The sequence below is a fragment of the Rhodamnia argentea genome, chromosome 1, assembly GCF_020921035.1.
Source record: "Rhodamnia argentea isolate NSW1041297 chromosome 1, ASM2092103v1, whole genome shotgun sequence".
Taxonomy (NCBI): Eukaryota; Viridiplantae; Streptophyta; class Magnoliopsida; order Myrtales; family Myrtaceae; genus Rhodamnia; species Rhodamnia argentea.
Window position 1 is genome coordinate 28,376,915 of NC_063150.1, and position 139,030 is coordinate 28,515,944.

Below are 139,030 nucleotides of genomic sequence, written 5' to 3' on the forward strand. Positions count from 1 at the left end.
TCTTAACTTTAACCTTTGATACGGTGAATGAGGCACGTATAAGACGTAGAGACGGATTGTGACACCCCCGATAATGCCATGATATCAATACAACTTTGGCTAGGAAACAAGTTTAGTTTCTTTATTACGACAGTCACAAAAGGAAAATCAAAGCGATCCAATCAATTTGGCCCGCATTTATAGGAGAACCATAGAAAAGCATCACTACGATCGAGCGATATAAGGGGAAAAGTTGTAAGACCAAAGTTGTGGTGAGCCTTTGGTGGCATTGGGAGTTGGTATTAAGGAGATGTATTTGTATAGTTCTGAAAAGATTTTAGATGGTCCATATTATATGAAACTCGAGGTTACCTAAATCGCAAAAGGTAAGAAAATAAATAGACCGAAGGAAGAGTCGCTAGACCTTTCCGATCCTATCACGCTCTAATGTTGGTGATCAGAGTAAGTTAATTAGTTCATAAGTTCTCCACACAGGCAAAGTGATTCGATAAATTAATCACTATACGACAAGATAACGATTTTGGTTGGCGAGAGTAAGTAATCACTTGCTTATCACAAAATGTATGATCCAAAGCAAATGATCCATACATGTATCGGCTGGTAAAAATTTGAGTACATGAGGAAAACCTACATAAAACAGTGTTTTTGCGAACTATTATCAATCAAATTAATTACTATTTTATATCTTTCAAAAATTTAAAATCAAAAGATTAAAAAGAGAGGATGTTGTACTTGTTTGATATTTCTTTGCTTATGTGGTGTGATCATGGCAGGATCCTCACGTCCTTGTTCTTCAGATGATTACTTTTGACCTGGGTCTGAAGGTCAACTCTTCTCATCATCAATCCATCAATTCCCCCACTTTCCAGCCAAAAAAAGAAGAAGAAGAAAAAAAAAAAACCCTCTTCCTCTTCGGTTAATACATCATGAACCCCGATCGCACTTATCTTGATTCAATTAAATGCTTCCCCTTACAAATAACATAAAACGAAAATGCACTTCCTTTCCTCTTTTTCAACCTTCGGACATTTTTACACTTCCTAAAAACTCTATCAAATAAGGGTTAATAATATGAAAAATCCCAAAAATAATATATTTATGATAAATTTATCTCAAACTAATTTTTTGACTATAAAAAACCCTAACCTGGTACATATATGCTAAATTTACTCTTCATTAACTTCCGTCAAATTTTGCTGTTATATTTGCTAACGTGGTATGGCGTCCGCGTGGAAACCAAAGGGTCAGTATCACGTAGAAGTGTCAATATGGGTCATTGACCCACTTTTTAACTCACTTTTTTTCACTTGGGTCACATATGGGTTTAGTAGATTTAAAAAATGGGTCAAATATGGGTTTAGGCTTATAAAGTCTATTCAAATATGGGTTTTACCTCAACCCATTTTCAACCCATTTTGACCCATTTTTGACCCGTGGCTTGCAACTTCCCATTTTTGACTCATATTTTGCCCGCTCGCGGCTGCCGCCACCACCCACCACCACCTCCACTCACCACCCCCACTGCAGCCTTCACCCTCCACCGCCCGTCACCGCCGTCATCGACCACCTCCATGACGGGAAATAGGGAGCCGACGCAGAGGAACATCCCACTTGACCACATAAAGTCTCTTTATAGTTGCATCTCTTTCGTCTCCAATGGCGTCTAGGCAAGAAGGAATCCAACGAGACACTGCAGCATTTCCACCACTTTTGCTCGAAGAAAGCTAGATTCTACTTGTTCATCCATGAACTTCAATTGAGCAAAATAAATTTCTAGAAAAAGATAGGACTTCGACCTTGAACAATTCAAACTCAACTTCTCCATCGAGCTCAACATCAACCCCATCGACGCCGCCGGTGATGGCATCGTCGAGCCAAAAATGCAATAGAGGCCCCGTCGACGAGAGGTTTACCTCGATAATTTGTACTCTCACTAGCGCTATCCCAATGAGGTTTTTGTCTCTTGCCCCATTCCTCTCATGCAATGATGTAAGGCGATCCGAAGAGGTGAATCCTGTGAATTCCATCGCCGATCGTCCGCGGCTATTCGCCGCTACCATTGGAGAAAAATGAAAGAAAAAATAAAAAAAAATTATAAAAATTAAAAAAAAATATATTTATTGCGTGAAAGTATTTTAGTAATATCATTTTTATTGTATTTACTAATGCTTTTATTGTTTTTTTTTTCTTATTTGATGTAAAAATTTTATCTAGGTGCCGTAACATATATATTTGAACAGCTTAAAATAGGTCAAATATTGGAAAAAAAAAAAAGGTCAAATAAGTTGTATACATTTTCCTAGAATATTAGTGCGTTCTAGTAATATGGGTCAAAACAGGTTGGGTCGAGTTTAGGTCGGTTGCGGGTTGGGTCGGGCATGAATCATAAAATATGGGTCAAAACGGGTTAGACGAGTCAATATGGGTCGGACCATATTCAACTCGACCCAACCCGACCCACCCATTTGACACCTCTAATACCGCGAAAATTTTAAGCTAGTACATTTATAACAAATTTATCCAAAATTAAATTTTGTAGGTCACTAAAAATCCCAAATTGATACATGCATGACACATTTTCCCTCCGTCATGCTTCCAAATAGGGTCGAGTTGTGATGTGCAATCAAGTTTATTTTCCAGATTTGTGTGTTGTTCTTTACCTTCGGATGTTGCCTATGATGAAAGGTCACGATGATTTTACTTTAATAGCGAAGCCTTTTTTTCTTGTTGGTAATTGTAGGTGGACATCCCTATGATACTTTGATGATTACAAAACCATTTCTAGTTCTAATGTTTATCATCACGAGTGTAAATGGTGAATTAGTTACCGCTATCAATGATCCTACGTTGTCAACAAAGACGAGAAACTATGCTATGGCAGATGAGTGAACAAGTGCCACAAGAGTATTACATGGCAGCTTGGAAGGACCAGTCAAGATAGTGTTCATGGATGTCTTTGGTATTGATGAAAGGTGATAAGATTATTGTGGCTATTTTAACAAGTCATCGAGTCGATATCATTACTGAAAATTGTCGGTGAAGTTACTCACAAGCAACACTGGTGATAGTGCGTGTGCTTGTTGGTATAGAGTAACAAAGTTGGTATAACAATGAGGTGATACTCGCTGACCATTATGACTATTGATAGTTCCGAATAGAACCATTTAATGCTCTAGATTCCATAGACAAACATTGCCGAAAGACTGCTGACAGCTGGCACTGTGCACAACATGGATGAATAGTGTATCATCTAAGATCATTCTTCTGGCAATGACCGGAACAGTGCTACTTGATTTCCCGACTAGAGATGTATTATTTGTCTCATGACTCTATTATTTGTCTCATGACCAAGAGCAGTACGTTTTGTCTCTTGCTTGAAATAGTACTATTTGATCTCCCATGCAGATAAGGATGTTCGCTGTGCATGATGTCCCACTGTATATTGTGATTTATCATGTTATAGGAAGAACACTAGCCAGTTATAATATCGAGTGCTGATTACTAATGGAATCCAGCCGCTGTTAAGGCTATTAACCTTAGAATGGACGTAGGCTTACTCATAAGTCTAATCACTATAGATACGTGTGTGATTTGCTCTCTATACTACGATTTACTTTTCAGCATTGCACACACCGATTTGTTGCATGTAATCATCTTCCTTGGTGATTATTTGGTATTCCGCAAAAGTTTTTAAAACATCACGACTCAACCTATTTAAACTCCCTTCTTGGTTGTTCATTAGCCCCAATAGTAATATTCAGTAGTGAATTAGAAAGAAAAAAAATTCATGCATTGATGATATGAAGGCGATGTTAAAGAAATATGGAAAATACGCTCGATTGCACATCACAACTCAGCCCTATTTAGGACTATTGACGGAGGGTAAATGTGCCACGAGTGACCCACAAAATTAGTTTGAGAATTTTTTTTTATAAATATACTAGTTTGAGGTTTTCCCTGGTTTCAACTCTTTGGATTTGCATGTGGACTTTCCACCTCACCATACCACGTCAGCAAATTTAACATAAAATTTGACGGAAGCTAACATATAGTAAATTTTTCATATTGTGCACTAATTTTGAGTTTTTCATGATATTAACCCATCAAGTAATGTGCTATTTTCGGGAGCTTCATTTTGTTACTTGCTCAAAAGCTGCCTCGAAACTTCAGCACCATTGTGTAGTAGTTGTCTAGCTCTGATTTTTCTTGCCTGCATGGCCATGCTGAAAAGTGGATCAATGCATCTTTTTTGCCCAAATGGACATCTATAAGGTGATTAATGACTTAGGGATCGCGACACAAATGCTCTTTAAAATTTGCTTGTATGTGCATCGTGATTCATGAAATTTTATTTTATTTAATGTGATCCCTAAACTTTAAACTAATGTGCAATGTGACCTTAACTTTTAATTTGTGTAGTGTGATCCCTCGACAGTTCAATGTAGTCCATAAATTATTTGAAAATGGTTAATATTGTCCCTCCTTAATTCAAGCTTAAAGACAACTTCGAACATTTCCATATCAGTCTAAAGGCTAAATTGAACTTATACCAAAAGTCCATAAACCACATTGAACAAATTAAACGTTTAAGGACAATATTGTACATTAAGCCTAAGTTCAACAATCATTTATGTCATTTTTCCATGAACTTAAGAAAATCGAGAGCAATGCGGGATTAATGGAAATTGAACCAATTTAGGAGAGGTTATTGGTTAGTATTAGGCAACAACAGAAGATCCTTAATGATATGGCAAAACAGTTTCCGATGACCTTGTTTTCCCCATAATTATAGAACTGGTGATTGGGAGAAGGATGTCCGAGAGGCTGTGTGTGGTGCAGGGCAACAACTTGATTGTCTGGATTGAAGAAAAGATGCCCCAGCGAGCGAGACAGATTCCGCCAGATCCGATGACGCTGGCACGGAAAGTGAAAGCTCCTTCAGATCTTTTTGTATCGTCTTCAAGATCAGACAAAAACCAAAGGACCACGGGATCTTATGACATTTATTCGTGGGTCTTTTCAAAGTTCATATGTTTTTTTTTTATACTCTTCTTTCTCTTTAAACAGCTTGGGGAAGCCTCTCTCGAGAACGCATTTCAAGTCGCGATCGCAGCTCGCGATGCAGAGTTTTTCTCGAGAGTATTTATTGTTGAGTTGCAATCATGTCACGTGGCGATGATATTTGGGGGAACGAGCCAATAAGAAGTCTTGATTTGAGATGAGATACGGATTTGCCGGATTTCATAACGTATGATTCAATTGTCTTCCTGGCATGAAAAAATCATCCATTAGGCCCTTACATGATTGGGTGATTGATTGGTTACATCAAATTTTCTAGTTCTCCTCTAATCTCACTCTAGTGTGTATGTAGAGGAGTTGGTGGTGTATGAATTGGGTTAAATTGCAACTCGGTTGGAGTTAAAAGTTGTTGCTTGGCGAGGGGCGGCTGAGCATTCGCAATTTCTTTTTGCGGCTCATGTGAAAAGAACCTAAATTACATATTTCACAATAAAAAATTAGGCCAATGTTACCGAAAATTCCAAATCGGTATACACGTATCACACTCACCCAAAATTAATTTTCATGTCACAAAAGATCTTACATAAGTGAGCTCGTACCACATTCTTTCGCATCACAAAAAAAAATCTCAAACCGATACATCGGTGCCACATTTACACCAAACCAATTTTTATATCACTAAAAGTTTCCAAATCACCAAAAAACTTGATTGGGAGATATGTTAAAATTTGCTAATTTTTCCCTAAGTGCTCCCTTAAGTTTTGAAAATCTATTAAAAATCTGTAATTCTTCGAGATACGAAACTTAATTTGGGTAAATGCGACTTTTGTACCAGTTTCGGATTTTTTGCAACATGAAAATTAATTTAGATTAAATATAGTAAGAATGTGTCAGTTGAGAGTTTTTTTTTTAGGGTATTAACCTTAAAAAAAAATTAACCTCGTACCAATCGCAAGTGCACGCATATTATTGATCCCCCTTCTCTATCTCTCACAAACCTACACAAAACACCCTTTGTGACCAAACATCATCACCATAACTAGGGGTGAGCAAGTCGGACCGGAAACTGCTCACCACTAACCATAACTAGCATCACCGCCGCCCCCGCTCTCTCTCTCTCTCTCTCTCTCTCTCTCTCTCTCTCTCTCTCCACACTTTGTTTTTTTTTTTTTTCAAGGAAAAGTTACAATCTCATACGTATTGAAAAACCTGATAAATACACCGAGTGGGAAATCCGGCTCTCGTACGTGCACAAAGAGAAAAGAAATTGGGTCTATTTAGAAGTGCAGTCTCAAGGAGGAGAAGGAAAGGAAGTTCCTCAGAAAAATATGTTTGGCGCGGCCAAATGTTGTCCAACAAAAATGAATGCATTTACTAGTACATGTTGCTATGTTCATAGGCCACTTTGTAGAGTCAGCTATATGTCTACTATACTCTAATTGTTTTTTTTCACGTAATTAAATCTTGCGTAGACCGTATTACTATAATCCCTCGTGTAAACATGTATAGGATTGCATCACTTCTGCACAAAATTTCAGTTTCTTCAACACATGAGAAGGGAAAAATATGGGCCGAGTCAGTATTACCAATCATGTGGAGACTCGAGGCTTTCATGTGCCACATAGGATTGGCCAACAAATGTTCATTAGGCCCGTCCAGGCCACAAACATCAGATTGAATGAGTTGAATCGCTCAGCCCCCCACCAGCACCACCGTTATGATTGGCAGGATCCAGAAGTTGCCGGATCGGTAGGCGGTGAGCTTGTGTCGAAGGTCATTCAGTCCGTCGGGAGCAATCAACGCAAGTCTCTCCATCTCTCTGGGAGCTATGAGCCTTGGGGGTCAAGTTGGAGAGGTGGGCGAGCCTTGAATTCTCGGGCTGATCTCCACCAGGAGCAGGATAATATCGAAGAGCCTGTTTTCTTGTTCTTCTGTGCTGCTCCTCATTGTGTGCATGCGTCTTTCTTCTTCCTTCCAATGTGGGTTAACATTGTACAAGCATAGAGTCTGTGAGTAGAGCCTTTTAATGTGGGAATGGAGACAGAGAGAGAGACACGGGGAGTCTCTTGTATCACGGCCCAACAGTTTGTTCACCTAGTATGGGCCGTGACATGATGCATGAGCTGATCCATGAGTTAAACAGAATGTTGTTGGGCGGCCCAAACCGACCCGACCCGACTGAGCATGATCCAAGACCGCCGGGTTTACGAACAGACGCGACTCTTGAGCTGGGTGTCCAGGTTCATCCACGGGCAAGCGGGCATGAGGCGTGACTCGTGCGCATGATGCGTACATCAAGCAGTATAATGTCAAACAATAACAGATGACTAGAGCAGGACAAATCCGAGCAGACCAAGAGTCCCCCGCGAGCTGTGCCTTTGTGTGTATAAATACTGACTCTCCCTTCACTTGTAAATCACCTGAGCATTAATACAAACTCAAATTTCCTCCACTCTCTCAGGTGTGTAATGTTGTGCGAGTGTGTTCGGTTGGGTTCGGATTACCCGACCCTTGAGTGAGTGCGAGTGTGTGTTGGCTGACATGGGAATCACTTCCTAAGGCCGCATGGATCGTGGGAACGCTAGATAAACTCTCGGTTCGTGCCTTACGTGTATTCTTGACGCTTTATTTTGTTGTGATTACTATAGCTATGTCTACACGACAATAGATAATCTCCATTAACGTTCCATTGGATGATTCTATAATCCTCAAGAGGTACCATCGGACTGAATGCAACAGATCTCAACCTAGACGGTTATCATTATGTTTTTCGATCCAGCATCGAACAATCTAGGAGGTGTGCCTCATGAGGACCGCCATAGACTCGTCTGGTTTCAATATACTACAATAGAAAGAGATAGATCTTCGCCACCAAGTGGCAGCAGATAGGTGTAAAACCAAATGAATCCACTGATTCTTTGTTTAGGAGCAAAGCGAACAATATTTGTAGGTAATTTGCTTCCATAATCATGAGTGGTTTCTTTGTTGGGTCGAAAGAAAGACGAAACATGCCTTTCTTTCTCTTCTTTCATGCTGTTAAGGATAATATTGGAGAAAAAGTGACTGCAGTTGACATAGAATGCATGTGACAAGGCTGAAATACGAAAACTCATGGATTTGCCATTGTAATTGTAGACTGTAGCACATCAGGAATGAGGTTTTCAGAAGTGTTCGACAGAGATGCAATGACCAGGCGAAAACTAACCAAATCTAGAAAAGAATAGCAATAGTAAACTGACTCGGAATAGAAAGACAAAGGGCTTGCAAAGATGAGCCAAAGCATTCAAGCGACCACCCTCACGAATGAACCTCTTGAGACACTCAAAAACTCGACATCGCAATCACTGAATGAAGGCATGAAGGTCAAGTCAATAGGCTGCTTGTTTGGGACGATGTAGCACCAACAGACGTGCTCAAAAACCCCTTTGACCACAACAGACACCAGACCAGACTATGACAGTGCAACCAGACATCCCAAGCTGCTCTGACTGTGAGACACAACTCTGACTTCAATAGCGCTCCAATGTGATTATCAATTGCCCCAATGTTAAATCCCTGCAATCAAGAATCAGCGCCTTATAAGACAAACAACCAAAGTTCCGCAGTCCTCTAGTTTGATCAGCTTAGAGTGCTCACTTATTAGAGACTACCCCATAGATAACCCACACAGCCCACACTAGCTTTTCCTTAGTGCACATCATGCTATCGGCCAAAAAGAAAAGGATCCACACTATGCAATTAACTTTTACCTTCATTTAAAGTTGAATCCACCAGATGGAACTGGTAGTCCATTGCCTCCGAAGTCGAAGCCCGGTTGAGAATTATCACCTGGAGGTACTATCTCATCATCCTCCTCCACCCAATATGTCTCAAGAATCTTGACCGACTTCTCATAGATCTCATTGTTGTCATGACTCTGGAGATTCTCAATCTTCTCCAGCCCCTCGGCATCCTCTACCATCTGGGCATAGACATTATCTCCAGTATTGCCCTGTTCCTTCTCTGCTTGCCCAACCTTCAGAATATTCTCTAGTCCTTCTAAGCAGACGGTTACAATCCTTGGATCAGGGCACACAAGCAGATCACATAGGGGCTTGATACATCCTTGACTCACTAAATACCTACCATGAGAAGGGAGACACGAATTATTTGATTCATGAAAGCAAAAAGAAACAAGGGACTCAGGATAAAACTCAGAATATACATACTTGATTTGGTCATGGGAACCGCCAGATGTAGAATTTGATACTGCCCAAGCCGCCTCTTTCTTTATATCAAACTCAGCGTTTTGAAGCAGATTGAGGAGAGGGTCAATAAGACCAGCTTCTATGACAGCCTACATCAAGTTATCGGGCACTTAACACAAAACACTACTTCCCACTTAGAGTAGCTTCCTAGGTCAGCTATATCATAAATTCTTGATATTCCTTCGATTAAGCATGTGAGAAGGAAACTCATGTATTGATAGAGGACAATACACATTAACTTATTTATCTTTTCTACAGCCCAAGCGCGTTAGTTTGGATACACTTTGTGAGCCGTTAAACAACAATCAAGACATCAAGATCCAGGGCATCATACTGCACAAATGCTTCCTATGAAACTTCTGAAATAATCTGTACCTGTATCTGCCCGCTATTTCCAGCTGTGACATTTGAGATTGTCCAGCATGCTTCTTTCTTGATGCTCTTTTTGTGATTGTGGGCCAACAGACTCAGAAGGCAGGGAAGCGCACCATTATTAATAATGAACTAGTCAAAACACTCGCATTAGCATCATGGCTCCACAATGCTCAAATAGAGAACATCATGAAAGCATGCAGACTGTTTTCCTATACTAACATGGCCAGAGATATATCCTCAACTAACGAGGCGCCTCTTCGAGAGAACAGAGGAGCATAAAAAGCAAAACTTAGTGCTTAAAAAAGTAGGCTTCCCTAGCTAATATTATTGCCTTAAACATGGAGAATAGTTGCCTTAAACACATACTATAGCATCATGCATGAGCTAAGCAACTTCAAATGAACTAGACTACATTCTAGAGCACTGAACTTGTCTTCCAAAGTCCATGAGTAATTAAAATTAGGTAATCAAACCATCTAGTCAACTATATTCTAGACTGTTTTCCTGTACTAACATGGTCAAGGATATATCCTCAAATTAACAAGGCACCTCTTCAAGAGAACAGAGGATCATAAACAGCAAAACTTAGTGCTTACAAAAATTGGTTTCCCTAGCTAATGTTATTGCCTTAAACATGGAGAATACTTGCCTTAATCACATACTATAGCACCAATGCATGAGCTAAACAACTTCAACACTATATGAACTAGACCACATTCTAGAGCACTGGTCTTCCAAAGTCCATGAGTATAATTAAAAAGTAGATACTACCAAACAATCTAGTCAACTATATTTTCTCATGGAGAGGATAATAAAAAGAATGCCAGCGCACAATCAAACCTGAGTTTGGACATCATCTCCAGTGACAATGTTTCCAACTGTACGAAGGGCAGGAATCAGCACTGAAGGAGAAGGATGACTGTTGAACGAATATAAAAATTAGTATGACACGACAAGGAGCAATTGCTGATAAGTATATCAACTAAATACTTACAGCAGAAGCTCAACTAGCCGAGGGCAGACACCTGCTTCAATAACAGCTTGAATTTTGTCATTTGTACCGTCAGAAAGATAAGAAAGCGCCCAACAGGCATCTGTCAGAACTTCTTCATCATTCGAATGAATGAGACGCTCCAAAGATGGGAGCGCTGGCTTAACCAGCTCGAATGGAGGCTGTGGCTTGCCTCTGCAGAAATTCGATAAAGTCCATGTGGCATTTCTCAGCATTGACAGCTTTGCATTTTCATTTAATTGAGCCAGTAAATGCATCAATGCTCCATGACCCAAGACTAAATCACGGCATTTGGGCGAGTCGCCAGCAACATTTCCCAATGCCCACACAGCCTGTAAGGTAGCAAATTCAACAAAACTTAACTCCACAAATAAAATGTCTCCAACATAAGACTTCCAATATATACAATTTTTAAGGTTGAGAAACCATATCATAGGATACCTGTTCACGGACATCATCACTAGGTGAGGCAAGCAGCTTCACAAAGATAGGAACTGCCCCATGATCAATCACGACCTTGGTGTTCTCTGAGGTTCCTGATGCGACATTTGTGAGAGCCCATGCAGCTTCAAACTAAGAGATAAGAAGGGAATCACCACTCATATGCCAGACTGAATTTACCAACAGTGTGTTCTAAATCAATCAACATTTTCAAACCTGAAGCTGTGGGAAATCTTCCCTAAGCAGAAACTCGACAAAGCGAGGAACTACACCGGATTGTATAACTTCCTCAATTGGAGGACTTCTCTCTGAAAGTCAAAATTTTGCAGCTATATCAGGCTCAGTGCAGATGTAACATAAGTGACTACCACCACAATGCACAAAATCTGAACTTACACGGCAACAGGCTTACTGCAATTAAAAGGTTATATTTTTCAAACTTCAACTTAGGTGGAAGGAAAAGTAAATAAAAGCCAGATAGAAACCAGCAAATAAGAAGACCCAATACAACTTCCAAGTACCTATGGAAAGAAGCTTTCGGAACTGTGTAGTTGCTTCCAGTTGCGATGCAGAATCCTCAGACCAAACTTTGGCTACCATCAAAGGAAGACTCTCCAACTGCAACAAGTATGAAAATAAGGTCACTAAAATACCATTCTTCAATCAAACCAAGCACTCCACAATAGCGAGAAAGCATATCAAGAAACGGTAATGTATCATCCAACAACTACTCTGCGCTGCATTTTCGTGTAGACATTGTGATAGCGAACTTCAGGCGACACAGTGTAGGGGCTATCACTTGGTACAACCACTCAATCATAGACTTTTCATCTCTACGGCAACACAAAACTTAATTGAGATCGCCCAGCATCCAACAAATCGAGAGCCCTCACTCAATACTCAACACTAATCGGACTCGAAATTTCAAATCCGAGAAACCCACCGATCGTCGCAGCCAAACCCTAACCACCTAAGACAGCGCACTCGACACAGAAACAAGAAGATTTCAGGGGAAAAAAAGAAAAGGAAAAACGAAAGAAGCACTGCGATACCTTCTCCGCGTTAGTCGATTGGAGAGGGGTAGCCAACTGCAACCCCTCGCGGCGCTTCTTAAGCAAGCTCTCCTCGCGCTTGCTCTTGCGGATCTCCACCAGGTTGTCCTCCCTGCGCCGCCGCCCCTCGTCGGCGTCCACCGCAACCTTGTAGCGGTTCCGGCGAACCTCTGCCCTCGCGCTAGGTCTCAGCGACATGGCTAGTGAAACAAAATCGAGGGTCGGAAGAAATTCGAAGCGAGAGCGCCGCTGTCGACGTCGTCTACGTGGCGATGTTGAATAGCCGCGCGACTCTTCACTGGTTATGCTTGCGCAGGGTTGGGAGAGGGAGAGGGAGAGCGAGTAAAGGGATTCAAATAATTGAGAGGGTAAACCAAGAGCCCCTATGTATATATGTATGTATGCGTACAGTATGCATGTATGTATGCATGCATGGATGTATGGTTATCTCTTTATCAGTTTATTAACATTCAAGATTCAAGCCAATCAAGAGATCAAACTATAGGCCCAGATCCACTAAGCATGGGTCCAATGGCAATTTTATGTAGGCTCAAAAGAACGTGCGTGGCTACATACCCTAACTCGATAGGATCGGAGCTAAGATCAGCTCGATTCAAAAAAGAGCATGTATTTTAATTCGGGCCGAAGCTTAAGGCTCAAGCCTATTCGAGCTTGTTAAATTATCACTACAACTACAAGTCTTTACCGTACCTTTCTCGTCTACATCGAGAGTCTAATATGATCGGCTTTGCTCTTTGATAGAATTTTGTATACAATGGCTTATTTATCTTAGCTAATGGCTTTGTAATTCGAATTTCACTGATTTTTCTTCTTATGATTAGGACTCCCATGTATGATTACGAAACCTAATTTTTGTTGAGAATTTCTTAAGATTATGATTTTTTCATGATCTTACCATACTCGAAAGAACCGATGACACGTTATCATAAAGCTCGAGAATTTCTCATTTTTGTTCAAGGAGACCATGAGTTACCACATGGTCGCCTGTTATGATGTATATCCGTAGTTGATTAGGGGCAAGATCGAGGTTCGTGACCACGAATTAGGCCATGTTAACTCAAATAGAGAAAGGAAATTGATTTTTCATGTTTGCTAAAAAAAAAAATTTAGAAGAAAGCAATATTAAATGACTCGTGATCGTGAACACCCGAACAAAATCGAAAAGAAAAACACCGAAAAGGTAAAAAAAAAAACGAATAAAATCGAAAAGTAGAACAAAAACACCCGAATGAAAACTATGTCCTTTCTCACATCCATGTGGAATCAGAAGTACCCAACGCCCCTATGGGACGACACAAAGTACCATGTGTGCTTATTGAGGGGGATTGTGCCAAATTCACTGAAGTTTTTCCAAGCAGAAGCGTCGGGGTTTTGGAGGACAGACATGCTTCGGCAACCTTATACATTTCTCGAGGCTCTCTTTGCCAGCTTTGATGTCGTCTTCTCTGAGCCCGACTCCGCCCTTTGGCATAGTAAGTGCTGGTCATGTTGTTCTTGCTCCCGGCATCCGGGGTCGGCTCGAACCCGACTCCGTAAGCGACGGATTCAAATTTATGCCCGAGATCGATCGTGGTATGCTTGTACATGAATGTCTCCTCGTTCGGCTCGTTCACGCGATTCTTCATGCTCGAGCTGGCAACCTGTATACTAATAGAAAAGGAGATCGTATCGTACCATGCTTGCGCATTTATATAGCGAAGATACATAATTACCTTTGATGAAGTTGATCTACTTGATCGTTCTGTGCCCTCCACCGCCCCGGAGGATGTCGATGCTCAAGAGGCACGAGCTTGGGGCTGAGGTTATGAGAGTTCACGATGAGGGCCTTGGAATAATCTTGCCGGAGGAATCGAAGGGATAAATATAAATTTAGGGCATTCTCGAGAGAATTTTTGCCTAAATTTCATGAGAAATATTTATGAAACGAATAACAACTTTAAGCTTTTGAAACAGACGGTTGTGCATTCAACCTTAAAAATGGAGTCCTAGCTAGAGGTTTCGAGGAGTTTAATTCCTCGTACTCCCCTCTCACATGTTTTGCACGTTTCAATCCTTTGTCATCCTACCCTCCTTCGCTCGAGGGGAGAGTTTAAGCGGTCATTAAAACGTCCGAGAAGTCGAACAACAAAATTACTTGGTCTAATTAAACCCCAGAAGCCACATAGCATTCATAATCTGACCGTATCGTCGATTCAAGCGATTCATCGCGACCGCGATCTCTTTTCCATCCTATAAACACATTGTTGCTAATCCATGACTTGCTGTTTTTAAGGCAAGGCACACCTTCAGAAGCTAATTTTCTCCTCTTCTGCCGTAATCTCCTGATAACTTTTGCTTATTGTCAAGCACCAGAGCCAAGCCAGAAGCCTTGCAGGAGCAAAGGGACTTGTATCTACATGCCCCTAGGCAGTACACAAAGCAGAGATGAACGGGATAATTCCCCATCGGCAAGTGTGGCTTCAGTGTCAACGACCAATTCGTATGGCATAAATGCTTTTATTCTCCTAGTATCAGTTGTATCCCCTGCTCCATATGTGTCATCAGCTCAGGCAGATGCTGTCTCAATATGATTTTACAAGCATATGCTCGTGGAGAAATGGTTTCGTCGAATCGCTTTTCGGAATCGACCCGTCTCGTCAGGCATTTCCGACCCTCCAACTCGATCCTTTTCATTCGAAATTTGGTGCAATCTGGAGCTGGACTGTTAAAACAGCTTCACAGTGCAGGGCCCTTCAAGAAACTTTGTGCGGTTTCTTCCCAAAAGGGAATGACCTCCTGATATTCATTTCTTGTCCCGTAAGACAGTAAAAATACTTATTCCATGAGTACGAATTGCACCAAGAGAAGATTCCCAAGCGTTCCTATTCTCCACCCAATTTGGTTTCCCGACGATACGCCTCGCGAAATATCGGTTCTGCAGATGACGGGTTTCGCAATTCGCATTCGCTTTGCGGAAGAATTGGTCCAACCGTCGGGCTATCCTTCGGTTTCACTTCGAAAGTAAGGGGGAAAAAAGAAGTAAAATGGCTTCTGAGAAGGCCGCGTGCGCAGAGGATACGGGCATGAGCAGAAACCAAGCGATCTGCACGGCGCGGGAGCATAAGTCGGAGGAGGGCGCATCAAGCTCCAACTTGGGGAAAGTGCTGGTCAAGAGAGCGCTGTTCGGGTCACGCCGGCGCCCGGTTTGGCGGCAAAAGAGTTCGAACGAGGCTGTCAAGTTGCTTCCGAGCAGGCTAAGCAAAGTCTCCTTGGCTGAGGACCACAAGACTGAGGTATGAACAAGCCTTCTAACAGCTTAGAGGTTTTAAAAACAAAAAAAACAAAAACAGACGACTCAGATTTGATACAAAATGCCCAGTTTCCATGTACATGAGAGATATGAAAACAAATGTTACTGTAGCAAGTGGTGATGAAGTTGTAAATTTCTGTAGTTAAATAAAAAGAAGATACTAAACAACAACGAACTTGGTGGTAAGGAACTTGCAAATGATTTCGAACTTCAGGGCAAGACGAGGGATGTCGGATCTCGTGATTTCGCGACAATTTACATACGATTTCGAACGCTGGTCTATATCAAACTGTGGTCTTGTTCCGACTAGAAATGACGGATCGACTCATTGATATTCGATACAATGCCATATACTGTGTCTGCTGAATTCGAAATGTCTTGTCCGGTTTACTCTAGCCCCTTCTGAAATTGTCATACTGAATAGCCATGCCTAAATGCTTCATATGTTCAAACAAGCTCTGGGAATCGAGAAGGCCTTAAACCGTGGCACATTTGATCGAGAGTGAAAGCCGGGGGGATCCATTCTTCATCTGTCTTGATGAACAAGAACAACAGAGCGCGATGCATAAAACTTAGGTCGTATCCGAAAATACAAACCAAAGTAATCGAGCCGAAGAAGTAAGTAGGCGTTTCTACCGGAAAATACCCGGAAAAGAAATCAAAGAGGATAACAGAGATCTCTGCTGGAAGACTGTGTCATTTGGAACAAGTGCACCTTGAGCCTCAAGCACTGCTTAATCAACTGTAACAACTAGGTTCTCCGCACCTTGTCCGGTATGCCGTGATCGAGCTTTCGAACTTTCAAGCCGGTGCAAGAGGGCCTCTTTGGTCGATCGCGTAAGGGGGTTACTGAGGGTGTGAACAAGAGGGCCTCTTTGATCAAATCGCGAGCGACACAACGAACGGCGCAGGGCCACCCACCGTCACGGGGATCAGCGTGGCTCTCACCTCGCTGCGGGACCCACGTCGAATGACGGTCCCGATGGACCGGTCACGTCATCGCCGACGGATTCGACGTTTCGCACGTGAGAAGAGACAGTGAGCAGGCCAATGTGTCTGTACTAGGTTGTGATCAGGGAACGCATATGGTTTGGACATCGACATCTTCATATGCCTGTAGGCTTTTCCAGGTCATGAGCTATGGGGAAGCTAGTGAACAAAATCCCTCCTTTGTGATTCGTAAACGTTTATGATGTTAAGTTCTGCTTATCTCCAGCTGACGCCATCTTAAAAATCCCAAATAATAATAATAATAAAAATAATAATAATAATAACGGTGGTGCTTTTTCAAGAAGAATTAACTTTGCCTCGCCTCATCGTCCCTACCTAAATTTCCATCTCCATCGGAAAAAGGTACTCGATATTTCTACTAATTACCTTTTCATCACAAAATGAGACGCCGAAAGTACGAAAACTTTCGTACGGCTCGCATATCCGTACCGAAACTTTTCGATTGAGCGATACTATCTCTAACTCTCATATCTCGGATTTTTATTCTATCTCTTTAGAGACCCGCGAGAGTCGAACTCCGCACCTATGATACAAGCATCCTCACTTCCGGCCGCATGCCTAGTGGCATACATTAGGATCAGTTCAAAGAAAGGATTCGGGCACAAAGGGTGGAGGAGTGGGGACATGATTTAACATTACATTTGACTCTTATCTTCAAATCCTCCACCCAATGAGAAAATTTCGAACATGGGATTTTCTTTTTTGTGACATGATGTCATAACTGGAAAAATACTTTCTCGTTATTTTTTTTTTGTTATAAATAAAAAAAAAGTGTGTTGTCCCAAAAAAATTGTACCAAGGCCTTTTCATTTTAATTATTTTTCCAAGAAAATAAAATCCTTTGTGGGCATACGATTCCAAAAAGTCCTAAACTTATTACATTTTATCTGGTTTAGTCCTAAATCTTTCAATTTTGTTAATTGAGTCACAAACTATTAGACATTGTACCAACCGAGTCCATCCGATCAATTTTTGCCGAAAATAGTTAACACGGACACTAGGCGTCCCATGTGGTATGACTAACGTAAACGTGGACAATTTTCATAAAATTTTTAACAGCTTCGGATTATTATGATTATTAGTTTTCTTTTTTTTTCTTTCTTTCTTTTCCTTTTTTCTTGGCAAGCTCGGCAAGGGTCGCTGGCCAACCCCCGCTGGACTTGAAAGAGAAAAAAAAAAGGAAAGAAAATGAGAAAAGGGATGGAACGGATGAATTACTGAGAATATGATGCACCGGTATTATTTTTCGTGATATCTAATAAATAATAAGTTTCCGTCACATGCCTCTCGAGCTCAAATTGGTAGTGTACATTAACTCGAGTTTAAAAGTAATGTCAAACACCGATACAAGTTCGCAGAACTTGTAAGCCACGAAAATGGCACACCCCAAGATCTGCATAACCAGAATCAGAAGCACTACATGATAACCGAAAAGGGATTGACACACTTGGTTTGAAATCAATCGAACTTGATGCGGAACAATGACGATGCAATATTCAAGTGGTTCCTCTCTATCCTCTTTACGAAACACTGACCGAATGAGAGTGCCATTCTTCGAACGGGCGTGTTCTTTTTTATATGAGATGAATAGTTCATTAGAGGGTTAGAAGATGGACTCAAGCGATATTTATAGAGTTCTTGGCTTTAAACCCTCTCATCGAGAACGGTTCAACTTGGTCCACACTAACCAAGTCCATATTTGACTAGTTAAAACTTGTTATATTTTACCTTATTAGATAAATCCGTAAAACAGTAAATATCAATTTCAATTAATGTAAGCCTGCTTTAGGAAAATTCTTACGAAACTTTCTGGCAAATGCTGTGCGTGAATCTGTTTGAAAGCAAAGTAAACATTAGCTTGTGAAGACAACTGTAGGTTAAGGACTTCAATTGGTTGTGCTGGCGCCAAACGCGGACAAGGATGATACAATATTTAGCGGGGCCATTTGTGGAGGACCCTAATATTGGTGCTTGGGGGAAAGAGTGATTGTGGTAGGGAAACTTAATGAAAACTGAACACGTGTATTGAGTTGACATAAATGTATTCGGGCGTGGCATTCGAGCATATGCTCCGTTGTTCAACGGGCGCCACGTGCACCCAAAGCGCTCAAAAATTCTCTCAGGATCCCCAAACTCTAATACCAACTTAGAAAACAAGAAGGATAACAGAACGATTGAATTACTCGTATGGCATGATCGATGAGATCTCCCACGATAGGTGGATGGTATTAGCTTTCGATTCGTGAGCACTTGAAAATTTATAAAAAAACTATGGAATTCATTGCGCAAGATATTTACACAGTACAATGCCAACATTCGGACACGATCCGTGACAATAATTATCGTCAAATGATGGTTGGAGGGGCAAAGGAATTGCTTGGAGGATAAGTATGTAGCCTTGTGGGAGGATCTCCTTATCCTGCCACACACTTTTGATGGCCCTGCGCTCGAGTCTGTCTAAAGAGAACAGAAGCGATGTGGATTGTCACATTGGGCCTGCCTAGCGGCAGACACAATCATCCGTCGCTATGCCGGTCCGGCCCATGCTTGCGGGTGTGGATCCTACTGATTTGATGCCCCGAGAAATGATCCAATAGGATCGGTTGCCTAGTGTAAGCATTAAGCAACAACATCCAAATTGGAGTCTTTTAACACTCTTAATTGCATTTCCATAAGAGCCCTCTTTAGAAGCTCTACCAAGCACCCTTACCGACACTCGATCAGGCGGTTCCGATCGCGGTTTCACAAACATACCCACTTCAGATTAGTGTCTTGCAGTGCGGATCCCGAATCTGGACCCAGCGATATTGCACGCAATCCGCGATCATGATGAGTCGGGCAAAGGTTGGAGATAAGAGTGGGTGAGGAGGCTACAAAGGTGAGGACTCATAAAGCAAGCTGACTTAGCATCAGCACAGAAGCAAGCAACAAATCAAACAGGAAAGGCGACTCCTTTTTCACTGTAGTTTTGGATATGGTTCAGCACTTCTTACGTTCATGCGGAACGCTCACACCGGATGTGTTTCGCATGCTTCTTTTGGCTCCATCCCTTCTCTATTTAATACTCAGTCTCGACCCTCACTACCCATATATCACGAGAAATACTCCATAGTATCTGAAAAGGATCTGAAAAAAAAAAAGAGTAATTGTTCTCTCTAGATTTGCATGATGTGCGCTTTGGAGCACTCGCATCTTGATAGCAAAGGCAAGGGGCCACCAAAACTGAAGCTGTTTGGCGTTCCGGTGGCTGGTTCTGACGAGACACTGCCGCCAGCGGCACCACGTGATGGAGAAAACAGGAAGTTTGAGTGCCAATATTGCCGCCGGGAGTTCCTGAATTCTCAAGCGCTGGGCGGCCATCAAAACGCGCACAAGAGGGAACGACAACGGGCCAAGCGAGCCCAGTTAATCAGCGACCGTTATCACCAACCGTTGGTGATAGGGGGGCCCATCATATCCCCAGGTGCGGCGAAATTCGGACCGTCCATTCACTCCCACCAGAGAATCCACGGTGAATTCACCACTTCGGAGCCGGCTAGGCTCCGCCGTGGGCTGCCCCCACCGATTCCAATGCAGTCAGATGGCGATCCCAGCCAACCTAATGTTGTCCGGGCAGAGTATAACCGAGCCATGGGTCGTAACAGTAGGTCCATGGAATGCCCCCAAGTTGAGACAAACGAAGTCGGGGTCGACCTACGCTTAAGCTTAGCATCAACCTCCACAGCATCATAAACCGGCAAGATTTCTGGCTGAGTGTGAGTTTAACTAATTTTCTGGAGAGACTTAGTCTCTCGCCAAATTTCTTGAGTTTATGCAATGCTATGAACGCCCATTTTCATCAATAATGTATTCAACCATATTAGGAATATGATTTTTGTTCCTAAATCCAGGAGGCCAATTCCAGCGACCGAATCCATTATCCGATTATGTTCTCGACCTCCATTATACATGGAAATGGAATGGTAAAACAAATGAACATGCTTTACATTTCCTGTATATGATTTCAAAACCCCAGTTGAATTTACAATATCACTCACAAAAGGAGATATATTGTTATTTTAACTATACCTTTCCTCCATCTATTTGCCGTCTCACCGGAGATCAACCACTTCAAACTTCGACTTAGAGTTCATGAAGACATGCGAACAGTGTTCATAAATGGGGCTACCATCCGAAGACTCCTCGTGTGGGTGAAACCCGCGTTCTTGGCAGTTGCGAATCACATTAACACCTCCCGGGTCAGAAAGATGGAATATTCCATGTGGACTGTAAGTTGAAATGCACAAGCGGTAAGCATAATAACCAGTAACTAGCCCACTGAAAGTTTTAAGAGTGAAAACATCCACTTCCAAACCATTCAAAGAGGAAGGCTGCATGCATAAAATTACCTGGACGTGTCTGTAGGTGCCATTACAATCGCAATTGCTTCTGGCAACATAATCTACAAATAAGTCCACAAAGCAAATTTTATCAGGAGATTCAACCCAAAATTTGATCGCACCACAGTTATAGTAACGAACCTATCAAATAAACTCAAATTAACTTTCCTTTTGTTAGTGAGGTTAACTAAGAGACAGTACTTTAGCCTTAAGAAAGTTGTAGAAGCAGATTCTGCTGCTGTTATCTTTAAGAGAAGCACTGTTGTTTGTTAAATAAGTTATGCATTTACTCCAAAATTACAGATGACTATGACTGCTTGGTCTATAAAACCATGCTGCAAAAGGACAAATTTCAAGTTGAACAGCTAAGACTACAGTACACATTTTATAAAACAGTTTTGACTGTAGCTTTAACTACATGGCATGCCATCAGAGAGAAGGAAAAAAAAATACCTGATATGAATAATGTGTGTGCAGATCCACTGATGACATGAAGCAGGTCTGAGATGGATGCGTCTGTAAATTACAAACGTACCTTAGGTATCAAGCACTGGGGTAAAAATATTTTATGACTGCTTCTAAAAGTACATTAAGAAAAGGAAACTATACGATAAACTGAGCATAGGCATCTCCCAAAAAAATTGCCCTAAGAATTCCTTCCGTGTTAACTGGCAGTACAAGCTGTGGTAGGGCCAATAGGGTTCTCAATAAAGATGGAAGTTGAGCAGGCAGCTAGGGAATGGAAATGAAAAACAAGAGATACTTTTTCTCGAAATATGGGTAAATGTAAGTTTAATTCCCAACCAGGGGGCTTTACAAGGAGAAGAAATGTAATTAAGTTACATTCACACTAGTCACGACAAAAGGACACCACTTTGTGAAAATTAGAAAGAATGAATTCATGTTTTGACAGTACACTATTGGTAACGGGTACACTGCCAAATATTGAGGTATACGCAAGGTGAACTCCCAGTTGTAACATACGACCATAAAATAAATAAAAGTCATAGAAAAAATCAGCAGGCTAGCAAAGAGTAAAAAGACTAATGAGGATTGTAATAGTAGCTAAACCGAATTTGGCAAACTAGGATGCAGAAAAACTAAAGAACATGACACTCGGTGTCTACTTCTACAACTTTTCACATTGAAATTCTCATCCCTCTGCCTTGTGAATTCAAAGTCACATTTCTAGTTTCTATCATTCAAATAAATTTCCATTTAACATAGTATATGAATTAGATGAAAAAGGAAATCTTTGAATTCATCCACATGTTTGTATCTTCTAAACAGATGATATGCATAATGATTCAATCGATCCAGATTTGTCTTCATTTGCAGCAACTCTAGAAGTCAACAATTTTGTTTCCTAATTGATAATTATGTGAATATATAAACTCAAGTGCCAATCTGCAGTGTCACTTTTCCATCGAATCTGACAGACTTCAAATTATGTTTTCTTCTCTCTGATACCATCCACTGAGATTTGCCTCAACAGTTGAACTATGCATAAAAAATAAAAAGTAAAAAGAAAACTTGCTTCTAAGCCACTCTCTGAAATATTCTCAACAATGATTTTCACCATCTAAGGATTTGCATCCGCTAGTCTTTCCTGAATTATCTAAAACAATTAGATGCTTGAACGTATTTGAGATGACAACATCAAGCAGGACTTGCAAAATTGAGGGATCTTCTCAACAAAGTAATGGATACATAATTGGCAGAAATCCAGAACAATACTATAAAGTCAGTCATAATGAAGATGACAGAATAGTCAATAAAACTTACATGAATCCATCCAAGAGGGAAGAGTGATAATCTGTCCTGAACTTCAAATATTTCTTCTTCATTCAATGTCTGACACTGAACATCAGTACAACGATAGTTAGGGAACATGACAACATGACTAGGATGACAGAAAACTTGTTAACAAAAGAAAATGGATCAATTCTCCCAAGTAATAATGTACTAGATGAGACCAATATCCTACTGTCGTCATTCAGCATCAAATCAAGTTACCAATGAGCAATTGCAAAAATAATTATGTGGTGACAGGCAGGTCCTTCTTTAACTGGTAAGTTACGCTGACCTAATAACAGAACTAGGATAAAAAGTCACAAGCCAATTGCCACATTGCCACATTGCCGCATTAAATGAAATGAGCAGAACAGTCTAACTTGAATTCCGGATTAGAAACATACCGAATCTGAAGTAGACTCTTGCTTTGGAATAATTAGCGTAGTAATATGGAAAACCCTGTTTTTCTACAGCAAATGGAGAATAAGTCAGTTTTCATCCGTGGTACCCTCAATTCCAGGATGAGAAATAGACAATAAAGAAAGAGAACCAAAAAAAAAAAAAAAAGAATTACAGGACTCACCAGTGAACCTGCAAGAACCCCACAAGTTTCCAAGTTCTTTGCAGTATTTTTTTGAGCCAATCGCAAAAAGTCTTGCATCATATTTACAGGCTGTGGTGCAAATCAAGCAAGAAAACAAGAAAGCGAAATCATCACCATGCAGAAAAGCAATCGGGACAGGTTTTGCCACATGAAGTACATAACTTCGTCTTTGACAGCTAGGAGAACATGAAAATTGTCCAAGGAAGATATACTACATCATCAGCACGGCAAACTCACCACATGCAGATGTTGGAAAGAGCTTTCACTAGGCTGCAAAGATTTTGCAGGTCCAGGTCTTGGGTCTGCAACTTGAGATGGAGGGATAGGAGCAACGCCCTGTCGAACCTGAGCAAGAACAGGTGGTGGAGAAGGTTGCCTAATACCGACAAACTGGAAAGGATCTTCCATTGCTTCTGTAGCTAATGCAGGCCAAGACTGTTCAGTAGGACGTGACCATCTACCATCATCCAAGGAGAGCACCGAATCCATTGTAGATCTAGGCGACCCTGGATCATTATCTTTGACTGCCATATGATCACATTGACCCACATGATTGAGGCTGTTTCATCATCCACAAACAAAAATAGAGCTATTAAAGCAGCCTCATATGGGAATAATAAACAGGAATGAAATAAACCATTCATTCACCGATTTGATCTATTCTTGTGCAAAAAATAGAATGGGATCGAAAAGCTGAATGCAGTAGTTTAAGTTATCAATGCAACAAATAAAATGTTCAACTAGTTCAAACCTCAAATCTTCTGCAGGGTTGAAGTCTGTACTGCATGGATATTGGACCTGTAATTTCAAGCAACTGGTCACATCATCTATGCAGAGTATTGCATGTAAAAGGTGAGAATAATATAGGGAGGGATTCTACCTTTATCTCTGCACTGGGTCCTCGCCACTGGCCCCGAAGGCCATTTGGGCCTAAAATAGAGTGTCTAGACAATGTTTCTTTTTCGGAACTGGAAGACTAAGAGAACTGCAAAAACCTATGATGAAGTTAGTGTTTTGTCATAATATGCAATTGCAGCGTGCAATATAATGAAGATGTTTTCTTAGAAATGAAAGAAGAAGATAACAACAAAAAGGTGAAACAAAGCAGATTAGGGATCAGATACTTAAATAGAGGAGCATCTGCTTTATCCAAAAGGCAGATCAACTTTAAGATCAACGTAAACCACTGAATAACTCAGCAGTAAATATTATAGACCTGAAGCAATGACAATGCTCCGTAATGTAGGTCACAGTCATCTACTTTCATGCTTAAATCAATGAACCAAGGCAATTTAGCATCTTGACAAGTTTGATCCATTTTGCTTTAGTTTAAGTCAACCGCAGGCCCTAGGCAAATGTCCACTATTATTCGAAGTTCCTGTGTTACCTTTTCATCAGATTTATTACTGAGAACTCCATGAAAACAGAGCCATTTGAACTCATCTATGCAAACACAGCCAGGCATTGCCCTCAAAGGATTCCTTCATAAATATCCCTGTATCTATAAACACCACTATGGACCAATGAAGCGTTCAAAATGCTGTTTGCAACAAAATTGGGGGTAATCCTTGATGACAGTCCATTTCGAATAATTGTACAGGATGTGCCGAGCAAAACTCGCAAATCTGGCAGTATCCTCCAATACAATCCAACCCATAAATACCAAGTTATGCAAGCCATACAGTAATAAAGGAAAAATGGTCAAGCAGTGGCCCAAGCTTACATCTCCAGCCATATACCACTTTATATGCTTCTAATAAGAAGGAAAAAAAAAAACAAGAAGTAACCCAGAAAGCAAGAAGTAACCCAGTCATATCAGACCATTGATCTAAACGAAGAGAACTTAATATAAAAAATCTTAACAATACTCACAGTTTCTGGAACTGCCTGTCACCTTGCATGGTATTCGATAACGAACTCTGAGTTTCATCGTTTTGATACTTCCAAGAAGATGCCAAACTATCAGGCTGCAGTAAACAATAACTCGATCAGATAATGGCCACATTTCCAGGAGAAATGGGTAAATCACTATCCAACGTTAATCTTTCAAACAGTGAGATTCTCTGGCCTAAAAAGGCAAGGAAAAGTTACAATGTGAAAGAAAACTTTCCATCAAAGCAAGTTTTTTGCACAATGTACATCGCTATGTGATTGTACCAGGGTTGTACATCACAAAAGCCTTCTTTTACCTTCTTATCTGTGCTTGAGTAAGAACTCCTACTGGTGGAGGGCCATTCCAGTGGAAGTGTCCTAGAGGCATATGCAGTTCTCTCTGAATTGTCAAATTCAAGCATTTGCAACCCGCCATCAGCTTCATTTAATTCATGCACTTGACGCTGGAATTCTGGTTTCAAGGATTCAAGCTCCTCTACTACATCTAACAATTTCTGCAGAGATAAGGCAAGAATTGAACTTAAAAGTGTTGTCTGACATTCTCAAATAAGATGAAATGAGCTAGTGCACCAATATATTTCACCTTTCTATAAGTCGATCTTTCTTTAGGACGCAGAAGCTGGTAATCTCGATGAAACGGTATAGTTTCAGACACCAAACTGAAAGATATCAAAGATATAATACATCTGTACTTTAAAATAAAGGAACAGAACCAAAGTAATGGCCTGGCAAACAATTCTTTTACCTTGAAAACCTCAGAAGGATGATGTACAGGTCCACAATATTCTTCTCCTCCCGGTACACATTTGCCTAGACCATAAATGAGAAGATGCAGGCAATAAGAAAGTGCTGAGAACACCATGCCCCAGGAAAAGTAGCATAGACAATAACAACAAATGATGCTCATGATACTCCAACAAAACCTACTTATAAAACCTGATGGCAAAAACAATTTCCTATTCTAAGTAGCATTTAACAAAGAGTTATATCCAACTCACTTTTAAGTGCATCATCCCCTGGTATAAATGTCAATCAACAAATAAGACCCGTCATTCCAACAAATTTAAGCTAGCCTTTCTTTCCAAGTTCCAGCACCTCTTGGATCTCAAGGACTTCAATAGGCACTTAATTGCTCAAACCAACATGAAAAGATGACACCCCTTTCTGTGTCAATGTAACAAACCGATATGGAGGAGTTCAGACTTCCCACGCAAATCGATGCTAAATTAAACTCTGTGCAATCCTCATTATAGTTTGCGCCAGTAAAACGCTCATCATTTAACTTCAGATGCCAAACTGTTGCATTTATCTAGTAAGCAAAATGTACCACTCACATATGCCTATCTCAAACAGTGATATTTGCACAGAAAAACACCAAAAATACCAAATCAGCAACTCCACGAATCGCCCTCTACTAGCACGGTTATCTAAGAATACGCAACGCCAGCAGATTTCAGAATCCTCTAGCTACTTGCATTATTCGCACGAGAGAGGCAGACTCACGAACCCAGCTCGTTCTCGAGCTAAGGCGCAAAAAAGGAAAACCCTCAATCAAAATTCTCCGATTCCGAGTTGCGACAAAACTGATTCGACACGAAAAAGCTCGAGGAACAATGTGAAGTGCGAATCGGCACCCCGAACGCGGAGAGGAGAAACGAGAAGCACCTGCTTGAGGAGATTGTCGGCGATCCGATAGTAGTAATGGAGAGGGATACGATTGTCGACCTCGACTCTCCGAGCGACCGAGTTGACGTTGATCTTCATCTTCTCCGGCGGCGATCGCCGGCGCGCTGCGACCCCGATTCCGATTCCGATTCTGATTCTGATTCCGATTCCGTCCGCTGCCGAAGAAATCGCGCGCGCGCTCTCTCTCTCTCTCTCTCTCTAGTTGGAGAAGCGGAGGTGGAGAGGGGATCAATGGGAAGACTTGTCCGTTAAGGTAAGAACACCGGAAGAAAGGAGTTTCTTCTCGCATCGCATGTCGACAGTGGTGGTGGTGGTCGATTTCCATGTCACTCTTCCTTACCAAATTATTGGCTTTTTTACTCTAATGTTTTTTCCAAAGGTCTAATACCACTTTAAAAAAAAAAAAACACACACACACACACACACACACACAAAATGACGTCATATTTATCATAAATTAATTTTTATATCGTATAATTATAAATCCCCAAATTAATACGCATGTGCCAAAAATTACCCCCAAATTAATGCACACATACTCCTTTTATCCCAAATTGAGGTAAAATTAAGACTTTTTCTGGTAAATGTGACATGAGTGTACCGATTAGAGATAAATATGATACGGATGCGCTGATTTAGGATTTTTTTTTTAATAACATAAAAATTAGTTTGGGAGAAATGTGGCACGGGTGTACTTGTCTGGCGGTTTTTGTGACACAAAAATTAATTTGGGATAAATATGTACGAGTATACCAGTTTGAGGTTTTTTGTTATATTAAATCTCTTCAGAAAAACTTTATGTACTTTAGCTATTAATTCAATCGTGCTATGGTGGCCATCGCCAGATTATTAGAGAATCAAATTATTAAGAATGCTAAGTTCAAATTTCTAACGATAATTGCAACCTAAGTTTGAGAACAACTAAGAAAAAACGCAACGATTAGCATTAATTCCGCGAGGATTTTTGAGTTCGAATTTCTTACGATAATCGTAAGTAACCCGAGTTTGAGTATTGTCGCTCGTGGTAATTCTTTTCCTCGCTCTTTAAAATAAGCAATTTGCCGAGGCTACCTATGCACGACAATGTAGTTCATCACGGTCCGAAAGTCACAAGAGTGTTGGAGCCCCGTATTTTCAAATGGCAATTTCCATTCTTCTAACGATCGCGACATTCTCTAAATTATTGGGTTAACGAAAAATAATCTCTAAGAGAAGTGATTAATCAAAACTACAAGATGAAAATGGTGAAAATTGCTATTTACTAAAACTGTTAAAGCCAGGTATTATTATCAAAATACGAATATATCTGTATTATTCAAAATAATGCTATTTTATTTCATCGATTTTTCATTCGATTTTTATAACCTCATTTCCTCTCTTTTACTTATCCATGTGTTGAAGTCGATTTTAATGAAAGGATCTTTTGTAAGAGTCTGAATATTTTGGGTAATTTTTGTAATGGAGTATTTTAAATATAAATTATGATTGTAAATAGTTCGTAACTTTAACCGAAGTATTTTCTTTTGCAAAAACTTGAACTAAAGAATTGTATAGTGTAAGAAGTTATTTCATATTGAACATTAGAGAGACATTGTGAATAAATGTATTCTTTACATTCCTTCAAATTAAAATCTCGATCGTTGAGTTTCTTAAAATACTCGAATCTTAGACGATTCTCGTAAAAAAAGCAACGAACATGTAAAATTCTTAGATTTGTATGGAAAAAGAAAAAAAAAAAAGAAACAGCAGTTTAGGAAAGGATGATAGAATGATTAGATTGATCTATTTAATATATAATTTTTCGTCTTTCATCGATCTTAACCATTAATAAAGTCTCGGCGAGGGCTATTTTTAATCTAACTATATGTGGTGTGCCTAAAGTTGTTTCGAGGGTGAAAATAAGACGATCCTTTCCGAATGCACTGAAAGATTATCGAAGGATTATAAACGATGACCATTATATTTTCCATCAATATCGTTGCTTAGTCGGTGTGGCAATTTTATTATCCAATAAATTTCACGAATAGATTAACAAATTAGAAGCTAAAATGATGTTGGCCAGTAGAATAAAAATAAATAAATCTGGGTTTTAAGAAATAAAAAAAAAAAAAGACCATAAAAAAGGCGTCTCCTTCAAATCACTGCCCAGCCATTTGAAGAGTCCTGCCTGTGGCAGCCATGGCCGTCGCAGGTCGTCGCTTGCACGGTGGTTCGCGTTCGCCACCGTTGCTCAGTCTACAAGCCCGGCCCAAAATAAGGATAGAGGCTCGGATAAAAAAAAATTTCCGGTTTCGGGCTTTGGCCCAATAAATTTTTTCTTTTTATGACCATTCACAAAGAATTATTATTCATCGTTATATTCGAAAATCCTAACATTCGATTATCTTATAAAGGATGAATTGAAATTAATAAATTTCATCAAATGGAACGTAATCTCAACTTAGCATAACTTCTCATGGCCCATTCGAAGTTTGATTGTTAACTTCAAGGATTTTTTTTATTTTTTATTTTTTTTTTTTTTTTGAAGGTTTAGAAGTAACAAGTGACTTAACCCTTATCACCTCCAAAGAGATAGCACCAACAGCATTTCCTTCCTTTCCATAGTTGGCGATGATTACCGAGATGTTGCCAAAATTTAAAGCAAGCAGTTGGATAGGCTTAAGCTGCGATGCCGGCGTTGCTGAGCGTTGATCGCGGATTTACCTTGGCCGTGTTCGTGTAGTTACAAAACCGAGAGAGAGACAGAGACAGAGACGGGTCATTGACGACCGTGGTGGCCAGGAGCAAGGCGGCAGTAGCGGCGATGCGCCGAGACGGGTTAAAAAAACCAATAGATGAGTAAACACTTAGCGGGTAGCAACAGCTAATTTGTACCCTTACACTAATCCTCATACATCATATTCATATCGTAGTGGCTAAGTATGCGGAACATCCCATCTAGGTGCCGTTTCTGCTATATGTCCATATCAGAAATAAAAATGAAGGGAACACTCTTTTAAGGCACAGCATCTTGTAATAACAGTCCCAAGTCAAAGTAGGAGCAACCACCCCATGACCGCCGTTAGGATGTAGAAGACGGCCTGCTTGGCATTCCTGGGTGCACCGTTCCCTTCGGCTTGAATGTGCTCGGCCACGTTGAAGTCGCCTGCAAAACCGCACAGCAGATGATCGTTAGTTTTGCTCGTCGGCATCAAGAGGATGTCGGGCATGTCGTTGATTTTCGCTTTGGTAAATGTAGAAACGTGTTCATGTGTAAAAATCTGCGGATGAGCCTGCGAAGAGGCACCGTCTCCCAAATCCCCGAGGTGAAGAGACTCTATTCGCAAGTGACCGTATATCTTATGCCTATCGTAGAATACATTAGTTATGGTGATGCAAAATACATTGGCAATTCTCGCAAAGTTGGCGGAACCAACCTCTCTCGGGTCCAAAGCCGCATCCTGCATGGATTGTATCTTTGATGTCCCTTATCGTCGCGTGGTTGTAGAAAAGGAAGTTTGACAGGACCCCCTCGATGCATGTGAGCACCAAGTTCGTTTCGCTCAAGCACGGCCCGTTGCAGAATACATTGGTATACTCAGGAGGGACATGGAGGTCTCCACTTTCATCCAACCTATAAGATTCTTCACAAGCCTTATAGATCTACAGGACAACAACACCAGTTAGAGCAGAAGAACTACAATACACTGTTCAATAGTCTCTGGAGAACCGGGAATGCTTAGCTACTGCTTAGAGTCTAGACACAAACGAACAATTGCCATTGTTATGTTAAGGAGGTTCTAACTTCTGCTTACATTTTTGTCATTGAAGCAAAGCAAAGCTTTCTCAATGATCTGAGGCGTACCGGCCACCCCTGACCCGCCTCCTCCTGGTGGATAGAACCAGCCACCGACCCCTCCTGCCCCGCCTCCCGACGGATTAGAACCACCCCCAACGCCTCCTGCCCCGCCTCCTGACGGATTAAAACCACCCCCGACGCCTCCTGCCCCGGCCCCTCCTGCTCCGCCGCCGCCTCCTCCTACCCCGCCACCGCCTCCTCCTACCCCGCCGCCTGGCTGATTAAATCCACCGCCGCCTGGCTGATTAAATCCACCACCGCCTCCAACCTGAGTCCCTTGCCCTTTGGCTGTTCCTGTATGGACCATGGCCCAAAATAACCATCCAGCATCAACTAAAAAACATAAATTCATTTTACATAAAGGAAAAAGAAAAAGAAAAGATCTTTAGCATCACATACCAAAGATGCAGCAGAAAACAGATATACATGCAAGAGTGGAGGCATAGACCCTTAATCTTGTCCTCATTGGCAATGCCATTGAAGAAGTTTTGCAGAAAAAACTGAAGCTCAAGGATGAAAACAAGACTAATTTATATTTGAGTTGCTTTTTTATAACTTTGAGGTCGTACCAAACCTTAGAATTGTCAGGTTGGGGGCTAAATTGTAAATTCCAGGGCCATTTAAGCCCCAGAAGGATCAACCTGAAAATGGCAGCGCTTGTGTCAAACATTTGACGGATGACCCACCTTTAGTCTCTCTGTTTTCTACACTTTTTTACCATCTGGACATGGCCTACCGATCTGGACAAAGACAATTTTCAATTGACAGGTGAGTAGGGAATCCACCAGATGCAAATTAAGAAAGATGACTCCTTTGCCTAGCATCTATTGTTGCCATAGTACTAGATGGACAATTCAGGTAGGTTCAGTTTGGAAAAAAAATGAAAAGAGGGCTGAATCAGACTTTCTTTTGGGCAAAATATGTAAAGGCATGAGGATGACTTAAGAGAGGGAGAGCAGTTGGATTGCCAGCCACCAAACGCAAAAGCTTGGTGAAGGCATTTAACATAAGTGTCAAAAATTCAAACAACCATGATTTCTTTTGCGGTTACATTCTCTTTTCCTTCTTCTACAAGTAGAGATTAAGTCCCATGAGCAGAGACATTAACAACTGGCTTGTGAGAGAGCCAAGAAAACCCCTGCACGAGAACCAGTTAATTCAATGCACAGACCAATTGGTCACACCTGTGCATCTTAGGAAAAAAGTTACGACAGAAATTTTTCAATGCGTTCAATTCTCTTCTAGAAACTTGATACAACATTTAGATGAAAAACACTGAAATTCAGCTATTCAAAGCAAACAAAGGATAGAGACATAAATTATCTGTAAACAAACGAATGCCCAAACCCCGACATCTGATGTGCTCCGTTCTCGAGATCAAGTACATGTCCAGGAACAAATATGGTACAGCATGCTCAGCAGAAACTCGGAATGTGCATCCACCCGCAAATTCAGATGATCAAAGAAGCTAAACCGTAATGGTGTAACAGTGAACTTTTCACATTACACACAATGTTAGAAGTATACTATCTGTGGTCATTAACCGCATTAACTTTAGATTATTTTCATGCTCCTCCATGCAAAGCACGCCGGGGCAGCTCTGGTTTCAGCTAAGTAACCAAGTATTCTGAAGAGGAAGCTTATGGACTGATTCAGGCACATCTCCGCATGACAACGCTGATCTTCTGATCCTGTAAATCCAACTTTAAGTACAGAAGGATGCCTTCCTGTATTCAACATTCCCACGAATGAAGTTCACTTTTCACCTTTGTGAGACAATACAATTCACAATGTCCAGTTCTTTGAGCTGGGCAAATTACTGATGAGAATCAGTTGGATAAACAGTTAGAGCCATTTTCTGGATTCTTCTGCCCACCCCCAAAAAAAAGAAAGATGTAACCAGATTCAAGCTGCAAAACAGCAAGAGGTCTCACTTAGTTACTTTGTCATCAATAGTTTGCTAAATTTCACATGACCTATATTACATACTCAACAAGAAACTGAAACACGTGACTTAAACAATATGCTATTCATCACATGCTCATGACTCTGGTAACTCTGCAACAGCTATCAGGATATGTTTTCTATTTTCGCATGTATGACCCAACGTCACAACCTTCATAAATATGTTGATAGCCTCATGTTACCTTAAGTACACAGCATGAGGACACTGATCTTGGACTAATACACTTGTTGAGTATGGACAGTGGACACTGCATGATAATGTCGCGACAGGGACTCATCTAAATTCACGGTACTCATATACCCAACTCTTAGGAGGTCATATCCTAAATGCTGCAACGATCATTGGTCATCCCAACATGGTTAATGGTCTTGGTAGCAGAGAACAATACAAACTACATATCTATTGATCATTTTCCGAGACTATATATTAAGAAAGCCGAAAAAAATTGAAAAATGAAAACCTGGGCAAAAAGCCATCATCGGTGTAGAAGGAAAATAGATCACTAAACCCAAAGATTGACTTCAGCCACTCATTGGGTTAACAAACTGAAGTTGCTGAACATGTCATGGAATAATCAGTTTTACATTCCCAGCTGGATCATAATACCAACCGATGGCTAGAAGATGTCTTACCCAAGGATAAATACTAGAATTACAAAGCTTCCCAAGCCCATCTTGTGACTGACTCGAAGTTCAGTGAGATCCGGTAATGCTAGTCTTTCTTAGGTACATAAACGCAATACCTCAAAGCATTTAGAACTTAATAAAGGAATAACTAGCCATCCTGCCAGAGGATTGTCAGATAAAAGAAAGGAAATATGTGACCACAATGTGCTCAACTTCAGAATTGACACATGCACCTTATAACATGGTTTATACACTAAATTGTTCAAATAATTACATTTCCCACAAATAATGACCCAAAATTCCAGCAGACCTTCAGAGCAATTCTAGAACAAATAAATGTGGACTGTATCAATAACCATAGAGTTGAGTTCTCCAAAGTACCTCTAGCTCTTGAATTAGTAACTTCCACAAGAAAACAGAACGTCATACGTTATCCAGTCGAATTGCCTTCAGGCTCAATGCTTTTACAATGCAGAGCATACTCATGAATCTCCAGTCATAACAGTCCTTGAAGACCTCCCCTATACAATAGGGATAACTTTTAGCATGATCTCTTGTTTATCCACACTCAATACTGTTTTCCTCTCTATATCGTCATCATCAGACTTCGGCCTCTAGAAAATAACTTGCACTCTAACAAGGTGCACATCCATTTCCATCCATGGCAATAAGCTCCTTGGCCTCATCAGCTCGCCCTGATTCATGCAATGCCTTGATTAAAGCATTGTAGGTCTGCCTTTCAGGAGTCAAACCCAATGTCAACATTGAAAAGAAGAGCTTCCTAGCCCTCTCAACATGGTTAATCTTACAACAGCTGTGGATAAGAACACTGAAACAAGAAATATCTGGGCTAATTCCATCTGCTTGCATTTTTCTAAGCAGTTTCAGTGATTTCCCAACATTTCCAGTAAAACACAGGGATCGGATCAATATGCTGTAAGTTATAGCATTTGGAGTGACGCCCCACTCCCTCATTTCCGCAAAACAATCAAGTGCATCTTCGATCTTGTTTAGTCTACAAAGTCCATCAATTATTGCAGTAAAAGTGACAACATCAGGTTCAAAAGAAAACTGAAAAACCATCTCCAGCAGTTCCTGGGCTTTTCTCATGTCTCCTTCCTTGCAATGTGCACTAATGATGGTGTTGAGAGTCACAAGATTAGGTGCAATCACAATATTTTGCATTTCTCTCAAAGTTTCCAGTGCCCTGCCCAGCATTTTGGATTGGCAGAAGCAATCAATCAGCATATTGTACGAAAAGACATTTGAGAATTGCCCATCCTCAAAGATCCGATTTAAGTACCGATCACCATCCTGAATTCTTCCAGCCTTGTACAGCGCTTTGATGAGTGCATAATAAGTACTGAACCCTGGCTTCACACCTCTCTCGTTAAATCTATCAAGTAGCTCAAGCACCTCATTCAGATCCAAGCCTTTCAACAAACAAACGATGGCAATGTTAAAAGTCGCACCATCAGGAGCGTAACCTCTCTCACCAAACATTCTCAAAAGACCAGCTACTTCTCTTGCCATAGAATTGCTTGAAAGGCAAAAAAGCAAAGTATCGCAAGCTAATTTGATCAAGCTCGGTTCCCTCACCACAAAGCTACACAACAACTCAAATGCCTTCCCAGCATCAGTGCATCGAAACATTCCATGAACCAATGATCTGATAGTGGCTTCATTTGGAGGCACATTCCTTTTCCTCATGGTTTCTATGACCTTGAATGCTTCATCAGCCATTTTTGCATTACAGAAACCATCGATAAGTATCGTGTATGTATACACATTAGGCTTATAACCGACCCCCTCCATTTGTTTAACCAAGCGACGCGCCTCATCCATCACGCCAGCTCGGCAAACCCCATGAATAAGAATATTATAAGTGAACCTATCCGGTTTGCAGTTATCAGCAGCCATCTGCTGGAACTTCAAATAAGCCTTGTCCAATGAATTGGATTTCACTAACGCATCGATCACCGCATTATATATCCTAGTAGTCGGACTAAACCCCAGAAACGAAATCTGCCCAAAAACTTCATCGCAGTAATTAGCCAATCCTAACCTGCCCCAGCTGCCAATCAACACACAAAGCAAATCTTCCGTGAACCGACCGCCAGAGCTCCTAATATCCTGAATCAGTTCAGCTGACAATACAACAGGGCCCTTCCTATGCAGCGCATTGGCCAAAACAGTTCTAACCGATTGATTCTCGGCGATTGCAGGGCTAAAACCCGATACCCAGATGTAGAACTTCAAAGGGACAACTGGGTCTTCTTGATTCTGCAAAACGCTCGCGACAGACTGAGCACTGAGGACCGCCCTCTTCGCTTTGTGCTCGTGGGTAAGCAGCAAAAACCAGTCCTTTCTCGAAAGGACTTGAGAAATGTAATGGCGATCGATTTGCTTGTTGCGTAAACTGTGGTTTCCCCTGGGAAAGGTATCCCTCGGGCGCGAGATGTGCGAAGGCTTACCCCTGCTCGGTGCTTCTTGTGCTTCGCTAATATGCTCCTGTTGAGCGGGTGGTTTGGGTTGGGACTTGGAGGGATTGTCTGGGACGAGTTTCTTGTGAGCAAATGCTTCGTCGGCGAGGATTGGGATTGCAGTCGAAGCCCTGGAAGCTAAAGGAGGAAGCCCTCTCATGTCATGTCCCCAGGCGAAAGTTCAGTAGCAGTCGCAGATGCAGCCTGGAGGAGAAGACGAGGAGTGAGAAGTTCGTGCGATACAGTGTAGGTCTGTTGACCGGCCGACGAACCGGTTTAGTAAAATTTAAGTCGATTGCATACTTTAGTTTAGTCATGAAAATCAGGCAGTCCTAAAATATGTCCTGATTTTACCCTTTAACCCTTCCGTTAGCCCTTCCGATTTACCTACGATGGAGCACTTGCTTTGATAAAAACATTTTTTTTCATTTGCGACAATTAAATAATAGAGTATGCATAATTATCGGGAAAATTTCTAAAACTTATCGCAATAATACATTTAAATTTTCAAACTTTAGTTTTGTTTATTAGGTCGTAAAACTTGAAATTTCAATGCACTTGAGCCCTTTTTTTTTTTGTTCATCCTTGGAGAGATAGTTCACTAATAGATCCAAGGGATAAAGTAATTCAACTCATTCATATCTTTTTTTTTTTTTTTTGGCTCAAGTTTAGCCCTTTTGTTGACTCCATTAGATTTCAGTGAAAGGAAAATGGAACAAGGTTGTTTGTTTTTATTATCTATGACGTTATTGTTTTGTTCGACCGTTGAAAATTTAACGGAGCTAAGGAAAAACTAAAGTGGACGACCGTGACAAGTTCTCCGGTAGATGCATAGTGGGGAGATTAATCACTTTAGAGGACAATATTCATCCACAAATTTTTTTTTTTTTGTATATTTCAGCTCCATTTTGTTTCGCAAAAAATAAATTGTTTGAAAAACATTTTTCAAAAAATGATATCCCATATCCCTTGAAATAATTACTCAATAACAAATATTTTCATTACCAACAACAATTTACGTATAAACATTTTCGTGGACGACGAAAATAATTTTCGTTCATTCAATTTTATAAGCGATACGAAGTGATTTTTTTTAGAAAAATATTTTTCCGAATCATTCATTTTCATTGGATGCTTGTTAACCTAAACCAACTTATTAAAGGAACACCTAAGGGGAGCGCTCTACCGACTCATAGAAAAAACACAATTCACCTAACTTAGAGTAAATGATTCTATTTTCATTTCGATACTTGTTGCTTAAGTACCCGGGACTCGTTACTTAAGTACTCGGGACTCGTTGCATCTATAGGAGCATTTTCTGTAACCTATCAAACGCGCTTATCATGACAAAACAACATTTTGGGCCGCCGCCGCCACCACTAAATTATTCCGAGCAGTAGTTTGTTGGCATGGGCTGTAACCCGAACCGAACCGGACCGGAAACATGTTGCGGAATTGAAGTTGAACTGCTGGCAATTAGAACTTAGTTTCTTCTGAAATCCAACGCCCGGAAAAAGTTGACAAGAGTCGGCTCACAAACTTGGATTTCTAAACAGAACGTCAACAACGTATGAAAACAACCCTGGCCAATCAGCATGTCCATCTGATTGTAAATACATGTTTCATCAATCGGAGGAATTTCTTATTCGTTGACTTTCTCCCTCTCTCTTTTTGTGTGTTTCGTTGACTTTCGATGGGTCGAGTCAAATCTATTCTGCCAGCACAATTCAAAGGATGATTAGTCCATATTAAACGTCAAGCCCCTCCACATTTGCTGCTAAGACATGTCCATAGATCGATTCACCTAGCTATCCTGGCCCGACGTGCAAGCCGGCCTCCGAGGCGGTAGTTGCTGATGCGGCGTTCTCTGGAAAAAAAAAAAAAAAGGTATAACCAAAATACACTTTCATGTAATCCTCCAAATATAACGCAAAATTACATCTAATGTTTTGTCTTTCCAAGTTTAGTACCTCCAATTTGGGACGCAAAATCTCGACCGGGACCTTCGAACTTTGATTTGCCCCGGCACTTTGCTACACATAAATCAAGAGAATAGTTCAATCTCCAGAAAGATTGATGAAGTGCACTTATTACAAGCACTTATACCTGTCAATGTCATGATTAACCGGATTACTCAACAAGGCTTTTTAAGTTCATATGAATCGGGAGGGACATCGAATTTACCTTCCACAAAGCCCAATCAGTTGAATCAAAGAAGGCTCGTGCATGGTCCCGCAACGCATTTGACGGCGTTAATAATTAAAATTAAACCCGCGGTCACGAACTATAATAAGGTGGAAAAAATTCATCTTTATCTCTTGTAAATTTTTTTGGATTTTGCAAGACAATTCATTGAATAACATGCCTTTGAAATCAATGGCTTCTTCTTGGGCTCTAGTCCTCCATATCTCTTCACCAAAGGCGCTTCCTGCGATTGACACGAGGGGGGAAAAAAAACATTTCTTAACGGCGTCGCTTTTTGCCCGGTTTTGCTTATTGTGGCCCATGCGAGGATGGGCCACGTGTCGTCGACATTGTGGGCCCAACATCGAATCGGGTCTCGATTGGGCCACACCAGTTGTGGGTCTAGGGCCCCACCTGGCTTCTAACTGCTTACCGTACTTTGCCGCCGACAATTACAAACCCTATCATTATCTTTTGGCAAAAGTAAACAGAGAAACAGAAAAGAAGAAGAAGAAGAAGGGAAGACTAAGAAATTGAAAAGGAAAAGAATTTCTAACATGTTTAAGGTAATATCTCTACATAAAATGGTAAAAACTGATTTATAAAGTAATCACTTGACTTTCCTTATTAAATCCATTCATGCGAAATGCTGTCGTTTAAAGAAAGATAGACACCTTACCGAACAAAGAAAAGAAAGAAAGATATATGCCTTACTAGTGATTGTCAATAAATATTACGCTCATTTTTTTTTCACAATAAATGAATAATTTAAGAAATATTTTTTTAAAATATCTATTTTTATTATTTGAAATAATTAATCGATAAAAAATATTATACTTATTAATAATAATATGTTTAACTTTTTTGAAAGATATAAATAATTATGATTAAAAAGAATTTAAATTATTTACTTTTCGCGAAATAAAGAAGAGTTGATTTAACCAATCGATGCACGAGCTGAGCTGTCCGATCGATTATGTACCCTTGAACATATCTATTAGAAGGATCAGACCGTGTCACGACGGAATCCGTGGCGATTCGGTCCGGTACGACGCGTCGTTTCGAGCTCAGGGGAAGCTGAGGTTCACCGGAAACAAAAAAAAAAGGAGGAGGAGGAGAAGAAAAAGAATACCTCAAGCTCAGGGGAAGCGCCATAGCCGTCGCCTCTGCTGCTGCTGCTGCTGCAATCCGCCATCTCCTTCCTGCGTCCACCAATACAAGAACACGCGATCAGTTTCAATTGGGAACAGAGCACTACGTTCCTGAAACTCCAGCTTCAAAGAAGAAAAGACAGAGCACAGAAGCAAAGACTAAGAAAAGAGTACCCAAAGCAAAATTCTCCACACAGAGAGAGAGAGAGAGAGAGAGAGAGAGATGGAGAGGAGAGAGAAGGAGAGGCAGGAAGAAGCAGAGAGGGAGGCACGAGTCTCCAGAGGAACAGATGACGAGGAGGGAGATGGCGACCGGGAAATGGTTTTCGAGAGGTTTTGAGTTACAAGGTGAGACCAGACCATAACATATATATAATAAACGTGACAAAATTTGGGCTTTTTTATTTAATCCCATATATTTTCAAAAAGTAGAATGCTCTTAACTCTTGCGTATCTCAGCCATTTTGATTTTACCAGTAGAATGCAGTCTTCTATAGTTGAACCACTTTCTTTATAGAGGACAAAAAAGGCTTCGAATAGAATAAAATCTCGAAATTTTTTACCGTATGTACATAGTTTATCGAATTGAAAATTCTCCGAAAGGAAATTTGCATTTTGGCTTTATGTACAATCCGGATAATGCGATTGAAAATTCTAGAGATTTAAAATGGAGCAAACGTGAAATGACTATATTTGTGCTTGTTTGATTATCTCGTGTTGTATATATATCTTCCTTTCTCGTTCCCACCTAGGTCCCATTCGTTCTCCCATCCCTCTCACATAGGGCATCCTTAATTTAGTAGCCTACCAATAAGAATCGGGAGCAATAAATTGCATTAACTCGACGAAATAACCTGAATTTGAAAACAAAATCTAACCAATCTTCTTGACTCCTCGTGATTAATGAGGGTCAGGGTTAGGCGGCGGATGGTACATCAAATCAGGAATGTGCAGGTACATTCTATGCATGCAAGATGTTCGGAAAATCAAATCAAGTGTTACTTCGAAATGTTTGAATCACTAAATATGGAAAAGAAGTCGTTAAATTTATACACCACAAGAAATCGCATAGAGATATCTAGAAAGATAAAATTATTTTGAACCCTAATGAATATTCTTACGGGATAGAAAAAAATTTTGATTTTTTTTTTTAGTTTTGAATCGTATGATGGGTAATGTAGAACAATTAACTCACACATTTGCGCATGGATACAATAGTTGTGAGTTAAGTAGCTGAGGAATGTTCGACCCAAAAAAAAAAAGTAGGTTAGGAATGCCAATAGGCATGTGACCCTACTAGTAAACGGATTGGGGGTGGGGACTCTATTAGTAAACGGATTGGGGTTTGATTTTCGCCCTTTTAAAATTAGAAATTGTCATTTACTCATACAATAGTATAGATATGTATACACACATAATATATATAGGAGTTATCAACAATTTTTTTCTATTATCGCCAGGGTGGTTGGTCCATGGAAAATGGGCACTATCCGCAATATCACATGCCTTTCTCCCTGCTAAATTGTGACCTTGATTGATGTAGCATCTCCTCCAACTACTAACTATTTTGTGGATAGCTTCCATTCGCATCTAGAGCGACCTCCCATGAAAAAAAAAATTTATGTCAATTTGAGAACTTCCGAAGAACGAAAAAAAAAAATCCCATTTTCCGGCCGAAAAAGAAGATTTTGTTTTCAATATCTTTTTTTGTGGGGACAAAAAACCTTTTTTTTTTAATATGAAAGAGACTTTAATCCATCATGGGTATGATTAAAAAAATGAAAATTTGCAATAAATCATAGAAAATCAAGAGTTGTTGTATTTATAAAATTGGTTTCGCAACATAGAATTCTATCTTTGGTCAATTGTGACCGGTAAGGTAGCACCCAAGAATTAAAACCCATTTTTTCTGTTTTGGTCAATTTTTTTGGAGAGTGGGCATGGTGGCTTGCGGGTCAGATTCGACTCGTTTGTTCTAGTCAAGTCAAACATATTCCCTAGCATCTAAATTAGGCCAATAGATTTTGACATGGTCACCGTGTCCTTAGACCGAGTAAAATCGAGCAATTCTTCTGTGTTCTAACATAGTACTTATCCTTCCGACAAAAAAAAAAAAAAAACATAGTACTTATCCTTGGACGAACAAAAAAAACATAGTACTTATCCTTCCGACCAAGAAAAAACATAGTACTTATCCAATCAGTCTTGTAAAGGTACGTTTCACAAATAAATTTCTAAATTTATTGTAATTATGTCAACTCAATACTATATTTTTTTTACCAATTCAATCTTAAACATTTTGCATTTGGACCAATTTATCCATCCGATCAATTTTGATTGAAAATTGCTCACGTGACATTTTTTTAATAATGTTTTATTTTTTTTATTTTTTTTTTTCTCGTGGTCTCGCCTCACCTAGTGATGGTGAGGCAGGCCGGGTCGCTAGATCTTAGCGACCAGCTAGAGGTTGAAGAATACATGGAAAATAAATAATACAATACTATTAAAAATTTTCATGCCAACATCGGCAGCGCTACGTTATCGATTTCCGGCCAAAATTGATCGGATGAATTGAGTTGACATAAATACAAAAAATTTAGGAATGAATGAGCAAAAAAAGGTTTAAGATCAAATCGGCATAATTGCAATAAGTTTAGGATTTTTTTTTTTTTTGGTAATTTGCTCTTGCATTGGACAAAAAACCATTTGAATGGATTTGGACAAGAATTAGTTCAAACTCCAAGCCTTTTTCACTGCCTTGATCGACCAAAATACTTACATTTTTTCCCAATCAAATTGCTCTTTGAGCAACTTGAATGGATTCCGGACTCAATAAGTAAAGTATTGCTTTTTCACAATAATATTTCCTTAGCCACCAATTACTAATTAGTAGCCACTAATTACTAATTAGCCCTCCCACTTTTGTGGAGATTAGGCAACAACACATAATCAACAAAAAAATAAATAAAAAAGGGCAACAAATGCGTTTATTCCTTTCAATCGCACATATACCTTTTCCTCAAACTTGGTTATGTTCTTGTCCGCTCCAAATTTGCTTGGAGGGTCACGGAATGCTCAAGATCGCCGATGCGAAGCTTGTGTTCGCCTATCGGGATCCTTCGGATCCCGAACTCGTCGACCACGCTCAGGTGCTCGCAGATGCGGACGTCGATCTTGACCCGCCGCTGGGACCCGGCCAGCAAGTGGACCTTCTTCGAACCCGATCAGTTGCTTGGTCGGGGACCATTTCCCCTCCGGCGGCGCGGAGAACACGAGCAGAGTATGCGTCCCATCCATCGAGCCGGTGTTCTTCACGTCGACATGGACCCCCAGTGAGGCCGTGTCGCAATTCACGTGCGAGGCTTTGATCCCGGTGCTTAGCAAGGAGGAGTTCGAAAGGCGGCGGTGCCGAGGCTCGCCAGGGGCACCGAGACTTGGGTCGGAGCCTCGACTAGTGAGTGCCTGAAGGTGGTGTAGGTCATGCCATACCCGAAGGGGTACACGACCGGGCCCCTGTAGAAGCGGTAGGTCCGTCCGGGATAGCCTGTCGCCGGGTTCGCCCTCATGTTCATGTTCGTCATAGGAATCTTGGCGACATATTCCTGTGGGTACCAAGTCATAGGAAGCTTTCCTCCTATAAAAGGGAAACGAGACATATTTTAGAGTCTTCTCCTTAGCTGAAGTTGTTCTAGGATGTTAATTTCGATGCTAGTAGTGCAGGAGGAAGTGTAATTTGAAAAAAGCACCTGGATTAACTGTTCCAAACAGGACATCGGCTATGGCTTGCCCTCCGGCTTGACCCGGATACCCGGCCCACAATATGGCGGCGACCCGCGGATCGTTCTTCGCGAAGGTCACATCGATAGGCCCACCGCTCATCAGGACCAAAATGGTTGGGCCTCTGGCGGCCATGGCCACCCTCGACACAAGCTCCTGTTGATGTCCTGGCAAAAGAAGTCCTGCTCTGTCCCTGAACTCTGCTTCCACGGACTGGTCTAGGCCCATAACTAGGACGGTGGCGTCGGCTCCCCGAGCTGCAGCCTCGGCTGCCCCGAAAAGCTGGTTCGAGTTACACGCGACTCCGGCGCATCCCGGTTGGTGGACCGTCCTACTGTATCGCCCAATTCCTTGCAAGGGAGTGGTGTACCCGCACGCAACACCTGCATCGAATATAAATGGCAAAAGCCAGGTGCTTAGTAAAGCGCAAATGCATTGAACAAGCATGATGCGGTGATCAAAATTTGTACCCGCATAATTCCCAATCATCGTCATGGTAACATCCGAATTTGGTCCGATGACCGCAACGGTGCGGTGACGCCTAGTGGAGAGCGGCAAGGCCCGTCCCTGGTTCTTGAGCAACACGATGCCTTGGCGTGCAGCCTCGAGGGCCAGCTGCTGGTGGGCTGGAGCGCACACGTCCCTCGGCCCGAGGCTCCCGTACGGCTGTGCCGACGGCTCGCCGTCGAACATGCCCAGCCTCATCTGCACCGTGATCGTGTTCGCCAGGGCCAAGTCCACGTCGACCTCTGCGAGCTTCCCTCTCCTTATGGCCTCCTCCGTGTGGACCGCCAAGAAGGGCCCGCAGTCCAAATCCAAGCCTGCACAACATTTTTGCCGAAAGGCCCCAAGCTTTTAGATGAATTTGATTTGATCCCAGTTAGCCCCAAAACACGGGCAACCGGAACGGAACCTATTGATGGGTAGAACATTAACCTGCTTTGATGGTGTCCGCGGCTGCATCTTCCGGTGTGGCTGTGTAGTGTTGACTTTCGTACAACACCCCAACCGAGTCACAGTCCGAGACGATGTACCTGATCAAAACCCAGCCAAAGTCACATTCACGGTGTTAATGCTATGAGATAACCTAAAAGGGAGAAAGAGCCGTAATCAGGGCCGTCCATTCAGATGACTCCGTAGATCTCGGCGTTCGTTTCATCCGAATCGGACGGCTGGTGCTCACCCGTTGAGACGCCACTGACCGCGGATGGTGTTCTTGAGGAGGTTCGGGTCAGCGCAGGTGGGGATGCCGTTGACTTGGTTGTACGAGCACATCACGCTCGCCACTTTCCCGTCCACCACGCAAGCCTTGAACGGCACGTTGTATGTGTCCTCTAAATCTTGCCTGCTCACCTATTAAAAAAAAAAATCACAAAACTTCATAATTTTTCTTATTTTTTTGTAAGGTAATTGCGGTGTTATAGGTACATAGATAATTAATTCTGATTATGGCGTCGCTTTGCTTAATTTTTTGTAGACACGAGTGATTAAAATGGATACTAAACATCAGTTCTTGATTCTTACTGTCGTTTGTGATTCCTATAGGGCAAATCCCCCAATTAGTCAGCTTTCGACTTACCTGGGCATTGAAATGGTATCGATCCACACCATTCCAATTGTCGAGGTCGTAGGCAGTGTAATGCTTACAGCACGCCGCGACCTTCAGCCTGTTGCCGATGTTGCCCTGGAGCCCCCGGACGTAGCTCGCTGCGTACCTCCCAGCCATCACGGGATCCTCCCCTGGCGTCTCCTGGCCCCGCCCCCACCTGGGGTCTCGGAACACGTTCACATTCGGGCTCCAGTAGGTCAGCCCCGCCATCCCTCCGTTGTACATGGCCCTTGCCTCATCCGACACAACCTGCGTTTGCGTGAATCACGGGAGCAAATTTCAATATTCGCCCTATGATAAGTCAATAACACGTTTCATTCGAAAAGTTATATGTCATCTTATAATCATTTGATCACAGCAAGAAACATATGAATTGCACGGTCGCAAGCGCATGGAATCTCGAACGGACGACCTTACTATGACCGACAACGATCCGAAGGTGAAAAGCAAACTAGGGTTTCCGCGATAAGATTTGATTCTCCACCCTAAAAGAAGTTGCGTGAAGGGACTAAACTCTTTTAGGTTTCGGTTTTGTTAGTTCTGTTGTCATCTTCCTCAACTTAGGTGATGAAAAAAAAAAAAAATCCACACTGCCTATTATGCAGTACACAACTTGCTTGCTACGGGACAAAGTTTTACCCAACTTTTCTGCCCAGAATCTAAGTTTCTTTCAGCAATGGTCCCTGTCAAAATCCCTTTATATATAATTTGAAATTAAATTTAAAAATTAATAACAAAAACATGTGATTAGCACTTCAACATAATTTCCTTCCCTTAGCGTGAACTCGACGTGTTACTTTTCCTTAAAAGAACTAGATTGGACGCATGCTTTTTATCTCGACACGTTTTACGTTGTTCAGACGAGGCTTTGCATACCCTTAAGTTGAGATTTTTTTGACTAAGTAGTACGAGATGGTCCCCAAAAGAATATCAAAGGGGAGATTTTTACTTTAAGAAAGGCACTTTTGCCCACAATCGTATCTTACAAAACTTGGTTAATGGGGGGAACATGTTCTCCTCCTAAACGAAAAGGGATGGCACGAGCCTGCCATTACAAGACACTGTTTCTGGTAGCATGACTTCACGGGTCCAACAGAGAGAAAAATTACATAAAGCAGCTTCTTTTTTCCATGGAATTATTTGTATTTACGTGTGCATGCACGTGCTGCAATGATCGAATTATCGAGCTTTCGACACTATCGGATTCGATATTTATGACGCTATAATTTAAGATATCAACCAACTTAATTGTACATTTGTCACCAATTAAACCGACCCTACCTATAGTACGGCCAAAAAATAAATAAATAAAAACCCTACTTCTTGTATTATCTTAGTATTCTATCGCAAATTTACGTAACAAAAATGCAATGTTTAACGTAAGAATTGCGTAGAGCTGGTTCGTTTATGAATGTTGACATAGAAAACTTCCAGAGGACAGAAAAAAAGACAGACTTTAATAATGTAGATCGATATTCTGGCGAAAAGTAATCAGCTCTTACCCGTCCGATCTCCTCCCAGAGCGAGGCGTTGAACGACGCGGCTGTCGTGATGACCTGGGGGAAGCTGGTGGCCCCGGGGAAGGCGCCGCCGAACCTGGTCCCGGGCCCAACGTTGGAGACCCCGTGGAGCGCCTCAGACCACCACTCGTAACCCTGGATGCCCAGCCTCGGCACGGCGGCCGCGTTGTTGACGAGCAGCCTGATCTTCTCCTGCAACGTCAGCCGCCCGATGAGGTCCCGCACCCGCACTTGGATGGGCAGGCCCGCCCTGCAGAACCTCAGGCCCCGGGTCAGCCCGCTCCGCGGGTCGCATGCAAACGGGGCACGAGCCCGCGAAGCATGAGTGAAGAGGACGAGGACGAGAAGGAGGATGGAGACAGTGGTTTTGGCTGCAGCGGCGGCGCTGTGTGGGAGTGAGAGTTTGGTGGTGGTGGTGATGAGCTTATTTTGGACCATTCTTTCTTTCTTTCTTTCTTTTTTAATGGTTTTAAGATAAAACTGTCTTTCCTGGTATTATTATGGGATTATTGTCGAGTATTTATAGGGAGAAAAGGTTGCGTTTACAGGTTGGCGACGATGACGGCGAATGAAGCTGCAGGTTCGATGATTGGGTTTCCACGTCGACCGGCGGTTGAAGCTTTTTCTAACGGAGACGGAGACAAAGAGTATGCATAACTAGAAAGATAATACAAAGATTGTGTACAACTCACTTATCCAAAATAGAGAGAAAGAGAAAGAGTGTGTGCGTGCGTCAATATTTCGCGAGAATATTGTTAGATACATTACAAGATATTTAGTGATATAATTTTATGCTCTGTTGTTTTCGAACAGGTAATATTTTTTTATTAGATTGGGAAAGCTAATATTCCCGTTAAATTAGATTACTCATATCGAGTATATATGTGTTGACGAAAATCGGGGGATTATCCTGTGACGAGAAAGCTCATTTTAAGCAAGTGTATCAGCTCGGTCTCATGATCTATTTTGGCCGTCTCGGGTATCGGGCAAAAACATGAGTACATAATTAGACGATCCGAAATATTACATTCGAGAGATTTAAATGAGGCATGAAATTAGAATATGATATTTAAAACGAAAAGTCTCATATTTGAATTGATGGGACTTGACATTTTAATAAACATAACCTACGAATTGAAATAAGAGTCCCTCCATTGCAAATCCGAAACATGACAATGTGCTTGCGTCACTTGTGATTGGGTGTATACAAAAATAGTCCGAAATAAATAATGATAATTATTGCCCATCACCTATAAAAAGAAATTCGAAGCCAGTTATTATTATTATTGTTGTTGTTATCGTCGTCGTCGTTAGGATGCACGATGTGACTTATATTAGAGAAGCCTCACATCGAAAAATTGATATAGTATAAAGCAGTTAATATATCCAAGTTGTTTTATAACTCATTAACTTAAGCTTTTGAGTGAAGGTGGATCCAATTAGATATGTTAACGGGTTCAATTGGAGTCGAACTTTTTCCTTGACATGCTTATGGAGGGAGATAGATAGAATATTCATTTAGTCTCTCTCATCCTCTCTCTATCTTCTATTAAGAGTGTGAATTAATTCGATCGAGTTTCGAATTTTGCAAAATCGTGTTCTTTTATCAACCGATTGTATTTGTATTTCGCAAATCATACGAGCTTTTAATATTGAACGGCCAACCATAAAGTTTAAAAAACAGAAGGAAAATGCGGATTTTCCATAAAGCATTATGTAGTATAATTTCTGTGCTGTAGATTGATGTACCTTGCATTATTAGTTGGTTGACTCAATCATGCAAAGCTACCTTGGCTAAAGAAAAACGAGTGAGCCCAACCGTGCTTAGCCTTTCCTTTCTTTCGCCAACTACACTTCCTAAACCTAGCCTCTTTTCCTCACCATTTATTGATATAGCAAGGCCCTAAACTCCTTTGGTGACCTAGCAATACGAGTAAACGCGTTTTCTAACGAGGTAATTTGTCTTGCCGGATAAAATTTAGGATAAATGATGTAAAAGGTCTCTGAACTTTGGTCATAATGTGCAACATGGCCTCTGAAATTTAAATTTGTTCAATATATTCTCCGAACTTTAGCATGATGTGCATAATACATTGTCTTTGAGATCACATTGAATAAATTAAAAAGCTCGGGGATATCATTGCATATTGAGCCAAAATTCAAGGGACCGCATTATATATTGAGTCAAAGTTTAAGGACTATTTATTTTTATTATCCCTAAAATGTACGATGTAATCGATGTTACCATAACTTAACTATCACGAATACGGCATGTCGAACACGAATTTTCCGCCCCCAGGAAGAGAAAAAGAGCGGGGCCGACTTAGGGTGGGGCGCGTTCTTGAAGTGGCTTTGTTTTCTTCGAGATCATTGGAGTGAGGGAATTGGGGCGAACTCTTGTCAAGCTCGTGAAGGCAAAAACATGACTTACCGCACTCCCGTGACCTCGGTGTCGTTCTACCAAACGATGAAACATTTTGGTCTTTGTCTTTTTTTGTCCCGTTGCCTGACCGATTTGCCTTTTAGCTCCTGTCAACTCTCATCTCATCGATGCTTTGGCTTCCAAAAAAAAAATTGAAAAAAAGAATATTTGAAGATGCTCACGTACCCTTCAAGGAAAGTCCTTTCATCATTCTATTTTCTTTTATAAATTTATCAGTTCTCGTGACTATGGGGCTTATATTGTAGTAGCCTCCAAATTTTGCCATATTGATCATGTGATTTGTAGATGGTTTAGATGGGTCATGTCGAAAGCTACATCTCCCGTTTTCTATGTTTGTAGACACCAAAGGAGCAAAGAAGAAGATTCTCATCTAACCTATGGCTAATAGCTAGATTTTTTAATCTAATTAGACTAATTAATTTGGACTTCAACGCACGAGCCACGACAGAAATTCATTCTGGATGCAGAATGAAATTTTTTTGTACCCCATGTGATTCTTCTTTTGTTTTTTTTTTTTTTAAATTTATTTTTGGATTAATTTTTAGGGGGCCAATCAACTTTGCTCTTCTTTGTTTTTGTTGAGTTCTCCACAGATGGCTGCACAGTGGAGGAGAATCTCCTCCTTTGGGGATGGTGAGAAGTGGGAAGTGTTCCCCAATTGGACATGGAAATCAATGACTTTGCATCGGTGGACAATTCTTGTTTCGCATGTGTTCGGTTTTGCAAAGAGCAAACGACCGCACTAAATATATCATGAGTCTATTTGTATGTTTCATGGGTTTTGCGTCGTAATTTTCTTTCGAGCTTCAATGATGAAACGTCGCCTTTACATCAAAAGGCGCATCTTACAAGGTAATTCTAACTTGGGATAAGTGTATCGAAAATCCTAAAACTTATCACGAAAATGTAATTGAGTCTTGAAACTTTCAAAAACGCAACACAGTCCTAAAACTTGACACGAAAATGTAACTGAGTTTTAAAACTTTCAAATGGTGCAATTAAATCCTAAAACTTGTCACGAAAGTACAACTGAATCTTGATACTTTCAAAATGTGCAATCAAGTCTTCAAAAAGTGTAATCAACGGAAGGATTTGATTCCATCAATTGTACAAGTTTTAGGACTTGATTGTATTTTTTGAAAGTTTTTAGAATCTAATTGCACTTTCTGATAAGTGTTAGGACTTAATTGCATTTTTTGATAATTTTAAGACTCAATTACATTTTGTTAACAAGTTTTAGCACTTCCAACGCATTTATCCCTTCCAATTTCACATATATAATCCAGGAAAGCTCTCCTCTTATTGCGCAATTCGATTCATTACTGTTTCATTCGCTGTCTTAGACGCTTGCCGAGACCCGCTCCTTGTCCAGCGGCAATCACTCCACGTCCTTATCGGACCAGGTCGTTACGGGCCCTGGAATCCTCAAGAGCGTAATTGTAATTACAAGGAGTTGAGATGGTTGTTGAGATCAAATGATGGGTCTGTTGAACTTCATCAGAAATCTTCGTCATTGAACCTTCCCTGTCGTCGACCCCAGCTATTCAGTTGCTGGGGTTTTTGTCTGGGCCTGCAGTGTTCCACGCTGTATTTCAGCTTTCTGTTGGCTTCTTTACAACCTTATAACAAGTCATATGAAACCAAAAAACAACAGCGGAACAGAGCAGAACAAGTTGTATTTTGCGCCATTTTTTAAAAAGCTTTACATGGCCATTTTGTGCTCTGTCGCATCCCAAGCTCCTGCTCTACACGTGAAGAATTCAAGAAACCGAACAGATTCAGCTTTTGGGGCGGTGAAACTTTTCCAACCGTGCAGCCGAAAGTTTGAACTTCTCAAGTCTTAATATGTAATTTAATCTTCTTGATGAGAACTTCCACCTAACAATCTAGCCAGTCAAAGTTGGAGAAACAATAGGACCAACATTTGATCTTATACGTAGCTAGATACCACATATTTTGCAATGATCTTTTACATGCTGCATCAAATATATGATGAAAAGAGTAATGATTATATGACCGTTCTTAATCCACTGTGAGACTAACATCTTGCTATGGAATACAAAAAACAAAAAACAAATAATTATTGTGGAGTTCACTACTTTAAGAATTTGTCATCCATTACATGTTGTTACTCTCATGGTTATCTATAGATTGTTATTACCAAAAAAGGTATAAATCTATTGTAATCGTGTCAATTCATTCCCGAACTTTTATTTTTGCCAATTCAATATTAAACCTCTTGTATTTATGCTAATTCAATATTAAACCTCTTGTATTTATGCCAATTCAGTCCATTTTGTTGGCCGGCACTGACGTGGCTAATTTTTAATAATATTTTAACATATTTTTCGAATATTTTTATTTTTATTTTCCTTTCTTTTTTCTTTTTCTTTTTTTCCTTTCCTTCAGCATGCCGCCGAGCCAGCAACGAGCTAGAGGCTGAGGTCGAGGAGGCACGACCTCGCCCAATGATGGCAAGGTCCCGCCACGCCCAACGACGGCAATTTTCACCGGATCTCTATCGGCCACCTCCTCAATTCTCACTCAGCAGACAGCAATGGCAGGCCTTGATGACTTGGAAGCTACACACGAGTTACTCCACGCATTCTGATAAAAATTGGGTTAGGGTTTGCGTGTGGCTCTTGCAAACTAAACTCTTTCTTAAGCTTTCGGCTTCCTGGGGGCCAGTCTCGTACAATTACGTGAAAAAAGCCAATGCATGATTGGAGACCTGAAGGCGACAGGGTGGGTTCGTTACCGTAAATGCCTATTGGCCAATATGGGGCAGCAAGTGGGTCAATGAAATCGGCTCCATTATTCCACTGATGTATGATCAACGTTGCGGACCCATCTGATCCAATTCCAGATCATTTTGGGATCGCGCCAACACGTTTTTCGGATGAGAATGACAACGATACAGAATTTTCCGATTTCGTGCACATTTTGTGTAAGCTTTTACTTACACGAGCTCGCTCCGTCGAGCGAAATACATATCGTGTTTTTCAAAGTGTAACTATTCTTGAGAGCAAATGCTAAGTACTTCTTTTACCGAAATCCGTTACACATACCGTCACCCAAGATTGTGCGAGAAGAGAACTTCGACCCTCCCGGTTGTGCATCAAACTAGAAATTCAAGAAGTACATGTGATAATTCATGCATGGATGGGGCCAAGACATGGATTAGGATATGTAGATGAGAGGGAGCTGCGTATACGACTGGATATAATATTCTTATCACAAGGAAGATCAGATAGGCCAGCCATGCACGCAATGAAACCACTTTTGTAGCTACCTTGCCCTTATCCTCCAATCAGCATCATATTGCTTTGATTTCCTTCTAATTTGGAAACTTTATCCATCTCTAATCGCACAAAAACACGGCTTGTGATGTTCACACCGTGATCGACGGTTCCCTAGCATCTTGGATAAGAGGATACGATGAGATAGATATCGGGGTCGGGGTCGTACATAAGATAATATCGTTCGGGCGGAGAGATGGATCGAGATTCGTTCCCTCCATGAAATGGGTAGGTAAGAGTTTTTTTTTTTAAATTTATTTATTGGGAAATGTTTTCCTAACAAGATTGTCGGGGACAATACAATGTCAACCGTAGATCCATGTATCATCACCGTGTGTTTTGCATAAAACACTCATTAATTGGGAGATCGTGTGATTAGAAATAGGCGATAATCTTGTCGGATTGTCGAGCTAATTGCTTCCTTTTTTGTTCTACTACTTATGGGACAACGTACCATTATAGCGTGAGTATTTTGAAAAGTGAAGAATTTTTCAATTGACAGAGCGGTCCTATATGCAAAATAGACTTTTAGACTAGCTAACTTCCTTTTGCGAGGAGTAATGCACTCACCATCTCCCAAACCACCTCTTATATGTCAAAGCACAGTGCATGCCAATCTCCCTTAAATTCATATCCCATAATTTATTTTTTATCGTCATTTTAATATAGATCTAATTTTAGCATCTCTCTAATTATGTATTTCTAAGTAATATACATCTAATTTCAGCGTCTCTCCAATTATGTATTTCTATGTCTAGAAAATTTCTAATATGCATAATGCTTAGCACTAAAGTTGGAATGAATTTACAAGTTGATAAGATAAAGACTTGCATCTAAGTGACATTATACTTTGTATGATTATTCTTATCATTCAAATTATGACAGGAATTTTCTAAAAGTAAGGCTCAAAGTTGATGGAACTTACCTCCTGCGTCTAAGTTATAGGGCATGGTAGTTCTTATCATTAAAAAAGAAGGATGTTCATTTATATTTTGTACTTAACGAATACGACTACTATTACTTAAAATTGTTGAATTAAGGGCTATAGTAAGCTCTCCTGTGAGAACTTTTAATCATTACAATAGTTTATAATATAGAAAAAAAAGCTTCTATTTTGAAATGATTATGTACAATTAAATGAATTATCAAGGACCTATGGCCAGCAAAGACTCCAACAAACCTATAATTCTGCGTGTTCAAAAAGAGGGGAAGAAAGGAATTGAGAAATTCTTGTATAATTTGATGTGAATAGAAAAGAGTACAGGGAGCCTATCTATAGCCTTTGTTAGAGGACTATATGAGGAAATCCTATCAGATATGGATAATCAAAATAAATGTAGAAAATAAGAAGGAAATATCTTAAATAATTTTAGAAAATATCTAAAATATCTCTAAAAGCAATGAATCTATAATAAGTCTCATAATACATTTTTCTAAAGGTTAGGTTGAATTTTTAAGTTGATAGAACAAAGGCATGCATCTAAGTTATATCACGTGGTGAATCTCATCAATAAAGATAGGGCTTATTATTTGAGAAAATTACCAAAAAATTCTAAATCTATTGTAATTTTGCCGATTCAGTCCTAAACCATTTTTTTTATTCATTCCTAAACTTTTTTGCAATTGTGTCAATTCAGCTCATCCGGCAAATTTTGGCCAGCCGGCTACCTAATATTATAATAATTTTTTTTGATTTTCTTTTTTTTCTTTTCTTTTCCTTTTCTTTTTTTTTTTCCTTACACTTCCCATTCCCTATTCTTCGGCTTCAACTTCACCGAAGAAGAAGAAGAACCTGAACCGGTTGAACTAGACCCCACATCCAACAAGACGAGCCCTTCCTCATTCGACAAATCATCGGACTATCCTCCTCTGCCGCCGACTGGAAGTTCAAGTACTAGTATTGCTGCAAGGAATTCGCTAGCTCCCAAGCCCTGGGTGGCCACCAAAATGCCTATGAGAAGCAACGACAACAGCTTAAGCGCACCTAGCTGCAGGCCACCTGCCATGCCACTGTCTACGCCCACAACCCCATTGTCTTCGCCTTTGCCCCTCCCCTGCACCTCCTCGCCGCAGTCGTAGTTGTGACCCCACTCTGGGTGTACGTGTCGAGGGTTTCCACGTCGATCCACATTATGCATGGTTGTATGTTCGCCGGACCTTAGCGAGGCTCTCGCCATGGCTGGGCGAAGCGAGGCCAAGCCTTACCAGATTTGCGCTGGCAAGGTTAGCCTTTGCCCAGCCATGGCAAAGCCGGCAAGAGCCTTGCTGGCGATCTACTGGAGGTAGAACGGGAAGGGGAAGATAAAGGGGAAGGAGAAAAAAAAAAAAAAGCAAAAACAAAGAAAAAAATGAAAAATTCATAAAAATTATTAGACTATCACGTCGTCGGCCAACTAACGTCCACATTAGCACCCGCCAGCCAAGATTTACCGGATGGACTGAATTGATACAATTACAAAAGGTTTAGGATTAAATTGAAAAAAAAAATTTATGACTTAATTGACACAATTGTAATACGTTTATGACTTTTTTTAATAATTTTCCCCTCATTATTTAGTACTATAATTAACACAAAATATGAAATAAGTGATATTCCTCCACATTTTATGAACAAAACTCGTATGTCCTATCACTTATAGTCGTTGAATTAAGGACTATAACGAGTTCTTTAGTGAGTATTTTTAAGCATTACACAACTATAAAATCATTATAGAAGTGTAGTTAAACAAGGTCTTTGATCATTGGTAGTTTGTTTGTACACAAACAAAGATGTACCTTGTCCGGCTTTACTTATTAATGGTTATTTTCTTTGTTCAATGAACGAAACAATACGAGTGTATATCCGTTCAATTGACAATTATTTTCTGTCTAATGATTATTAAGCGTTCTTACAACCTTTGAAAGGTTGTGATTGTTCAAACATTTTCTCTATAAATTATAAAGCATTTCCATTCAATTTTAAATAAAAAAACAACTTATATTTTTGTTTCTTTTCAAGGATATACAACCATCTTATTGGAAAAATATTAGAAGTGCCATCTAATATTCTCGCTTAAGGCTTTATTGTATCCTAGAGGATTTTTGCCGATATTACTATTAGTAATATCGTGGGGCACATATTTTCTTAAAAAAAATGTTATCATGTCTCAAAATCTGATTTCATAAGTTCTCATTCGTTCATTATTGTGGCGTCTTAGTCCTACCATCCGCTTCCTAATCGCTTTCTATTCTAATATGATATTAAGCATATAATAGAGGGCGCATGTGGAAGACTAACACAAGTGGAAGACTAACACAACAGGCGAGGCAAACATACAAGTGCATAAAACAAACAGCATGCACGATGCCCTAAAAGGTATAGCCTTAATAGGGGTTTACTAACTTGTAGCAATCACATAGTAAGATCATTCAACAAATTGTGAAAATATTTGCTTTTATATATTAATAAAGGTTATGTACATCCCCATCTTAAAAGACAATAAAACAACCACTTGGGAGACCGCCACAAGCCAACATCCAAAAAGTAGCTGTCGTGGCACTTAGTCATCACAAGACCTACCTGTACATCCTAACCTTCATTCCCGTCACACACTCACTCTATTGGGCGTCGCCACCACCAGAACTCGCAAACAGGATCGATTCCATGAGGCTACCATCATTGTGTCTGTCAAACACGGCGAAAAGCCGACACATGACAAATTTGTCCGGCCCTACAACCAACATCGAAGTAGTTATGAGTCTCATGAAGCTTGTGGCGGAACCGCCTAGGCCAGTAATCTCCTCCTAGGTGTACGAAAAAGTCGAAAGGAGCGCCATAAAGGAAACCGGGTGTTGAAGGCGAAACGGGCATAGTTGTCAACTGGAATGGTGAAATCCACGAGGGGCGAGCACGAAACTCGGCAAATAGAGCATTGATTCAAATGACTAAACAACCATTTTGCTCCGCAAGATCACAAAGGACGTGTGAGAATAACACTTGGGCAAACACGAGACAAAACGGCAATACTAACACCTAAAAAGAAATTATGACAAAACAAGAGTTGGTGGGTACGCCATTGTCCAACGCCACAACATACGAAGTTGGCAGTCCAAAACCGTCCAGGGCCTTCACAACTGCCCTCACGATCCACGAACCATAATCACCCCAATCAAACATCAATCCCCGACTAAAAGAACTCGCAAAACTCCAATTTCGAGATCACTATCTGCAGTTCACATCCCATACGTTACCGCAAGCACCCGAAGCACCATAGCCTCGTTAGGTCTCTCCGCCGATCCACCGTCCACGCCACAAGACAGGCTTCCCTCACTACAAAAATAACAACGACACCCCAAACTTCGAGATTTCCTCTGCGCATGACTTGAAGTACACAATTTACTAATGAAAACCAATATACGAACAAAAATATCAAATACCCTTCATGGGTTTCTCGGCGGCCGCCGCTCCTCTACGCTCCCGCTTCAATTCAACTCAACCCAGCGACGGCGACAATGGTCAGCCCCCGGATATCGCTTACCCATGTCCATAAGGACCTAATTTAGCCGCCTATTCCAACATGCATCGCCGTTCTCAAGAGCTTTTCGTTCTCGGCAATGCGAGAGAACCCATTCGTGCCGACTAACCCAACTCGCGAACAAAACCTAATTTGGCAGCGAGAATTAGTAAACCACTCGCCTTAGGTTTGCGCTCAAGGAAACGGGACTCAAATCGTCGCTCGAACGAACTCGGGCCACCTCCTCCTGCTTTGGGTGTCGTGCGGGATCGCAGAGACGACGGGCGACGACGGGACAGCGGCGGAGGAGGAGCTTGGCAACCTTCGTGGACCGCCGGCGAGCTGCAACATTGCTGGTGCTCGCTCGAACAAGAGGGAGGATGGGCAGAGTGCACGAGGAGGGAGAGGGGGAGCCTCTCGACTGGGCTGTCCACCAAGTGGGGGTTGGGCGGGTGACCGAATGAGGACTGGGAAAGAGAAGGAGCCTTTTATAGTGGGTGGCAACGGGTAAGTCGGTGTCTTTAAGAACTGTCCAAAGCTTCGCGCTTAAACCACGAACCAACTCCGACGCGGCACCTTTCCTTCATGATCCAAGATGATCATCGCTCCAAATTGTTCTAACAAGTTAGTATTGTCGCGCCTGTCGACAAGCCAAAGTCTAATAGTCCCTCGCGAAATAATTAATCTCAAATCACCATTTCTAATAATCCATGCCCGTCATTGACTAAGTCATCTTATTAATCCAAACCGGTAGAAATTTAGGCCATCACAATTATATTTTCTCAACAGTTATAACACTAGAAAATCTCCAATTTGCATCTAACATTCTCAGCAATAATTATAGCGAATTGCCAAAGTTGGCGAAGAACAAAAGTCTTAAAATCCAAGTTATGTTACATGATCATTCTTATCATTAAAAAGTAAGGCTGCATTTTGACGTTCATTGAGCAATTCTTTTCATAAAAAACAAGCCTTATTATCTAATTCGGAGAAAATTAAATTAATGATATTGCTTTCATGTTGAAGTAAAAACTATAACATGATATTAATTAAAAACTCTTCGGCATTACCAAAGTTTATAAGATACAAATCAATGTCTGAAATTCACAGCTTCAAATACACATTCCGAAAAACCAAAATTATATTGGAAATTCACAACTTTGGATACACATTCCGAATCGGTCACCAAACTTGAGGCACTATTACAAAAATCTCGCTGCATCATTTATTCTTTCCTCCCCCCGACTCTTGATTAATTCCCTGTACACTTCTACACAATGACAAAACACCATCGCTTGCCGGAGCTCAGGAAGACGAGGACGAGGACGAGGATGATGATGACGATGACGACGGGTCAAAGGTGGCCTGCTCCCCGCAGCTGACCACCTCGTGCGGCCCGGCCTCCTCACGGCCGACGCCCATCAGGTCGAGGTAGTACTGGTAGTGGGAGATCATGTTGTTCATGTGCTCGTCGTCGCCTTTGCCACAGACCTCCTCCCCGTAGAGGAGGTTCATGGTGGCGCCGAACCCAGGGACCCGCTTGGCCAGGGTGTCGTTCCGCGTGGGCTTCCAGTTGCCGACAAACACGTCGTGGGCCGAGGGCTGGTGCTTCTTGGCCGGCGTCATCCACCGCCATATCGCCGCCTGGAAGGCCAGCGTGGCGTTGTTCTCGATGTACTCCGGGTGGTTCAGCAGGTCCACTTTCAGGGCCTCCCCCGTTTTTCCGTAGTTGTAGTTCCTAAACATACCGGCAAAATCAGGCAAGAAGAGACTCGGCTCAACGCCAATCAAATTTCCCGGGAACCAACATTGAATTCTCTCGGTCCAACCCCAGCAAGTCGAAATATAAAACTAAGCACGCTTAATTTATCTCTTATTACTCTTAGATTGTCCAAATTTACTCTTACTTTCTTCTACCAACGTATTTTGTGATGGAAACTATTAGCATGACATTATGACAATATTGTCGGTATTCTGAACACACGATCTCCCAATCAATGAGTGCTATATGCAAAACACGCGATGATGATACATGGATCTATGGTTGAGATTGTAAAGTACCCGATAGTTTTGTCAAGGAAATATTTCTCTTTTGTAATTACTCATTTTCTTATAAAACATAATTACCAAATTATGCGTACCCGCATAGCGCGTGCCTTAATCTCAGTATAACATCAATCGAAAATCTAATCGACGTGATCTGTACAGTCACTAATTTGGTCCCATGATTCTAACAAGTTTACAACTTAATAGAAAGTGGTATCGTGTCTTAACGAAATTTGGATAGAAAAATTAGACAATGTTAATCCAAACCGGGACTTTACTCCATCGGATTCAGCTCGCCCGTCGTTCGGCGGGGCTTCACCTCTCCATTCGATTTCAGGCCCGACCTGCTCGACGATCGCCTCTATTTCCCGATTTCTTCTATCCCGAAATTCAAGTACTATCAAGAGGTGAACGAAGAAAACGACATCAAACATAGCAATTACCAGTAAATGGGGATAGCGCCCCGGCCGTAGTAAGCAGCCCCCGGACTGCAAGGGTACGTGTACTTGAAGTAATCGTCGCAGTAGTATTGGCTTGGGCTCATCTCCTTGTTGTAGCAAAGCCCCCACGCCAATGGCCCTCCCGTCGCCACTCCATACCCACCTGAAATTTCACGACGGAAAATCTAAAGATCAAAAACATGTTTTGCTTCCATAAAGTGATTGGTGTGTGAAGTTCGGAATCGGGTTTTCACGTACAAGACGTTTTGCTCCCGACGTGGCCGAGGAAGGCGGCAACCTCCTTCATCCCCGTGAGCTTTGCGCCGGTGGTCCCGAACCCGTGGGGCTGGTACTCCGCGGCCGCCGTGATGAACGAGTGGTAGTCCCAGAAGCCGGCCGCGTGGGCCACGGGGGAGTTCCGCTTGGAGAAGAGGTTCTCGAACTGGTAAGCCTGGAAGTAGTCGGAGATGGTGTGGTTGCAGCAGTACTCCGAGAGCCCTTTGCACTCCCACCCCTTGCTGCACACTTTCTTCCCCTTCACCATCTTCACCACCGTCGGCTTCGTCGCCGCCGCTCCATCCTCCTCCCCGATCACTGCGAGGGGTGACAGCAGCAATGCTGCCGCGATCGCCGCGGCGAGAAACGACCATTTGGGGGCCTCCATTGCAGCTCTTGCAAAACGACCAAAGGAATGCAAACGAGATGAAGAGATGTTGGCGGGTGCGGGCTTATAACAAGGAAGTCGGTATGAATTGCGAGGAGAGAGCGAAAGAGATGGAAAGTGAGGGCATAACTGAAGAGGGGAAGATGGAGGGTCTCTTCATGGGGGCTTGAGTTGGTGCGAAGCAAATTGAATTGGAGTAGGTCTGGGTTCCTTTTCGCAAATGCTTGGAGTGCAAGTTAAGTTAGCCATTGAAGAAGAAGGCGAAGCACAAAGCAGAGCCGCTTTCAGCTTCCACCAGGTGGCATGCAGAAGAAGACGGAAGCAGATTGATTTCTCGTTTGGGCTTTTGTTTCGGGTTGAGATTGAAATTGGGCCGAGTAAGCCCAATATGGGCCCGGTTCTTTCACTTGGGCAGAGCAAATTTTGATTGGGCCGGGTCGTTGGAACGTGGGACTTTTCGGTTCTGATGATGCGACCTTAACCTGTGCATTCAATTGCATGGTCCCTTCGCGTCGGGTAGGACGTGGACAGATCCACGCGTGGTCACGGTCTTGACTGCTGTGGCTATTGGACGACTCGGCTCTTCGTGATTTATTTCAATCAAAGGAGTACTGAGCATCTTTTTTTTTTTCAAAAAAAAAAAAAACCTTTTTCTTTAAGTCAATCATATTCCATGTGTTGGGATTTGACACACAACCACACAGAATTAAAGGCTTAAAGTGAGAAAGAGAAACCTAGACACAAGATTTAATTATGGTTTACTCTTAAACTAGGGTTACGTGATTCCACTATAATTAGCACTTATCGTTACATTTTTCAATTACAAGAGAAAAATAGTATATATGGGAGTAACTATTGAGCGGGACCCATGTGTTTTTCTATCTATGTGGAGTACGAATCATATCCCAATGGAACACATACCTTCTCTCTCTTGTGGCAACCTGAAGATTCCGAGGGTTAAGTGACCTCGAATCCGAAATCACACAAAGTCACAAGATCTCAAGAGAAGCCGCAACCTCTGTTAAGGAGGTGACGTGATGCCTTCCCCAAGCTTTGTAGGTGAATTTTGATTGGCGCTTGCTTGTTGTTTACAATGGCAACATGAGAGAGATGTGATTTTTTTTTTTTTTTTTGGTAGATTAGGGTTAGTAGTATGGTGAGGACATTTTAGGGACAAAATGAAAATTTCGTCAATGAAATTATAATTTGAACCACGTCGTGAATAAATTTTTTGGTATGCAATGTTACATCCTAACGCAAATCCATTGAAAAACTATTTGCCCCACTATTTGCAGGTAAATTCTTTCGGCAAGTACTGTACTTTGGGCCCTAACTCGAGTGACCCAATGCCCGAAACAATAGATGCATGCTGGCCGTTCATGCGCTTTGGCAATCTTTCTGAGTGATTTTGTTCGCGAGTTGCCGACATGATTAGCTGGCTGGGGTCGCCTGACCCCATGAATTTTCCCTCGCTCTCACACATTAATCCCTTTCATGCGCTTTGGCAATCTTTCTAAGTGATTTCGCTCGCGAGTTGTCAACATGATCGGCCGACCATGAATTCTCCCTCGCTCTTGCACATCAATCCACTTCAGTCGTTTCCCATTTCTTCAGATCAGATAAAAACAAAGCCACTCCATTTCTTCTTTACGTCCTTCCCCGACGTGAGCACGCGAGCATCCTCGTACAGCCACGAAAGAAGACCCATGTGAAACAATGACCAATCATCGCCGTCGTGGGGACGAGGGAGCCTTTTTCGTAGTAGGGGTTGGCAGACTAATCGCCGGAGAATTTGTTCCACGTGTGATGTGGTACAAACCTCCTACTTGACGCCCCGCAATCGACGTCGCCACCGGCCCACCAGCGGCGGCCGAGCAAGCCACGTGATGCATGAACCTGAGGGGTTGGACAAATTTGACCAACGCGTCGCGCGTGGCCGGACGCTTCCCAGCCGAGAGAGGAGCCCGCGCCGCGCCCTGATGATTCGGAACCTCCGGCTGACCTTCCCGAGCAGTTTGGCAAATCGCATCTTCGTAACTAACCTTCATGCTCCAAATTCAGTTCCGGCATCCTGTCTTTTGAGCGGGACATGCAAATCACTCCGCAACAACAGTTGATTCCAGCCTATCGTAGAAATCAACGGGAGAACGACGTTAACTCTCGATCGGTTTGTGCACGGAAGGTCAATCCCGAATTCAAAAATTCTTTAGGATGATAATTATCGCATGCTTGAAATCCTAACACAAATCATCTCGACAAAATTCTTGGTTTTATCAATCCTTCCGACCTCCACACTTCACCATGACATCATAAAATCTCGTTTTTGACTATGACGGCGGTTGTATCAACTTTCCCATAGAATTACATACATACATAGAAATTAAAGACCCCGTTAGAATCAAAGTATTGATAATTACTGATTTATTTTCGCTTGCTCTTAATTTATATGGGAGCACGAAGTCTTCAAGTGCTCTAATGATTCAAAGTTATACGGCGCTGGTTCAGAGGGCAATTCCACTTGTTTTTTTTTGTCTTCTCTAGAATTTTCATTCGATTGAAAATTTTTCGAGGACAAAAATACAATTATGCTACATCTTTGTGAGAACAAACGTCAATAATCATTCACCATATCCACGATAGATCGATTGAATATGATAAATAAAGAAGAAGAAAAAAATATGTATTGATCAAAATCATTTATGATGTAACATAATTGTGATATGATGTGTTTGACGTGACATTTTCGAGCAAAGAGCTTTAGAAATCCAGTACCTTGTGTACATAGCATAATCAAATTGAGTCCACACGTTTTTTAAAAAGGGGGGGGCGGGGGCCCGCAATCATATTCTCTCGGTGAAAGCTTTCTAACCTTGCCTACATGTCATTTCAAAATTGGTTACTTAGTATTTTTAAATCGAGCTCTTATCATGACTCTTTCGTTACAGAACTTCACCGAACTAATTGAAGGGGTGGAACTGGATTTCACTTTTGGTAAAAGGTTTAGGGCCTTGGCCGAACCAATCAAAATGTTTCGGGCCCAATTGCATTTCGACACGAGGTTTTGGGATTCGTGGATCCAATTTTTCTAGATATCATCTGCCAATAAAACTATCAATTTGTTCTAATCGAATCGCAAGCCCTCAACAAATCCATTTTTCGCTAGACGACGTTGCATACCATGTGCTGTACTATACTACTATCTCATTCTTAACAAGTACATCGCAATTCGGATCGATCACTTTCACGGTTTAGATTTGTCATATTTAAATTCCTAATCTGCTGTAAAATCTCTCGTTTTTGGTGAAATTCACCGTGGCCATGATTGGAGATTTTCCTGTTTGGGCAAAGCCGTTTCCCCCACGGGGATTCTTCGTGCTTTTTTCTTTCTCTGTTTGTCTTTTATTAAAATACTCGACCGAGTTCGTTTCATTTCCCGTCCGCTTGGGAAACCGCAACTTCCGGAGCCCCAATCAGGTGTTCCGCAGCCCCACGGTGCCCGCACCCCAGCTTCCTCCGCGGTCAACGCAAGCGACGCGGCGCGATTGGAGAACCCTCGCGTCAGTCTGCGCCAGCAACGAGCGAGAGCCGTCGATTCGCCTAATCGCGGATGGGCGTCGGCGCACCCGACGACTCCCCAGCATACTGTCACGGTGACCTGTTGAGTTTATCGTTTTGCTGTTAAGACGTAAAGAAAAAACCCAGAAACATCATTGCGAGCAGCGATCAGACAAAGCGCGACGAAGTTGGTCTGTCTGTCTCTCTCTCTCTCTCTCTTGAGTGTGTTTAGCTTTTTCAATTTTTCGTTTTGGGACCTAATCACTGATCAGCTTCTTCTGCGATGATGATCAACAACATGGCCGCTCCGATTCTCTTTTCGTTCTACATTTCCGTGTGAAATCAGGTGATTGATGACCCTTTTGCGTTTTCTTTTATCTTCCCTTTGAGGTTCTGTTTCCTGTCGTTGATTAAATTTGATTCTTGTTCAGAGATTGTTGCGATTCAGGACTTTGGAAGTTCTTAGCGAAGTGGAGGGAGGAGAGAGAGGGGGGAGAGAGCGAGCGCGTGTCGAGTTGTCGATGGAGAACAGTGTGCAGGGGATGCTTGTAGGCTCTGAGATTCATGGGTTCCGCACGTTGCAAGGTAACCGCGTTGGTCGCGTGCTGAATTTTGTTTTGTACGGATGATTATGTGGGTTTATCGAAAATGGTGGAGTGTGGTGTGCCAAAGTTGCCAGCTTTTGTTTGATTGCTTGTGCGTCTGCATGTAAGAGGGAACCAGAAGGGAGCCGTTTTCGCGATTTCTTTGGTTAAGCAAAACTGAAGTATTGATGTTAGGATTTGGTGTGCTTGTGTAACGTATCGTCAGAAATTTCACTCGTGGAAAGCTTTTTTCAATTGGCCTCGCTGCTTGGTTGACTGGCTTCTTTTTAGAGCTACGAGGTTTTGACTCGAGTTCGATGCCATATGGAACAAAGATTCCACAAAGCCGTGATTCGGTAATAAGTAGTGGCATTGTGGTTTTGAATGTGGAGTTGATGAGGTATGGTTTCGAGTTAACTGGATTTGTAGAGCCCTAGTCAGTGTGGTGAGATGCAGCAATTTCAGAATGCGATGTTCAAGAATGAGCAACTAGCAGCTGTTGTGATGGTCAGTATCTGGGAATAATTTTGCACATTATAGACCTTAGGAGCATGAAAAGGCCATAGTGATTATGTCCAATCGGATCAAGTGTTTTACTCGTGTTGTTGGAAGTTAGACTAGCATGATCGAGCTCTTGTAATCCCATTTGCAGTGTTCTCCCTGTCACTAGACTGAATGCTGCTTAAATGATCATTCCTGAGAGATAGTGTGAATTAACTCGAAATTTCTTACTGCTTGGCATGCCTGTTTTCCTAAGCTTTTACTATGGGCAGACTTGGAAGTTGACAACATCAGGGAGGAAGCCAGGACGAGATGGCTTCGGCCGAACGAAATCCACGCTATGCTTTGTAATTACAAGTACTTCAGCATACATGTCAAGCCAGTGAACCTGCCTAAAAGTAACCATCTTGTCTTATTTCTTTAGTAGTATCAAATTGAGTTTCCTGTTGACTGTGTGCTACCTTTTTTCTCCGAACATCGCAATGTACATAGTCTTTGCTTATGTATAAGATCAACTTGCACTATCTGTACAGATCTACTTCAACTTATAAACTGCCAATTTCATGATCTGGTGAGAGTTAGCTCTTATACGCCTTCAGAAGCTTTTTCAAATCCGCATGCATTTCTTGTGAGTCCAACTAAATGTTGAAACATGGGATTGGGAAAAAGTGTCCTAGTTATAGACAGATGACGGGACTCAGGTTCTTTCAAGTTATTCTCTCGGTCATGTAGGTGTAACCAAGACCAAGGGTCAACTTCCCTTGCTATATGTATTCTCCCTACATAGCATTTCATTTACCCAAAGAAAGAAGAAATCCCAGGAAGATGCAGAATTATATTGCCTTTGGCTTCATCGGAATTTGCAGTTTTACCAGCTTCTCATAGATCAAAACGTGTTTCACCATGTCGCCTTGTTGTTCTCCATGTTATGTAACAGGTGGAACCATTGTATTGTTTGATCGTAAAATGCTTAGGAACTTCAGGAAAGATGGTCATAACTGGAAGAAGAAAAAAGACGGGAAGACTGTTAAAGAGGCACATGAACATCTAAAGGTGTGTCTTCTTTTTTATATTTCTTGAGTGTAGGCAACTTCATTGCAAGTGGCTGCTCTCCTGACTCCGTAGATGTTAAATTTATCTTGATGGGTTTGGCTGTTATGAAAATAAGGCTTTGAATGCTATCTGAGGGGAGGCAAGCAAACGTATTGGGAAAGCCTTAGATGATTTGAAAATAGATATATGAAGGAGATCTAAAGACATGAAAATGATTTTCTTGAAGACACTGCTGTTCTCTCCTCAAATTAAGTTGCTTAAAAAATGCTAAGGACTAATGATTTGAAAATAGATAGATGAAGGAGATCTAAGGAGATAAAAATGATTTTCTTGAAGACACTATTGTTTTCCCCTGAAATTAAGTTGCTTAGAACATGCTAATGACTTTCTATAATTGCCTGAGGTCATGTCAAGGAAATTCACCTGATTTCAACCCTTGCAATCACTCTTTTTTGGACCAATCCATGCCATCACTTATTCATTGTGTTTCTCTTCATCATCATTTTTTTTTTTTTTTAAGTTTTTTTAATTTTTACGTATTAGTTTTTTTATTGTGGTTTCCAGATCCCTTTTCATGCTGCTTTTACATTTCATTTCCAGGTCGGTAATGAAGAAAGGATCCATGTGTATTATGCACATGGCGAAGATAACCCGACGTTTGTTCGTAGGTGTTACTGGTTGCTTGATAAGTATGTATTTTCCTGGTATACTTAGATCAACAATCTGCATGTGCTACTCCTGTATCTTTTTGTAATATATAATAGGCTGCTTTGCTCTTTCTTTTATACATTGAAATGATCGCGCACCTAATCGCGTATGAACTAGCCATTGGTATCTTGCCTTTTCTTTTCAGGACATTAGAGCATGTAGTCCTTGTTCATTATCGCGAGACACAAGAGGTTGGTTTTCATATCTCATTAGTCATATTGGCTCGGTTGAATGTTCTTCTTAGTTGTCACTCAGTCAGGTATCTTCACTGGTGCACTAAATTCTGTAGCATGGTGACTATAGATATCGTGACTGCAGGAACCCTGCAGAAACTCCTTAGACATTTAGACTCTTTGACAAGGGCTCATATCTTGGAGTTTGGGTTGGTAAAATCATCTTCCGTAAAGTTTTTAACGGAAGGGATATGTGCTCGTGAGGCTTATCTTTTCTTGTAACTTGCAGCTTTGCCTTCTTTTTAGATTTGCTTACTTTGTGTTTCTCTTACTTCATATGCTAAAAGAGCCTCTGTCGTGCTACCAAGAGTGGAGATCAAGCTCTCACTCACATGATGGCCTCCCTGTATGGACGAGTTTATAAGTACAGGCGACATCAAAACTAACAGGGCAAGGTCTTATGTAGAAACTGTGAAAAAAATGCGAGAAAACACTTTTACCTGAGTTTCATTTGGTTCCATACCTTTAGTCCTCTTTTCTCCTAATTAAGACTTAGCTTTACTATGGTCACAATTATGTGATTATCGCTGTGGTTAGCAGCGATGTTACTGAGAGGAAAGGCAATTGGATTTTGGGTTAGCTAACTGTTTGTCATCAAGCTTTTTGAATTCTTTCAAAGTCATCCTATTAGAATGGCTTCTTCATTATCCCCTTGAAAGCAGCACTATGTTCTAAACCTGCATTGGTCTTTGTTGAATTATTATACAGTCACAAGGTTCTCCTGCAACACCTGTAAATTCACATTCTAGCTCAGCCTCTGATCCTTCTGCTCCGTGGATTTTGTCTGAAGAACTTGATTCTGGGGCTAATCAAGCTTATTACTCTGCAGAAAAAGAACATGCAGGTGACTACCCTCAAAGTTAATCAATTTGAAACATGTGGATTTTAGCTGTGTCATCAGTTCCATTTTGTTTGGTAGTGCAAAAGGGAATTATATGATGGCAAAGTGAAGGGACTACAAATTCTTTGAAGAGTATATTACTCAGGATTTGTGGATTGTTCTTCCTTTATACTCGATGAGTGGTCATAGTGGTTAATTACTTCATGCCAACAAAGAAAATAGACTACTCTGTCTCTCATGCTCCTATTCGTTGCTGCATATTCAACAGAGCCTGGCAATACTTTGACCGTCAGAAATCATGAAATGAGGCTTCATGAGATTAACACTCTTGAATGGGATGAGCTTGTGGCAGATGATCCAAATAAGTCAAGTGCATCTAAAGAAGGTAACGGACTGGACTTTTCTAATTAAATTAAATGGCATAATGGTTTGCAGTTTGGAAATTACTGACGGTTCTGATTTCTGCTTTAGTTCCAGACAGAATTTTGGGCTTTGAACCACCAAATGCGGCAGAGTCTGTTAATATCAATAATGTAAGCCTCCATAAGAGCTGCTTGTTGGAATTACTGCAATAGCATCAAGATTGTTTTCTTCTTAACGAATACATGCTAAGTTTGTTCTTTTACTTTTTTTTTTTTCAAATGGGTTAAAAAAGGGAACATGCCGATTTAGAGCTCAAAGCATGAATTTAGTATAGCAGAAGCATTCTTTGTTTGGTTACTCGGTGAACAATAAGAGGGACTCCAAGAAATGATGTCATGAATTATTGCTTCTGAAAAACTTTAGTTGCTTGCCTTGTTCTTTTGTTAGCACCTCTGCATCTTTTGAGGGAGTAGGTACACTTCTTCTCTGGAAGAGGATGTCACCCCTTATTAACCTTTGCAGGGTATCCTGTCACCAGAAGTATATCCTCTTGGTAAGCTAAATGAAGCAGCTTCTGCTATGGGAATTGAGGCAAATTCAAATCCAAGTGATTATATACCAGTTAGCAGTCCAGGCTTCTTTGAAAATGATGGTTTGCAAAGTCAGGATAGTTTTGGAAGGTGGATGAACTACATCATGGCTGAAACACCGGACATAGCAAATGATGCAGCACTTGAATCTTCAATTTCTTCGTGTTATTTTGGACCTTCATCTGTAGCAATGAATGATCAACGCTCCTCTCCCGAGATAATATTTAGCATCACTGATGTTGCACCTGCATGGGCCTTTTCAACTGAGAAAACAAAGGTTTTTTATTTCACTGCGATATTTAATATTTTAACTCAGTTTATGCGTTAATTTACTGATACTAAAGTGCTGCTCTTCCTCTAAAATTGAATACGTTAGTTTTTGTATGTAGCAGACTCCTCATAAGTGTGAAAGATGGAAGTATTAGGATGATTGATGCAGTTGTAATTCATCTCATGCAAAGTAACTGCAACTTTTCGTGGTGGTTGTCTATTTATGAATATGCGATTATGTCATAATCCATCTCGTGTAAAGTGACAAAGATAGGAGCTAATGCTAAATGATTACTTTTCTTCTTGACGGGTTTAATGGTCTTGTGAAATAGACTTGAACTTATGTACTTCGAGCCAGGATTGCCAATTGCCTTAATAGTGTTAAGGATCTGATTATCTTTGTTTCTTAACAGTGTCCTAAGATATAAGACATGAGGAAAGGGCACCAAGTAGTTAATGGGAATAGCAAATCGCTTTCTTTTAAATAAATGAGCAAATAGTAGAATTAGAAACCTGGAAAACTGTGGTCTCTGCATACTGCAAGAATGAGCAGCAGATTATTCAGGGAGGTAGTAATTGGTGAAAATTCTAGTAACTTGTGGAAAGTTCTCTTTCCTTTGTTAATGCAATATGGCTGATTCTCCACTCGCTTAAAGAGCTTAGTGAGTGTCCTACAAATATAGGACATTAAAAATCAGTTCTTCATTCATGCGATTTAATTGAACTGGCCAATAATGTTGGTTTTTTCCCCTTCTATCGTATAAGATATGGAATTGTCAGTTTCCTTTATTTTGCTTCCTGTAATTTCCTTTTTAGTGTCAGAGATACCTAAATGTAATTGTTTATGTCACACAATTATTTGACCATGTGGCCCACATATTAGTATTGCATCATACAATTGTTCGCATGAAATGCTCAATTTATTGTTTAAGCTCATGTGTTTGTCCTCACAGATACTAATTACTGGCTTCTTCCATGAGGGATATCTTCAACATTCCAAATCCAACTTGCTTTGTATCTGTGGCGATCTTTTTGTTCCTGCCGAACTTGTTCAAGTTGGAGTTTACCGCTGTTTGGTATCACCACATACTCCTGGTTTTGTGAATCTATATATGAGTTTTGATGGTCATAAACCTATCAGCCAAGCCATCCACTTTGAGTATCGGACTCCATTACATGATCCCGTGCCTTCTAATGAAGACAAGTCAGAGTGGGAGAGGCTCCAACTTCAAATGAGGCTTGCTTTTCTTCTGTTTTCTACTTCTAAGTGTCTTGAAATAGCATCCTCTAAGGCCTCTCCAACTGTCCAAAAAGAGGCAAAGAAGTTTATCCAGAAAACTTCGAACATCTCCAAAGACTGGGCTTATTTGTTAAGCTCAGTTGAAGATGATAAGATGCCACTTCCGCAAGCTAAATCCACTTTGTTCGAACTCATGTTGAAGAACAGACTGAAGGATTGGATATCAGAGAGAGTAATTGCTGGTGGTAAACTGACTGAGTATGATATGCATGGTCAAGGTGTTATACATCTATGTGCAATTCTGGAATACACATGGGCTATCAATCTGTTTGCATTGTCGCGATTGTCATTGGACTTTCGGGACAGGTTTGGTTGGACAGCTCTTCATTGGGCCGCACATTGTGGGAGGTAAGTCATTTTGATTGAGTAATATTGTATTATAGTTAGGACATTAGTCTGCCACATCAGCCATTTGTGGTTTTTCCTGCTTAACTAAGATAGAAATGTACTAGATTGTGTTCTCTCAATTTTAATCGCTTTTATTAGGAAGACATCTAGAGATCAGCAAGTATGTCGTGAATTCTAATTTAATTTAAGCCTCTTGATTGTGAGTTGGTCCAAGAGCAATCTTTGTGAAGTTATATTATTTTGTCAAATCTTATTTCATCCTGTGAAGTTTCATGTAACAGTGAGAAAATGGTTGCAAAGTTGTTGTCTGCTGGGGCAAAGCCAAATTTGGTCACTGACCCTACTTCAGAAAATCCTGCTGGATGCACTGCTGCTGATCTTGCAACAAATAAGGGTTATGATGGCTTAGCTGCTTTTCTTGCGGAGAAAGGTCTTGTACAGCACTTTGAGGATATGAGCATCGCTGGAAATATCAGTGGTTCATTACATAGTAGCTCAAATGACACAGTCAACACTGAGAATCTCTGTGAGGAGGAATTGTATTTGAAGGACACTTTGGCGGCCTATCGAACAGCTGCAGGTGCAGCCGCACGTATACAGACTGCATTCCGGGAGCACTCCTTGAAAGTAAGAACCAAACAAGTTGAGTTTTCGAACCCCGAGGATGAAGCGCGTGATATTGTTGCAGCCCTGAAGATACAACATGCATTCCGCAATTTTGAGTCTCGGAAGAGAATGACGGCTGCTGCACGAATTCAGTATAGGTTCCGCACATGGAAGACGCGTAGAGACTTTCTTAATACGCGTAGACAAGTTATCAAAATTCAGGTGAGCATTTCCCTTTTGTGGTCACTAATTAGGTGGTTAGTGGTAAACCAGTCTAAACCATGTTGTCGATGAGACTGGTCAGTATTCTTTTTTTACTGGACTTCAATGAACTTACTAATTTGAGTTGCGGCTGCCTGCCAAAGATATTGTTTACAATAAACTGCTAATGAATTCTGGATAGCCGATTCTACTAGAGTTTCCCTCATGTAAAATGCCGATCACTTGATAGGTGCTATTCAAATTGGAAAATTAATTTCAGAGAAAATGATGGCTCAAAAAGTCCATTAGCAAAGCCTTTTAGTCTAACAAGAGGGCATTATATTCACTGCTACAATTTTCATATATTAGTTTATCATAGGATCTCAATCACAATAATCTGATTCAGGAGTAAAGAATTAATTCATGAATCCCAGAAGTTTTGACTTACTGCTATACATCTAAGATCCTGACATGAACAAGAAAAAAAGACAGCTTTTTGATTCTGGAAGGCACCTTACAGATGAGCCAAAAGTGGAGCACACCATGTCATGCCTGGTTTATGTTTTTTGTCTCTCCAGCTGCAGCTCCTATAGCCGGACAGTTGACATGATTTGGGGGCAGTATTGTTTTCCTATAACTAAATGCCTTGTTTTAAGATCATGAGTGATGGTCTTCCTTTATGAAATTAATCTGCCGCATCATGCAGGCTGTTTTCCGAGGCTATCAAGTGCGGAGGCAGTATCGAAAAATTCTCTGGTCAGTGGGAGTTCTTGAAAAGGCAATTTTACGCTGGCGGTGGAAGAGGAGAGGTTTCCGGGGGCTTCATGTTGAACCTGCTGAAGCAAATGTAGACCAGAGACAAGCAAGTGATACAGAGGAGGACTTCTTCCGAACAAGCCGAAGACAAGCTGAAGAGCGTCTTGAGCAATCAGTAGTAAAGGTCCAAGCCATGTTCCGATCGAGGAAGGCACAAGAAGACTATCGCAGGATGAAGCTGGCACACAACGCCGCACAGGTAGGTTTTGTGATACTATCAAAATCTGGATCCGTCTTCGGATAATTGACAACTGTGCTTTGTTTATACAGTTAGAATTTCAAGAATTGTTAGATGATGATGATGTCGACATGGAGAGGTGAAGCGGGCTTCATGGGATCTCTCGTCTTTTAAGGATGGAACTGCTATCTAAAGCCGAAGTTAGCACATGAACGTTAAAATGGTTACTTTTATCTTCCGTAGACTTCGCCTGTATATGCTTAGCCGAACGTAGATATGCTACATTGACCCTTTCAAAAATGTTTTTAAAATGGAAGGGCTTGTGGTTTTCGTGTTCATATCTGTCGAGAATTTTGCGTACTCTTTGCATTTGAGTAGGCGAAGCAAGCAGCTACAGTCAAGCAATGTTTTATTATTCACGGCGCCGTGCGTGCAAAGTCTGAATGTCGGTACCATCCTTCCTGGTGAAGCTGTGACCGTATTTCTTGCTAAATTTAGCATTTTAAAAGTGAAGACCTCTTCCTCGCCAATATCGAAGTTCATCTAACCCCATATACGGCATTGGAACTGGCATATGGAACAGCAATTTCATTGGGGAGAACTAGCAAGTGTGATTCTTGCAAATGAACCATGGGAAAGAGGGCAAGAAATTCCTTAATCAACTCTGGCAGATCTCTTGTTTGCGCATGGGCTAATGGCATACTCAACAACCATCTACAATCATCAAAACTGTCACCTTTACAAACTAATGAAATGCTTTCATTTTCCCAATATGCTAGTTCCTTGGCCTTTGCTAAAATGCTTCATCAGGTTTGTAACCCGAAATAAATGAGTCAACTGGATCCTCAAGATTTGACCAAGCAAAATTCCCAACCACCTAAAGCTAGTTTATCTAAAATTACCGTTTCTTTAATTACGGCCAACGCTAAACTCTGTAGGTCACTGCACCAGCATCTCATCTCCAAGGATTTAAACCACGCCAAAGTAGCAGGAACAAGCAGGTGAACAACACGTAATTTTCAACTCCACGATCAAACAGAGGAGGAAAAACTGCGTTGCCGTAGTAACAGCTAGCTCACGATGACGATTTAGTCATTCACAGTTGATTGCAAAACAAAGAACTGTAGATCATGCTGAGCAAGGACACTAAAACCCAGGGGAAAATAAGTATCAAAATTTGCAAGATGAGACTGAAAATCTCACAATTCCAAAATGTTAAGCCAATCCATGTATCATTTGGACTTGCCACCCCTGTTTATCTTTAACTCATTTAAAAAGAATACCAAAAATACCTTTTCTACTTTGACTGTAGCTTCTAAGTGCAGCGTGGTGGAAAAAGTCATACGCTGAGAGCTCCTCTACTGCCCAAATGAAAAATGAAAACTGCCTACTTTATATATTGTGAAAGCCACTTAAATCCATCGCCGTACCCCATCTTACGGACAATGCTACACATAAAAACCTCGATGGGTCGAATGTTGCCATCTGTGAGATTAACCTTCCCCTTGCCGGTTGTGAAGTTGGTCAAACCCAAATGATAGCATAACTCGTCTTCTGAGGCTGCATAAGGGATGTCAATCTTATTCCCTAGCACGAGAAATGGAACATTAGCCAGGGCTTCATCAGAAAGGAGTGCATCCAGCTCCCTCCTTGACTCAGCAAACCTCTCCTTGTCATAGGCATCCACCAGATACACCACAGCATCAACCTGTTTTCAGTAAGAAAGATTTGTAAAGACTTCGGCTATCTTCAACATGCGGCGTCTTACGGAAGTGGCAAATAAAGTTACATTCAAGATGAGAACTTAAGCCAGCAAGAAGACTTGAAGATACACACAGTTGATGGACAACGGCCCTGGGCAGAGCTTTGGTTAACGTAGGGGAAGGGGCAAGAGCCAAATCATAGTAAATCATCCTGGACTGATGATAATGGCACAGATCAAGATGTCTTCTGAGAAAATAAAGGGGGGAAGTAATGCCGATTACAAAGGACAATAACCAAATTTGAATGATGCTAAGACATCTCCTTTCCCCAATTTGAAAGGCGTGAAAAAAAGGCACCACGCTTCCCAAAAAAAGGGAAAATATGACAAAAAGGAAGAAATCCATAATGGAGAGGAAAAACATCGAACTCGATGCTACACTAAATCTCTTTTAGTACCTTTAGGTATTGCTTTCCAAGTTCCAACTAGAATTGCTCATGATAATAAACAGAAATGCCTTTTATTACGAACCTTAGGCATGCTCTGCTACTACTATCATGTGATCGAGTCTCCATATTTTTACTAAACCAGACAAGAATCAAGGACACTGGACAATTTACAATCTAATCTACACAAGATGGACAAAGGTATCGCGAAACAGGCCTGAAGCTGTTGACATTACTGCAAGATAGGAAAGGGCAAGATACTTTTGTGAAAACTAAAATTCCTGACAAAACCCATCTAGTTGTAGATACCAGTACCTAGTGTGCCAATAAGCTGTAGCCTTATGCTACTGAAACATCAAGACACAGACAAATCACGGAAAAACTCGTAATTTCAACTGTGGCCTTATTTCTTCCCTAGTATGAAATTAGCGTGTCCTATTAAATATATTGAGAGACAGAAAAAGACAATGTACGGTTAGTTATTAACAGGGCACCTTCCCCCAAAACTGCAAAAGGTGCCACCAGCTAAACTTTCCCCATCATTTTTTGCCTCCCATGAATCGGATAGACATAATGAATTTTATCCGGGATTATGAAGGCAGAATCTGTAAGACAAAAGTTTGGCAAATTGAGACATGCTTTCTGGCTTATTATATGTTGATCTATGACCACAAGCACGAGAACTCAACTCCAATAGAAAGCAACATGGCAACGACTAGACATGACAGCAAATTGAAGGCAGATATGTGCAACGATCAAAGATTGAGAACCTAGACGAGTTCCTTAGATTCAGAAAACAAAAACAAAATGAGCATGGCCTGATGGGTCTGGTCAAAATAGGAACTTTAAGATGAAAATGAAAGGCACAACAACCATCAGCATCTTATAAATCAAAAAAACGAATTCAGACGCAAATTACCTAATTCCACAAATAGAGCGTTCGAAAAATATCAACCATAACCTTACCAAAAAAAAAAAAAAAAAATATCAACCATATACTCCAATTGACTGAGCCCATTAAGTAGTGAAATAAATTATCGTCATCACCCTTTTTTTTTCTTTTCACACCTTGGCATAGTAATCTTTCCATACTCTCCGAGCAATTTGGTGACCACCCAAGTCAAAAGCCTTGAACTTGATCATCCCAATACTCAGCTCCTCCGATGTCGGATGCTGCGTCGGCTGGTGCTGCACCAATCTCTGAAAACGCCCCCCCAACAAAAACCCACAAACCCCATGCCGAAACCGTCAGAAACAACTCAAAGCCAAAACAAGGACGTCATCACAAACAGTTGGCGAGCGTTCAGATTAACCCGAAACAAAACGAACCTCATCTTTCAACATGTGAAGCAGCGTGGTCTTGCCGGCGTTGTCGAGGCCCAGGAAGAGGATCTTGGCCTCCTTTTGCCATAGACCCAGCGACGCGAGGACTCCGTAGAACCAGTCGAACAGGAACATCGCCGTCGTCTTTCTCGTAGATTCCCCCTACTCGGAGTGTTGAAGTTCTGTTGAATGGCGTCGTTGAAAGAATCGGACGAGGGCGAGACGAGAAGAGGAGACTAGATCCAGCTAAAGATCTAAAATAGTCCGTTCCGCGAAGCACGAGATCATGCGGAGGCAGCGGAGCATTGAGAAAACGGGCAAATTTGTCCGTCAAATAAAAATACAAACACACAAAAAATGAGTAACATGCGGATTTTGTTACTCGAATGGTCAATTTTGCTGGCCCAAAAAGAGTCAATTTTGCACTTGTTTGACTTAGTAAGCACATTCAAATCGCGGATTTAGTTACCCGAATAGTCAATTTTGCATTTGTTTGACTTAGTGAGTAAATTCAAATGTGTGATATCATGATCTCTCGATATCTAAGGCCTACCAAATGGGTTGGCCCGGATCGCATTTAAGTTGGTTCGAAAAATGGCTCGATTCAAATTGATTCATTTCATTCGTGTATTGACTGATTTTTATGTAATAGAATTGAGAAAAGTACATTGAAATTTTTAAAAACTGTCTCAAAATTGCAATTGAGTCCAAAAAATTTTAAAAAGTATAACTAAGTCCTAAAAATTATCACGAATGTGCATTCAAGCTCTAAAAATTTCAAAAAGTACAATCAAATCCTAAAATTTTCAAAATGTGTAATCAATAGAAGGACTTGATTGGATCAATATGACAAGTTTTAGGATTTGATTGTATTTTTTTTGAATTTTTTATGGCTCGAATGTACTTTTCGAATTGGGAATGGAACTTGTAATGACGAAGAAGTGAGAGGTGGTTTGAGTTTGACAAGTCGGGGGTTACGTACAGACTTCGCAGCGGTCTGTTTTACAGGCCACAAAGGCCAACAATCACATCTCTTTGGGCTCAAAGAAGCCCTCAAACTTGGGCGATCTCCTCTAGAGGCCCACGAGGCCATTCTAGTCTTTTCACAGCACTCGAGCTCCTGTCGGCAGCTAGGGTTTCGGATAAAATGGGCACCATAAGGAGAGACAATACCCCACCCACTCTCTCTCTCTCTCTAGCGGCTGAATCAGGACGTTGCAACCCTAGCCTGACCTCGGTAAGCCTTACGCCGTCTCGCTTCGATTCGGTTCGAGTTGTGGCCGATCGGTTTTGGGTCCCTGTTTTGTGCTGATTATTTCGATCTTGAGAGCTGCGAATTTGCTCTGATTCAATTCGTGTGAGCAGAGAGATGGCGAAGTCGAAGAATCACACCGCTCACAACCAGTCCTACAAGGCCCACAAGAACGGCATCAAGAAGCCGAGGAGGCACCGCCACACCTCCACCAAAGGGGTATCATTGCCTCTCTCTCTCTCTCTCTCTCTCTCTCTCTCTCTAGCTTCTCTTTGGTTTCTCATAGTTTAGCTGCTCACTTCGATATTTGCTTTGATGTTTTCAGATGGACCCTAAGTTCCTGAGGAACCAGAGGTACGCCAGGAAGCACAACCAGAAGACGGAAGGTGCATCTGAAGAAGAGTAGATTAGCTTTTCCGCATGAAAAATGGCTTCTTTTGGGGTCGTCGATTACTAGGGTTATGTTTTGTCCTTGACATTATGAAAAAGTTTGATTTTTGATTCGTGATCTTCAGTTTCACTGGGTTACTGTTTGATTGCTATGTGGCGACAACACTCGTTTTTAAGCCGTCTATTATCCATATCTGAATTTCGATTGATGCTCGTGTTGTTGTCCTGATCTTCATAATTAAGCTTTTGAGCCTCATATTGCTCTCTTCCTCTTAGGGGAAGGGAATGTGTGGAGTATTATAGGTGAATGCTTGCTGATTGTGTTAGGGCTGGTCAGTGGGAGTGCCTTGCTTGTTTGCTTATATCTTCTTCATGAGGAATAAGCCTACTTGAATGCTGAAAGTTCGATAAATAGACGTTAGGGCTTTCCAGGATTCTGACAACCTATTACGGGTCAGAAGAGGTGGACAGGGTATGCTTGAGCTCGAGTTCGAGCTCGAGCTTGGGCTCGAGCTCACTCGCTTAACGAAAGATAATAAATAAATTTAGAGGTGGCCTACAACTCATTAGGTTTAGGAAGTTAAGCTTGATTTCTGCGTTTCAAGTTTGCAAAATTTACATTGGTTATGATCGAGCCTTAGTTCTTTCACAGTTTACCATGATAATCTTAAATTGACTTCTTGAGATAAGGTGGCTGCAATGCCTGAGAGCCTGAGCTTGGTCTTGCTCACTTGCAAAAGATGTGCATTGTTGTGAAGCTTAAGATACAAGTCAGGTAGGTTTGTGGAGCAACTCGAGCTTTGATCTAGACTTATTACGGCATATGCATGCTCGAGCTGGAGCTCACTGATGGGTAAACAACTCGATTTTGATCTGCATGGACCTTATGGTTATTCAGCAGGAGATAAATACAGCACTGCAAGCAAGTTTGATTGAGCTTCCTCACTCACTTACCAGGAGAATTACTTTGTTGTACAGTTACTACTGAATTGGGTTTGCTAGAACTTGAGTAAAGTGCTATGGAACTTAATCTCAGTGTGATTTGATTTTTGAGTCCCTTTGTTCAGGTAGAAATCTGTTTAGAGAGACCTTGATTGGATCGGACTCAAACTTATGAACTACATATCGAGTTTGTGCAATTTTTTTTTTTTTTTTGGTCACTGAGTTTGTGCAGTTGACAAAGCTATATTCTCATCTCTCAATTCATGTGCCCCATTGGCTCTAACTACTTTTTAATTATGCAAGCTATCTAGATATGATTGTAATTTTTCAAGAATTTCAAACTCAAATCGGGTTTCTAGTGAATTAAACTCATGAATGGAGGCACATTTTCAAATAGACTAAGTACATACTAAGCACTAAAACACACATCATCTCCAGTTGGGATAACTGCCCCCAACTCATGATAAATTCCATCCCTGTTCCGTTTTTGGCCAAAGAAAAGGCTCCGCCCCTGTTGATCAGCTACATTTTCTATCCATTGTAATTCAGCCAAAGAACAAGTTTAAGACTCACGGTCACAAACTGAATGACTGAGCTCCATCGAAGACCAAGCCTTTTTAAATTTTTTTTTAGAGGAGGTACTCTATGAAGTTTGGTGGGAGAACTTCTCATGAGTGCTAATGTTCCAAGCAGATGGGGCATTCCAAGCATATGTAAGGATAAAAATCAACCAATGCCTGACCGGTCCATACAGATGTCGGAGTTACAGTAGCTGAACGTCTAGTCTATGCGCGGACTAGTGTATCCTCTCTTGGGTAAATACATATAAATAGCATCAATATGGGCAGTCGCAAAAGAAGCTCCACCAAGTCATTAACATTTTCAGTGCCACAGGAAGGTCATAGAAATCAAGCAGCAAATTCTAATATCCGTATCTGAGTGGAACAACAAGAGACGTGGTGTAACCCTAGGCTTGTGATGCTTGATTAACTATAGAGCAGAATCAATAAGTGGAATGGTGAGAATTTTGCTTTTTATTGCTTTTAATGTTCAAGTGTGCCTATACAAGAATGAATTTGTGGTGGAAATTCTCCACAATTAGCTCTTTTCTATTGAGACCTCTCCAAAGCCCTGAAAAATCCTCGTATCCGAAATGGGTGAAAAGGAACCCTTCAAATTGTTAGCTCCAAAAACTCTATCTACAGAAAGCAAAAGGACAGAAAAAGGCGTTCATTGCAACTTCTTCACGGGCATTTTTTCACCAGAAAACTCCTAATCACAGACCAGATAGCGTCCGTGCAAACCACTCTGATAAGCGCCTCATTTTCGATGAGAGCTCGGGACTTTTCCCAAAGTGGGTTTCAGCATTTGATAGCAGTACTCCAATATCATGCTTCATTGCCTCTGAACTTCGATAGTAATTGTTTTCTAACCTTGCTTTAATCACCTCAAGAGTAAATGGAACTGGGAACCTGCAATATAATTAGACATGACTCAGTTCAGCGACAGCTCAAATTGTTGAATATCTAATTAGTTTTCAATTTATTGTATTGGGATGGGGAACGGGAGATTCCAAAATGTAGTTTCATAACTTTTAAATTACATCTTTGGTGAATCCACGAGCAAGAATTGCACACAAGTTCAACAGAAAAAAGTACATACCTGTTAATGAAACTTGATTTCTGAGAAACCTGGGTCAACTTCTGTATGCCGTAGCGGTCCTGAATGTTGACCATAAAAGAAATTAGTCTTCAAAAACATTTACGTCATACAAATAAGCCAGCTTATGCTTCCTGACAATGCAGTACCTGGTTATAGTTCCCCGACTTCTCTAGCTTGTTAATGGCTGAGAGAAGTTTATTTAGGATCTCATCATCAATACACGGCTGCTCCCATTGTGTATCAGCATCAAAGAGTTCCCATGGACTGTGACGATGCTTCTCCCTGGGATCACTCTTGTACTGGATAGTGTACCTCTCCCATGGGCTATCGTCAAATTCAGGAGACTTAGGGTTCACAGAAACGATCCGACCCTCCCACCAACTACCGTCATCTTCGCCTTCATTTTTCCACCAGACTCTGCATTTGTCCCGGACTGTCCAATTCCTCTGCGTAGTAGTCTCAAACCGAGTTCTTTCTACAAGGAAGTCTGGGAAGCCAGTTGCTTCAGGAAGAGTTAATTTAAACGATTTACGAAACACACTGGAAGCGGGATCAACAAATCGAAGTATCATTCTGCAGCAGCTTTCCCCAGACCCTGGATAAATGGCATATTCAAGGCTTTCAACTTTACAAAATTCCGCTGGTCCAATGTTCCCCTTTATCACTGTCCAGGGGCCTCGTTCTTTGGAGCCACCACTATCAATAAATTCCTCATGCCCCTGAAAAGTCAAAGTTTAGTCATGGTACATATGGAAATTCATCACATCCATATCCGCAAGAAAATAACTGGAAGATGGATGATACACATGGTATTCCAACCCAAGAAAACAATCACAGTAAGTAAATACAAATTCACATACTTGTCTCAAATATACTATTTCATCCCCCTGCTGTGGAATGTAACGAGATCCATCTTCATGTGATGTCAACAACAACCATGAACCTTTCCTCAAGGGTTGACTTAACTTCCTCCTTTCTATTGGAGGACTAGTGTCACGAAGGTGACAACTCGCTCTCCTGTTTCTAGTAGACCTCAATCCAACTGTAGCCTTTGAACTTGACCCCCATTCTTCATGTGGAAGCTTGCATCTACTAATGTGATTACTCTCAGAACCCTGTGATGGATCCTCTGATTCATGTTCATGACCCAACTCCATGTCTCCTATCCCAGTTTTTGCATCACATTTTCGAAGCCTCATCTTCAGTCCCATGGACTGCGTCTTATGCGACAAATCAGGAGATCCTCCGCGTAAGTCCATTTGAGCACCGATATCATCAGTATTTGCATTTGAAGTACTTTCTCCCACTCCACTAGCTTCTCCTTCTAGATTAGTTCTAGTCCTAGTTGTTTTCGACCTTCTATATACAGCACTGAAGATCCTGCTTGCATTTGAATGCAAGTTTGAGTTAGGTAGAGTTGAACCAGATGTATCATTGTTATCGTCTGATCCTAGTAATCCGCCATCCGCTTTTGCTAGACCGATTCTCTTGTTCTGGTTAAGGGCAGGCACTTGCGCAATGTCATATTCCATGCACAAATGATTATCACAGGTTTCATCGTGCAAGCCACTTTTACAGTCATCAGTCTTGTTTCTCGGCTCTTGCTTCATAGCATCAGCAATATCAGTCGTAACTCCTGATCCATTTCTCAACTCACTGGAGAGTGGTTTATGGCTCTCCTCAACATCATAGAGCTGGTCAGCTCCCTCCCCTGCAAGAGCAGGAGATCTTTCCCCAGAAGGAACGCAAACCTCCTCTAATGAATCATCATCAACACTGCATTTAATGACTTTGGTGTGCTCCTGGCCATTTACTACACCACCCAAATTCTCGTTTGTTCCATTATCAAAGCTTCTCTGATTCATGCATGTAGTTTCTTCATTTCTTTTAACCCTGTCATCCTGAACTTCTGAAAGTCTTTCAAGTTCTAAAATCCCATTCTCTTTATTTTCGCTCCTGTCATGACCTTCCAAATGTGAACTACTCTCCCCACACGGCACCAGTGATGCTGTTTCTCCAAGTCTTGGTCGTTTCGCTGAGCGTGCTTTGGCACCTCCCCACTTAATTTTACCATTCTGGCATGCAAGACTCAGCTTTATCTGATCAACATTACTCTCACTTTCTTTTCGTCCTTTTTCAACTGTTTTGCAATTGGCATTAGCAGAGGACTGTGGATTCTGTTCATTTAAACGAATGCTGCTCCCTTCAGTAATGTCTCGAGGAATCCCAGATGATGAACCGACAAAATAAGGTAGGCTGTCAGATGTATGTTCTCTTCTTTGGGAAGGAGCAAGCCTATTCGAATCACGAACTGGCAATTTAAGAATCAATCTCCGCTTGTTCCCAGCAGTGACAGGAGTATCATGATGTTCACGGTTGGCAGCCACTTCCTTGGACAAATCCTTATATACCTCCTTTCCTTTTGATAGTTTAATTTGCTCGTTTTGTAATGGTTCCTCAGAATCAGCACTCTGAATGTCTGAATCTCGCTCATTAGTCTCACTCTCCGACAAGTCAGATTCTGATACTTCTTCTTCTTCACCTGTAGATGCTCCAGTAATTCTAGAGAACAAAGAGAGAGCATTCCGAGCAGCAGCTCTTTGAGGTCTCAATGCCTTAGATTTGGAAGACCTTTTCTTTCTCCTACCATTCCTCTGTTTTCTTGATCGGTTACTTCTTAATAAATCACCATCATGCTCATCCAAATTCCTCCTTTTAATGCGCCGACCTGAAGATGTCATGATCTCTACCTGAGCTTAGACAAAAACTTTTAGTTACTTCAAAACGAATGAGGATGCTATTAGGAAAAAGTACATTAGATACTCCACAAAGACTTGCCTCTGCCTTTTGTTTTCTCCTTTTTGATCTGCGGATATCCTTATTTGAATCATCACCACCACTGTCTTCAGCACTGCATTCAGAATCATCAGAGGAGTCAAAATCTAAACTTCCCGGCTCCCCTCGGGACGAATATTCCTCAGTGATATTATACTCCGAATCATTATCATCACTTTGCACAGGATTTTCAGGCTCCCACTCCATAACATCCATAAATTCTGGCAAGGGTTCAATTAGCACATCCAGATCTGCCAAGGGGAGCATTTGATAATCTGGGCCTAGACTTAGGTCTGGCCCAATGGCAAGTCTTAGAGAAGAAGGACGCCACTCAACGCCTAAAGCTCCGAGTCGGCGTTTCTGGTATCTGCTCTGGTAGGGTTCTTCGTAAGGTGTCATACCTACCATTTTTGGACCACCAAAAACGTAAAGAGAACATGAGATTAAGATGGTAGCATAAAAACTGAAAATAAATATAGAAAGCAGCAAGCTGATCACTGAACACAAACCCGAATCACAAAGGAGATCCTGCATATTGCGTCGATAAGGAGCAAGCTGAGTTTCCTGAATTAAATATTAAGCAGAACCTTAGAAAGGAAATAGTCAAGAATTACAAGAACCTTAGAAAGGAAATAGTCAAGAATTACACTCAGTCACCAAAGGTGATGCAAGATGATCATACCCATCTCATATTGCATCCTTATATATCAGAAAGGAGCAAACTACAAAAATCAAGGATGGAAATACCTTCTGCATGTACATAATGCACAAAATTTCCATAAATAGCAATCTGTACTAACAACTAGAAAAAGAGACTTTACAAGAACATGAAAATCCTCCTCCCATGCGCAATCTCGTGCTGTCGGTGCCCATACATAGTAAATTAACTTATGATACAAGAACTGGAGGAGAATAGAGGATATAAGAATTGCTTAGAGCGGTCCCAAAATCTCAGTAAACAGATGCTCTGAAACGGAAGATCAAGAAACATGTGATGTTAACTGCTTAACCAACCTGGTCAAGTACATTGCCATAAGTATCTTGAATAAGAGGCCGATAGTCCCCCAGGAAAAACTGTTTGGACACGAAAACATTACTAATAAATAATCTGACAGATACATTTCAAAACCATCCAATTGTTTCTCATACCAATCACAGACCTGATCATACTTGGCATCATTCTGTGACTCGCCCTGGCCAGTGCTTAATATATAAAGCTGACCAACATCATCTGAAAGAGTGATTGATGTCCCATCCCTGAGTGACAGAAGAAAAGTTACACGTCAAAGGAAATTACCAGTTCAATTGAAACATGCATTTATATGCATATGACACAGCCACCTAATAAAATAATGTGCGACCTATCATTGGAGGGCACTTAATTAGGTGCTTAGTATGCTTTGAAAATGTAAGAAAAAAGGCATTGCATGTTTCAATGGGCTGCCACGCACAAATTATCATGAAGGAAATATCTTGAAAACATAGATTGTTATATCTGGTAACACCTTGCCTACCAAAGGACCCAAGGGCACTGGTTGGGAAAAGGAAGAACCCTAAACACCAGAGTATGCAGATATACATACACAAAATATACAAGTACAAACATCAGTATGTTACCAACTTAAATAGACCAAAGCATCAACTGTCAATACCAGTTTGTATTTAATTAGCAGTTAAAAATCTGAAGCCAGCTGGGATGTACTTACGGAGAAAATTTGCCATCGACCAACTTGAAGCGTGAAATTTCGTATATCCGTATAGGTTTTCCTTCCCATATCTAAATGGAATAAAACAAATTAGTCAATTAAAGAGCAAATGAGCGAGACACCACAGAGCCAGATGAAAGGAGAACTTACATCCCAAACTATTGTTTTGCCGTCGTACCCCGCACTCATAGCTATCCTTGGATTAAAAGGATGAACATCAAGAACATATGTCTGACACAATTCAGGTAAACCAGTTAGGAATAGCAAATTACAAAAACACAACTGGAATAATAGGAAATGAACAAGTTGAGCCACAGTCTACAAAGAATTACTGAATTAGCATAGACTGCAGGAGTTCAACGAGAAAGCTACCAACTGATCAACTGAGGGGAGAAAGGTGACGAAGATACCAAAAACAATAGTCAACAAGAACTATGCCACAATGAAGGCAAGGAAAACCAAGATTGATCCAGAACAAGAAAAATAAGCAAGAAAAAGCAACTGAATATTCTACTCACGATATATATGATTATACGACATTAATCCGATCCTTTGTAGGAACTACCGTAATAACGAACTTGCAAAATGGTTCTATTTATCATAAAGAGATTCGTTGTTGAACTGCATACATGCACCTACATCGTCTTAAGAAAAAAAAAATTCAAAACAAGTAGACCAAACAATGAATTGAGGTAACAATTTGCCCAAAAGAATAAAAAAGGAGGCACAAATCCATTAAAATGAGCTTCCCTGATAAAGATCACTCCACGAACATCTTATATCTGTTGAATGAAACATAGGGGAATCCAAAGCCCACAAGCATCGCAAGCAGAGGCAATCAACTCTATACTTTCACACAAAAAGGTTCAAACAATCAAGTGATTTAACTTACCGAATCAGTGTGGCCAGTCAATGAATGTACTAAGCTACCATCAGATGCATTCCAAACGCATATTCTGCAATCTGCAACATGCAAAATGTCTAATGAGTATTACAATATTAATGAGCAGAAAGTGCCACACAGAGAGAGAGAGAGAGACTGAAACCAGGTCAGACAAGTTTCCCCAGAAAACAAAAGGATCAAGTAGCCAGTTCAGTGCAGTTAAAAGCATAAAAAGTGAAGACACGTCAAACCCACATAAGCCAGGATGTCTTCCGCCAAAAGAATCCACAGTAGAAGCATATTACTAACAGTTCATCCCTTAAAGTTGAAGATGCAATCAGCAACAAAGAACCATTTATGTCCCTAAGCTACCTTGCTAAAAATCAGAATGAACTATTAATCTCATTGACTTGTCAAATTAAGGATCACTTACAGCCTAGCAAGAAACATCTAGCATGGCAGTCAAGAACTTCCTGCTAAAATTGCCATCTTACAAAATAATCAAACATACGCAGCTGTTACTCAATATCTTCATGGTACCATCTTATTTCCAAACCACAACCAAGATACTTAACAAGATTCTCTGAGTAGAATTGAGGACACAGAAAAGTTGCTGCTAATTCCACACATGAACAACGTAACTACCATGTGATCCTGCAAATACCCGTTCATATACTAACAAGACTTCTCAAGGCATATGCTCAGGTTTAGAAGATATCAGACAAGTTCCACAATAGCAACAAGAGGGAAAATAATTGGCCATAATTGTTTGCTCCACCTTATTTTCACCGAAATGGAATCCTTTATCCAAAGTTCTTCTGGAGATTATCTCGCAATCGTTTAGGAATCTGAAGTAATTCTCACATGTATAGCTAAACAGTACTTCTCCATACCAAGACCAAAAGTCCTTATAATCGTTCATGGATCTACCATAAGCAAAATCATCTGTCTTGACACCTTAAAATTTCCATTCTCTTCCTAAAGCAATTTTTTAAGTCAGCTCTAGCTAGGAATTAGAAAGACAAACATCGGTGAGATCTCACCAGCATTTGGAACCAACCACAAAAATATACACTGATCACAAAAATGAGACTACTCATATTCCACTTCAAAGGAGCTTCACCAAAAACCACTTTTTCCATTGGGTAGTTTATTAAAACAAGCAGACTCTCGTTCTCCATAACTTTTATAGGTGTGGCATGCCTTTGGCACCTTGCTTATCCTTATTCAGCTTTCAAGAAAAGGAAGAAAAACCTCATGACTGTTTCCAGATGGTTAATTAATTTCATGCGCAAAAAGGATAACCGGCATATAGGTTTTTTTCGCTGTAAATGCCGAAAGTAAATGTGAAAAGTGTGAAAAACAACACAATAATATTCTGGCAAAAATAGAACAAAAGATGTTAAGATCACAATAACAATGCCAGGAACTTAAGCAAACCTCAAGGTAACTCAGCAGTACATGCATTGAATATTCACTCTGACTTCAAGTTCCGATTAGAAGTTCTCTCTCAAATAAAAACCCTCGAAGAACATGTAATGGCAGTTGAAACCCGCAGAAAAATAAAAACATGAAATCACCAAACTATTTGTAAAAGTGCCAAGGAAAAACTGTGAATTCCGGCAACAAAATCGAGCCATGAGAATAAGGAACATGCGACCAGCAGTAGGACTATTGGACAAATCAGGACTTAAGACTTCCATGAAGAAACTTTTGCACACGTGTTCAATTGCACTTAAAAATTCCAAAATTTGGTAGATGAAAAGATTAAACGGATACCCATAATAGCAGCAAGAACGAATCGATTGTCCAGGCTCCATACTATCATATTTACACCACGTGGGGTTGGAAGAATTCTCTGTCTTGGACCCCCTCGTGAAGGTTGAGGCGGCATTGGTGGAGGAGGAACCTTAAGATGATAAGCTCGACACCAGCGGCCGACTCTTCCCTACAATAAGATGCTTAACATTATTACCTTTAGTGTTGAACAAGTCATATAGACGCTCATTTGAGGTAACTCTATGAGCGATAAACCATGACTATATCCTATGGTCCAAAGCTAAAACTTAATTTCACTCTTTCCTTTAGCTATTTAAGGATTCTGTAGATAAGAATTCTAGTACATCCAAAAAGAAAAAAGGACGTTGTAAATTATTATCAGCTATTTAAACTGAAAACTAACAAAAGCAATCTCTTCTCATGTAAAAAAAAAGAGACTAAAAGCTCTCTTCACCCTTCACTTACAGGGTTCACTTATATTGTATTTTTCCTTTAATAACTGTCGACGAGTTGAGTAGACCGTGCAATGCACCGGATTAAGATAAGTTTTCCCAAAAACTAAATCAGAAAACCTGATAAGTCAATGTTTAATATGTCATAAAGATTTTCTGGAAGTCTTTCTTGAATTCTTGGAGGCGATTTTCTTCATTCTTCTATTTTCATATCCATACAGGTATTTGTTAAAAAGAGAAAAGATAGACGAACACATAATGGTTACAAGTCACTAAAGTGAGCCGCCACACGAGCATTTAACAGTCAAATGCTACCATCATGGTGAAATTGAAACAGACATGCAACTTGAGACTATAATGAAGTTTAAGTTCAGGATAAAATTGAAAATAACTGTAACATTCAAGATACTTCCAAGTAATTATCCGATATTTTTTCATATTGCAGGCATTTCTGAGAAGTTGGTTGATAGGAAAGATATTTTGCTTGCTTAAGGTTTCATTTTTGGTTTGATTATTCTAATTTTAATATCTTTTAAGTCTTTGCATGCTAAAGTCTTTATTTCTAGACAGGCTGACACTCCTGGCCATGATAATAAATCAACCTTTCTAGTTGACGCATTTGGAAAAAAAAAAAGGACGAACTCCTGGCAGTGCTAATGAATCGACCTTTCTAGTTGACATAGAAAAAAACAAAAAAAAAAAGAGATGAATGAACTCCTAGCAATGCTAATGAATCGACCTTTCTAGTTGACAGATCAAAAAAGCAGAAAGAGGAATGAAGGGCGATTCATCAATCAACTCTCTCTCAAGGCGGCAGATAAATGGAGAGTAACCTCATTATGTACCATTTCTTCTCCAAGAGCCCTACAATCAGATATATTTGTTGCCAATAAATCTTAAAGGAATTTACACACAGCATCAGATTTTTAACCATGGAAAACTGACACGAGCAAAAAGATATCAAAACTAACGACTAATCCAAGACCAAAATAATATTCGGAGGATCTAGTGTTTGGAGAATGTCGCTGACTATGTTTCCAATACCGACAGCAACAAGATCTCGTTATGATTCCACTAACCGTCTATTCAATGCACAAGTTTGTCTGAACAAGATCTGATGACAAGCCGCTCAATTTAGTTGTTATTTGGGTCAAAGTAGGCTCTGAAAGGGAGAGACCTTCCAAATGGGAAGTGTTTCACAGGTCTACAGAGAAAAAAAAACGTTACCGAACCAAAGCCACTTTCCTTTTTTTTTTCCTTCATGTTTTCTTTGTGGGATTAAGAGGAGGGGCCTTTAAAGGGAGTTAATTCTGCAGTGGCAAGTTCCACAAACAGATGGGAGGGGTACTTTTCTCTGAGATAGTGATCATGTTCATAGTAACGTGCACAACCAGTTAAATATTTTCTTGATGTCACCTGCGGACTGACTTTCCACTGAAACCTTTTGTGAATGTAGGTGATCATGGTGTTGCCTTATGAGTACTGACAATTATTCAAGAAATTGGGAAGACCAGGAATATGGCATCAGAAAGACAATGATGAGCATATGGTAGGAGAGATTCATAATTCAAGCGTTAAACTTCACTTAAAGAATGCAAAAAGGTAACCCAAGTACCTGAAAAAACACTTACATGTGATCTCCGTGATCTTGGGGTCCAGATAATTGCACTGCCATCACGAGAGCAAGTGACGATGTTGTCGTGACTATACCTGAAATTATAGAAGGAACAGGCACGGTAAATATCTCCCTATAAGGAAAATGAAATTACAGACGGAAAGTGCACGGTGCATTTAGTACAGTTCAAGAGTAATTTACCCACCAAGAGTTTTTAAATTTGGAAACACTCTCTTCTTTTATAGTGTCAGCCACGGAAAATCTTGATGCTGCAGCGCAGCCACTGAAAGATAAGGCAACATCTTACATCAGAAGCAACATTCCTTCCTATAATGAACTGATTGAAGATCAAAACGAAACATAAGCCATACAACCTAAATTGCACGTAATTGACATCATTCTCATGGCCAGACAACACGTCAATCTCGTAATTTGGCTGGTCAGACTCATCTTTGTTGGGCTTACAAGCATTCCAAACCTGCAGTTTACTTCTGTTAAACAACAGTTATCTGCATACGGAGTTTCAAAGTGAAAAATGAAATGGAAAATAGTATGGCAATCTCATTGATAAGGCATACATAAGATATACCCACAAATGACCAACCCAGAGATATTTGAATATACCCTTGCAAGATTATCTGAACTCCCAGTAACAAATACAGTTCCGTTAGCATTGAAAGCACAACAGAATATTTGATGATTTTGGGTCAGAGAGTTTGACAGTGGAGCGCCATTCCTTCCTGCAATTTTCTCATGGAACAACCACATAAGCTACTAGCATCAGCAAATCAGTTGCCTGAAATAGCGCAAAAGGGCCATATACCAGCTGCACTATCTGAAGGCTTTGGAACAAATATCCTTGGACTAAACTGGGAATTTCTAGCGTCCCATAACCTGCATGTTCCATCATCCGACGACCTACAGGGTAAACCCACACCAACTGTGAGCAAATCGGAAAAAGCATGTAATTTCTCTCCAACATCTCCAAGAGACGGGGAAATAATGGTCAAATTTAAACAATGAGCGGCATTACAAATAGAATTGACCGAAGAGAAGACAACATGGGATAACTTCATGTTCAAATAGAGACTTCATTCAGAATAGATGAATCCCAAAATGAATCAAAGACAAGCAACTTAAGATTAGCTAAACAAAAAAATAATGAGAAGAAATTAGAGAACATATACTACAAACTATCATCCCATGTAATAATCAAGGGTGATCTAAATGCAAAAACAGTGAGGTACTTTAAGGCAGCACTCCAGAATGTGAAAAAAATGACAAATCGTTCTACATAATCTTCAACTGGAAAAATGCTAGAAGAAAGAACAAGTAGCACATAAAACAATACCAAAAGGTCAATAATACTAAGAGAAGAATCCCAAAGAAGTAAATCAAATTCTAAAGTTCATCAAAACTCAAAGAGTTGAACTAGCATCTACAATAAGTAAAGAATAATTTACTCTCAATAAACATACAGATATCCATAAGGAGCAATGAACTGAAGAGAAACGGAGAAGGAAGCTACAGATCTGGCAAAATTATTGAGCCACAAACTGACGAGAAAAAAAAACAATATTCAGTCACATGGGCAAAAATCAATAAAGCATTCTTGGATTACTATCTACTTAAGTTTCCATGGCACAAACGTGTTAAAATTGTCAGCAGCACTAACAATAGGAAAAAGCATTTGCTTGGTAAAAAACTTAAAAAAAAAAAATTGTACTATCAATCTGTCACGGCACAAAAGTTCTAGGAATGTTCACGTCCAGCAGACGAACTTACTCCAAAATGGACTGCAAGTAACGACTATAATGTACTGAAGAGGAGAATCACCCACACATATTGGATGTAACAGCCTAATTCAGATTAAAGCGTAACTTTATCCAGCAAAGCACACCAATCAGCCGTAACAGAGACATGCTGTCATGATCTGAACATATGAGCTGTGAATGCTAAAAGTGATGGGGGAAAGAAGAAAACAGATATCAGTCTTACGACAGTAGCTGGTATACAGAAGCAGGTCTTGGACTAAAAGTAATGGCAGTAACTTCTCCAGTATGGCCCCTTAGAACTGAAATTGGAAGCCCGTCAGGAAGACGCCACTGTGGGAGTATAGCGGAAAGATCAAACGTTTGTTTGACACCAATATGAAATAGCACAAGTATTTTTTTTCGGTTCCAAAGGAAACTTACAACACGTATGATGCAGTCATTTGAAGAAGATGCCACCAAGGCATTGTTGGAACTCACAGCTAAGTCAGTTATGTCGCCCTTGGATAACAGTAAATATAGTAAATAAGAACGTGAATGGGAAATTGATTGCAAGTGGTGAACTCAGATCATGGAGAAAAGAACTCACTTCATGCCCACGACAACTTGCCAGGCAATATGCAGTTTCCATTGACCAGATTTTTACAAGTCGATCATCTGAGCCAGTTATAACATATCTCCCAGTGCGATCAAATATTGCTGCAAAATTTGCATTAAAAGTGATAAGATACATTTTCTGAATACGACATTCCAAAGAAATACAGACAAACCGTGTACATGAAGCGCAATTAACAGTTGCCTAAATTATATCTCATACAGATAAATAGTATAGAGAGAGAATAGCACAATGATATAACAGGCACCGAGACCTTTCACTGTATAGTGATGCAATCAATACTTCAGAGCACGAATATTCAGAAATAGCAAAACTATGTTGCGGAGCTGTAATTGTTGAACCCATTAACTAGTTCACAGTGTATTCTTTTCATGGAAGAACAAGTACCACACAATGTCAACCTTTTCTGTCACTTGGGTTACCGAAACTTCTTCAGCACCTACAGGATTGGCATCATTTAATCATAGAAAATAACATAGGAAGTACTTAGTCTTCAAATTGGCAGGTCAATTTAAGTCCACAGAGAGGGAGACTTGCACTTCTACCAGGAAGTTTCAAGGCAACCGCAGATCAAATCTTTATACAGGAAGTGCTAGCTGAGTGTGAATTTTAAAGATTAATTGGAGAAGTGCAACAGGAATGAACAGGTGGAACAGCTAGGACCTATTCCGTGAAAGGTGAAAAACAAACTTTTTCTTAATCAGTAAGATAAAAAAGATTGAATTCAATACACACCAAGGGGGTGAATCCCAATATACAGTGTCACAAAAAAAAAAAAAAAATAGAGTCCACTAAGTCTAGTATGTCATTTACATCAAGATTCGGTTCTTGATGAACTGTTTGGTTTCTAAGCTTTCATATTGCTCACAACGCTTGACTACACATTCACTGAGGACAGTTGTAGTTACACTATCAAGTTAGTTTTGCAACAGCAGTTCAACTTAATGTATAGTAGTTCAACATCAAGTCTAAATTGGCTTTTACTTTTAATACTTACTATCAGGAAGACATCCTTTTTCTTCAGTTAAGTTGCCACGGCTTACTACGCTTTTATGCAATATAATATTAAAAAAAAATGCCAATATACTCTCCTTTTTAGCTTTCTAATAAGGTGATCTCATTTAAATTTTCTCATGTTTTTTAAAACTTTCAAATTATCTAGTTCTTGTGAATATAACTTTTTCTTTACTTACACTTCTCCTTCTAGCTATACCATTCTCAATTGAGATTAAAATTAGTGATTTCATTTTCATTTGCTTAGTGATTTTACAATCATAACAGTTAGAATCCTCTAATGAGGGATTTAAAATATACTGTCGTGACATGACTTGATATTACAATTAATCTAACATTTACTTTTGTCATAGCGGTTGCAATTTAATTACTGAAATAGTTTTAATCATTCAATGAGGAATTTATTTACTTTTGTCATGGCCGCCCTAATTTTTAATGATTTAGTAATAAAAATATTTTTAGTTGTTTGAAGTGCTTTTCTCTTAATAGTATTTCTATTGTTGATTCCTACTGTCTTTTTGAGATGTCTGGTGAAGAGTTTTGATTGGACAAAAGGTGCTGCTTTAGTCAAGCCAAAATAATTGATTATTCAACCTAAGGACTTGTTGAAATGTAACTGTACGTCTAACTGTTCCAGCAAAGATTTGATATTCTTGATAATATCACAAGAATTTAGTCAAACAAACAAAGCAACAATCAAGCACTTCATAATTATAGGTTTTGCTGATACAATCCATACTTTTGATTGACAGCATAATTCTAGAAAAGAACAATGATTATTCTTATAAAGAAATCATACCACAATATACAGCATTTCGGTGTCCCCGAATCTTCTTAATGTTCTGCATCTTCTGAACCATTGTTGATGGTTTAGCAATTGCATAACATGCAGCGCGAATGGATGGTGAACGATGGTGCCGACTGAAACCACCCCCAATTTCCCTCAAACTTAATCCACGAACCTGATCAGCCTGTTTATGAGGCCATCGCATGTAAGGAGGCGGATGCTTGATGTCATCATCACTCTCCTCTGAATGGAAAAGCGTGAGGAACTTCACATAAGTGTCTTGACTTTGTTTAAAGCGAAAGATATCCTAAAACAATGACAAAGAAAGAAGCAAACACATACTGCTTCCTGGGGCCATTATATGATCCCCACACAAAATAAGTGAAATCTTGACACAGAAAAAGTCATTTTTTATGATCAACTAAGATAGCACTAGATTGGCCCCCAAGAATAACATATGATTGAATTACTTGTGATGCCCAAATTCTAAACAAAGTCACCTACTCAATAAGGAAAATGAACCCCTTCCTAACAGAGTAGGCACATCGGCTGCAGTTGGAGCCCGTCCACTGTCCACACCTTCTGATAGAGAAGCTGTACTTACTAATAATTGCTTTAAAAGCTTCACCAAGTGATCCTTTGCAATGTGAGGATACCTAAAAAACAAAGAATGGTAGAGTACAATCTCATCATTGTGATCTCGTCATCGAGTGAACTATAAGGATTTATTGTTTTGATAGGTAAAAGAAAACATTACTGTAGGGCTCCAAGGGGGAAAACCCATATCCCAAAAGAGTTCAGTTTACATGAACAATGCCAACTAAAGCTTGAGTTGCTTCTGACCAAAAAAAATAAAAAAGCTTGAGTTGCTCAACCGCCACTTAGTCCGGTGCTCATGACGCATTTACAGCCCCACACAACTTTTCCACTATACCCATAGAGTAAGACTTTCAACTCATCATAGATAATTATAAAAATTGAAGGATTTACATCAACTGACGGATTTATATCATCCATTTACAATGTGGCTTGGAGTATATTAGTCAAGTTCCTAGTTTAAACCATTAAGTATTCAGAAAGTATTGTCTTTAAGTGACCTATAGTCAGCAAAAGGCATCACATACCTTTCTACCAACTTATTGTAGCCTAACGGGAATGACATGCCATCATCATCCTCATCACCACTGTGCCTCCCAGTCCTTGAATACCATGAATGATATCTTCTAGGTAAGAGTTGGTGTTCAAGTAGCTCATTCCAAAGCTGTCCATAAGTTCTGTGGCATGGTCCAGCTGATAGGAAATGCATGATCAAAAAGTAAACCTCCTTGAGGTCAATGTCCAAGTTTCTTTCCATTTTCTTCTGTTGGTCTGGATCTGTAACCTGAGCATTCGGGTTCACTCTACCGGAGAAACTCAAAGGTTTCATACCAGCAGAAGAAGCGTTACAAGGAGGAACGTACTTTCGAAGAGCCATAGTTCTGTTAATCGAAAAATTATAATGCTTTAAGACAAAATTCTGTATATCTAATCACGTATAGCAAAAAGCAATACAAGCTGAGGTAAGATATGCAGATTCTCCAGTACCAAACCGACCTAACATGATAAAAGAACAAAACACTCATACAAAGGAGAAACTTCCCTCAAGCACAATCTGTAAACAAAAGTAAGCCACAAGGCCCTAGGCCAACCAACTATAATAGTTCCCTTTTCCATGTAATTTCAAGCGAAGAAAGAACCTCTAAGTAGAGAACCCTTTAAACCACAGTCCACATTTGTTTGCTTGATTACAAATAGTGCAGCACATATTATCCTCACAGTTTGCACTACAGTGAACTCGTCCCAGAGGCAGACAAGATCAATCGTGAACATGAGTATTTCATCATGCACGAGAATGAATTAGTACCGACCAAACAGTCCACACGATATAGCTAATGAACGAAGTGACTTGTCCTGTCCTTTACCCATTTCCATCCAAAACCCACAGCCTTCCGAATCACAGGCCTAACCTATCGTAGATAATATCTTAGAATTCCGTCTCTTCATAGCCCTAAGCTAACTAAGCTAAGCTGACATGCTTACCAAGACAAATCAATCCTCAAAAGCAGACAATCGATTTATGCAATCACAACTGCGTGAACCCACAAAAACACGGGCAAAACCAATTAAAATGAACAAAAAATTTAACACCCGACAATCAGAATCAACAAGGGAAAATCACTAGGCTAAAAGAATCACCTTTGACGTTCTGAAACATCAGAAATTCAACCACAAATGCAGACAGTTCGCAGGAAAACACTCTCTTCTAAACTCCGTATCAAAATCTTCACCAAAATCCATAATGCACGCCCTGCGACCAAAACCTAACAATCAATACCGCCGCCCTCACACTGCCACATAGATTAATCGAGACTCCACCATTAAAGCACCACAAAAACCAACCAAAACACAATCGATAGAACAGCAAGAAGCCGCCTCTCCTCAATGCCCGACGATTCCACCGAAGAAAATATACAACAGAGAGAAATGCGTGCTGAACGAGTACCTGAAACGGAGCTTCTCGGGGGACTAAAACGAATCGCCTCAGGCGGCGAGGCGGGAGCCTGACAGCTTCGTGCAATCGCAGGAACAGAGCGAAGGGAGATCCCCAAGTTCGAAGACTTCAGACATGGAGAAAGAGATTCGAATTACTGGAGAAAATAGAGAAGGAAAACGAACGACAGCGGCTGCGAAGCACGCGCAGCGAATGAGAAGAGTCTTTGATTTCCTCTGCACTTCGTCTTGTAGAGAGAGGGGAGTGATTTTTCATGAGAGAGAGACGAAGAAGAGAGGAACGCCCCGAACGAAGGAGGAAGCGAGGATCGAAGTGACCGGAGCATTTTATATCTTCACGCCGCTGTAGACACGAATGATATTATTATAAACATTAAAATGAAAATAAAGTAAGATATATTAAATTAAAAAACAAAAATAAAAAAGCGGAAAGTAATTAATGTGAAAAGATATTAGGAAAATTTTAAAAAAGAAACCCTGAAGAAGAATATCTTTCTCAAATATACCCCAATCTAGGGTTTGTATCCAAGTTCACCCCAAAATTGGTGATTTTGGCTAAATTGGCCTACCAACACTTTTATAGGTGGCATAAATTTTGGCCAGACGGCGACCACATGCATGCGACATACCGTATTTTCCACATAAATAGGGCCATTTTTGTCTCAAAATATCTAATTAAAGCGCATATAGATCATGTGTGTTCCAAATTTTTTTTAAAAAAAGAAATCTCTAAATTTTCTAATCGTAATAGACTTCATCACTAATTTCCTAATCAAAACAAAGTCAAATCCAAACTTTCCTTCGTCTAGAGAGAAGGCGGTCGCATACTCGTGAAACTTTGGCCATCACAAAGAGGGCATTTCACCTAATTTGGAAGTCACGGTTCTCACATATCACACTCAAAACAAACCACCATCATAATCATTAATAGGAAAAGAGAGCGCACGGCTAAGAATGGACAAATAAACCTAAGGGCGATGTTGTAACAGATTTTAAAGGTCGAGTTTGGGTCTATCTATAATGCAACATCATGTTGGTAGAGGAGGTTGGGTGTTGCATTGCAACTGTGGTTGGTGGAGCATCGTCGATGTTGACGATAGTTGAATCTCCGTTGTATCGTCAGTAATGGCTCTTGGGAGCAAAGTGGTGAGCTATCGGATTATGCAATGTCGCCGGCAGAAGTCGCAGCCGTGTGCACAATTGGAAGGCCCAAACCAATGATAGAAATGCAAATTGGAGCTCAATTTGTGTCATTTTGCTCTTTAAAACAATGTTCTATGGTTTTCTAAATGAAAAGAGAAGGAAAAAATGCATAATGCACTTTGTTAGCTACGTAATTAATCCCTCATCAACTTTGAAACAAATTTACTTGTTTAAAAGCTCAAGGGTCAAATTGATAAAAATGCCACCATTCATAGCGGAAAATACGGTCGGGCAAGTGACACACACGTGATCGTCGTCCGGTGAAAGTTAGCGCCGCTGGTGAATTAGGGGACCGATCGAGAGAAGATCATCAGCTTTATGGGTTTTTTGGGACAAAACCTTCTCCGGGAGGTATTTTGAGAAAAATGCCTCATTGCAGGGGTGGTTTTGAAAATTTCCCAAGAAATTGGGGGGTCACGGCTCCACTCGCCTCTCCTGACTAACGCACACAGAAAATATCCCTGAAACGACGATGGATCAGTGATAGTTCGAATATTTTCTCTAGATGTTATGTTTTCTTATCTTTTCATCTAGAGCCTATGTTGCTTCGGTCTTCCTTGTGTACTTTTCTTGTACTTCGTTCCAGAACATGGATTTTTGTGGCCATGGACCCACACATCTAGATTGTGTCTTGCCCTTTTGACCAAAATTGATAATGAATTATAAGCAAATCGTATTTAGATAATTTTGCTATCCAAACATAAACAGGAATTCCATTTCTTACTCCTTGTAAGACGAGCTTAGGGAAAATTAACAAAAAAATCCTAAGCTTATTGTAATTGGTACCACTTCAATCTTAAATCTCCTTCTTTTTTGTTGATTGAGTCTTCAATCTATTCGACCAACTTTGGCTAGTTGGCACTAACGTGGACGCCGGTCCCGACGCGATGACCCGCTTTTTCTTTTTTCTTTTTTTCAGGATTTGGCGAGTCCATGAAAAAAATGAGGATCCTTCACCAAAAAACCCAAGGGAGGTAGCTACTCCCACCTCCATAGCCACAGCATGGAGGAGTAGCTCCTTAATCCACACTTCTTGAAAACAAACACCACAACAAAGGCTCTTCCTGATTATTGAGAGCACAGGCAAGAGAAAGAAAATTAAGCAGACTCTTCTCTGCATTTACTGCACTTCTAATTTATTCACTTTCAGAGATAGTTATGCCTCTTGGCATATACAAATGAGAGTTTTAGGTCGCCTCTAGCCGGTCATCGGACTAGCCGGAGGAAGGAGGAGAAGCAAAAATAAAAAAAAATAGATAAATAATAAAAATGAATAATTCAAAAAAAATAAAAATATTATTAAAAATTTGACATCTTAGCACTGGCCAACCAAAGTTGGCCGGATTAACTAAATTGGTACAAATACAAAAAGCTTAGGACTTAATTGGCCCAAAAAAAAAATTTAAGACTCAATTGATATAATTATGATAAGTTTAGATTTTTTTGGTAATTTTCCCATGAGCTTCGTATAGGTATGGTTGGCAATTTCTATTTATGTATCCAATTTGTATTCATAAACATGTCATTGGAAGTCATTGCAACTTGTATTTGCATGTTATCGTTGATAAATTCATTTGGGGTAATGATATATGGAGTCATGTTCAAAAATTTTTCTCATTTACCGAATGAGTTGTTTTTCATCTAAGTAGTTTAATAAAAACATGCCAGGTAATATAGGCAAAAAGGGGGAAGGACTGTGGTACATCTTAGGGATGAAAATAGGATCGAAAAACTCTAAATCGGTAAACATGTCACAAATTTACTTCAAATTAATTTTTTTTATCACAAAAATCACAAATTGGCGCACTTGAGATAAATTTACCTCAAACTAACTCTTTAACCACCAAAATCCCAAAATCGGTATACTTGTGATAAATTTACCCTCCGTTAGTTTTCGTTAAATTAAGTTTATATTACTAAAGACCCGAATTGATAAACTTACGACAAATGGAGAGTAAAAACCCCAAATATATACACTTGTGATAATCGGAGGGTAAAAATCCCAAATTGACACGTCCATCAAGCGTCACGTGTCATCCAATTCATCAATTTGACAGTAAAATTTAACGGAAATTAATGGAAGGTAAATTTATCACGGGTATACCAATTTGAGATTTTTGGTGGTCAAAAAATTAGATTAGGTTAAATTTATTATAGGTATACCAGGTTAAGGTTTTTCGTGGAATTAACCCATAAAAATAAGCATATGATTTAATGTTATTAAAGTGGTCTTTGGAGATTCTAATGAAAAATAGGATAATTTACTTGAATTCTCCGTATGTCCCTAGAGTTTAGAGTAAAAACTTTACTTTAATCTAAAATTTAAGGTTATGAGTAACGTATTTCGAATACAATTCATAGCCCTCACATTACAATGATTTTCTCGTTACATTGTTTCGTGAGCTCATCAAGTATTAAAATGATTAGAACGTCTCGCCTCAAGATTCAAGAATTATGTGCTTGATTTATGCTCGATGTCACAGTTTAGAATTAGGATTTTGGTAACGGGTGTCTCAAAGACACTGGTTAAGCAATTAATAAATAAATTTGATGGTTTCCTATGCATTTTTGTCTTCCATTATGCGTAATCACTATTTTGAAAAGGCTTAAATTATTAGATGAAGGCATTGTTTAAATTTTAATTATACTATCACTCCCCATCACATTTAGTTTTATGCACAAAAATTTTATAGCCGAATTTTTACAACTCAGCTAGATTGAATGATATATGTGTTGGAGTTAGAGTTAATTTTATAGCCGAATTTCTTGGCTTCTCAACCACTCAACAAAACCACCGGGGGTTTGCCCTAATGGTCACTCTTCTCATTTGGGAAGAGGGAGGTGGAGGGGTTCGAATCCCCACCTTCAAGAGGAGTTGGGATGGGGACGAGTAAGAAGGGAGCAGGGTTTCGCAACCTATGTGCACACATAACACACTCGGTGGCTTGTAAAATAGAATAGGATAGGACTAGACAAAAAAAATGAAATAATAAGAACAAACACATTTATGCACAAGAAGAAAAACTATGTGATCTTGTAAATGATAGAGAAATGTGATCCTCAAATATAACTCAAGATTTCGTACACAGAACCCCAAGGCATATTTGGCTAGGGACATCAGGGAGTTTCTAGCTCAAGAATAGGAAGTCGACTATTTAGATCCACCAATTGCAAGCAAACTGTGTTGGGTCGGGATTGCCTACATAGGCCAAAGGACTTAACTGCTATATAGGACTTATAGAGTATTTCATGGACCTTCAGATAATCGGGTGTCACGATCCGAATTACCCATTCCATGAAAGCATGGAAGTGAGCAATGTTATACAAGGAAGCATGAGGGAAGCAAGATGGGTGATATAACTAGGTAGTGAGAGTAGTGTATGGGAGTTTACGCTAGGAACCTAGTGATGGCAAAAATATCACGAAGAAGATGTAAAAAAGATAAGGTTGGCAATCCATGCACAAACTAGTCGGAAGCTGATACAACTCTCTTCATGATGGTCTCGATAGGTGGAAACCAATTATTATGTCAAGATACATGCCTTGCTCAGGCCATGAGACGCTCGAGATAAAAGAAGACGTGGTATGGTCCGTTACAATAAGGCATTCTAAAATCCAAGCCATGCAAACAATCCTTGGAAGGGAATGTTGGCTTAGTGAATCAGCTCGCCGAGTGTTGTACAATCCCATGACTGAGGCCGCCCGAGTCGTCACAGGTTCTCGAATGCAGATGCCATCCATTACCATGTTTTGATAGGAGTGAAAACCCTTCATTGGTTTTGAGCATGACCAGTAGAAGAGACGGAAGATGTGTTACCCTTGGACATGCATAGGCTATTTGCGTAAAAGCCCAGAGAGCGACAGTTATGGTTTGACACACAAGGAACAAACGGCGAGGGATGCATTTTATTGGACGGGCATCAACCATTCATGTAAGAAATAGAAAGAGGCAATGAGATAATCATGGGAATACAAGGAAGCAAAGAATAGCCCGCAACGAGAAAGTTACAAAATCAAGCGAGAGAAAATGTCACAATCCAACTTTACCGATTCATTGAAAGCAGAAAAGTAAGTTATGTCATACCAGGAGAAGCATGAGGGATGCGAGAAGGGTGATACAACCGGAGAATGATAGTACTGTTAGGGAATTTGACTTGAGAATATAATAATGAAAGGAATCTCACGTGGAAATTGTCTGAAGGGGGATTAGCCACCCGCATACAGATTGGTTAGGAGCTCATGTTGCTCTCATGAATATGGCCATGGTAGGTAGAAACCAATTTTGTAAATACAGCCGATCACAATGAGGCATTTCATGATACAAGCCATCGACGATCTTTAGAAAGTAAGGCTGGTTTGGTGAATTATGTCGTCAAGCGCCGCTTGTTCCAATGTTTGGAACATGTCAACATCGACTGCGATGTGAAGTCCATGCTTGTGTTCCTGAATTATGGTGGAAACAATTTAGTAAACAAACTATACAACCCAAGATGACTTATATAAAGTAGTTTTCCTTGGTCACAACAGTCTATGGGATAAAATCCATTTAGTTACTTGATTTTTAGGGGTGAGCTGTTTCGGGTTCCGTCGGGTTTTACCTGGAACCTAAAACCTATTCGTCATAATAAGTTTCTCGTTATTTGTAACCTGGAACCTCCTTTGCGTATCCTGGAACCTTGAACCTACCCTATCACCGGTTTCGTGGTCTATCCAGATCCATCTCGTACTCTCAACTGAACGATTGTAGTGACTCGCCACTTTTAATTATTACTACTTCTTGTTACAAGCTACTGACCACAACTCATATTTAGACACGCGAACAAATATGAAATATCAACAGAGTAAAAATTTCAATCATAAACATCGTAGAAAATGGAAACTCAAATTGGTGGTTTCACATTACACACTTATCATTAGATGCCATAGAATATCGCACAATCGCACAAAGACATATAAAAAGAAAACACAAAAACTTATTACAGATTCCTCCTATTTAGAACCCGAAACCTACCCGTCGGAACATGTTTCTTAATTTTTAGGATCCGGAACCTATCCTGTAAACTGTGGAACCATGCTCCCCTACTTGATTTACTAAGTCATAGCTTAAGAATAGATAATTGAACAAATAAAAAAGATTGCTTTTCGGTTCTCACTGTCTGCAAAAGCGTGGAACGACTTTGGATGAAGATCATTCATTGCCATTTGTGCTCCCTTTCGGTGCCTCATTAATCTCAGCTATTGATTGATTTGAAAGATTTTAATGCTAAAGTTTAACGCTCCATCCATCAGTGGTTGATGATGATGATGGAGGTGTATGGGAGGACCAATGGGATTACGGGATCTCCCTCCTCTAGTGAGAATCCTCTTGCATTTCAAGGGGTGAAGGTATGTTACCGCAAATGATGCTCCTTTTGGCCTCCTGACAAATATCGACCGTAGATAAAAATTTCATTCCCATAATTTAACGGTTGAGATTTATTGGAATACCGAGAGTGGCACCATAGGCACTGAAAAGAATTCAAAGTTTTGTGTTGCCAAACACCCAATCTATTGCTCAAGGATTATTATAGGCCCAAAAGTCCAGGTAAAGTTCGTTCCGAGACACACCCTCAAATGCCCGATCACCAAAGTATCGAGCCCAACCAAATGGCATGCAGCCCTACTGGTAAATGGACTAGGGGTGGGGACGCAAGAATCCAGGTGCGGAGTTCAACTCTCGTGCTTTGCAAAGAGGCACAGTAAAAATTAGGGGTGAGCGGTTCAAGGTTCCTTACAGGTTCCACTTGGAACCCGGAACCTACCCGTCGGAACAAATTCCTTATTTTTTGGAACGTAGAACCTACCCGTTATACTTTGGAACTTAGAACCTTCCCTATCACAAGTTCTAGGATCGGTTCCAGGGTACTCGAGAACCTATCAATTTATTTTATTTTATTTTATTTTTTCATTTTTAGTTAAGCAAAATGAGAGTGAACGCTATAACATCTAAGAGAAAGTAGAGGTGAGTGATTTTAGATTCCATACATGTTATATTTAGAATCTGAAATCAATCAATTGAAACACGTTTATCATTTTTTGGAACCCGAAATCTAAAAATTTATTTGGCTCCAGATCATACACTCATCATCGGATGCCATAGAACATTATAGGATTGTGCAAAAATATATACCAAGAAAAATATATAAATTTATTTCAAGATCTAGGGTCCGGGTTCCAGGTTCCGGGTTCTAGATAGTGGAACCTGGAACCTTCCCGTTGGGACAGATTCCTCGATTTTTGAAACCTGAAACCTATCTTGCATACCTTGGAACTTGGAACTAGACAAGATTCTACAGGTTCCGGTTCCAGATTCTCAATTCTACCTTGGAACCATGCTCACCCCTAGTAAAAATCAGAGATAAGGGAGTTAAAGATAGGACAAAAAAAAAAAAAAAGAGTATCTAGCCCACCAAATGCCCAATTAAAGGCAGACTTAAATTCACGAAACGGGCCGACATCATCTTTTATATATTAGGTGAAAACCACTCTTATGCTTTTTCATTTTTGCTAATATCGCCTCAACAACAACATAAGAAAGAAAATGAATTCTTTCCAAATTATCATTACTAAATATTGGGAAAAAAAAAAACAACGGTATGATTAATACATCTCCTACAACTTCCCATTTCACATGCTACCTTTCGGAATTACCCATTTTCTCACTATAGCAATCACCTAACTTCTTGCACGCACGTAACGCGTGCTCCCGACAGAGTTCTCATTAATTCTAATGGAAACATGAAGTAAGGCCTTACGGTCAAATTCTGGCTACTAAGCCCACGATGGCCACATTGGCCATTTCATGAGAAAAGTGTGCAACCATTACTTAGTAATTCGTTTTACTTGACAAGTATATTTGTATTAGGAAAAGTAATTCCCTATTTATCTGTAGTTAGGGACTTTTCAAAGTCGATAGTTATATTTCACACAAAAGTTCCGTTAGTTTTGTGGAAAATGAATGATTTGGAACCACTTTTCCTGGAAATGATCGCAAAATATTTCTATTACCCCCAATAATTAATGCTTAAACACTTTCTTGGACGATGAAAATATTTTTCGTTTATTCGTTTTTGTAAGCGACATAAGCGGTTATCTTTAAGAAAATATTTTTCGAATCATTCATCTTTTGCAAATAAATTGCCATAAACGCATATTACATTCCAAGGACTCCGCCTTCTTTTTCACATTGACGTAGTAGGACCGTGCTATGTTCTTCGATTCCTTTGTTTCTTCTCCTCGGATGTACCAAAAAACGAGGAAATGGGCAATGATCAAAAGATACATTTTTGAGCACTCAAGGAGTAACTAATGCTCCATTTGTTTCGCGAAAAATGGATGGGAGAATATTTTCCTAAAAAGATTGCTTGTAGTGCTTACAAAGGCGAATGAACGAATCTGCCGAGTATAAGAAGTAGAAGTCGCCCAAAATGATTATTTTAATCCATGAGACACATCATATGCTTCCTCACCTCATTTAGGTTTCGTTAATTCGCAAACAATAAATGATTTGAAGAACATTTTTCTAAAACCGACCACTTTATCACTTGCCATAATTAGTCAACGGAAATTGTTTTTCAAATCGACAATAATTTATGCCTAATGAAAATATTTTTCATTCGTTCATTTTTGCAAGCAACGCAAGCGCTCATTTAAAGTACAACAATTTTCAAATCATTCATTTTTCGCGGAACAAACATGACCTTAATATACGAGATTATATTTCTAACATTACTCTATTGCGTATTCCGCATTATTGCTGTGTACTGTTGATGGCTCAATCGAGTATTAATGACTGGCAGCCTCACGAATCCGACGTTTGATTTCGACCCCATAACATTTTGAACAATGTACAAGGAATAAGGTAGAGAGCATCGGCCCACGATACAATGTTAGGATTTTAGCTAGCCATGAAGACCGGCCCAAACGAAAGAGGTCCATAATCATAAAGGAGTTCAAAATGAACCAGGTTGTCGAGAGCGAGTTCGGCGGTCCGTTGTATTCTCTAGTTTTTTTTTTTTTCAGGTCAGTTGGCTGCAAAAATAACAAGAACAGATTGAAATTTCACGTTAAATTCCCATCCACAAACGTTGCATTAGATAACTTTTGAAGGCCGTAACTCTTGATTTGCTAATCGGAAACAAGAGTATAGTGAAATCTCAAATTCTCTTGGTCATGTGAGTTATTTTCCTAGCGCCAAAGTTAAGATTCGATTCATCGTGACTTTTTTTTAAAAGTAGGTTGGACTTTGCTTTGCTTCTAAATGCGATTGGATTTTACGGGTTGTTACGTCTTCCTAGAGGTACAATCTCGGAGAGCGCAGCGGGCGACATAGATCCATTCCTTTCACTCTAGAGATTCTTTCTTTGATTCGACCGATCTTGAGACCTTTCGAGAGCAAAGAGCTTTTCTAGTATCTCCAAGCAAGTCTTTTCATGGAAGGAAGAACTTCAATGGGCAATCCGTATCTTCTGTTTTATTACAAATTGCTTGTGTCATGTTTGGACAATCGAGAATGATAAGAGTTCATCATAGTCCTATCGATGTCCTTTTCGAGTTGATTAGTGGGGATGCCAAATTCAGATTGTTATTCGTAGTCAATGACATCGGTTAGCAGTCCTTCGAGGACATTACGTACTAGACGTGTCTTGAATTAGATATATCTCATAAGACTTAGTGACTTGACTTTTTATAGTTTGCGCATGTAGCAGGACTTAGATCCACGTGCAATCTTTTTTTTTTTTTGGTACATGAAGTCTTTCCCTTCAAAACAAAACAAGGAACTTAGTGATCATTGCATACCCTGATTTTGGCCAAAAAGAGAAAGGACGTCTAGTGTATCAAACTATCGACTTGCCAATAGACATGCAGCCCCGCGCTCCGCAAGGAGGCAAAGCAAAAGTTAAAGATAGAAGAGTTAGAGATAGGACATACAAAAAAAAAACATTGTAGAATTAAAATCAAGATGTTTGATCGTTTATGAATCATTTTGTATTGGACATAGAATAATATGCTCGATCCTGTTGGCTTGCCCTGGCATGGGCAACCGTGATCCACCTTCCAAACCCAATTTCTCATTTTTCCCATAATCCTAACTATGAATTTACTTCATGAGTTGTACAATCTCCCAACTAGGGGTGAACATGATTCCAAGGTAAAAACCTGAATCCTAGAACCGGATTTCTGGGGAATCGATTTGGTCTCAAGTTCTAGGATATGCAAAGTAGGTTCCATATTCTAAAATTTAAGAAACCTATTTTGATAAGCGGGTTCTAGGTGGAACAATTTTTTGTGTTTTTCTTCATATATGTCTTCATGTGATTCTACGGTATTTTATGGCTTCCATTTTCGGCGATATCTATGACTAAGACTTTCACTTTGTTATTATTTTATATTTATTCGTATGTCTAAATATGAGTTGTGGTTAATGAATTGTCACAACAAATGGTAGTCATTAAAACCGATGATTCATTGCAATCGTAAATTAGAAATACAGGTAGAACCCGGAATCGGTTGTGACATTGAAGGTTTCGGGTTTCAAAATATGCAAGTAAGTTTTAGGTTCCAGAAAATGAGGAACTTGTTTCGATGAGTAGGTTTCGGGTTCTAGGTGGAATTTGAATAGAATCGGAAACTGTTCATCCCTACTCTCGACCCAGTTTAATATAGTCGGCGTAAAAAAAAAAATTTCCAGAATAATTGCTGGATCAATATACGTGAATCACGGCCAAGATTACGTGATCATTCACGAAAGAACGAACTCCATTGGAGTTTCTGAGTATTATATTGATTTTTGCCGGCTAATTGACATATCCGCCCACCATGGCCCTACATTAGTCAACAATCCTTAGATGTTCCTTCTCAATACGTTTCTGTGAATTCACAATGAATTGGATTAAATGGGACGGAGACACTTGTGCTGATATAGATAAGCATGGACGTGCACCAATCCAATAGAAAAAAAATATGTGGCGAGCAGACCGACCCCTGCGGCTCCCTGAAGAAAACTTTAGTACTTCGAGCCTTGAGGCGACATAATCTCGACTCTATTCATCGTCACTTTCATGTGACGTGTGTGATATCGCGTTCGCACGTCACTTAATACGAACCGCATATGATGTATTTCGTCCAATCATGCCCCTAGGAAAAAAAGGAAAAAGATGGGGAAAAAACTCGCCTTTCTCGTAGCTAAATATCGGATGAGGATGAACTCGATAAATGTGAATGTAATCCTCATTTTCCGATTGATTAGGAGTAGTTATTGAGCTATCTGTTTGCATGTGAGCCCACTTGCGTCCACCCGTCACATCAAATGGGTCACATGCGGTGCATGTAAACCCCAATCGATTTGCACTCGAGATCTCCAAATTCCTTCTTCGAACCAAGCGATCCCAACATGGACCATCTCGTAAATTTTCTCGCTTGGATATGAATTCAACGGATCCCCCGAGTTCCTTCTTCAAATCAAGCGATCCCGACATGGGCTACCTCGTAAATTCCTTCCTTGGATTTGAATTCGACGTGTCCCGCTCGCCGGAGCCGATCGTTCGCCGATTATGTGGATCTCATAATTATGTATCAAACAACCGAGGCAATGAATCCAAATCCGAATAAGGATCGACCCCTCAAACTCATCGTACGTTTCAAGAATCAAGTGCGGCCGAGAGAATTGTCATTCCCTTCCTCGGTGTCTTCAAAAGCATCCGGCGCACGCCAAAAAAGGAGCACGAAAGGGTTCGAAAAGAAGGTAGAAAATGGATAATGATGAAGGAGTCCCGGGCTTCCACTTGGACCTCCTACTATTTGAGAACGAGTTCCGCGTGGAATGACGCGATTTTTCCTTACTGATTTAACTACGTTTTCTATCTCCATTTGTCCAAGTGGGCCGTAGTTTTGTCGGGGACGTACTTCAACTCTTGTCCGACATCATCTTATGGGGGGCACGATGTCATCGCTTGTATAAGTTTGTGAGAAGATGTGGTAGATAATAACCCGTGCTTGAGAACATAAATTTCATCCGTTTCAACAATCTACATCACATGAGAATACGGTCTTATAAAAGCAATAGTAAAGATCATGATCAATGAATAAATTTAGATCGAGCTATATAAACATCATCTACATAAAAAAATTTAATTAAATATAAATTAGGGCAATACTCATAGATACAATCCACCAATGAGAATGGCGGTTGGAGGACTCCTGTTAAAGTTGTAAGAAAAAGAAATAATGGATTTGATTTTCCACCTCCTATTTATTTTGGCAGTTCAGCTCGATAACAGTACTTAAGATATAATAAATAGAAAATGGAAAATTTTTATGATAATGTTTGGAAGGAAAAACTAATGAAAAATGGGCAATTTATAGCATTTTATATTTGTGTCATTTTCTACGTACGAGAGAACACAAGTAAAATAAGGTTAAAATAAGGTTATGTTTGTTAGGGGTGAGCATTTCATGTTCCTTATAGGTTCCACCTGGAATCTAGAACATATCCGTTGAAACTGTTTCTTTTTCATCCGCTATCCTATCGCAGGTTCCAAGGTAAGTTCCAAGGTCTACTCATGCCCACTTATATTCTTAATTGAACGATTACACTGATAATCACCTTTAATTATCACCATTTATGGTTATAATCCATTGACCACAACTCATATTTAGATACACGAATAGATATAAAACATCAACAAAGTAAAAATTTCAGTTATAAATATCGTTGTAAATGAAAACTTAGATTAGTGGTTACAAATTGCACACTCGTCATCAAACGCAATGGAATATCGCGGGATCACGCGAAAACATATACAAAATAAAACACAAAAACTTTTTTGAGGTTATAGGTTCCAAATTCCACTTACCTGGAACCTACCGGTCATAACATGTTCCTCAATTTTTTGAAACCTAGAACCTACCTCGTATACATTGGAACTTAGAAAACAAACGACAATTGTTTCACTAAAAACAAATACTATAAGAAATATTTTCCTAAAAAATGATTCGCTTGTATAGTTTGAAATAATTAACCAATGAAAAAAGTTTTCATTAGTGAGAATAATTTATTTCTAAATATTTTCGTGGATGATATAAATATTTTTTCTTTAATCAATATTTGTAGGAGATAAGAGCGACCATGTTTTAAAAAAAATATTTTTCAAATCATTCATTTTTAGTGAAATAAATGCACCCTTAGTTTGTTTTTTATTTCCATGCTCAATCAATAATTGGCAAATTTCAATTACATAGAAGACAAGACAACTAATTTTCATCCCTTTTTTTCCTTAAATTGCCAGTCCTATCCTTATCGTGAAAAGCCTTGCTTATCTGACCTCGTTGAAGAATTAGCTGGAGCAAAGAAATGATTTGGAAAAAACTTATCCTCATCCTCGAAGCCATTAAATAATTAATTAATTCGATTCGCAGCGGCCAGAAATATTCAAACGCAAAAGCACGAGTTTTCAAAGTGTTTTGATGGCCGAAGTTATTGCGGCTGCCATCCTAAACGGATGTTCATCTTATCCCTAATTAAAATCCATAGGTCGAATTACCTAATTCTACCTAAAAATACTTATCTTGATTTCCGTAATTCCATCCCTCGGTACCAACCGCGTTATTGAATCATGGAATGTGACTTTTTCGCCCTACCACACCAATCACGACTAAATATTATCATTTTCGAAAGAAGGGATAACCATTCAAAAAATTTTGAACCTTTTAATCGTGCCGATTTAATCCTAAATCTTTTGAAGATTTGTCAATTCAGTTCTAAACCTAACCTTTTAAAGTTTTTCCAATTCAATCATAAATCTATTATTTGAATAATTGGCTGGAATGATCATATTGACAAATTGCCAAGAGGGTTTAGGTCTAAATTGATAAATCATCAAAAGGTATAGGACTAAATTGATACAATTGAAAGTTTTAAAACTGAATCGACAAATCTTAAATAAAGTTTAATCCGCACAATTAAAATGTTAAAAACTGAATTGGTCACCATGCAATACGATTTTGACATTTTAGACAATTTTTCCTTCAAAAGAAAGCAAAGATAAGTATTACGAATCCGGGTAGATAGAGATGATGCCCTCGGAAAGCACCTACGAATTTCTACGGCGTTCGGTACGATTACATAGCAATTAGAGACGTTCATTACTTCCCCTTGCAAGGAAGATTCCAAACGGCATTCCCTCAAGTCAAACTCCACCTATCCACATAAATCAACAAACCATTAAAAAATATAAATGGATACAATCATTGAAAAGATGTAGATAAGAACTTATCCGCTCCCTTTAAATTCTCCCTCCAGGAACCTCCTTCAACCCTCCGCCACCCTCCACCATTGCCCACCACCTTTCTTGATCAAGTTCAAACTCCTTCTTGTTCCACCCCTTCCCTGCACAAACCTCGTCGGTTAGGGAAGATGTTCTTGTGACAAAATCTTTCGAATCACGATGTTTCTGTAGCCCTGTCATGAGCTCAATCGCTCCTTTCTCTCTGAATCTCCTGTCTCACTCGGTCTCAGTCGTGCTGCTGTATTGGTCCTATGTGATTTCCTGAACCTGGTCTGTCCTGATTAAGTTTGCTGGGACTGATTCATTTGACCGAGAGCCCGCGAAGTAGCAAAGCCCCGAAGGATGATGTCCCTAGCGCAAGGTAGCTCGGGGTCCGAGGCCGATGCCAAGCACCTGGGGTCCAACGAGAAGAAGAGGCGGCGGATGCTGTCGAACCGGGAGTCGGCAAGGCGGTCGAGGATGAGGAAGCAGAAGCACCTTGAGGACCTGACGAGGGAGATGGGTGAGCTGGAGAGGGAGAACCGCGAGATCGTCAGGGCTTACGAGGCCAAGTCACGGTGCCACCTTGGCCTTCAGTGGGAGAACGACGCCCTGCTCGCCGAGAAGGCGGCGCTCGAGAATTACCTGAACAGCATGGAGTCGATCATCAGCAGTTTCAGGCAGAACGGGCAGTGTCAAAGGCTCGGTTCTGGGGTCCAAGAGCCGTGGCTGGTCCACAGCCCGTCGCAACAGATGGTGGCATCTGCTAGCATGTCTAGGATTTAGGTGACATGTAAGTCACATGTTAAGGTGTCTGTAACTGTTGCCCAGGTCATTGTTAGGCTCACCTTGTCTGTCCAACATTGTTGCTCATTCCTTCATTGTTCTTGATTGTGTGCGTGAATGGAAGATGGGAAGATTTATCTGTGCTAATATTCGACTGCATCGGACGCAGCATGCTGCTTTATTCTATCTTTCGTGATAAACTGCACGATTCCTCCCCAAGAACCCGACCTAACGGGAAAATGGTTGACGATGACATCCAGTTTCTTGGAAAGCGATAGATGCACATTGATCTCAAATAATTACCAGCTTGATGATTGATGAATTCGCATACTTCTAATGTTACATTTTGAACAAGTATCTTTCGGCACCAATAATACATCGCCAATCTCATCCGCCTGCTTTGTGCACATTCCAGGACTTTGTTTCGAAAACATGGGCTGGTATTTTCTTTCTTTTTCTTCAACTGAGAAGCAGTACTGACTGAAATTCTATGTGTTTTGATTGAATTACGCGTTCTGTAACCTCCTTTCAGGAAGACACCTTATCAGGTGACGACAATAGACAGTCTCGCTAGTCCCGAAGGTCAGCGATTCTGTTTTGTGCTTCGACTAGCCTTTACAACCGGCGATGGTCCATAGTGCTATTGCAGTCCAGACTATGCAATCGTCTAAATCTGAGATTCACGCACATAATGTAACATACGGAGTTGACAGAGCAAGTTCAGATGGACAATTATTGAGGGTGCTCATAAAACTATTATCCCCAACCTCATCTTGTAAATGACGCTTGGAACATTTCTAGGATCCTTCCAGGTTCTAGCTCAATCTCTTTAGACCCTTCGGGATTAGAAATTGCACGTGAATAGTCAGTATTAAGGCGCTTGAAACCGACCGAATCTCTAAAAGTATAATAGGGTCTACAAAATCTGGCCATGAGCTTGTCACAGCTAGAATTACTTTGCTGAACTATTATGCGTCTCCTTGTGAATTTGTGAACCTACTCGCTTGAGCTCAAGTGTGGTTGATACACATTTTGTATAGAATGATACAACGCCTCTCCTTGTCGCACTTGAATCGGTGGCACGGATGGTAAACCCGATCAAAGGAGCTTCAGACTAATGCACACTTTAGAGAAGATACGGGTGTTTCCAGGTGAATGGACATGCTGTAGTGTTCGCACAATTTATGTATGTCGCTGTAGGTCAATTCGAGTTTAGTATTATCGGAAGTCAGAGGAAGCGGAAACAGAACTGTAAACAAATGCTTGGACTTCGGCATTGTCTAGCGGCCTATCACCCTAGTGAGATGCTAATCGTCTTCTGAGATTCAAGCGGGAGGCTACCCTCGACTCACCTTTATATCTAAAAAAACTCCTCCCCGTGCCTGCCACCTTGTAAGAACGCTTGGTATATTTGCAGAGACCTATTTCACTTGGCATATTCGATCTCGGGCTCAGCTGAAATGCTTTAGTTTAGGATGATTTTGTAAAATGAACTTCTCGAAACTAACGTGAACAGCGTGGACATTGCTATTTCGTAGTTGAAGAAGCCCGACTTCGAAGGAAATCTTTGGCACAGAAAGTAATTAGGAAGTTAATGCTTTCAAACACACAGTAGAGTCCAATTCTCATCAGATAAAAATACACAGTAGAAGCACAACTCAAATAAATTCTAAACAAAATGACAGGACTTTTAAGAGGAATAGGTGATAGATTTCATCACCTCTCTTCCTATTTACAATCAAGGCGACGAGATTTCCGATTGGTCTTTTGGACACTAAACGAGCGCGAGATTATGAGAAATGTCCAGAGCGGTCCCTCTACAATCAGGTGAACTTCAAGACAGAAAGAGACTGCACTGGCGTGCCCTTCCACCCGACAATAAGACATTTGCCGTTCATATCGAATGTACAAAACCTCCCGCAGCCGAACTTTTCCATGACCAAGTTCGCATGGTACAAAGATGAACTGCTCAGTTCCGCCTCAATCATGCCAAACCGGCCAAAATAGGCCCTCCAAACGTCGATCTTCACATGTCGGACCGTCCGTTCCTCACCTTCGCTGGCTAGAATATTCTTAACCGCGTCGCCAAAGTAAATCGATTCGATGATCCTCCTATTGAAATCTTCCCGACTCATGGAAGCTTCGAGGCAGTCGAAGCACGCACCGTAGTAGAAGAGTGATTCGATAAAACGGTGCACGAAGTTCGGTGAATTGAGGTTTGCCTCGACTTCGGCAACCACCATTACACGCGGATTGGTCTTTCTGATTACTTTCATCAATGATTCAAGACGGTTAGGCTGCGGTATCAAGGTCCGTAAGAAGTACTGAGAGTAGACAAACACCGCTTCCTCGGTGTCAATCTCGAATAGTTCATGTTTGAGATCCAGCACATCTCCTACCACAACAGACTTGAAAGTGAAGGGCAAACTCATGCTCTGAGCAAAATTTATCAACCTCTTACCGGTCTCGTCAATCCGATTCTTCGAAGAGGTTCCTACAGCAGTTATCTTCAGAAGTTCAATCTGGCAATCATAGCACAATACGAGCGCTTGCATTAGGATCGTCCACTGGGCCCCGGAGCCTATGTTGAGATCGATCACATGAACCTTCTTTGCATCGTCCACACTTTCCACAATCGCCTGCACTCCTGCGAATTGCGCCACCTGCACGAACGGGAGCTCTTGATGACACGCGATCTTGCTCCGCGTCGGGTTCGTCATTTGTGCGTGGGGATCAGGTTTCTGTCTCTTTCCGCAGGCGTTTACTGCGATTCTTCCACTTCCTCGATCAATCCTTTCACGCAGCGCCTCAGCAAAGTAGAAAACTACCCTTTGGATTGGATTGCCCTTGTTCGAGCACAAGCAGTTGCACTGGTTCAGCAACTTGCTCGCCCGATGGAACTCCTGATAGTGCACTTTCTCTGCTGCGAACAGAAGCAGTTCTACTAGCTGTGCGTCCTTCATGTCCTGATCGGAGAGACCAGAGAAAGATGACCCATACGGGTGGATGAAAGTTGAGGGCAGATCGCCCACTGAGGAGGTGGTCTGGATGAATTTAACTCCAGCTAACCTGATAATCTCTTCGGTCGACAAGCTTGGATCTGCGAGTCTGTTCAAAGTGGTATTGCTGCTCGGTTTGATGAACTTGTCCCCATCAAGCTTCTTCCACCTGTGTTCGTAGCTCTTGAGGAGCTCGAGGGAGGCCAGCCAAAAGGGATGCTGCTTTTCCTTCTTGTCTTTACCGTGCTGGACTCCACTCAGCTCCGACCCAAGGTTCGCAATCTCCTTCAAGCACGTTTGGAGTGTGGGAGAGCCGGCTTCGAAGTTCAAGTCATCGAGCAGATCATCAGCGGGAAGCGGATACTCCTCCTGCTTGTCCTGCTGTTGGAATTTCGCGAAGACGAGGTCCGACTCCAACAAGTTGTCTTGATAGAGTCCAAAATCAGAGTTGAGAGTCTCCATGAAAGAAGAGTCTCTCCAGTACTCTTCTCTAGAATGATTGTGCTTGCTTCCATTTGTTCCTCCCACAACATCATCAAACTCGTTGTTGGAACCGAGATTTTCTCGGACGACCACAGGACCGAACACCTCAAAAGAGAACGTTGTAGACGCCATCTTGAAATGCACAGACAGTTCACTGACCTATCTCAAGCACATACTCAACAGGGGGTATCGGAAGAGCAGAAATATCATCGCCGGTTCACACAATAGGAACAAGATTTTTCTTTTCGACCCGGCAACTCTTTGTGCATAACTAACTTTTCCCGCTTATATAATGGAGGAAACTTTCACACTCAGAAACATCAAGTACAGTCCTCTTGACGTCAACATGTTGATGAAATCAAGGCAGGCCGACCTGCGACGCAATGCGGTTTGACAAGTTCAGTGCGATTCTTGAATTCATGTCCGGCTTTTCAAGACCAGAACAATTATCTTGACACCCGAAAGGACTCGAACAAGAGTTAGAATCCAAAGGGCGCATCAAGGACTCCATAACAGAAGCATCCCTGGACCAAACAAATCTCCTCAGAAGTTCAGCCAAAAGAGCCAGGACAAACATAGGACGACGTTCATGAACGAATCAGCAAATAAGTAGACTCACACATGGAGGAAGCAACCAAGGAGGTCACAAGCTTACAAAGCCGCCTGCATATTTCCAAAAGCTTCGTCTTCTCCAAAGAAGCATTGTGCGACGCACGACAGCGACGCCCGACAATTCTTGCATGTTCGTTCCATCGTTTACTCGAACTCGCCTCGGGTGATTTGTGAATACGCGAATGAAATGAGGCAGGACCAGTCAACCGAAAATGGCGTCTTCTCGTCCGCCCTTGTTTGATTGGCACTAGTCGATCTATGATATACAACTTTCGTGCAAAAATAAAAATAAAAAAAAAATCTAGGATATACAACAAAAGATGATGACGTCTATGCTTACGCAGTTTGACAGGTTTAGGGAACGTTTGCAAGACCCGGTGAATGGGCCGCGACTCCCAGAAAGGATTGATGAAGAGCTTGACATGGTTTCGCATTGGCCATATGGCTTGTTTTCCTGGCAGGATATAGAGCACGTCAATTGGCTAAGGTGGGAAAAATTGTCCAAAAAATCTTATATTTATTGCACTTTTTGACAATTCAGTCCTAATTCAATTAATTTTGGCCTATTGAGCCTAAACATTTTTCCGTTTTGTCAATTAAGCCTATCTGATCAATTTTGACTGAAAATCGATAACATGGACATCGACCGCCTTTTATAGTACGACCGGTGTTAACGTTGACAATATTTAATAACGTTTTAATATCTTTTCGACTTATTTATTTATTTTTTATTTACAAATTTTCCCTTGTTTTTATTTTTTTATTTTTTTCCTTGTCCTTTTCTTTTTCCCTATTGCGCGAGGGCACCCCGGTCGGAGGGCGCCTTCGCTAGATGGTTGCCCTCACCTAAGGGCAGCGACCTCCGCCGACAATCACGAGACCCGGTGATGCCCGACAAGAATAAGACAATGACACGGCCATCCTTTCATCCAAAGGACGCAGTACTAGAGTTTTCTATAAACCATAGATAATATGTATACATATAATCAAACAACTAACTCAGAAGCTCAACATAGCTATATACAACTCATACCCAAAAGTCCCCACTATCAAAAAGTCATCATGCTAATAATGACGTTCACGTCCTACCTGCAGCTGTCTGAAGAACCTGGAAAGCAAGTAAGATGAAAGGGATAAGCAATTACAGCCCGGTGAGTAATAAACCTTGGTAGATTGAGCATCATATACACCTTTACAAAACCAAACCATAACTCATTTAACCTAAATCTGAAATATAACAAATTTCAAGATACGTATTCATATGCATATATTTATATATATGTGTGTGTGTGTGTGTGTGTGTGTTCTTCAACATAATATATTCATAGCATGAATACTCATTTCGATTAATAATATCGAAACAAAAATCAATGGTTCAGTCCCTTGATCAATCTCATCAAAAGACATGTCAATTGATTTGCGTTGATGTGCTTTACTTCTATACTTGACTATGCATTTATTTTATTGACTGTAATTGGTAGGATTAGTCATTTGATTCGCCTAAAAACCCCATTCGAACTCACCTTACCCGAAATTTACGCCTGTATGAAATTTTAGTTAGGATGATCACTCAATGTTGGGCACCGAAAGGGCGTTGATGAAATCGCGTAACTAGTCTCCGAACATGAATCTGTTCCACATCTCTCCCAATCGCTCGGTGAAGTTGCCGATCTACCTTTTAAGAAAGATTGGTGGCGACTCCAATTGCATGCACATGTTGCACATGCCACCCGACCACACTAAGGTCAAACACGATCGAGATTTGTCAATAAGTTCGAAAAAAATATTCCCATCGTGATTTGGTATGGGCTTGGGAGGGCTCGCACCTTGAAAGCCCGCCGCCCTTCATCCCAAGGTGGGCCCATTGGCAATCCATTAACCCAACCAACAACCGAGGGTTGGGTCGCGACAAAGATTTCAAAGTATTCCTCTAGTCCTCTTCTAGTCACTCTCTAAGTGTGCTGGTTTCGAAAAGTGTTCGACAAAATATGTTTGTATCAATGTCCTGTTTGTGTAGTATTGATACATACGGACTATGCCACATGTCCCATGAGTCGAAGATCCATCACCGGCTTTTGTATCAAGCTGGGAAAATCCTCACTTTCATGGAAAACGAATAAGCGATCGACCGTATCATCATCATCAGCTGAAGTTAAATATCAAGCCATGGCCAAAACCATTTGTAAAATAATTTGGATACGGGGTTTGCTTTTAGATCTCGTGGTACGGATTAAAGGATAGAAGAATTTATTTTGCAACAATGATGTGGCTCTCAAACTCGCAGCAAATCCCATATTTCATGAGAGAATGAAACATATTGAAGTGGAACACAACTACACTCAAGAGAAGATCCAAGAAGGGATAATCATGACAAATGAAATTGGAACCACGGGACAACCGGCTATATCTTTACCAAGCCGCAACATGCATATCTATTAAGCAAGATGGGGCATCTTGGATATATATCAACCACCAGTTTGAGGGGGAGTGTTAGAGATATGTGAGGATCAATTATGGATTATGTTTGTTCAATGCAAGATTTCCTAGGATTATAATTGATCAAATTAAACCAATCCAAGATTGGAGTTGATTCCATGTATCTTCGTTTATTGTTTCCTTAGTTTATCTTTTATTGTATTATAAATAAGTGCTTGTACAATGTAAAGAAAACAAGAAAGAACAATACAAATATATATGGTTCTCTCAAATTTTCCCTATTCTTCAAATTTTGTCACTTAAGGAGATCCGAATAGCCGTACCTCATCTCCTGATCTTATTTTGTTGTTTACACTTGTAATTCAACATCTTTATTTGTAATGATTGTACATTAGCTTGATCGGTATTTTAATATTGTTATCGCCTTTTCTATGTGATTATTTTCTGATTACAACAAATATTGTTAGGTATTTTTCCCGACATGTATGTGCAAATTAATATTTTCAGCAGCTATAATATTTCGTTCCTACTTTAATAGATTATCGATGTTATTTTTACTTCCACATTGTGCAATTTCATTTTTCTCCTGTGCAAAGCACTAGAGTTCAGCGTTTAGAGAACTCACGTTGGGCTTCATTTTGGGCTCCTTTTCCATAAGCTAAACAAAACCCAAAAAGCACATTCACAGAAAAGCAAAATCCATGACTACCCCAATCCGAACCCTTTTTTGATACGGGTTCTGCACATGCCTGGTCTCCGGCCGAGCCACAAAAACGGCAAAAAAAAAAAAAATTCCAAATATTTAATATAGATGATCTCTAAATTTTGATCCAATATGTACTAATATTTATCAACTTTTAATTTATTCAATGTAATCCCTAAACTTTAGCCTAATATTTAATGTGGTCTATGGACTATTGGTGTATGTTCAATATAGTACTTAAACTATATGAAAATGTTCAATATAGTCTTTTCATTAAATTAAAGCTAAGGACAATATTTGCATTTTCATATAATCCATTGACTAAATTGAATGTAATCAACGTTCAAGGATCACATTAAATAAATTAAAATTTTAGGGATGGCATTGCATGTTTGGGGAAGGTTTACGGATGATATTAAATAAATTAAAAGTTCATGGATCAAATAGCATATCGGGACAAAGTTCAAAGAACATTTGTATTATTTTCCAAAAAACCGTATAACCCTTTATGTCAGGATCAGTACTTTATTCGAGTGGCACATGCTAAATTAATCAATGGGAACTAAGGAACAATATTACCCCACAAATCATTTGATCTTCATTTTTATATCTTATATTTTTGGTGGCAAGACCGCAATTTATTCAGCCTTTCATAAAGGGAGAAAACGCAGGGTGATGCTTGGGGCGTGCTTCAATTTCTTATTGCAAAAAGGAACAAAAACATCCTAACCTTTGACAGCTCCAAACTGAAAAAGAAGAACAACTCAAAAATAAGAAAATGTATGATCTCTTACAAGAAACTATAAAAATTCAAGATCCGACATCTTTCTGTAATTTTGACTCGTCTCAATATTCAGTAATGCCTCACTGTTACGTTCAGCTTGAGCACGGCTCTCAAATTGGCAATGTCCATGAACTCGGTGACCATGACCCCATACCCCTTCACGAACCTGAACTGGCCGGTCCCGGAGACGATCCCGAACTCCCTCTCCTCCATTGAGAACAGATCGGCCCCTTGGATCTCTAGGGTGCTCCCCTCGTGCTCCCCGCCAGTGAAGATCACCGAGAACACCAGGTGCAGCCCCTTCCCGTCCAGCTGCGAGTTCACGTACATCCCCTGCGCCCTCCCAATCTCCCGCGACTCGATGGTCGGCCCCTCGGTCACCGGGTCGTCGACCACCAGGACCGTCCCGAAGTGCAGGATGCTCGACTGTGGCCCGGCCTTCCCCGCCACGGTCACAGTGGACGCGTCTTGTCCAGTCAGGTAGTCGTGCACGTAGAAGACCAGGTTGGTCTCTCTCGGCTGGTGCCTAGGAATCGTGTAGGCCACGTAGAGGAGCGCCACGGTGAAGATGAGGAAGAAGAAGTTGGGGGCGAGATTGAGAGGAGCGGCCATGGCTTTTTCGATCCGTCGGTCTCGAGCTAAGGATGGATTGCACAGTGCTAGGAAAGCGAGGACTAGCAATTTTATAAGTGGAAAATGGATGGTGACTCATGGGGAGAGATGCTTTATAGAAGATGGGATTGTTCTTGGAAGAAAAGGACAATAGGATGAAGAGAAGCGTGATTGGTTATACAAAGATAAACAAAGCCATGTCAGATTTTTGCTCAGTTTGATGGTTCTTGCCTTGCCTTAGTCATCATCCCAAATTGTTGCTGTACATTTATTTGTCTGGCGAAGACTGCCCCGGATGGGAATGAAGATTCCCACGCGAGAATCACACGCGAACTCCGATCGTTTTGGCCTATTGGGGAGAAGCAGATTTTCTTGGAGAACAGCGCGAGTTCTTGTTAAAAACAACAGACCGAACTGTTTAAGAATCAGCAGTAAATTTGTCGCTGCAGATCTATGTTTCCTGTTGCCTGCAAACGAGATTGATCGAGATGCAAAACCGGTCATTGCCATTGCAGAAACGGAGTACGCAGGTGCTGTACGTACCGCTCATTGGAGTTGACATCCTAGACAAAAGAAACATATTCGTTGGAGACTCTGTCCCATGTACCTGCTACTCTCCGTTAGGTTTTTTTTTTTTCCTCCTCGAGATTCTTTATTCAGGAGATGCCGAAGATCGACCTGAAATTGGGGTAAAGCAATGCCGTTCGAGCCTATTTTTCTCGCGAAATTGGCCGAGTGATGTTTGATAGTCATAAGGACCTCAGAAAACTTAGACAAACGCCATGCTTCACTGGTACTAACCCTGACAGCCCTACTTGATTTGGTAACCTGAAGAACCAAGTTTTCTCCACCGGAAGATGCATGCTTCTCTGACTTAATACCTCTCAGGAACGAGCCATTCTTAATTCTGCAGTCGGACACCACTACTTCAGGAGCGAGGCAACGGAGCGGAAAGGCGACATGAAATGCAACAAGAACAACCGCCATGTATGCCTGCTTCATGCAGCTTGCAAACTCGACAAGTGAAGGTGTTGTCAGAAATGAGCATAATCTGGATGTCTAAAGAACAGAGTCCCACATAGGACATGCACTGACAGATTACTGAAAAGAGCTCTGACAAAAACGCAAGGCCTGCCCAGTGCCCAAATCATACCTTTCTCGGCCTTTTGGCTAAGATCAAGTGTAGTATCTGTTCTTATCAGTTTAATATCTGATACGTGGGCCATCGGCTCACATGATATTAAATTAATTTTTCGAGGGGGAGGGCCCATCACAGTAGCTTGCTACTGGGGCTCTCGAGCGTCGCCTCGGCGTTGCACTGCTGCCTTGGCCTGGCGCACTCCACCAAATCTAGTTTAAAGTTCACACACGGGCTTTTGAAGTGGTCCTGATTTTGATGTGTATATGGAGATCATCTGTTGAATTCAGATTGCTGTGTTTAGTTTGAGGTATTGTCAAGAATCAATCATGTCTTCAGATTACTGGTACTGAGTTTGAGGTTTTGTCAAGAATCAATCATGTCTTCAGATTACTGGTGCTGTCAAGAATCACTTGTCTTCAGTCCTGGGCATTACCGGTTCTTTTGGATCGAAATGAGGACTAAACTATCTCAACCGAACTCGTAGGGATCGGTTCGGACAAAAGCCTTATTATCTTCCTGCTTCTCTATAGGACTTATAACTATGCACACTAGCTGAAGCTAAATTGGTTTAACAACCATCATCTCATATTTGATTGAAGATAACATCTCAGTTTTCACCTCAAAGTTGTCCACATGCATCTTCATCTTTTGTCTCCGCTGTGATGAATGGGGGGATTTTCATGCTTAGTTCTTGACCAACACAGCAGCTAATCTCCCCTTCGAGTTCTTCACCGCCTGTTGCGGGCTTTTTTGTTCCAATCTCCGGTGTCCCTTTTAGAGTGTCGGTGTTTTAACGCTTTCCTCCAAGGCTCCACAGTGACATGACATCACAATACTCCGATTCCTCCCACAAACTCACAATATGTGCGTTTCATATTTGTACTGCTCCACTCGGCTGTTCTAGTTACCAGAATTTTCCTCTGATTCCGAATGCAACTCTAAGCACCATTGACCAGGTGACTGTGTTTAAAGCGTTCGAGTCAGGAGATAAAGTAGTGCGGCAATGAAGAGGAGGAAGAAGAAGTTGGAGGTCAGATATGGTTTTCTTTTGTCAGTGGAGCTAAAGGTGCACTGCACAGTGATAGGATGAGTTTTAACTTTTCATGCGTTATTTCTCTAGGTAAGATGGACTTTTCTTCCAGAGGAAATTGACAAGAAGTTGAAGGGAAGCATGGTTTCTTTGGTTTCTCTGTTGAATAATATAGTAGCTCAAAGTCATTTGGCTGTTCTAGTTCGATTTTCTCGTCATTAAACATTCGTAGCAGCAAAAGATCAAACAAAATCAACAGGATCAGTAACAGGGTTCTAGTTGCAGAACATCCATGCGCCTTTTTTTTCCTTTTTCCAGGGCGGTGAAATGGATTGAGACATTGAGCAGTTATCATTTGACGCTACTGGAGTTGAAGCCATGTCTGTGGCATGTACTGCTCATGACAAAAAATGGCCGCACATATTCGTTGGTTTGTTAGAGGGCATCCAACGTATGTATTGCCATATCGGGTACTGTCCATCCTATGTCCTGGTCAAGGTTCAGGGAAAGCTAGGACAATCTAAAATCGAAGTAAAACAATCAATGTTCAAGAGCTGTGATCTGCAGAACTATTAAGGCCAAGACTCGTTAAAGCCGAACAAATCCACAAGAGGTGGATCTAAAGAAAACAAAGTGCATATTGGCAATGCAGTGGAAGCTGCGACGTGCCACTAATCGCAACAGCAGTAAGTTCCAAACTAAGCAAAGTGAAGATGGCGTTCGACGTCAATCCAGGGAAGAAAACAAGAACACAGACAGGTTTTTCTTCACCTCGCCGTCGATGGCACTCGCTGCAGAGTACACACGGAAGTGGGAACGTGAAGGGTGAATGTCCAAGATTTAAGACCGAATGCAACAGTCCCACATAGAATCGAAAGTCAAAGGTCAACGAAATGATCCTCTGCCAAAAGGCAAGGCTCGACGACCATCAAACTCATACCTTTCTCGGCCTTTTGGCTAAGATCAAGTGTAGTATCTGTTCTTATCAGTTTAATATCTGATACGTGGGCCATCGGCTCACATGATATTAAATTAATTTTTTTAAAGGGGAGGGCCCACTACAGTAGCTTGCTGCTGGGGCTGTCGCGCGTCGCCTTGGTGTTGCACTGCTGCCTTGGCCTGGCGCACCCCACCAAATCTTAGTTTAAGATGATTCTTGACAGGAAGATCAATCCTGCGAGACATCCTTCTACTTCAGTAAGACTCTGTGCATCGAGCATTTGATCTTTTGGTCTTTTACTTAGCATGTAAGTCCTCTGTTTCTTGAAAACATTGTTGCCAGTTTCCTGTGCATGTCAACAAAGTTTTGTGACGAGAAACAGCTCGGAGCTCGCCACATGCATCTCCGTGTTTCAACCTCTTTGTACGAATAGGACGATTTCATGTTTGTTGATCGCTGCAACAGCTAATTTCCCTTTGAATTCTTCACTTTCTATTGCATCCGACAGGAGCAACACCCCTTTTTTGGGCGATTTAGCGTTTTCCTTTCAAAGCTCTTAAGGGGACAGGACATTATGATCCTCTCGATTCCTGCCCAAAACTCAAGAGTGTGTGCATTTTGTGTATGTGTGCTCCAATCGGCTATTCTATTTTTACCAGATTTTTCCCATCTGGGATGCAACTCCAAGCACTGTTGACCAGGTGATTCTAATTTAAAGCACGAGTCAGGGGTTAAAGGAGTGTGAACGTGAAGAAGAAGAAGAAGAAGAAGTAGTAGTCGGAGCTAAGATTGAGACCGAGTGGCCATGGTTTTCTCCTGTCAGTCTTGAGCTACAGATGCATTTTCGGATAACAGCAGAAGCTTTTCAGTGTTATTTATGATCCATGAACGGTGGAAGATTCTCTAGAGAGGATGAGATTGATTATGGAGGAAAATGACAACATGGTTGGTTGTTTTCTGTGTGGGATAATCATAGTCGTTCGGTGTCATTTGGCTTGTTCTCATCACCGGGATTGATTGATCCGAAATAAAACAAAGTCTTGGTGAGTCAAGCTTCATGCAATTCTATATTTCTCTCTGTTTTTTTATCTTTCTATTCATTCATTTGAGAAAATATCGGGGTTGCTACAAGTTCATCACAGCTATTTCATAAGGCAGCCCGACCCGACGACTGCTTTCATGTATTGGTTCTGATTCGATTGCTTAAAATCCAGGTAACTCGATCTGCTCGGGGACAATTCGATGTTGTCAACAAACACTCTTTGGAGTAGTCAAAAGGGTCGGTGAGTTCCAGATCATCCCTGTGCCTTCTCTCTTTTGGCTGGGCAACCAAGGTGATCCGGTCACTGAACAGTCCGTTATGGAAATTACTGTTGTATCATGTATGTACTGCTTATGAAAAATACGGCAGCCCATATTCATTGGAGATTGTCCATCTTGGGGATTAGGTACTCTCCCCATCCTCCGTGTTATACTCAAGATTCAGTCTTTGTTGGCGTAGAAAAGTCCTGTTCGTTCATTAGCAGCCATCTGCAGAACTCTAAAGGCCAGGATTTGTCAAAGACGAATGCATAAGAGGCGACCGCAGATAGCTTAAGAAAACAAGAGCACACCGGCAAGCTGCAAGGTGTTGTGAAATGCGACAGCACCATCTCTTGCACGGTCTAAGTTTTGCTTCACCTCATCATCATTTATGGCGCTCGTAGTAGAAGAGAGAGACAAGAGTAAGTGCCAATCTGAATGGTGAATGTCTAAGGACAAAGACTCCGTGCAAGAGTCCCTCACCGGAAACAAGGGGTAAGGTCGATAAAATGAACTCCGACAAAAGTCAAGGCCCGACAGGTGCTCAACTCATACCTTTCTCGGCCTTTTGGCTAGGACCAAGTGTAGTATATGTTCTTATCGGTTTAGAGCTCGCCACCGTAGCTAGCTGCTAAGTATTCAATGCAGGGAGATCAATCCTGCCGGAACCATTCTACTTAGTACATTGAATGTTCAAACTTTTAATCCCCAGCTTTCGCGTGTATTTTCCCTGCTTCTCTATAAGGCATATTACCAGTTTCCTTCGCATGTCACCAGCTGAAGCAAGCATTGTAACAAGCATCTGCTCTTGTTCGAGTTAAAATAACCGTCAGTTTTCAGCTCAACGTTCTCCACATGCACCTTTGTATTTCGACCTCTTGAATAGTCAATACAACACTCAACGGCTACCGTTCCCCTTCTAAGTTCGGCCGAGGAGGGTCTCCTCATGTGTTAGGTGTTCTCCATCTGATGTCCCTTTCAAGATTCAGGGGAAAGCTCTGACGGCAGGGCTTAAATTCAAGTCGGAGAGCTGTGATCCACAGCTCTTTAAGGCCAAGATTATTCGGACACAAAAGTGTAAGAGGCTGCTTCAATAACTTAAGAAGACGAGGGCACACTGGCAATGGATTACAGTCAGAGAACTGAATGAATTTGAAAAATCAGGCTATTCCATGGATATGCCTCACATAAAAATATCGACTTTAAGCCGTTGATCGAACTTTTATGAACGATTCATTCTCAATTCTTAAGTCACAGTACAAGGGGATTCAGATTCAGTAGCAGGACAGTGGAAGCCACGAGGCACCATGAAATGCAACAGCACCATCCCTCATTATCTTTATGTTCATATGTCCTCCATATTGTAGGGTCACAAGACTTGTCGCCAATAAGTCGAGATTCATGGAAACTCCACAAGATTGAATCTCTGGTTACGGAACGAACAAGCACATCTGATTAGGCTCTCAGGTTCAATCCTCATACTTCCCAAGTACCGGGGGCAATAATCCTATGTTGGGGTCATGCGGCTCAAGTTTTGACTCGTACCTTCCCTAGTCGACGAAGTTTTGTAGCTACTCCTGCCGCCCGGGCTTTGCCTACACACACCGAGCTCTCACATCATGAAAGAAACAAAAGAAGCTAATGGATTACGGAAGCTTTAGGAGAACCCCAAGATTGGTAGAGACTGTGCCTGAAGTATCTAGGCAGAGAGAGGGTTCATAAGCACGTTCATTGATGACAAAATGAAGCACCCAATATGGCAATTGCTCAGCAGCCAAGCCGTCCTGGTCGAGAAATGGAAGCCAATTCTGGTGGAAAACCTAGGCCAGTGAAGCTGATTCCAAAGAAAAAAGAACAGAAAAAGGGAAACAGCAGGCCTTGCCTGACTCTCTCGATTGATTTGCAGAGAGAGAAGGCAAAGAGAAGCGCAAGCATGGAAGAAGGCTCCACGACGAGGCACACGACTTTCCTTGGGACAAAATAGCAGAGACAAGCCACTCTGAGAGTCCCACATGGAACGCCCACACAGAGAGCGCAGGAGGAGTTGCCAATAAAAACCGAAGCATGCGCCAGCTCAACTCATACCTTTCTCGGCCTTTTGGCTAAGATCAAGTGTAGTATCTGTTCTTATCAGTTTAATATCTGATACGTGGGCCATCGGTCCACATGATATTAAATTAATTTTTTTAGGGGGAGGGCCCGTCACAGTAGCTTGCTGCTGGGGCTCTCGCGTGTCGCTTCGGCGTTGCACTGCTGCCTTGGCCTGGCGCACCCCACCAAACCTTAGTTCAATTTGAATGTAGGCCCGTGAAGCTTGTGAAGCCCAATGAGATATCGTAGGGTTGAGTTGGGCCGAGGCGAGATTCCTTAACAAAGGGTAGGCTTGCTCTGTTGGGGTCAAAGATTGTGCTGGGGGATGTCGAATCGAGTTGTGGGTCGGACCTTGTGGGTGGGGCGCGTACCATTTGTACGAACAATTTTTTTTCATGAGCAGGATTAATCGACGGCTGTTTCTTTTGTCGTGTCAGAAGGTTTTTCATTAATCGAGGGGTTAACAGAAACGTCATGATTATTGTCATTGTGATAAAATATATAATCATCTACGAATATTATTTCACACTTAAATACATTTAAAAATGTAAAAATTGATGCTAATCCTTATATTTGCACGGAACCGTTATTCCTGGTGTTTTAAAATTTGTCATCACTTGATTAATTTTTTTGGAAACAAACAAAAGATTTTGTAATTTCTGTGAGTCAAATCTAAGTATCGCCATGGGGGCATATGCTTGCCCGACCACCATCACACTTATATTAGGCTCATGGTATAAGTCTGAACAGTTTTTCGAAATTTCAGAATTTCGCATTGCAGAGCACTATGCAAAGCCCAACTTCAGTTAGTAGCTTTTTGACTGGATGAAACAAATCTTAGGCTCTGAGAGGAATACAAAAAGATTTGAGGTTTTTCCAAATGTCAATTGTAATTTTTTATATCCGTGATGAAAATTCATTTGACCTGGTCTAGAAAAATCAACAGGAACAAAGATATTATAGCTCACAAAGGCTTCGAAAGCTTAGCGCTTAAAAATGGAAAAGCCCAGACGAACCCAGAAGTCATTTAACATTTGCTTTGATTTGTCTAATTTAAGTGGTATTGGAGTAGAACAGCTCATATAAGTCCTTCAGGAGAAGCGCTCGAATTGCGATCGGGAATGATACCTGCTTTGTTTGGAATCTTAATTCGGTCAGGAATCGAACTAATTGCGTGAACAAATCCCTAACAAGCGCGATTACATTAGGTTTATTAACTGTCGCAATTGCATCTAGTGGGGATGCACACATTGCCGTAAGTAATGAAATCACATGCAAATCATAGTCATAACCCAATCCTTTCTCTCTTTCCTTCTTACACTTTTCCGCTACGTTAGTCATATTCATCGAAACATAAAAACTGACTGACAATTGTGTTAAGCATTGAGAACATCGGACAAAGCAACAAATTCTCCCCGACAAAATGCACCTGAGCAAAAACTGTGGATGCTGTTCAAAATGCCCAGTTTTGAAAAAAGCATCAGCTTTAGCCACATCGTTACGCAACACCCGTATCAAACACTCCTAGAGAAACTAAGTTTCGTATGAACCAAAAGATAAAAAAAAAAAAAACCCAGCATCAGCATTACAGTTTTGACGAATCTCTCTCTGGTCTCTGCTCAGCAAAACTTGGCGTACTTGAAAACGAGAGGGTACATGAAGGAGTTGGAGTAAGTGAAGCGGACGATCTGGCTGGGGTTCAGGGCCTCGCCACCGTTCACGAGGCAGTCGTCGTAGGAGAGCCTCTTGAATCTCCTCGGGTTCACCACCCTGGCCGAGGCGAACCAGCCGCAGTGGAGGTGAATGCCCGAAGGCGAGCAGCGAGGCGCGGCGCACGTGTTCACGATTTGGACTATGAACTGGGGTATCCCCGAGGACGACGAGTCTCTGCTCTGCGAGATGCTTATGTCTCTGTTTGTACACTCAGATGATGATCCTGCACCCAAAAAATAACAAATAAAAAGGAAACAAAAAATGGGTGACAAAATGGTCATGCCCACATGCAAGCAAAGTAAAAAATGAAGGAGGGGTTGAATTTTTCTTTTTTTTTTACCGTGCAGTACAAGCCTTCTGTGGCTGAAAACTGCCATTTTTGAAGCCCTGGCCTCTGCTCTGGACTGGTTGAGACCCTCTTTGGATGAATGCAGGAACAAACCGGGAGGGTCTTCACGTTTGTTTCGGATACGTGCAGGGGAAGAGAAACCAGGAAAAAAAAAAGGAAATCTGTCAGTATGCTTACAGTACCGAAAGATTTCGAAATCGAGGAAACGAAAATGAGATTTTTCCATGAGCTCACAAGCTTTGTGAAACTAACGATCACGTGTGGCAACAAAGTAACCATGAAATGGAGAAAATTTCACCAGAATGCTTCGCGCAGTTGCATGGTGGGGCTTGAAGCAACAGCAGCATGGCGCACCAGAAGAAGAAGAAGAAGACCCAACAACGAGACCTCATGACTGTTTTTTTCTGGACAGCTTGTTTTGGCTCGGGGCTTCCTGTGTTGTTAGTGGAGCTCAAGAATCTGTGGAGGTGGTTCTTTTATATAAAGAGAGAAGCAGAGGATGGTCGTGACGAGTTTTGGCCTGCGTAATTCTGCGTGGGAGTGGGCATGGGGGAGGGCAAAGAGAAGCAAAGTACAGTGTGAAAGTGCAGAGAGATGACAGTCCAACTTTAATGCTCGCTCGCACCCAGTCTCTTAAATCACTTCCAACATTACGTAGTCGTGTGATTCGAGCGTAATTAACAGAATTAATCTGGGACTATCCGAATCCACCTACGCCATGAAAATAAAGAGAACCCCTTTTCAGCCATGCCAATACGTTCGGGCAGTAGCATGTCCGCTCGTCGGTAGCCGTGCGAAATCTCCCTACGCAAGGTTCGAGCGGTCACACGTCTTCGACAATACGCGTCACTACTGGAACTGGCTATGCCTTAAGGTCGTTCGTCGGGCTTCGCATCTGTCTCTCTGCCCTCGAATTCTAAGCACATTTTACCCCCTTTGGCATATCATCAAGCAGATGCCGATCAAAATTTCAAAATGGGATTAACTTGACTCTAGCCATCTGATCAATTCAAGAAATTTTTTTTTTATAGGGATAGAGAGTCCCTCCACTTTTGGCAATAGGAGAGGCATGGGCTTCTCGAGACAGAAAGTCAAATGGAATTCAGGAGGGGGGCAAGCATTAGACGTACTCTGCTTTGGCAGAAGGAAAACCTGCCCACAAAAAAGGAAGTGAGGACTGAGGACTTTGTGCTGCGATAGCCATGAATGATCCCCCCTCTTTTCTCTGTAGGGTTAAAGTTTACCCTTTTCGACTAAACCTATAAGCCTCGATCCCTTTCCTACTTTGTAAAAGAACCAAAAATTGCATCTTGTCAATAGATGGGCACATTCTGACCCCCAAAAAAAAAAAAAAAAATAGATTGGCAATTTCGACAAAAATAAAAATAAAAATAGATGGGCATTCATGAAAGCCAACCTTGTCCTAAATGCCATCACGTGCTTCACGTATAAAAATTGTCTTCATTAGAAATTTTATTCTAGCTCTTTCTTCCTTTGACCTAATTTCATATTCTTCCCCCAAGAAAAGTTCCTTCCAATTATAATGTGGATCGAATACCAAATTTCAATGTCATTTTATCGGAATTTTCAAAATCATATGTGTCGGGAAGTGAAAGAAAAGGACTCGCTCATGATATATGGCATGGATCTAATTATAATTCACCCACCCATAAGTCGTACAGTTATTGCTGGCGCCACGCGCCCTGTAACTATTTTTTTTTTTAATCGAAATGTAATTGTTTGGATTAGTTAAAGAAATTACAGTGAAGTATATGATCATGAGATAATCCCTCGGAAATTAAAATGGCATGGGAATGCATTTGGTGCGTCTCTTGGTTCTTTGTGTTAGGGATGAAGAGTTTCAAGGTTTGTCCGGGTGAAACCTACAACCTATCCGTCGGAATCAGTTCTTCAAATTTTCGAATTTAGAATTTGGAAGCTACCTGCAAACCCTAAAACTTGAAACCTACATTATTCGGGTTTGAGAATCTACCCAAGTTTCACATATATTTTAATTGAACGATTACAATGAATCATCACATCTAATGACTACAATTTGTTGTTACAATCGTGATAACAACTCATATTTACACATACGAATAGTAAGCAAATTAACAATGTAAAAGTCTTAGTCATGGACATCATCGAAAATAGAAGCTCGAAATAATGATTTCAAATTATACACTCAACATCATACGCCGTGGAATACCGGAGAATCGCGCGAGGATATGGAACAAGAAAAACACAAAAAACTTATTAAAATATGCCCATCCAATGTAATCCATCTATTTTTTGAACTTAAAATTTACTATGCATATCTTGAAATCTAAAATCAAACCAATTTTCCGATTTTCGATTTTACCGGAAAACTATAGTCACCCCTTTTTTTGTATGACCAAACTGGACCGACTGTATCCAGTTTTTGTCTGTCCACCCGTTCTACACGTGTGTCGCAGTGTAGAAATTCGTGAACGAACACCGAGAGGGAGAGAGATGGTCATTTCTACTCGCTAGCAGAAGGTCAAACGGCAAAAGACGAATTCATCAAAAGTTTCACCAATGAGGAGTACTCGAAGCACTTGGCATTGGCTGCAACTCTGTTCTGTCAATGAAAAGATAAAAATTGAAATCCTCGAAGGTTTCGCGATTGGCAGAACAAGAAAAGCTGTGCGTCCTCTTTTTGGCTTCTTTTATCGGGCAATGCAGCAAATTTGTCTTTTCAGGTTTCCACTCTTTCTTACTGCAATTCCTCCTTCTTTCCCCCATTTCAGAAATGACCCTTCCTTGGCAAAATTAACTTTTTTTTAATTCAACTTTACTTATCTTTAGGCCCAATTGAGTGAAAGTAAAGCGGCCTTGATTTCACTCTATGTACATCTAACCTACAAGATAGTCTGCTTTTGGTCTGACCTTTCTTTATTAGCTTATTTATGGATCCATGTGAGGGGAATTCAAGGAGCTGCCAATAGTTAAATTTTACTGCCCATTAGAAGAAGATGAAGAAGAAGAAGAAAGGTCAAAAGAACAGGAGAAAAGAGCTAAGATTTTGAAGTGGATATTCATGAAAGAAAAGGACAGAAATTGCAATAAAAGAAGAAGAAGAAGAAGAAAAGATCGCAAGTGGTCGTATGCTTTGCTAAATTTTCTAACTAATGTATAAGAGCATATGTGAATTTGATGCACAAGAAAAATAAATTGATCGGAATCTGCCTACGATACTAAGTTAGCAAGTCGAACCTAAAATCTTCTCTGATAAGTAAAAAAGAGATCGCTTATACATACATAGCACGTAAATCTCACATTTAATCGATATGAAATATTTCAAGGTATTGAATGCATCACCAAGGGAATTTGTACGTTTGAAAATACGACGTGAAAAATGAGAAATTTTGAACTTTATGTGCATAAATTCTCAAGCCATAACATTCATTTGCATGGTCATTCAACGTTGTACCCGTGCTCCTCATGCATTCATCGGAGCAGAAAAGGATTATACGATTGCGTCTCGAGGATACTTCGTGTATTTTTTTTGCATTTTTTTATGGGGGGTTTCTGTTAACGCCATTTTTTGTTGTTGGTCAAATCAGAATGTTTTCTGACCAAAAACAAAAAAAAAATCAGAATGTTTTGTTTAACATTAGACAATAGATATGTGGAAACGAATTTCCCCGCACGTGTGAAATCACGTGCGCCGAAGAAGCCGTGCCAAGCCTACTGATGAAGGAGCTGGAGGCTTAAAAAGGATGGGCAGCCTCGGCTACTGTTAAAAAGCCCTGCCATACGACCTGCTATAGCCGGTCTTGCGCGTGCGGCACCCCGCCTCTCCTGCGCAGTCACCCAGTGGAACTGGAACCGCTCCCGCCGGTACCAAATCACTGACCGACCATCACGTGATTTGGCCGAGGGGTGATGGGTGTGCTATGACTAATTTAACCCCACCCCCATTGCGATTTAGGCCTGTGGTGCTCTCGACTTTGAGCCGACAAAAAGTAACAGTACGGTTCTGCTCATGTAAAGCGGTGCTTCTCTTTTTCTCATTTTTAGATAAAATTTCAAATAAAAACTCCAAATACCCTTATTTTCTTAAAGAAAATTTCAAAATAAATTTTATTTTAAATAAAAACCTGAAATGCTCTTATTTTCTCGAATAAAAATCTGAAGTGGATGTTATTTTAAATAAAAGCATGAAGTGGCTATATTAATATCAAAAAAATGTCTGATTCACCAAGTGGTTAGAGGCATTTGTTTTATTATTTTTTTCTTTGAAAATTCCCTTTTTTATTTCTTTATAAATTAAGAAAACTAAAATCTATAAAAAAAAAATAAAAATAAAAAAACACACAGGCCTCCTGCCGGTGTTGTGGCGGCGATGGCCTTTGGGGTCCTTGGCGCCTTGGTGAGGGCCTGACTCGCAAGTAGTGGAGCAATGACCATAGGCAGGAGGGCAGCCATCCTGCTTATGTGTTCTCTTTTCCTTAACTTTTTGTTTTTTTAATTTAATTTAACTAAAAATTAAGTTTAAATTGTATTGTGACGAAAATTCCTTTGATCGGCTAGAATATTTAGCTACCTAATGAGTTCGGGCTCTTATTTGAGACTACCGTGGCCACTTCAAGCTATTATTTAAAACTGTCATGGCACTTCATTTATTTAAAATAATGATCACTTCGGGCCTTCATTTGAAATTTTCCTTCATTTTTAGTTTCTTTAAGAACATAGTCATATTTAATGTTTGATATAAGAAATGAATTAAAATTAAAAATAATATTTTAAATTTTTGGGCTATAACATTACCAACACTTTCAACTTCTTCTTTTTTGTAATGGAATGTTATGGGCCTACTATGAAAAATTTAAATCTTAGGAACTAAGTTGAACATTGGGAATAAGGACCATATCGAGCGAATTAAAAGTTCGGGAATAACATTGCATATTAAGTCAAAGCTTATGGAGCATTTATGTCATTTTCCCTTCTAATTTTTACCCAACATTTCCCTTCAAGTTCAACAAAAATTCAAGAAAATAATTTAATATTTGCAGAGCTAGGAAAGACCTGAGATGAATATTCACATATCTTTTTTCAGATGTTTCGCACTAAATGAAAAATCGCATCGTCGCGAGAAACGGAAGATTGAAAATGGGGTGTTAAGCCACATAATTCTACTTTTATCTCCATTAATATGGGTTGCAAGCCCATTTATTGATGAGCTTTTGGGCCCACTGAAGTAATATCCTAACAGGGACTCGAATATGTTATAATAAAAAAAAAAATCTTAAAATTCAGCCTTCAATACATCCTTTGCTGGTGGTCAATGCCCGTAGACCTCTTCTCATTTTGGTTTTCGAAAACGCTAAACTAATCGGTAACTACAAGTTTTATTTATTTTACAAAAAATAAATAATTTCTAATATATATTTTTTAAATTGACTGTTTATATTGTTTATAAAAATGAATAAACAAAAAATATTTTTATCATATACGAATTTAGAGCTAAATTATTGTCGATAATGAAAATATTTTTCATTGCCTAATTAGTTAAGTGATACAAACGATAATTTATAGGAAATTTTTTTTCAGATCGTTTATTTTTTGCTAAATAAACAAAGATTTAGAAGGTTGGGTAGGCATATTTCTTGAAAAACAAATGGATTTGTTAGCATTTCATGCCATCCACTTTGATTTGACGAACCAAGTGGGACCCATTTTCATAAGATTGTGATGTCACACGCATGGACCAACTAAGTAAATCCGCGCTTTCCGTCGTCTAAATAAATTTATTTTTATTTACGAGTAATTTTACACATGTATCTTATTTTGAATTGTTAATCATTTAAGTGTAAAAAACACTAAATAAAAAACATTTGTCGAATTATACATACAAAATGAGGCCTAAAGAGTTGAATTCATTATCTAGTTAAATAGACGTATGATAGAAAAATACGAACAGAAAAGTTTGAAATACTATTGGCTTCTTCACAAATTCCGCAATATTTTTGTTTTAGGGTATCGGGTTCTTGTTTAGCGGGTATTATTTAAACGACATCTTTGTTCAACGTTTATAACTGCTAAACTAAAACTTGAGATTTTATCTTTTTACCCACTATTTAAAACTTACAACCGACTTAAATCTCGTGGATTTTTCATTTATATGTTTTTCATAAGTTAACTTCAAATTAAGCGCATCATATATAGATTATTTTATTATGAATGTATTTTTTAAAATGATATAAGACATATTGCAAATAAGAGATGTGTGTGTGATCTTGAATTCAAATTAAGCTCATTATTAACTATTATTATTTTCTAAATAAATGATTCGACAACTTCTAACTCTAAACAAGTGATTCCTAAACCTAACTTCGTCCCAAAGAATCTCCTTGTAAGAGCACATCATCCATTTCGTACAACGAACTCGTCGACTACGTATGGCCCATAATCTTTTGTAACAATCTACTTATTATAATTTATATTTAGACACATGAAAAATATGATACATTAATAAAGTAAAAGTCTCGGTCTTGGATCTCACTGAAAATGAAAGCTCGGACTAGTAGTTTCAGATTATATACTCATTATCGGGCGCTATGGAATATCGCAAGATTACGCGAAAACATACAACAAGAAAAACACAAAGACTTGTTCTAGGTGGAAACCTACCAATCATAATTGATTATTTAGTTTTTGGAACCCGATATCTACGCTACATATCGTAAAACCTGGAGCCGGAACCGGTTCCTAATATTATCCCAAAACCATGCTCAATCCTAAATTTTAATAACCTTTCTCAATAGTGTATTATTTTTCAATGATACTAGACATATTAAGGCTAATATAAAAAGCTCGATACATAAAATCCATTTCACAGTGTGATGTATGGAATTATGTCACTACTGATCCTAACATGGCTGTCTTACTCGAATACCTAACTATGCTAAGCCGCGTTATTGTATCTCCGATAATTGCTCTACTTATTTTTGTTTATACTCAGCTAAGTTGACCCGAAACGTAAACAAATGCTTTAGGTGAGAACAACCGTCGATTCCCCCCTACTACGTCGTTGACTTCTGTTTTGGGTGCGGATCGAACTCACGGACGGTCCAGATCAATTCGAACGCACAGGACGCTTTCTTCATCGCTCGATCCTCACCAGTCTCTGCACGAGAGCGTGTGGTTCCATTTCCATGGCCTCTCCACAGAACCTCCTCCGTCCATCATCAAGGATTCTCGTCTTGTTCCTCCTCCTCCAAAGCTCCGTCAACGGCGACCCTCTGCAGCGGCTCGATGACCCTAAGTCTTGCCCTCCTCCGTTCACATGCGTGGACGGCCTCACCGTCCGCTACCCTTTCTGGCGCCAGAACGCGCCGTCGTTCAACCACTCTTCGTCCTCCTGTGGCTACCGAGGCTTCAACATCTCCTGCGACGACGACGACGACACCGCCGTGCGAACTCCGACCCTCTACCTCTCCGACACTCTCCTCCACGTCAGACGCATCGACTACCGCAACCGCACGGTCACGCTAGCCTACGGCATCCAACCAGCGGAGTCCACCTGTCCCCTCCCGCCTCTCCATGGCGTCACGGTCCCGGTCGCTTCTCCGTATAGCTACGGCAGAGGCACCAGGTTCCTGCGGTTCTTCCTCAACTGCTCGCTGTACCCACCGTCCCCGCGGCCGATCGACTGCCTCGCGTGGGGGGAGCGGCGGTCCTACTTGTTCGCGGCAGACGACGTGCCGGAGTTCGACTGGCCGGGGTACTGCGAGTCGGCGTCGACCGTCCCGGCGAGGAGCGCGGGAGATGGGGCGGGGGCTTCTGTGGTCGTCGATTATGGGAAGGCTCTACGAGACGGGTTTGAGCTGACGTGGCACGTGGATGGGGAGTGCGGCACGTGCGAGGATAGCGGCGGGCTTTGCGGTTTCTCGTACGGTGGCGATGTGAGGAGGAAGAGCTTCTTCTGCATTTGCTCCGACGGACGTCGTCGTCGTTCGGGTGGTTGCCACGGTGGTGAGCGAAAACAACACTCTTTAAACGCGCCTTGTCGTGTTAATTATGATAGCTTTGGCGACCAAAAAGCCCTCAACTTGCTCGTTTTTAACAAAATCTTCGAACCAAAATCTTCCAACTCAGACAGTGCAAGGCTTTTCATGTTAGTTCAGACATGACTTGCCCTCGAAAACTAAAATATGAAGTATGAAATTCGAATCATTTCGCATATAAGTTTTTCTTGTTAACTTCGCACGGGACATACCGATGATCTTTATTAACTTCGTGAAGTTAATAATGCAATGGCTTCGCGAAATTCGCAGATCTTGTTCCAACCAAGCTGTTCAAATATGAACCCAACTTCGTTGCAACCGGTGAGAAAACTCTTATATTTTTTTTCGCTACATACTTACATGCTGCTCGAAACCTCGAGCATCTCCGAGCAACAAAATGCTGATTTTTCTTTTCTTTTGGGTGATTCGAACTTCCATTTCGATTTTCGTGACGCAGGTGCGCTTATCTCTGGTGTTCTAGTCATGGCTACCGCAATTTTCTATCTTCTCCAACAGAAGAAAGCAACCATTTACAGACCAATTTCCACTGGGAGTCACAAGCTCCAGGAAGCCTAATGTGTTTTGCCTTGTCCACACTTGTGGAGTCCGACCTAGATCGAGATTTGTCTCTAAGTTTTTATGTAATATGTTTCATCTATCTCGAGATTTATCTATGATAAGGCATTGGAGTTCTTCGTGGGATCAACTGATCACATGTTGACACAAGCCCTTTAGGTGGTCTCAAGAGATGAGAGTAAATGTGCCAATTTGAGCTTTGTGTGAAAAAGACAAATACGCTCATCACTCGAGCGAATCTTAAGCCGAGGATCGTAATTTTTTTTTTTTTGTTGGTTTTATCCAAACGGTACAAAAGATCACGATGAACGTTGTTAGACAAAGCAATATAGCTAGAAAAGAACAAATTCAGCATAGTAAAAGCCGAGGTGATGCATTGTGCACATGCCAAGCAAACTTACAAAATGGATAATAATAGAAATAGTTCCTAAAATATTTGTATATGTTCAATGTTATCCTTCATTTTGCATCATCTAACAAATTAAATCGAATATTTTTTAATGAAAGTTTTTTTGGGGAGGGGGGGGGTCAAATTGTATGAGGATTGACTGACCGTGAGATTTTTTGGGCATGATCCCACCAACTACAAGCCTCCACGTGGCTTAAGGATCTTCTCTTTGATTGAAGGGCTAAGAGCCTAAGACAACCAAAAGTAAGAAGCGACGTGGCCGATTCTGAACCAATGCCACCAATGGCCACTACGCAGTACAATTACTAAAGGACCCTTTTTCCTCCAAAGCTCAAGTACACCGTGAGAATTTTACGTCCCCGTGACAAACTCATATGATTTAGTGCTCTAAAGACTAATTGATTACATGTGGGGTGTGAAAGTATCGAGCTAGTTCAGTGCTCCTGTTTTTTTTTTTTTTTTTTTCATATATTCATTTGACATCAACGTGCATGAAATTAGCAAGAACATTTGATTCGTTGACTAAATCAAAAGTTGTCGCCTCATGTAAAGATTTCTGTAGATAAGACTTCTTAAATAGTTGATACAAAGTATAATAGAACTCGAGATATGGGTACTACGTCATACATGGACAATTTTAATGTATATCAACATCTCGACGGATCAAATTAAAATTTTATTAACAAAAAAAAATGCAATAAATCCATTCAACCGTTTTGCTTTTATTTCATTTTAATTAGAGGTTTAGTAGAACATAAAAGCACTCGTGCATTTTGTTCTCAATAATCCAAGGGGGTTGATAGAAAGATCCCACTACTTAAAAGCTTAATAGGACATCCTAGAAGTTTTGTGAACTGATGAAAACTTGTGCCTTTAACTTGTATAGGAGGACCTCGACGTATGATGTATAGTATTTTGCATGCAATTGGCAGGAAAGAGTGATCTCTATTTCTCAAGCTAAAAATATCTCAATGCCCGAACTAACTGTGCGCAACCCTGAGGTTGAATTATGCACCAAGATATTTTTGCAAGCTAACAATCTATATAATTGAATAGTGTTTCTTGTGAAAAAAATAGGGCTTCATTTATTTCGCAAAAAATAGATGACTTGAAAAATATTTTATAAAGAAATGATAATTTATATCGCTTATAAAGAGGAATGAACAAAAAATATTTTTATCGATTAATTAATTATAGTCATGTAACCGATAATTTTTCAGAAAATACCTTTTAAATCAATCAATTTTCGTCAAACAAAGGGTCTTAATAATTGAATATTTGCCGCGGAGACATTGAGCGGCAGGGGTGTTACAGTAATTTCGCTCGCTTCCTCCTAGTCCTACCTCTCTCTCCCGCCTCACGTTCCCTCACAAGCCGAAACTCTCTCCGATTCAGTTTTTATCCGTTGAGAATCTTCGCCCCACGCGAAAAGAATGCGTCTCTTCTCTCCAGCTCCAACCTCAGCTTCCCACTCCAACTTCGCTCTCTACTCTTCGCCTCAGACCAACCGTTCGAAGTTCTTCTTCAGGACTCCGACGACCAGACCATGCCTCGCTTCTTCTCCTCCGGTTCCGTGCTCGACGAAGCAGCAGCCGCCCGCGGTCCTCGAGAACGCCGGCGCCGGCGCCGCCCAGAGGAACGAGCCTCCGCCGCCGCCTCCGGATAACGCGATCGCGATCCGCCGGCCAGTGATGGATTCCCCCGGCGAGGACTCCGTCGACGGTGAGGCGGCTGGTGCCGGCGGGAGTGCCGGCGACCGCGTCGAGAGCGATCCGAAGTCGTCGGCGCTCGACGCTGGCCTGAACAAGTTCGCGGAGAAGATGCTGATATTCGAGCCGGAGAGGGTGGAGTCGGGCGCGCAGGAGAAGCCGCTCGCGGTGAATCTCGACCTGGCCTTGTACAGGGCTAAGGTGTTGGCGAGGAGTTACAAGTACGTCGAAGCGCAGGAGATACTCGAGAGGGTAAGAAAGGGACAATTTGTGGTTCCTGTCGACAGTTGCTTTGGCTTTTTGGTTTGATGTGTTTGGAGCGTGGTATTGAAATCCTTAAAGTGCTTAATTGATCAATTACATACCCAGTTGGAAATCTGAAGTTTTGTGGCTTTACTCGTATATGATCTTAGTTTGCTGTGATATGCTATTAATTTGCCTCTCTCCCATCCTTAACTTGTAAGAATTCAGGTTAAGTCGTAAAAGGCTCTATTCTCTTAGGCGAGCGAGGATGTTGATGTTGATTTTAAGTTTTGTTGTAGTGTATATCCTATTGGCCGGAAGATGGTCGAGCTTATGT

At 40.7% G+C, this 139,030-nt stretch overlaps 18 protein-coding genes, 4 non-coding genes and 2 pseudogenes across 29 annotated transcripts in view; 12 read left to right on the top strand and 12 right to left on the bottom strand.

Moving 5' to 3' along the window:
• Positions 1-8,114: 8,114 nt before the first annotated feature.
• On the bottom strand, positions 8,115-12,510 carry LOC115747805 (importin subunit alpha-2-like). Of its 2 annotated transcripts, XR_007197261.1 has the most exons (11): positions 12,147-12,510; positions 11,616-11,712; positions 11,311-11,402; positions 11,095-11,226; positions 10,636-10,985; positions 10,482-10,560; positions 9,642-9,770; positions 9,228-9,355; positions 8,769-9,140; positions 8,509-8,574; positions 8,115-8,459 (listed from the first exon to the last, which is right to left on the bottom strand). XR_007197261.1 is itself a non-coding variant. In XM_030684099.2 (10 exons), the coding sequence occupies exons 1-9, from the start codon at positions 12,342-12,344 to the stop codon at positions 8,771-8,773; spliced, it is 1,575 nt and encodes a 524-aa protein (XP_030539959.1). In that variant the 5' UTR covers positions 12,345-12,510; the 3' UTR covers positions 8,115-8,574; positions 8,769-8,770. The 2 variants fall into 2 exon arrangements, 1 of the variants encoding a protein (XP_030539959.1); XM_030684099.2 differs by having other exon boundaries at positions 8,115-8,574.
• A 2,125-nt stretch (positions 12,511-14,635) lies between these two features.
• On the top strand, positions 14,636-16,075 carry LOC125313617. Its single transcript, XM_048273363.1, has 2 exons — positions 14,636-15,439; positions 15,881-16,075. Exons 1-2 carry the CDS (start codon positions 15,191-15,193, stop codon positions 15,950-15,952), a joined length of 321 nt encoding a protein of 106 aa, XP_048129320.1. The 5' UTR covers positions 14,636-15,190; the 3' UTR covers positions 15,953-16,075.
• A 3,560-nt stretch (positions 16,076-19,635) lies between these two features.
• LOC125314801 (zinc finger protein 6-like) lies at positions 19,636-20,199 on the top strand. The gene has a single exon (XM_048277991.1). The coding sequence runs from the start codon at positions 19,636-19,638 to the stop codon at positions 20,197-20,199; it is 564 nt and encodes a 187-aa protein (XP_048133948.1).
• A 228-nt stretch (positions 20,200-20,427) lies between these two features.
• Positions 20,428-27,150, bottom strand: LOC115747754 (AMSH-like ubiquitin thioesterase 3). The gene is given in 15 exon segments (XM_030684021.2): positions 20,428-20,733; positions 20,856-20,908; positions 21,300-21,362; positions 22,632-22,706; positions 23,045-23,107; positions 23,224-23,313; positions 23,482-23,803; positions 23,996-24,042; positions 24,125-24,204; positions 24,207-24,229; positions 25,117-25,211; positions 25,434-25,631; positions 25,721-25,796; positions 25,883-25,947; positions 26,803-27,150. Coding segments are annotated over 15 exon segments (1,524 nt in total). The 5' UTR covers positions 26,902-27,150; the 3' UTR covers positions 20,428-20,558.
• Positions 27,151-29,675: 2,525 nt separating this feature from the next.
• On the bottom strand, positions 29,676-31,619 carry LOC115747755. Its single transcript, XM_030684023.2, has 4 exons — positions 31,061-31,619; positions 30,618-30,955; positions 30,240-30,465; positions 29,676-29,968 (listed from the first exon to the last, which is right to left on the bottom strand). The coding sequence occupies exons 1-4, from the start codon at positions 31,329-31,331 to the stop codon at positions 29,853-29,855; spliced, it is 951 nt and encodes a 316-aa protein (XP_030539883.2). The 5' UTR covers positions 31,332-31,619; the 3' UTR covers positions 29,676-29,852.
• Positions 31,620-31,865: 246 nt separating this feature from the next.
• On the bottom strand, positions 31,866-35,980 carry LOC115747753 (putative pentatricopeptide repeat-containing protein At3g16890, mitochondrial). Of its 4 annotated transcripts, none has more exons than XM_030684018.2 (3): positions 33,635-35,980; positions 32,428-32,571; positions 31,866-32,352 (listed from the first exon to the last, which is right to left on the bottom strand). In XM_030684018.2, the coding sequence occupies exon 1, from the start codon at positions 35,894-35,896 to the stop codon at positions 33,887-33,889; it is 2,010 nt and encodes a 669-aa protein (XP_030539878.2). In that variant the 5' UTR covers positions 35,897-35,980; the 3' UTR covers positions 31,866-32,352; positions 32,428-32,571; positions 33,635-33,886. The 4 variants fall into 4 exon arrangements, with proteins under 4 accessions (XP_030539878.2, XP_030539879.2, XP_030539880.2 ...); XM_030684019.2 differs by having other exon boundaries at positions 31,866-32,364; XM_030684020.2 differs by adding an exon at positions 32,809-32,956 and having other exon boundaries at positions 31,866-32,571.
• A 4,724-nt stretch (positions 35,981-40,704) lies between these two features.
• Positions 40,705-53,881, top strand: LOC125313618 (annotated as a pseudogene).
• Positions 42,027-46,448, bottom strand: LOC115747804 (putative beta-D-xylosidase). Its single transcript, XM_030684098.2, is given in 9 exon segments — positions 42,027-42,286; positions 42,288-42,466; positions 42,469-42,705; positions 42,818-43,231; positions 43,319-43,669; positions 43,785-43,882; positions 44,032-44,201; positions 44,428-44,706; positions 45,960-46,448. Coding segments are annotated over 9 exon segments (2,370 nt in total). The 5' UTR covers positions 46,416-46,448; the 3' UTR covers positions 42,027-42,100.
• A 3,473-nt stretch (positions 53,882-57,354) lies between the features above and the next one.
• Positions 57,355-59,415, bottom strand: LOC115747701 (chitinase-like protein 2). The gene is made up of 3 exons (XM_030683955.2): positions 58,957-59,415; positions 58,702-58,861; positions 57,355-57,950 (listed from the first exon to the last, which is right to left on the bottom strand). Exons 1-3 carry the CDS (start codon positions 59,360-59,362, stop codon positions 57,518-57,520), a joined length of 999 nt encoding a protein of 332 aa, XP_030539815.1. The 5' UTR covers positions 59,363-59,415; the 3' UTR covers positions 57,355-57,517.
• A 3,370-nt stretch (positions 59,416-62,785) lies between these two features.
• LOC115747700 (calmodulin-binding transcription activator 5) lies at positions 62,786-71,815 on the top strand. Of its 4 annotated transcripts, none has more exons than XM_030683950.2 (14): positions 62,786-63,104; positions 63,264-63,502; positions 64,275-64,400; positions 64,940-65,055; positions 65,656-65,744; positions 65,909-65,954; positions 66,705-66,840; positions 67,106-67,222; positions 67,309-67,370; positions 67,723-68,067; positions 69,014-69,708; positions 69,990-70,536; positions 71,222-71,530; positions 71,602-71,815. In XM_030683950.2, exons 2-14 carry the CDS (start codon positions 63,439-63,441, stop codon positions 71,650-71,652), a joined length of 2,703 nt encoding a protein of 900 aa, XP_030539810.1. In that variant the 5' UTR covers positions 62,786-63,104; positions 63,264-63,438; the 3' UTR covers positions 71,653-71,815. The 4 variants fall into 4 exon arrangements, with proteins under 4 accessions (XP_030539810.1, XP_030539811.1, XP_048129258.1 ...); XM_030683951.2 differs by having other exon boundaries at positions 63,349-63,502; XM_048273301.1 differs by having other exon boundaries at positions 63,349-63,502; positions 67,315-67,370.
• A 765-nt stretch (positions 71,816-72,580) lies between these two features.
• On the bottom strand, positions 72,581-75,284 carry LOC115747827 (GTP-binding protein SAR1A-like). Its single transcript, XM_030684130.2, has 3 exons — positions 74,987-75,284; positions 74,726-74,857; positions 72,581-73,217 (listed from the first exon to the last, which is right to left on the bottom strand). Exons 1-3 carry the CDS (start codon positions 75,113-75,115, stop codon positions 72,897-72,899), a joined length of 582 nt encoding a protein of 193 aa, XP_030539990.1. The 5' UTR covers positions 75,116-75,284; the 3' UTR covers positions 72,581-72,896.
• On the bottom strand, positions 74,123-74,248 carry LOC115747842. Its single transcript, XR_004016164.1, has one exon. It is a non-coding gene; the product is annotated as a small nucleolar RNA snoR83 (small nucleolar RNA).
• An 820-nt stretch (positions 75,285-76,104) lies between the features above and the next one.
• On the top strand, positions 76,105-76,828 carry LOC115747783 (60S ribosomal protein L29-1-like). Its single transcript, XM_030684070.2, has 3 exons — positions 76,105-76,217; positions 76,346-76,451; positions 76,558-76,828. The coding sequence occupies exons 2-3, from the start codon at positions 76,350-76,352 to the stop codon at positions 76,636-76,638; spliced, it is 183 nt and encodes a 60-aa protein (XP_030539930.1). The 5' UTR covers positions 76,105-76,217; positions 76,346-76,349; the 3' UTR covers positions 76,639-76,828.
• Positions 76,829-78,580: 1,752 nt separating this feature from the next.
• On the bottom strand, positions 78,581-95,545 carry LOC115747758 (bromodomain and WD repeat-containing protein 3-like). Its single transcript, XM_030684025.2, has 25 exons — positions 95,228-95,545; positions 94,921-95,032; positions 93,810-94,163; positions 93,190-93,341; positions 92,698-92,928; positions 90,858-90,967; positions 90,692-90,769; positions 90,495-90,601; positions 89,320-89,414; positions 89,121-89,236; positions 88,871-88,974; positions 88,702-88,779; positions 88,513-88,591; positions 86,430-86,598; positions 84,660-84,730; positions 83,918-83,998; positions 83,768-83,838; positions 83,222-83,318; positions 83,076-83,135; positions 82,571-82,625; positions 82,065-82,462; positions 80,087-81,976; positions 79,373-79,945; positions 79,227-79,285; positions 78,581-79,036 (listed from the first exon to the last, which is right to left on the bottom strand). Exons 3-25 carry the CDS (start codon positions 94,157-94,159, stop codon positions 78,841-78,843), a joined length of 5,220 nt encoding a protein of 1,739 aa, XP_030539885.1. The 5' UTR covers positions 94,160-94,163; positions 94,921-95,032; positions 95,228-95,545; the 3' UTR covers positions 78,581-78,840.
• Positions 95,546-109,800: 14,255 nt separating this feature from the next.
• LOC115747790 (bZIP transcription factor 2-like) lies at positions 109,801-110,677 on the top strand. The gene is made up of 2 exons (XM_030684079.2): positions 109,801-109,850; positions 109,887-110,677. The coding sequence occupies exon 2, from the start codon at positions 110,106-110,108 to the stop codon at positions 110,526-110,528; it is 423 nt and encodes a 140-aa protein (XP_030539939.2). The 5' UTR covers positions 109,801-109,850; positions 109,887-110,105; the 3' UTR covers positions 110,529-110,677.
• A 1,674-nt stretch (positions 110,678-112,351) lies between these two features.
• On the bottom strand, positions 112,352-114,142 carry LOC115747750 (DELLA protein GAI-like). The gene has a single exon (XM_030684012.2). The coding sequence runs from the start codon at positions 114,140-114,142 to the stop codon at positions 112,352-112,354; it is 1,791 nt and encodes a 596-aa protein (XP_030539872.2).
• A 4,314-nt stretch (positions 114,143-118,456) lies between these two features.
• LOC115747814 (dirigent protein 11-like) lies at positions 118,457-119,342 on the bottom strand. Its single transcript, XM_030684113.2, has one exon. It carries the CDS (start codon positions 119,155-119,157, stop codon positions 118,615-118,617), a length of 543 nt encoding a protein of 180 aa, XP_030539973.1. The 5' UTR covers positions 119,158-119,342; the 3' UTR covers positions 118,457-118,614.
• A 964-nt stretch (positions 119,343-120,306) lies between these two features.
• LOC115747838 lies at positions 120,307-120,502 on the top strand. Its single transcript, XR_004016161.1, has one exon. It is a non-coding gene; the product is annotated as a U2 spliceosomal RNA (small nuclear RNA).
• Positions 120,503-122,264: 1,762 nt separating this feature from the next.
• Positions 122,265-122,461, top strand: LOC115747840. Its single transcript, XR_004016163.1, has one exon. It is a non-coding gene; the product is annotated as a U2 spliceosomal RNA (small nuclear RNA).
• Positions 122,462-124,121: 1,660 nt separating this feature from the next.
• LOC115747841 lies at positions 124,122-124,243 on the top strand (annotated as a pseudogene).
• A 1,408-nt stretch (positions 124,244-125,651) lies between these two features.
• On the top strand, positions 125,652-125,847 carry LOC115747839. Its single transcript, XR_004016162.1, has one exon. It is a non-coding gene; the product is annotated as a U2 spliceosomal RNA (small nuclear RNA).
• Positions 125,848-127,259: 1,412 nt separating this feature from the next.
• On the bottom strand, positions 127,260-128,119 carry LOC115747749 (TPD1 protein homolog 1-like). The gene is made up of 3 exons (XM_030684011.2): positions 128,022-128,119; positions 127,715-127,825; positions 127,260-127,597 (listed from the first exon to the last, which is right to left on the bottom strand). The coding sequence occupies exons 1-3, from the start codon at positions 128,113-128,115 to the stop codon at positions 127,281-127,283; spliced, it is 522 nt and encodes a 173-aa protein (XP_030539871.2). The 5' UTR covers positions 128,116-128,119; the 3' UTR covers positions 127,260-127,280.
• Positions 128,120-134,797: 6,678 nt separating this feature from the next.
• LOC115747816 (LEAF RUST 10 DISEASE-RESISTANCE LOCUS RECEPTOR-LIKE PROTEIN KINASE-like 2.1) lies at positions 134,798-136,342 on the top strand. Its single transcript, XM_030684115.2, has 3 exons — positions 134,798-135,724; positions 136,027-136,077; positions 136,214-136,342. Exons 1-3 carry the CDS (start codon positions 134,905-134,907, stop codon positions 136,330-136,332), a joined length of 990 nt encoding a protein of 329 aa, XP_030539975.2. The 5' UTR covers positions 134,798-134,904; the 3' UTR covers positions 136,333-136,342.
• Positions 136,343-138,128: 1,786 nt separating this feature from the next.
• Positions 138,129-139,030, top strand: part of LOC115747808 (protein high chlorophyll fluorescent 107) — a 3,920-nt gene continuing 3,018 nt past the window's right edge. Inside the window, exons 1-2 of the mRNA XM_030684106.2 lie at positions 138,129-138,702; positions 138,993-139,030. The exon at positions 138,993-139,030 is cut by the window's right edge and continues 106 nt beyond it. Coding sequence (XP_030539966.1) covers positions 138,175-138,702; positions 138,993-139,030 — 566 coding nt within the window. The 5' untranslated portion in view covers positions 138,129-138,174. The remainder of the gene's footprint in view (positions 138,703-138,992) is intronic.

Bases quoted from the DNA above. Each gene is read 5' to 3' on its own strand.
- LOC115747805 (XM_030684099.2), bottom strand. From the start codon at position 12,344: ATGTCGCTGAGACCTAGCGCGAGGGCAGAGGTTCGCCGGAACCGCTAC. The intron at 11,227-11,310 runs GTTTGAAAATGT...CTTATCTCTTAG, and splicing joins AAGATTTCCCACAGCTTCAG to TTTGAAGCTGCATGGGCTCT. The intron at 9,356-9,641 runs GTACAGATTATT...AACTTGATGTAG, and splicing joins GAAATAGCGGGCAGATACAG to GCTGTCATAGAAGCTGGTCT.
- LOC125313617 (XM_048273363.1), top strand. From the start codon at position 15,191: ATGGCTTCTGAGAAGGCCGCGTGCGCAGAGGATACGGGCATGAGCAGA. The intron at 15,440-15,880 runs GTATGAACAAGC...CATACTGAATAG, and splicing joins CTGAGGACCACAAGACTGAG to CCATGCCTAAATGCTTCATA.
- LOC125314801 (XM_048277991.1), top strand. From the start codon at position 19,636: ATGTGCGCTTTGGAGCACTCGCATCTTGATAGCAAAGGCAAGGGGCCA.
- LOC115747755 (XM_030684023.2), bottom strand. From the start codon at position 31,331: ATGTTTGACACAAGCGCTGCCATTTTCAGGTTGATCCTTCTGGGGCTT. The intron at 30,466-30,617 runs GTAAGCAGAAGT...GTTGTCCTGTAG, and splicing joins TTTGCTTCAATGACAAAAAT to ATCTATAAGGCTTGTGAAGA. The intron at 29,969-30,239 runs GTTGGTTCCGCC...GCGGTTTTGCAG, and splicing joins CGGCTTTGGACCCGAGAGAG to GCGACTTCAACGTGGCCGAG.
- LOC115747753 (XM_030684018.2), bottom strand. From the start codon at position 35,896: ATGAGAGGGCTTCCTCCTTTAGCTTCCAGGGCTTCGACTGCAATCCCA.
- LOC115747701 (XM_030683955.2), bottom strand. From the start codon at position 59,362: ATGGAGGCCCCCAAATGGTCGTTTCTCGCCGCGGCGATCGCGGCAGCA. The intron at 58,862-58,956 runs GTACGTGAAAAC...GTGAAATTTCAG, and splicing joins CGTCGGGAGCAAAACGTCTT to GTGGGTATGGAGTGGCGACG. The intron at 57,951-58,701 runs GTAATTGCTATG...CGGTATGTTTAG, and splicing joins GGCGCTATCCCCATTTACTG to GAACTACAACTACGGAAAAA.
- LOC115747700 (XM_030683950.2), top strand. From the start codon at position 63,439: ATGGAGAACAGTGTGCAGGGGATGCTTGTAGGCTCTGAGATTCATGGG. The intron at 65,056-65,655 runs GTGTGTCTTCTT...TTTCATTTCCAG, and splicing joins AGGCACATGAACATCTAAAG to GTCGGTAATGAAGAAAGGAT. The intron at 65,955-66,704 runs GTTGGTTTTCAT...ATTATTATACAG, and splicing joins ATTATCGCGAGACACAAGAG to TCACAAGGTTCTCCTGCAAC.
- LOC115747827 (XM_030684130.2), bottom strand. From the start codon at position 75,115: ATGTTCCTGTTCGACTGGTTCTACGGAGTCCTCGCGTCGCTGGGTCTA. The intron at 74,858-74,986 runs GTTCGTTTTGTT...GGGCGTTTTCAG, and splicing joins TTCACATGTTGAAAGATGAG to AGATTGGTGCAGCACCAGCC. The intron at 73,218-74,725 runs GTGTGAAAAGAA...TACTGAAAACAG, and splicing joins GGAAAGATTACTATGCCAAG to GTTGATGCTGTGGTGTATCT.
- LOC115747783 (XM_030684070.2), top strand. From the start codon at position 76,350: ATGGCGAAGTCGAAGAATCACACCGCTCACAACCAGTCCTACAAGGCC. The intron at 76,452-76,557 runs GTATCATTGCCT...TGATGTTTTCAG, and splicing joins GCCACACCTCCACCAAAGGG to ATGGACCCTAAGTTCCTGAG.
- LOC115747758 (XM_030684025.2), bottom strand. From the start codon at position 94,159: ATGGCTCTTCGAAAGTACGTTCCTCCTTGTAACGCTTCTTCTGCTGGT. The intron at 88,592-88,701 runs GTGGGTAAATTA...CTATAATTTCAG, and splicing joins TCCAAATTTAAAAACTCTTG to GTATAGTCACGACAACATCG. The intron at 79,946-80,086 runs GTATGTGAATTT...TTGACTTTTCAG, and splicing joins AAATAGTATATTTGAGACAA to GGGCATGAGGAATTTATTGA.
- LOC115747790 (XM_030684079.2), top strand. From the start codon at position 110,106: ATGATGTCCCTAGCGCAAGGTAGCTCGGGGTCCGAGGCCGATGCCAAG.
- LOC115747750 (XM_030684012.2), bottom strand. From the start codon at position 114,142: ATGGCGTCTACAACGTTCTCTTTTGAGGTGTTCGGTCCTGTGGTCGTC.
- LOC115747814 (XM_030684113.2), bottom strand. From the start codon at position 119,157: ATGGCCGCTCCTCTCAATCTCGCCCCCAACTTCTTCTTCCTCATCTTC.
- LOC115747749 (XM_030684011.2), bottom strand. From the start codon at position 128,115: ATGAGGTCTCGTTGTTGGGTCTTCTTCTTCTTCTTCTGGTGCGCCATG. The intron at 127,826-128,021 runs GTGAAATTTTCT...ACAAACGTGAAG, and splicing joins CAACTGCGCGAAGCATTCTG to ACCCTCCCGGTTTGTTCCTG. The intron at 127,598-127,714 runs GTAAAAAAAAAA...TTTTGGGTGCAG, and splicing joins CAGAAGGCTTGTACTGCACG to GATCATCATCTGAGTGTACA.
- LOC115747816 (XM_030684115.2), top strand. From the start codon at position 134,905: ATGGCCTCTCCACAGAACCTCCTCCGTCCATCATCAAGGATTCTCGTC. The intron at 135,725-136,026 runs GTGAGCGAAAAC...CGAAATTCGCAG, and splicing joins TTCGGGTGGTTGCCACGGTG to ATCTTGTTCCAACCAAGCTG. The intron at 136,078-136,213 runs GTGAGAAAACTC...TTCGTGACGCAG, and splicing joins ACCCAACTTCGTTGCAACCG to GTGCGCTTATCTCTGGTGTT.